At 38.8% G+C, this 144,179-nt stretch overlaps 4 protein-coding genes and 2 long non-coding RNA genes across 7 annotated transcripts; 3 read left to right on the forward strand and 3 right to left on the reverse strand.

The window, feature by feature from the left end:
- The first annotated feature begins 16,396 nt into the window (after window positions 1–16,396).
- On the forward strand, window positions 16,397–18,881 carry LOC131013978 (cyclin-dependent kinase inhibitor 3-like). The gene is made up of 3 exons (XM_057941919.1): window positions 16,397–16,919; window positions 18,061–18,261; window positions 18,399–18,881. The coding sequence occupies exons 1-3, from the start codon at window positions 16,522–16,524 to the stop codon at window positions 18,466–18,468; spliced, it is 669 nt and encodes a 222-aa protein (XP_057797902.1). The 5' UTR covers window positions 16,397–16,521; the 3' UTR covers window positions 18,469–18,881.
- Window positions 18,882–29,956: 11,075 nt separating this feature from the next.
- Window positions 29,957–32,166, forward strand: LOC131013980 (probable plastid-lipid-associated protein 12, chloroplastic). 2 transcript variants are annotated; one of them, XM_057941921.1, is made up of 10 exons: window positions 29,957–30,054; window positions 30,134–30,208; window positions 30,362–30,481; window positions 30,777–30,968; window positions 31,060–31,146; window positions 31,225–31,317; window positions 31,437–31,490; window positions 31,589–31,668; window positions 31,771–31,878; window positions 31,953–32,166. In XM_057941921.1, exons 1-10 carry the CDS (start codon window positions 29,989–29,991, stop codon window positions 32,026–32,028), a joined length of 951 nt encoding a protein of 316 aa, XP_057797904.1. In that variant the 5' UTR covers window positions 29,957–29,988; the 3' UTR covers window positions 32,029–32,166. The 2 variants fall into 2 exon arrangements, with proteins under 2 accessions (XP_057797904.1, XP_057797905.1); XM_057941922.1 differs by having other exon boundaries at window positions 30,044–30,062.
- Window positions 32,167–32,206: 40 nt separating this feature from the next.
- On the reverse strand, window positions 32,207–56,391 carry LOC131013979 (callose synthase 3-like). The gene is made up of 44 exons (XM_057941920.1): window positions 56,057–56,391; window positions 55,482–55,565; window positions 55,147–55,376; window positions 54,253–54,353; window positions 53,526–53,650; window positions 53,335–53,428; window positions 53,097–53,207; window positions 52,872–52,988; window positions 52,598–52,690; window positions 51,648–51,739; window positions 46,807–46,933; window positions 45,940–46,077; window positions 45,763–45,839; window positions 45,596–45,689; window positions 44,408–44,527; window positions 44,205–44,322; window positions 43,518–43,852; window positions 43,367–43,419; window positions 43,228–43,288; window positions 42,853–42,934; window positions 42,688–42,737; window positions 42,488–42,574; window positions 41,807–41,944; window positions 41,610–41,704; window positions 41,380–41,464; window positions 40,359–40,519; window positions 40,158–40,281; window positions 39,972–40,072; window positions 39,768–39,891; window positions 39,533–39,684; window positions 38,723–38,832; window positions 38,525–38,650; window positions 38,002–38,070; window positions 37,737–37,923; window positions 37,512–37,665; window positions 36,834–36,953; window positions 36,642–36,757; window positions 36,467–36,550; window positions 34,783–34,895; window positions 34,460–34,689; window positions 33,581–34,378; window positions 33,438–33,488; window positions 32,675–32,860; window positions 32,207–32,590 (listed from the first exon to the last, which is right to left on the reverse strand). Exons 3-44 carry the CDS (start codon window positions 55,337–55,339, stop codon window positions 32,342–32,344), a joined length of 5,841 nt encoding a protein of 1,946 aa, XP_057797903.1. The 5' UTR covers window positions 55,340–55,376; window positions 55,482–55,565; window positions 56,057–56,391; the 3' UTR covers window positions 32,207–32,341.
- A 7,092-nt stretch (window positions 56,392–63,483) lies between these two features.
- LOC131013981 (putative E3 ubiquitin-protein ligase LIN-1) lies at window positions 63,484–72,043 on the forward strand. The gene is made up of 9 exons (XM_057941924.1): window positions 63,484–63,785; window positions 64,814–66,495; window positions 67,110–67,328; window positions 67,425–67,452; window positions 67,537–68,185; window positions 68,551–68,695; window positions 70,641–70,892; window positions 71,023–71,353; window positions 71,758–72,043. The coding sequence occupies exons 2-9, from the start codon at window positions 64,846–64,848 to the stop codon at window positions 71,874–71,876; spliced, it is 3,393 nt and encodes a 1,130-aa protein (XP_057797907.1). The 5' UTR covers window positions 63,484–63,785; window positions 64,814–64,845; the 3' UTR covers window positions 71,877–72,043.
- A 25,314-nt stretch (window positions 72,044–97,357) lies between these two features.
- Window positions 97,358–100,841, reverse strand: LOC131013982 (uncharacterized). The gene is made up of 3 exons (XR_009097928.1): window positions 100,118–100,841; window positions 98,110–98,171; window positions 97,358–97,599 (listed from the first exon to the last, which is right to left on the reverse strand). It is a non-coding gene; the product is annotated as an uncharacterized LOC131013982 (long non-coding RNA).
- Window positions 100,842–106,680: 5,839 nt separating this feature from the next.
- Window positions 106,681–110,165, reverse strand: LOC131013983 (uncharacterized). Its single transcript, XR_009097929.1, has 3 exons — window positions 109,442–110,165; window positions 107,433–107,494; window positions 106,681–106,922 (listed from the first exon to the last, which is right to left on the reverse strand). It is a non-coding gene; the product is annotated as an uncharacterized LOC131013983 (long non-coding RNA).
- Window positions 110,166–144,179: the final 34,014 nt, after the last annotated feature.

Below are 144,179 nucleotides of genomic sequence, written 5' to 3' on the forward strand. Positions count from 1 at the left end.
TGTATACATTTGCTAGCACAAATGTATACTTATGATAACATAAGTATTTAATTTCTATGAATATAAGTAATACATTTTATAGAAGAAATGTTTACTTTTGCTAAACATAATCATTACATATCAAATATAATTCCATGGCATATAAATATTACATGTTATACAAATAATGCTTACTTTCATGTTTCATTAAACTATACATTTATTGAAAGAAATGAATACTTCCGAAAATTCATTAAAATAACGAAACACAAGAGCATCTAAGCAGATATAATCACGAATCAACAGATATAATCACAAATTAAGTAAACAAAGACATAACTAAAGCCAAAAAAGCAGGAAAAACCCTAAGTTCAAAAAAATCAATTATGCAGATCAATGGAACAAGTTCAGGAAAACCCTAATACCTTGGAAAAGACGAAATAGAGAAATTCTTCGGTGAAGATAGAACAATTGACAGAGTCGAATCGTTCGGTGTGGTGTTTTATGAAACCAACACCTAAAACTACAAAGTGAAATCATAAATTATACCTATTGCGATTGACTGAAGAAGACGAAGTGAATGATCGGAAACTTTGCACTAGAGAAAAATAGCTGTTATATTCAAAAGTATCAGATAGCGTAAAAGTAATACATGAGTTGAGGTCTATTTATAGATTACAATTGAGGGTCAAAAGGTAAAATCAATGCCCACACATGCTCCTTGCGTGGTCGAAGGGTAGAACAGTAATTTTGCCTTTACGCGTCTCTGACGATCCCACTGATGGAGGTGATCTTTCTGGCGAAGATGACTTCTCTGACGAATGTGATTCCTCTGGCGATGATGACTTCTCTGGCAAGGGATGATTTCTCTGGCGATAACCATTCCTCTAGCGAATGAGTTGTCTCTGACGAATGAAATCCCTCTGGTGAGAATGGTTCTTCTGACCAATATGATTCCTCTGATGAGGATGATTCCTCTGATTTGTATTCTTTCTCTACTCTGCACATATCACTCCTCATCAACCACTCCCCCCTCTAGTTTGGTTGAACCGGGTAGTCTTCGCGTTCAACCAGTAGATTTTTGTGAAGATCGGCACTATGCTGGTTTTCCCTGATCCCTGCAAATCATGAAAATATAAACACTCTAATATTATACGAGAATAAAGGTAAGTCCTGTAAGTTGCTCTCTGGTGTTTTTGTCACTCCCACCCCCTGGTCTGGCTAGTTCACTTCTGGAATAGTGCAACTAGTCAGAGGATTCGCCCGCATGGATGACGTCACCTGCATTAAATGCCTGCCCGATCTACAGTGCTTTTTCCCGTACCCCGAGGTTACTTTTTAACCTTTGCGTCTTTTCGCCTTTCCGTAGGGATTTTTGGCCGTTGATTCATTTCCGTATGCCGCGTGTCGAGCATCCTGCATATTGGTAGTTGCCCGCGTACATGTTACTTAGTCGATTCGAACTTCCACTTTTCACTATTCTTCTTCTCCAAGTTCCCGAACTCCTTTATCTGCAATTTCCGGCGATCTTCCCTCCTGTTCCGGCGTGTTTTTCCGCGACCCTTCCGTTCCGGTATTTACAGTCAATCTTTATTTGACCTAGGTAATTCGCGTACCTTCCTCTCCTAATTTTTGTGATTAGTTGTAGTGTAATGGTATAATTATTGGTGCTCTAATTGAGCGTGCTAGAAACCTAGGGTTGACATTTCCGACCATGGTCTCCACTTCCGCTCCTCAGTTCTCGCATTCGCCTTTCCCTTTCCCTCAAGCTTCTTCATCTTCCTCCCCTCAACTCCAGGATCTCGAGAACCTCCCTTCCCCCTATGCCTCTTATGATTCTCCAATTATTCCCAGTTCTTCTCCGCCTAAAAGAAGGGGTAAAAAGACACCCCAACCCCCCAAGTGTATTCCTGAATCCCGCCTCAGTGTCGCGGAGATGGACAAAATGCGACGCAAGTGTCGCTGCCCTCTAGGTTTACAATTTATCGCCTTTTCCAAAGACTCGACCCCTCCGGAAAAACTCTATGATCATAAGACAGTGGCTATCTGGAAAGCCCAGATAGATGCTGGTCTAAGACTTCCACCTCCTCCTTTCTTGGCCGAAGTTTGCAATTACTACCGTATCCCCTTTTACCAGCTCACTCCCTCTGCCATCCGGAGATTGTACGCTTTTCACATTTTTATGCCGCTTCCATGGTGTTGGAGATACTGCCCAATTATTCTGCCAGACCCAGTCGCTTCGTATGCAGAACAGCCCTCTGTACAGTTTTGCTAGCCTTAAGAAGTATCCCACCTCCTTTCTTTCTTCCCTAAACTCTCACGACAAAAACTTCTTGTTCCACTACTGTTATGTGCGTACTCTTTCGGGTTCTTGGCGTGAGTATTTCGTTTCGGAGCTGCAATGGCATAACCTTCGCACCACCTATAAACCGGCTTCTCCCGATGCCCCTTCCACCTTTGATCTGGGTGTTATAGCCCACCTTAATGCTATAAACAAAGCTCAGCCTTTAGACTGTAAATACCTGGCTGAGAACAATTCGGCTCTGGCTTACAATGGCCTGTTTCCCCTATATCCACAGAAATCAATAGGTAAAGAAAATGAATTAGAAAAATACATTAACTTCTGTTACCCTGATGCTAATGGTACAGCATTTTGATTTGCAGACATGTCTTGGAGAAACAAGTGCGGGGACAGATTGCCTGACATTACTGCTCCTGCTCCCAGTGGAGAGCATGGCTCGGGGGGTTCTGTTTCCAGGGCGTCCCTATCAGAACAACCGACTGGGGCTGAGCTGATCGCCCTTCCCTCTGTAGTAGAGATCTCAGAAGGAAATGTGGAAGCCTCACGCCCATTTGATGCAGGGGAGATTGATGCGGGCGCTCTTGTTCGTAGGAGCAAACGTCCCAGTACTGGTGATGCATCTGGCACGTGTGAAGAAGATATCCAGATTGTAGATATTACTGATGAAATTCCTTCACCCGACTCGGCCCCCGGTGTCACCCTTGCTGAGCTTTCGAAGAAAAGAAAAAGGGGTTCTCTGATCTCTGTGGGTGAGAGAGAGAAGCAGGAGGGCCTGAAGAAGGTCGGTAAGTCCCCGAAGCCAGTAAAGAAGTCGGCTGGTGGTTCGAAGGTCCTCCCTTCTGCTGGGGAAAAGGGCAAGGGGCCAGCAAAGAAGTCTGCTGGTGGTTCTAAGGTTCCCGCTTCTGCCGGGGGAAAGGGCAAGGGGAAAGTTGTGATGTCCCCTGCTGATGAACCGGAGGATGTTGTTCCTGGGCCGATTTCGAGTTTGTCGGGTCAAGGGCTAATTGATGCCTTGATAGCTCGTGTCCACTCAAAGGACCAGGAGAAAGTGGAGAAATTGCCCCGAGGGGTTTTAGCTACTCAGCTGTGCCAGTTGGCTCTTCAGGTACCTTGTCTCTTATACCTTTATCATAGAAAGAAAAACGAAGTTACTAACCTTTTTGTTGTTCTGTCGGAACCCATTTTATTTTCTTGCAGGTGGAGGCTCGGATGTGGGGAGCTGTTAAGTGTATCCACGACTATGACATGTCAGAGAAAGAGAGAGAGGGGGAACAAGCGGACATCGCCAAGCGTGATGATGATGTCGCTGGGGTGGTGGAACGTCTGAGTAAGGCTGAAGCAGAGATTGCTGAGTTGAAGGCTCAGCTGGCCCAAGCAGATGTGGAGAAGTCCTCACTGGTTTCTGAATTGACCCGGACGACCAAGGAAGGCCATGAGAGCCTTGCCAGGTTCAAGGCGGGGTATGAAAAAGCCTACAAGGAAACCAGGCGTGGTTGGAAGAAGACGCTTGTAGAAGCTCAAAATCGTGCCTATGTCTTGGGGGCACGAGATCAACGCCTGGAGTATTTCTTGTCTCCGCAGGGTCAACACTTCCTAGGAGTGATGCTAGAGGGCACTCTGGAGGCTTTTAAAAAGACTCCCGAATACCTGGAGGATTTTGGGCCCCTTTTTGCTTACGTGATAGAGCGTACTGCTACAAAGGCACTGGAAATGGCGGGAGCCACCCCGGAGCAACTCGCTTCCTTGGATTTTCGAGCCCTGATGGATAACCTCAAGGATGAGGAAATAAATGAACTGATGGGGATCCCTGCAAATTCCCCAGGGAAACCAGAGTGGTGGTATCCAGTGTTGGAGAAGGTCATTCCCTATTTTACTCTTGGGATTGGATTTGACTCATTGCCTTCTGCTCCCATGTATATGCCTGCTTTCTTTGCTTCCCTGGTACGCTTTGTAAACCGGCTGCGGGATCCCACTGGCAAGGGCACCCGGACGTTTTCTCAGTTCAGCATGGAGCCTCCCCTACCCTCTGATTTAGCGCCTTCAGCTTTCTCCGACTCTGCCTCCTCTTCTGCTGCGATGGACCAACTATTTGATCTGTATGGAGATGAGAATTTATATGTGCAGGAAGCTATAAAGCTGTTGGATTTGGGAGCTCGTCTTCCCAAGGTGAAAGAGACCGGCATGCTGCCTGTGTTTACAGGGGGAACCTCTGCTAGCCAGATCCCTGCCAGTGGTGTTCCTCCTCCAGTATCCTCTGCCTCTGCTCCTGCTTCCTCTACTTCCCCTGAAGATGCCTCCATCCCTCCTGCCTAATTTGATAATAATTTTTGTAACTCTTTATTTTGTACAGACTGAATACTTACCTCCGATTTTTGGTGTACAGCTGTGCCTCCTTGGCACGTTTTTATGAAACTTCTTTTCCGCTTATGTCGCTTTTTTCCCTTTGTTCTTTGTGTTGTTTTTTGTTGCTTGTTCATGCTGAGTTTATATTCTCGCATCTCCTCTGCTGATTTGATTTGATTCTGATGATTCTTCTGACGAGGATTCTGATGACTCCTCTGGCGAGGATTTTGATGATTCCTCTGGCGAGGATTTTGATAGCTCCTCTGGCGAGGATTTTGATGACTCCTCTGGCGAGGATTCTGATGACTCCTCTGACGAGGATTCTGATGACTCCTCTGGCGAGGATTCTGATGATTCCTCTGGCGAGGATTTTGATGACTCCTCTGGCGAGGATTCTGATGACTCCTCTGACGAGGATTCTGATGACTCCTCTGGCGAGGATTCTGATGATTCCTCTGGCGAGGATTTTGATGACTCCTCTGGCGAGGATTATGATGACTCCTCTGGCGAGGATTTTGATGGCTCCTCTGGCGAGGATTTTGATGACTTCTCTGCCAGAGATTTTGCCGCCTCCTCTTACGAAGATTTGGTTAACTTCTCTGCCAGAGATTTCGTGATTGTTTTTCATCTAAGTGCTCCTTTGCTGTTTCCCACCTAAGCTGCTTCCTATCCGAGCTGCTTCCCATCCAAGCTGCTTCCCATCCTAGCTCGAGCACTCTGCGCGGAGCATGGAGGACCCGGGGGGTGCCACCAACTTTTGCAGCTTACGATTAAATAGTAACCCTCTGCGCGGAGCATGGAAGACCCGGGGGGTGCAACCAACTTTCGCGGCTTACGATTAAAAAGTAACCCTCTGCGCGGAGCATGGAGGACCCGGGGGGTGCAACCAACTTTCGCGGCTTACGATTAAATAGTAACCCTCTGCGCGGAGCATGGAAGACCCGGGGGATGCAACCAACTTTCGCGACTTACGATTAAATAGTAACCCCATGCACGGAGCATGGAAAACCCGGAGGGTGCGACCAACTTCCGTGGCTTACGGTTAAATGCAACCTCTGCACGGAGCATGGAGGACCCAGGGGGGGTACAACCAACTTTCGTGGCTTACGATTATGTGCAATCTCTGCGCGGAGCATGGAAGGCCCGGATGGCACGACCAACTTTCGCGGCTTACGATTGAATAGTAACCCCCTGCACGGAGCATGGAAAACCCGGAGGGTGCGACCAACTTCCGTGGCTTACGGTTAAATGCAACCTCTGCACGGAGCATGGAGGACCCAGGGGGGTACAACCAACTTTCGTGGCTTACGATTATGTGCAATCTCTGCGCGGAGCATGGAAGGCCCGGATGGCACGACCAACTTTTGCGGCTTACGATTGAAAGAACACCCTGCACGGAGTATGGAAAACCCGGGGGGTGCGACCAACTTTCATGGCTTACGGTTAAGGACAACCTCTGCGCGGATCATGGAGGACCCGGGGGGTGTAACCAACTTTCGCGGCTTACGATTAAGTGCCACCTCTGCGCGGAGCATGGAAGGCCCGGATGGCACGACCAACTTTCGCGGCTTATGATTAAGTAGTATCCCTCTGCGCGGAGCATGGAAGGCCCGGATGGCATGACCAACTTTCGCGGCTTACGAGCGCTTCCCTCCCTCTGCGCGGAGCATGGAAGGCCCGGATGGCACGACCAACTTTCGCGGCTTACGAGCGCTTCCCTCCCTCTGCGCGGAGCATGGAAGGCCCGGATGGCACGACCAACTTTCGCGGCTTACGAGCGCTTCCCTCCCTCTGCGCGGAGCATGGAAGGCCCGGATGGCACGACCAACTTTCGCGACTTACGAGCGCTTCCCTCTGTTCTGGTGGAGCGTGCTCCCTCTGCTCTGCTGGAGCGTGATCCCTCTGTTTTTCCCTTGACTTGTTGAGAAGCCATTTTTGAATTTGAAAATTGGGGACTACGGGTATACACCCTACTCCCCCCTCTGGTGACATGTGCAATACTCTGTTATGAACATGTTGGCCCAATTACTTCTTACTTCCTTCTCTGGCCCATAAGTTCGTGTGAGCCTATTACCCCTTGGCCCCTTTCTTAGGCCCAATACTATCTCTATATATACCCCTCCCTCCTTCGTGACCTAGCTCAGCATCCCTTATTTTCTTTCCGCCGGCCCAAAATGCTCTCCTCTCAAACCCTAGATCTCCCGTCTTTTTGGCTCAAAATGCCTTCTTATCTTGGTTGTAACGCCCTCAGCCGGGGGAGTGAGTCCTTTTGCGAAAGTACGCCGGCGCCCGTTGGTGACTGAAAAATCAGGACTCCCCCCCGCCTGAGGGTTTTATCTCCGAGATTCTTACAGGAAGCTTCCTCATTGCCCTTTTCCAACTTCCTCTCAGACCCTAGATCTACCGTCCCTTGCCTCTCCTTTCCTGTATCTTTCCCCATCTTGGTTGTAAAGCTCTCAATCGGGGGAGCGAGTCCTGTTAAGAGGTTGTATACTGAAAAGACAGGACTCTCCCCCGCTTGAGAGTTTTATCTCCAGGGTTCCTGAAGAAAGTTTCCCCCCTGAACCGTTCTTAGCTTGGTTGTAAGGCACTCAAGTAAGGGAAGTTCCCCTCTGAGCCCTCACATCCCTGAAGGTTTTGCTTTTTCCTCTGTGCTTCCAGTGCAGGTCTCTGGCTTTGTGATTGTGAGGAGGGGACTTCCCGTACTTGAGAGCATTATTACCGGTTTCCCGAGATCTGGAAGTTGATTGGTCTTTTCCTCCGTATTCTTTCCTTCTGGCACTTTTACTTGTTGCTTTTCTTGATTATTCTGCAGGTGTGGAGTAGATCCGAGGTGGATCTGCGGTAGATCTGGCATGAGTATCCGCCGATGGAAGAGAAAAGCTTGAAGTGTTGACACATGGAGGCGAAGTTGTCAGCTCTTGATGTTTTGTTTTCCCTTTGACCTGCTAAGAAGCAGTTTTTGTATTTATTTCTCCCTTGTCCTGCTAAGAAGCAGTTTGTATTTTGAATTTGAAAATTGGGGATTACGGGTATCCACCCTACTCCCCCCTCTGGTGACATGTGCAATGCTCTGCATGAACATGTTAAACGGCATATGTAATGTAAGAAAGCAATAATTGAAATAAACAAACACCACACCAGGGAATTCCCTAGAACCACATATCTGTTTTATTGATATCATGGCCCCGGACCTCGTTAAAACCCCTGTGGGGAAAAAGAGTATCCGGTCTACAAGTGATTACTCCTGCTAAGAAGCAGTTATACATAAAACTTTTTGAGTGTGTTTATATTCCATGGCCTGGGGAGAGCTCTGCCGTCTGAATCCGACAATGTGTACGCTCCACCACCCAAGACCTCTGTAATGATGAATGGTCCTTCCCAATTTGCTTCAAACTTGCCCACTGCCTTTAATGCGTTTGCTCTTTTCAATACTGGATCACCCTTGACCAGCTTCCTTGCTCTGACCCTTTTGTCGTACCCTGCTTTGATGACACTTTTATATTTTGCTGCTCTGATTTGCGCTTCTTCCCGCTGCGCTTCCGCAAGATCGAGCTCAGTTCTTCGGAGATCGGCGTTACGCTCTGTATCGTAGGTGATTATGCGGTATGATTCCAATCTGGCCTCTGCTGGTATCACCGCATTGGATCCATATACCAGCGTGAAGGGAGCCTCCCCTGTTGCCGTCTTTGGACTGGTGCGATAAGCCCAGAGGACGGTATCCAATTCTTCAACCCACTTCCCTCTGCTCTGGTTCAGCCTCTTCTTAATCCCTTCGCAGATTGTTCTGTTGGCTAATTCCACCTGACCATTTGCTTGTGGGTGGGCCACTGAGACGAAACGCTGAGTGATGTCCATTCGATCACAAAAATCCGCGATTCTCTGCCCTGTAAATTGAGTCCCATTGTCAGACACAATGATTCTCGGTACACCGAATCTGCAACAGATGTTCCTCCAAATGAAACGTTCCACCGTCACTTCATCTATCTTGCCCACGGCCTCAGCCTCAACCCATTTAGAAAAATAATCTACTGCCACGATAAGAAAGCATTTTCCTCCCGGTGCTGTAGGCAACTTTCCGACTATATCAATGCCCCATTTGTCAAACGGGCACGCCGCGTACATGACACCCATAGGCTTCCCTGGTACGTTGATTCGCCCGGCGTGTCTCTGGCAAGCTTCGCACTTGCGGACGAACTCTCTGGCCTCCTTGTTGATGTGAGGCCAATAGAACCCGGCCCGGATAATTTTGCGCACAAGATCCCGAAATCCCGTATGCCCACCACAGCAACCTGCATGAATTTCTTGCAAAGCAAAATTAGCTTCCTCTGGAGATAAACATTTTAGCAAAGGTTGAGTGAAAGATCGTTTGAAGAGTTGATCGTTGATTAAGCAATAATTCTCATAGCGAGCCCTCTGATTGGACTCTCTGCTCAGCCGCTCCCCTGTCCTCAGAAAGTGTATAATCGGAGCCCGCCAATCGTCCCTGATCTCTACCGAGAACACTTGCGAGGTCTCCATCTCTCTGGTATCACAGAGTAAAATAATCTCGTCGCTCCAAGTTTGCTCTACTGCGCTAGCCATGCGCACCAATAAGTCCGCCTTTGTATTTTCTTCTCTGGCGATTTGCTCGATCTTGAATTCCATGAACTTTTCTTTCATTTCACTGATTTTGGAATGGTACGCCCTCATCCGCTGATCCTTGATGCTATAAGTCCCTGAAAATTGTTGGGCGACCAATTGGGAGTCTGTCTTTATGATGACACACTCGGCTTTAAGCTCTGACAAGATGTGAGCCCCTCTGACCACGGCCTCATATTCCGCTTCATTGTTGGACAACCGACAAGTGAATTTGATGGCGAACTGGTATGTCCCATAACCCGGCGAAGTGATATAAACTCCGATTCCACACCCTTCTTTTGTTACTGATCCATCCACGAAAGCAACCCAGAACTCTGGCACGGGACGCCGAGTCGTTTCTTGTAGGAAATCTGCCAGCGCTTGCGCTTTGATCGTCGTTCTCGGCTCATAATCCACATCATACTCCCCCAACTCCACTGCCCACTTAACCATTCTTCCCGACAAATCCGGGCGTCCCAAAACTTGTTTGAAAGGTAGAGCAGTGCGCACCACCACCCGATGTGACAAGAAGTAAGGCCTCAACTTTCTCGCCGTGACCATGACCGCCAGAGCAGCCTTCTCGATCTCTGTATAATTTGATTCAGACCCTTGAATGATTCTACTGACGAAGTAGATGGGCTTCTGATGACTCCCCTCTTCCCTGATAAGCACAGAGCTGATCGCATCGGCCCCTACCGCTATATACAGATACAACGTTTCTCCCGGGACCGGCTTGGTCAGAGTCGGTAGCTTTGCCAGATATACCTTAAGGTCCTCAAATGCTGCTCGACACTCCTCTGTCCATAGAAACTTCGCTCCCTTTCTCAATACTTTGAAAAACGGCATACTACGTTCTGCCGATCGTGATATAAATCTGCTCAGAGCAGTGATGTGTCCGTTCAGAGTCTGCACCTCCTTAATTCCTCTGGGTGGTGTCATTTCCATGATAGCCCTGACCTTTTCGGCATTAACCTCAATCCCTGCAGGTGTGACTTTATATCCCAAAAACTTCCCTGTTGTGACCCCAAAGGTGCATTTTGCTGGATTTAACATAAGTCGATGGTCTCTGACCACCGTGAATATCTCCTCCAGATCAGAAACATGATCCTCTGCCCTTACACTCCGAACAAGCATGTCATCCACGTATACTGAAATGTTCTTAGCAAGTTGGTCTTTGAAATTTTTTTCCATCATTCGCTGATACGTAGCTCCCGCATTCTTCAGACCAAACGGCATACTTTTCCATCCATATACCCCACAACAGACGGCAAAGGCCGTTTTGGCGATGTCTCCCCTGTTCATTTTTACCTGATGATATCCCTGGTATGCATCCATCATGGATAATAAAGCACATCCTGAAGTAGAGTCCACCAATTGATCAATCCTCGGCAGAGGATAGTGGTCCTTTGGGCAAGCGGCGTTTAAATCTCTGAAATCTACACACATCCTCCAAGTGTTTGTTTTCTTGGGTACCATCACCGCGTTTGAGATCCACTCTGGATATTGCACCTCCACAATATGCCCAGCTTTCAACAACTCATAGACCTGCTCTCTGATTGCAGCGTCCTTTTCAGCCCCAAAATTCCTTGTCCGCTGTTTCATCGGCTTAACCTTAGGGTCTACGTTGAGGCAATGCTCTGCTAATTCTCTATCAATTCCTTTTAAGTCTGCGGTGCTGAATGCGAATACATCCGCATTTCGCCGAAGACAACTAATGAGCTCTTCTCTGACTTGATCACTCATGGTAGATCCAACCCTTGTTTGGAAACCCTCTTTCCCTGGAAATAATTCGATCATGTTGCAAACATCGCTGGTGGACACCAACGCGGTTTTCTCTGTGGAGTCTCTGTCTTTTAATAAATCCGCCAACTCTTGGCGCTCTTCTGCTGGGGCATGCACCTCGCCCATTTTCCCCCTCTTCCGAACGTCCGACCCCTCTGTCCGTCTCTCCCTTTTCTGCCCCGCTGACTGTGTGAGCATTTGTACGTGACATGCTTTTGATGTCGTTTGATCACCGCAAACTTCTCCCACTCTTCCACCCTCGATTGGAAACTTCATTTTCAGATGAAACAAAGAAATAACCGCCTTGAACGCCGTCAAGGCAGGCCGGCCGAGTATGACATTGTACGAGGGTTTAGGTATATCCACCACTAAGAACCGTACCATCCTTGTTTTGTTGCCCGCAACCGCACTGCCAAGAATTAACGGCAGCTCTACATACCCTAGAGGCATGACCATCTCTCCTCCGAACCCAAACAGAGGAGCATTTGTCGGCTCAATATGAGCGTTAATTCCCATATTTTGAAGACATTCCTTATACAAGATGTTTACAGCGCTGCCCAAATCTACGAAAATACGGTGAATAATGCAGCCGGCAATGTCTGCTGTGATGACCAGCGCATCATCATGCGAGTACATCAATGTGCGTATATCCTCTGCTCCAAAAGTGATCGCAGGCTCTTCTGCTGCATTCGTAATTTCCATGACCCTTTTAGGATAGTATCCCGTTTTCACTGCTCTGACGACTTGCTTTTTAGCCCGATTTGATGTGGGCATCCCGTTCTCCCCACAAATCATATGCACCTCCCTTCTGTAAGGGGGAGGTGGTACTTGCCTTTCTGCCCCTTCTCTACGATTGTCCCGATTGTCGTCGGGCCTATGATCCCTGTTGTTCCCCTGCTCTTGTCGCTGATCACGGTTATTTCTCTGATCCCTCTGATCTCGTTGATCCCTCTGATCTCTCTGATCATTCCGCCTCTGGCCCTCATTTCCTCTATCGATGAACTGGTCGAGGTATCCCTGACGCACCAGCAGTTCCAATTGATGCTTAAGATGTCCACAATATTTCGTGTAATGTCCGAAAGAATTGTGATACTCACACAACTTGTTATTAGCCCCTTCCTGTGGCGGCCCAGTCCGATAGGTTCCCGGTGCCCGAAAGAACGGCTGATCCTTTATCAAGTGAAAAATTTCTTCCTGTGGTTTATTCAAGGGCGTGTACTCGGTAAACCGCGTAACTTCATTCACTGTGCGCTGCTGATGGGACGGCATTCCTCCCTGGGGTGGGAGTACTCTGGGAGGCAACCCTCTGAACGGGGCCCTTTCCTGATGTCTCTGTCTCTCGGGTGCTTCCTCGGCTTTTTTGACCTTATGTTTGTCATTTTCCACCTTTCTTGCCATCTTGGCATCCTCTAACTGTAGGTATCCTGGCAGCCTTGCCATAATGTCATCAAAATCCTTTGCTGGTCGGATTTGCAATTCATCAAAGAAGATCCCTGGCCTGAGTCCTCTAACGTAAGCACAATTTTTTATTTGTGATTCCGCCTCCGGCACCTCCAGAGCAGCGAGATTAAATCTTGCTATATATTCCCGCAACGTTTCACCCTGATCTTGCTTGATATCCATCAGCGAAAGAGCTGACTTCCCTACCCTCCGCGAACTCGCGAACTGACGTAAAAAACGAGTTTGTAGATCCTCAAAGGAATGAATAGAGTTCGGGGGAAGCATCCCAAACCATAACTGAGCCGGTCCAGTGAGGGTAGTTGAAAAGATATGGCACTTGATGCCCTCCGTGTACATATGCAGCGTGACCAACCCTTCAAACCGATTGAGGTGCACCTCCGGATCGGTAGTGCCATCATAATCCAGCGAGATGGGCTTGTAACTTCTGGGTAGGGTATCTGCCAGAATATCATCAGAGAAAGGACTACGGTTGCTGATGGGGTGAAATCGTGAAGTCTTAGCCCTCTTGTCCCCCTTATGCCTCCCCTGCTCCCTTCTATCCCTGGGTGCGTCACGAGCGTGGCGCTTGTGAATCCTATATTCAGGTCTGCCAGAGGAATACTCCGGTTCCCATTCCTCTGATCTCTCTATGTAGCGCGATTTTTCTGATCGATGGGACTTCTCTACCCGGTGCGATTTTCCTGACCTTTGTTCCCTGTCCTCCCTTCGGGATTTCTCCCTCAGTGATTCCTCCAGATCCTGGAGTTGATGTTTCAGCTGGGACACTTGGTTTTTTAACCGTGCCTTCTCCTTTGGTCTCTCTTCCTCGAACACCAGGGAGACGGATTGACTATCGGACTCGTCAACCCTCTCCTTTCTAACAACACTGTTGAGTCTGACACGGCTCCCCTCTGGTCTTCTTTCCACTTCCCTGTCAGCAGGGTCCCCTTGCATTTCCAGAGGCATCGCAGCCTGTTTGTTGATTGCCAAAGTGTTTACCTCCTGGGCAGCTGGAGGTGGGGCCTCAGTGCCCTGCGAGTTTGCTGCTCCAACCGGGGGAGCTATGGTAGGAATGATAGACAGCATCGGAGTTCCCATTGCCTGGCGCATGTTAGCATAACTGAGCAAGGCCATCATCTGTTCTGCTAGCCCAAAGTTAATCGATCCCCCACCAGATGTGGGGGCCAAGCTCGGCACCTCTGATCCTGGTGTCACCAGAGCAGACCTCTGGAAGTTACCATTCAATCCCATCAGCGGAGTAGCCAAGACAGCGGGGAATCCCGGTGGTGTAGCGAAGGTTGTGTTGCCCTGCAAGTTGTTGAACAAAGAGGTAGGCACCTCAGTGGTGAGCGCAGCGGAGTCGAACTCTTTTTCTAGGTTGCGGTGTGCATCAGAGGATCCCATGGTACCTACACATAAATAAAGTGAGAAACCATTCTAACGACAAAAGAATAAACCCTTTGTTGCCGATTGAAATCCCGATATAAGAAATCCAATAAGAAATCCCGGCTATCGGTACAGAGACCGTTAAAAAATGCCCACGCCGTAACTCTATACACTGGGAAATAAACCCAGGGCATAGATCGAGAAAACAGAGCCCGCATAACGGTGGTTTCCCCCGTGAACCCCCACCAACGTCCGGCGGAGAAAATAGAGCACCCAGAGAGCCAAAATAGGAAATCCAAAGACAAGCATAAACAGGGCCATCACCAACGAACTTATTAGCGTAATACGTTAGAAATGATAGGTAAATAAGAGACATGTAAGGAAATGAACATCATAACCTACAATTAACACGGTCATGCACTATAATGACAGCAAAACCCACAAGCAATTAGAATTATCATGACAATCAGCCAGATTGGCAACATGACGCGTTAATCCTGAGCACAAATCGAAAATTAGTTTAAGAAATCATGAAGAACATCAATGATTATTTCCCTCAAGTGAAGATCATCCGCGGATCGACAGCATGAACCTCACCACAACAAAGACAAAGTGTTAATCATCAAATTATCGAGGTAAAACCCCTAGATTCGCCACAGAAACCCCAATATAACAGGAACAGAGCATAACTCCCCAAGACAGGGGAAGTAACGATAATTATCATCCTCAAGCGAAGAACACCCACAGATCCACAACACAAGCCCAATCATAACAGAAACAAAATGCTAATCGATGTACTATCGGTGCAAAACCATGAATCAACAATAAAAACCCCACGCCTACCAAAAAACAGGATAGTATCCAACAAATCACTAGTGCAATTCTAAGATTATTGGAGAAAATACGAAGATCATCCACAATTATCACGTTGACGCGTAAAACACCCATACGCAAGCAGTATAAACCAAAAATATCGAGGATCCGTAAGAAAACGACTGACATAATCAAAACAGAGCGTCAAACCACAATTTCCTCATGCAAAATATTAGATCGGCGAAGAAAACGTCAGTTCTACAAAGAAGCCCTTTATCCGCTGACAACTAACCCTAACAAACGGTAAACAAACGTAAAATTCCCCGATTCATGACTTATGCCTGTCGCCACCTTTCCCCATGCACAAAAAACACAAATCGACGCAAACCACAGCAGATTAACAGCATATTAACCCGGAAGACGCAATTAACCGATCAAAAACAGCTGGGTGTCCGAATTATCGGCTTGATTGGTGCCAGCGCCCGCAAATCCGATTGGAATTTCAGATCTGCGTACGCCGGCGACCGCGATCTCACATCCTAACTCAGTAGCTTTCCCACAGACGGCGCCAGTTGGTGTTTTATGAAACCAACACCTAAAACTACAAAGTGAAATCATAAATTATACCTATTGCGATTGACTGAAGAAGACGAAGTGAATGATCGGAAACTTTGCACTAGAGAAAAATAGCTGTTATATTCAAAAGTATCAGATAGCGTAAAAGTAATACATGAGTTGAGGTCTATTTATAGATTACAATTGAGGGTCAAAAGGTAAAATCAATGCCCACACATGCTCCTTGCGTGGTCGAAGGGTAGAACAGTAATTTTGCCTTTACGCGTCTCTGACGATCCCACTGATGGAGGTGATCTTTCTGGCGAAGATGACTTCTCTGACGAATGTGATTCCTCTGGCGATGATGACTTCTCTGGCAAGGGATGATTTCTCTGGCGATGATGACTTCTCTGGCAAGGGATGATTTCTCTGGCGATAACCATTCCTCTAGCGAATGAGTTGTCTCTGACGAATGAAATCCCTCTGGTGAGAATGGTTCTTCTGACCAATATGATTCCTCTGATGAGGATGATTCCTCTGATTTGTATTCTTTCTCTACTCTGCACATATCACTCCTCATCACGGTGAAATTTGAAGAAATGAATACTTCCGAAAATTCATTAAAATAACGAAACACAAGAGCATCTAAGCATATATAATCACGAATAAATGGATATAATCACAAATCAAGTAAAGAAAGACATAACTAAAGCCAAAAAACACAGGCAAAACCCTAAGTTAAAAAAATCAAGTATGCGGATCAATGGAACAAGTTTAGGAAAACCTTAATACCTTGGAAAAGACGAAATAGAGAAATTCTTCGGTGAAGATAGAACAATCGACAGAGACGAATCGTTCGGTGAAATTTGAGAGAGAGAGCGAGACGGGATACGAGAGACGCAGACGAGAGAGAACTGTAGGTAGTGGGAGAGAGAGAGAGAGACGCGTTTTGTTACGGTAGCCAAATGAAAAAAAATGAGGAAAATCCTATTTATATTTTTAAATTCGGATCTGGCCGGTATGTTAAATTTTTGCAAATTTAAATAATAACTTTTCCCTAGGAAAAATAGCTTTTTGAAACTCTATGATAAATGTATTAAGTGAAAAAGATGTAAAAGTGAAATGGGTGAAAATGAGTATAAATGTAGAATATACAAAGTGGGCCTTCAACCCTAACTTTACCCCACCCTTCATTTTCTGTAAATCTTTCGTCCCCCCTCCTGGCTCTCTCTCTCTCTCTGTCACGCACAGACACATGAAATCACCCGTCGCTTCGTACCAAAATACTTTGTAACAGTATTATGGGGAAATACATGCGGAAGCCCAAGACGACGAGAGATATCGACGTCTCTCACTCACCCCTTGGCGTCCGTACCCGCGCCAGAACCCTAGCCCTACAGCGCCTTAAATCCTCCGCCACCGTCGCCGCCGATTATCTCGAGCTTCGCTCCCGGCGGCTCCAAAAGCCACCGCTCCTCAAGAAGTACCTCCAGAATTCCCCCAAAATTCCTAAACAGGGCTTCGTTTGTACAGATACAGAAAACCCCCAAATCGGAGGCACAAATCAGGGTTCTCCAATTGAGCCTGCCAAGGAAGTGGGCGGATGCGCCGAGTGGCTAAATGGGGGTTCTCAAATTGGGGATTTGGAGATTGAGGCATCTTTCGGTGAAAATAATTTGGATACGGAACCTAGAGAAAGGTATACCTCTGCATCCTTAGTCTCTGACATCAAATTTTATAACTGATTTTTTCTCATTTAATTTCACATACTTACTTTTTAGTTCAATTCTACTACAGATTTTTTTAAAAAGAAAAAGGAGAATTACTTGAACGATGCTTGCCTCTGTGCTGTACATTTATTTAATTTTCTAAAATGTTTTCCTCTGAGAACGGATTTTTGTCTTTTTATATGCACAATTTCTCTCAGAGGGCTTTGGTCGTCATCATTTTCAGAAATTAGAGTCCTCATCTACGATTCATTTTTTTTATGCAGCCTCCAATTTAACGGCAGTCTGTATTTGGTGTAGGGGATTAACTGGTAGTTGGTGTATTCCATGTTTGCCCTCTTTTGGTTAACTGAATTACTTTTCTATGTTTTTTTTAAGTATAATCGATAGAGAACTTCATGGTGTCTGATGCTGTTTGGCTTTAATAATAATTTGTTTAGGGACATTTACTATAGAGGATTCGTCTAGATAGATAAAAATAGTATAGGTTAATCCATTGTTTACTTACATGGATTAGAATTTTGGAATATCCCAAGGCCTTAATAACCTCCATAATTTGAGCTAACCTCAATTATGTATATTATCCATCATGAAAAGTAAATGTCCGTAGGGCACTGCCATTACCATTCATTTGGTTTCAGTATCTGGACGTAGGATTTCTTATTCTGCAGCACAGGACAGTCCATTTGGAATCTCTGCAAGTTGAACACGCTCAAAACCCCGTTACAAATTAGTTGATTACGCTTTTCATTGATTATTTACTATTACGGTGATAACATGATTCAGTACACCATCATGGCTTCTACAAATTCTGAAACTATAGAGATGGATTTTTATATCTGATTTTGATGAAATTTACTACACTCCACGCACGGACTGCCGTTTGTATATGTCTAATGTTTTTTGATCCAAAAGTTAACTGGATGCATTTTCTGCAAGGGCTTTTCATAACTCCAAACTGTATTTGTTAATTAGTATGTTCTAGGGCGCTTCTGTCTGTGTACTGTGAGGGTTCGGCTTCACTTTCTGTTAAAATTATTTCTCTGTTGAGTCCTTTATATCTTAAGAAAACCACTTGTTAATGAAATGTGCTATATTTATATTTTGCTGCAGGGGCACAAGAGAAAGCACCCCTTGTAGTATGATCAGAGCTGCTGACAGTATCACAGCGCCCGGGTCTTCAACAAAGCGGAGAAGTCCTGATGTTTCCAATCGAAGGGCCCAAAATGCACATAGAAATATCCCGACCGCCCGTGAGATGGAGGAATTTTTTTCCCATGCAGAGCAGCCGCAGGAGCGTCTCTTCATGGAGAAGTAAGTGCTTTCTTTTTCTGTCTACGTAAACTGAGCTGCTCTTTGTTTGAGTTGGAGTTGTTTATGGCTTGATTTAAGAACGTGACTATAAATTATTTGGCAGCAAGTGATATCATCCATTTTTTCCAACTGTGCAGGTATAATTTCGACATTGTTAATGATTTGCCCCTCCCTGGCCGTTATGAGTGGGTAAGAGTGATGCCATGATCAGAGTTGATTGTGAGTTTAGGCGGTGCAGTGACTGTGTAACTTACCATGGTTAGAATCTCCCATTAAGAAAGAAGGTATAATATATAAGTGGCTCCTGCAATCCTTCATTGCTGGTAACATGTAGGAAACTGTAATATCACTGATCTGTAGAAATACTAGGGCAGAGAAATTGCAGGCTAACAACCCTTTCTAGAATTAGAATCCGCACAGAATGTAACATTAGGCTCTGATAAAGTTCCATTCATGTAAGTTGCAGTCAAAGTTACTTAGTTAGGCACTAACTGTTCATTTTCTTATCAACTTTGGTGTTGAGATCCTTGTTAGTTCTCCCCGCCCCGTGTTATTGAGGCGAAACATTGTCACCAGTCAGTGGGGACATAAATGTTGAATATACTTCGTCTTTTATCAAACATGAGGCCATTTAAATGCTGTTAAGCTTTGCACTGAGGGTATATATCATAATTGAAATCACATTGTTTAAATGAAGCACAGGTAAATTTTGGAGTTGCTTCTTTTGCTCGTATGTTGTTTTTCCCCCTCAAAAGTGGATCAATAATGGTTTTCTGATTCTCCTCCGTGGTGACTCTAATGTCAAACCTATTGATGGGATGAGAATTGTCTTATCAACTGAGTTGTACGTGCTGGAAAAGAGATGTGTCTTAAATTGTTTCTTTGTAAAAATTTCACTTTTGGCTTCAGGGGATTTCTCGAACTCAACCAATATTTGAATTTAAATGAGTGTCAGATGTAGCAATATTGATTGGGCTCTGTTGGCAAGGCATTTATTTAATGGAATCGCCCCAAAGTTTTGTTTCTTTCGACGTATATTTTTCTCTTTATCTTGAATGACATATTTTTTGGCGAAATACAATTTTATCTCAATGTTTCAGCTTCATAAAAATAATCCTACAAGGTGCTCATATTGCTAATATCTTCCTAGTCTATTTTCTAAAGGTGGCAACATGGGCGGGTCGGGTCGACCCTGCTCAATCCATCAGGCTTTTGAGAACTATTGGGTCGGGCTGAAAATTAACCTGGTTGGAATTTAACAAGCCTGGTCCAACCTTATTGGGGCCATCGAACGATTGTGCTAAATTTGTCCATTGATCATTTTTTCTCCCTTTTAGTGTTTTTTTTAGGGTAAATATCATATTAAATCTCAAATTATATGTATCAAAAATATCTTGCGTTTATTTTTTATCCCAAGAATTGTGATGTAGCACAACGAATAATTTATATTTTATTGTTTTAAATGACATGGCACAAAACGAAATTTATATTTTATTGTTTTAAATGATGTCGTTTTGTGTCACGTTAGTTGATTCAAATCATGTTGAAAGTCAGTTTGTCGAGCGTGGATTTAAGTTTTTTTTAATAATATGCCAAAAAATGACATCATTTTATGTAGGATATTTTTTATACAAACATAATAGTTGGGGGTTTATAAAAATATTTCCTATAATTCAGGATATAGGCTAGGGAGATGGTTCCAGACCAGGCACTTTACGTTGTATTTTATAAATATAAATTTAAAAAATAATCGAATAATTTATTTTGAAGTGATAAATTTCAACAAATCATTGCAATTAAGTGTTACGTGAAGAATCATCTCGTTGATAATCTCAAAATATCTCTATGCTTAAAAACTTCTGGATTGAATGTTGTACGTAATATATATTGATACGTAATTTAATTTTTCTTTTTCTTTTATAATAAACCTCAATTTAATAATTGACGCATAATTTTAGTTATGAACGCGATATGCGCCTCATATAAGAATAATCGTCTAATAATTTGTTACATTAGCTTCTCATCATCAAGATTGTCACCTCAAATAATTTATCGTCTGATATGTCACATTAACTTCTCAATCACCAAAATTATCACCTCAGATAATTTATTGTCTAATAATATCGTCTGATATGTACATAATACCATGGGGGAGGGGAGGAATGGCACCATGGGGGAGGGGAGGAATGGCTAATCTCATATGCATGGGAATAGGCATTCCGTCTGGAATGACGATTCTCATTACAAAAATCGTACCAGTCACAGGATTGGGAATGGGCGCAGGAATCATCATTCCATTCCCATTCAATTCCTGCATACCAGCTATGCCCTTAGGGCTCGTTTGGTTTTCAGTTACGGATTACTCAAGATTAGTATTCCCCCAGATAATTAGCGTGGATAATTCCTGCATACCAGCTATGCCCTTAGGGCTCGTTTGGTTTTCAATTACGGATTACTCAAGATTAGTATTCCCCCAGATAATTAGCGTGGATAACTACGCATTATTAATACTGGTTGGTTGTTTGCTATTACGGTTAATTAATCCTAATTTATGTTTGGTATTCATAGTAACATGTTGTATAAACTTAAAAATGGACACAATTGTCCCTTTAAATTTTTGAATATTCCAGCCATGTCCTCATGAAATCGACCCACCCCATTATCACACTCAAGCCTATTTTTCGGAAGTTACTTTCGCCCGCCAAGAAAAACCTCAGAAGAAGAGGAACAGTCGCCCTCCATTTGTTGAAGCAGAAAGGTTGTCGAGCAGCTCAGGGAACAGTCGCCCTCCATCGAAGCAGTAAGAAGGTGGTCCGACGTCTGCGACGATGAGTCAAGCAACTCAAGGTTTGGCCCGTTGTTCTTAGCAATCCCTTCTCTTTACTGAAATCTCCTATAGTTATAAAATCATTTGGTAAAAAAGCGACGCTATGTATTGATTCTGTTTTTTTATGTGTGTTATAAATCTTCTAATATTACGATATGCTAAAGCTTTGTTCTTATGTTATATCATGTAAAGATCTGTTTTTGGTAGCGTGTTCTTCGATTGTCTTCGCAATGTATTATAGTGAAAAAAAGCCTTGTTGTTGACCATATTTAATATTCTGCATTAACAATCTGTTCTTCGATCCGTTTTATATTGTACTAAAGCTTTGTTCTTATGTTATATCATGTTATATTTCCCATATATTGCCGTGTTATATATCATGGTAGATTACAGTACTTTGATGTATAGTAGCATGAAAGTGTACGTGCTAAATGTTGGTGGTTTAGGTAGCACAGGAACTACACGTCCTGGCCGTGTTAACAAGACGGACCAAAAGCGTCGTAGTTGGTCGAGTCGTGAAGAAGAAGTTCTAATTGCTTCACTGAAAGAGCTCGTTGCACAAGGCTGGAAATCCGACAACGGATTTCGAGCCGGCTATTTGAGTAAGTTAGAGGAGGCAATGAAGAAGGAGTTTCCCAACACCGATTTGAGAGGAATGCCTCACATAAACTCGAAGGTGACAACGTGGAAAAAAACTTACTATTCATTATGGAATATCCTCAAAACTAGTGGAGTTGGCTTCAATAACAACGAGAAGCACATGATTGACTGTGATGACGAACAGTGGGAGAACTTTGTGAGGGTAAGTTTGAGAATCAATATTTATGTTCGCGTATACCCTTTTTGTGATTGTTGTATGAACCTTTGTCATTACAATTCAGGTTGATAACAACGTACGCAATTTTCGCAAAAAAAGTTGGCCTTACATTGAGGATTGGAAGATTATATTCGGCAAAGATAGAGCTACAGGCGATGAGGCGGCGGATATGATGGAGGCGGCGGATTGGAAGATTAGTGTGTAGTTCGTCGATAATCGATGAAAATTATTTTAAAAAGTAGTACGTAGAATCATTTGGCACAACATATTTAGTAATTGTAGGGTTTTTATTTTTATTTTTGGATGAAAATCTTTAGTTTTTATTTATTTTTTTTTTTTTTACGTTTATATACTTCCCATTTTCCAAATATTGATTGCCTAATAAATGGAGAGCTATTGTCAAAATGTGCTGAGGACACAAACCCGAACGAAAAAAAAAATGTTAATTCATTCTCGTTCCCTAACATAAATTTATAAAATATCAATAATCAAATATAAATTCTTAGTATAATTATGTATTCGTCTCGTCTACAAAGTAAACATTAGTAATAAATATTCACTTCATCCACAAATTCATGTCCTACTTTCTTTTTTGGTTCGTCCACCAATTCATGTCTTACCCATTTTTAGTAATTATTTATATATTTTTTAATTGGTGGATCCCAATAAACAATACACTTTTTCTCCACTCAACTAATAAACAATATACTTTTTCTTAAAATCCGTGTTTCCTCCCCTAGGTCATGAATTAGTGGACGGATGGAATAGTAAACATAACAAAAGATCAAAAATTAAATTTAAAGTTTGAATTAAAAAATTATGCAATCTGAAACCCTTTTAGATTGTACTTCTTCCGTCAACAATAAGTGTGCTCTTTCCATTTTATGACATATACGAAAATCCTCATTCACACACAATATTTCTAAAAACCCTAAGGAGGCCAGTAGGTGTGAAGTCCTCCACACAGATTCCCTCGTTAGTTACGGTAGCAGCTGTAGAAGGAGCATAAGCCCTGCCCTCTCCCGTGAAATCCCCCATCAGATTCTTGATGATGTTCGTGTCCTCCATGACCTGTAGAGGCAAAGTTAAAAATCCCAAAAATAATACAAAGTAAATTCTTCGGATAATAAGTGTTCTTATTCGCTGAGATAGTAGCTCATAATTCTCGTGAAGAACTCCCATAAGAAGACCGATTCCCACTCGATACGGAAGTCATGCAAGAAATTCCCAAGAAATTCAATAGATCGAACGGATCCCCACCGCAAATAAAGCGACAGAAAGCCAAATCCCGAATATTCCATAGATCTGTAAACGAGAAATTCTCGATATCACAGGAAACATGAATTTAAACAAAAATCAGCGCAAGGAAAAGCATGTGAACACGAAGAACACGTGAAATCTAAAATTAACTAAGATGCACGTAAAATTGGAAGAACCCATACAAACACCCAACCACGAAACCAATCAAAACACAAGAAAACACCCACAAACAATTGTATACGCTCCTTAGACCCGAATTCCCGACAAAGATATACAACTTTTGCCAAGAAATTTGGAAGAGCATAGTTCATGCACAGATTTCTTGCATAGTTCATGCACAGATTTCTTCACGTCTTAAACTCGATCCGCGTTCCCACAGACGGCGCCAGTTGATGAGTTCGATAATCACACCCCATTATTCACGGAGAAAGTAATTCACCTGTAGTGTGTGATGAATCGAGAAAATAATAGAGTTGTGAATGCGAGAGAGAAGTAATATTATCAAATAGTGTGTGTTTACAATGACAAACATATCTCCTATTTATAGACGTTTACAATAGGGATAAATTGGTAATTCCACGTCTGATAGCGACCCCGGTAGTTAGGAAGAATCTTCGAAGTTGTCAATGATCGGTATGCCTTCAGTCTTTCTCAGCAACCCGGGTCCGCTAGCTCTGAAGCTTTCTCCGTAGATGCGTCAGCCCTGCTCGGTTCCACAGGTTACTTCTTCGCCGTTTTATTCCAGATCTGACCCTTTGACCCACTTCCCTCCTCTCTGATTATGTCAGCCCTGATACTTTTAGTGGTAGAATCCTCTTGAAATGGCCCTGAAGCTTCTGCCTTTCATGCTTTCCCCTAGAAACAGTATTCAAGTTCTTTTCAACCCTCTCGTTTTCCAGGGCTGATTATTCAGGTGCTGCCAGGTTTACTTTACGCATATTTTACTCCTCATCAAAACTACTTTATTAAAATTCGTGCCATTTAGAAATAGATACCTTTTATAAGGACGGAGAGAGTATAAGTTTAAAAATTTATATTCCAAAATTCTAAAAATTTGGCATATATTTTTCTTCTATTTATTTGATCAAATATTTAGCATATGGATAAATGCAATTATGTATTTCTTCAAGGTACGCCAACTTGATAATTTTGTGAAATTATATACTCTCTCCGTCCCAATATTCAAGTCCCCTATTCATTTTTGAGCTGTCCCATGTAACTAGTCCCTTTTCTTTTTTGGGTAAATTTTAAGGGCAACTAATTTCTAATTAAACATGATTTCCTTTTAATCCCTCCATATACCTCACACTACTCGGCTCTCTCTCTCTCTCTACCACCCCCCCTTCCCCTCTCTCTCTCTTCAGCGAATCTCTTCTCCGGCGCCTCCACCGCGCCTCCCTCCTCCGCCGTCGGCGACACTCATGGCTATCCGCCGGCCTCGTCGCCCTCTCCATCTCAACCAAAAAATTTAATCCCCACCCTCTGCTCTCTCTCTCTCTCTCTAACCGAGAGGAAAAGACGAATGTGGAGCTCCTGCTGCCTCGCCATAAATCGAGCACAGCAGCGGCGGTTCGCGGAGAGAGGCGTTGTTATGTTGGCTTGTTGTGTTGGCTTGTGCTGTTGGTGTTACTGTGTGAGCATCAATCGAGGGAGAGAGGTGAGATCGGGAGTCCGGGCGACAACGACGGTGGCTATTAGCTGCTGCTGTCTGGCCGAACAATGGGAAGAGGGAGGGGGAGCTAGGGAACGGCGGTGCGGAGGCCAGAAATCAAAGCTTGAGGGGCAGATTTAGGGATCTAGGGTTTTAGTGTGATTTAGAGATAGGAAGGTTAGGAGAAAGGGGGAGGCGATTGGCGGCTTTGGGCGTGCGGTGGTGGTTGGCCATGCTAACTGCTGCGGCCGCCGGATTTCAGAGGGTGGCTGGCGGCGGAGTTGCCGGTGGAGGCGGCTGCTCTCTTCTCTGCGATTGAGTGTATGTGTGTGTGGGTGTTAATTAAGAAATAAAATAACATTAATTAAAGCATCAATTATGTGGTTCCTACTACTTTTACATCTACTTTAACTCTCCTAAATACCCGTGCCCAAAAGAAAGGGGACTTCATTATCGGGACGGAGGGAGTATTTTATAAGGGGAGTGATTTTTGGACACCAGGTGTCTTAGACACCTTCATAAAAAATCAGTTTTTGCTTGATGTTTAATTTGACTGATTTTTTATTATTTAGTGATTTGTCTAAAACATCATTTTCAAAAATATATTCAACCGATTTTGTTAGTATCTTCAATTTTTATATATTTTTATATAAAAATTAGTGAACTTGGGAAAAAAATATAAAGATAAAAAATACTCCCTTCGTCCCATGAAGCATGACACAGTTCTTTTCGGCACGGAAATTAAGAAATTGGTATTTTGTGTGTTAAGTGTAGGAGGTGAAAAGTGAAAATGTGAATAAAGGGTAAATTTTTTGCCATTTTTAGAAACATGTCATGCTTCGTGGGACAGACCAAAAAAGAAATTGTGTCATGCTTCGTGGGACGAAAAGGGTAATAACAAAATCGGTTGAATATATTTTTAAAAATAAATAGCAAAAAATCGGTCAAATTAAACATCAAGAAAAAATCGATTTTTTTATGAAGGTGTCTAAGACACCTGGTGTCCAAAAATCTTTTTCCATTTTATAATTAAAATTAAATCATTTAATTAGATAATTAGTATTGACATCTTAATAATTAGTCAAAATAATTTTTTCAATAAAAATAAAACTATTTATTTGGCCAACTAATTAATAGACCAAATTTAATTGGAGGTGCAAAATAATTGAAGAATAGGAACATTATATCTAATACTTTTATATATGTTCTCTAGTAGTTATAGACTATTATAAATTTGATGTGGGATTGGAGAATATATGGATAAAATAATTAAAATGGAAACTGAAGCTAAATAAAAATAGAGAATACAGAAAATCGTATAATCATCCATGATAATCTTTTCTAAGAGAAGTACATTGGTTTTATCTTACACAAATTTAAAAATTTATATTTTAAAATTATAAAAATCTGGAAGATGTTTTCTATTTATTTGCTCATATATTTAACATATGTAGAAATACAATTATACATTTCTTCAGGTTTCGTTGACTTTGACAATTTTGTTAAATTAAATATTTTTCAATTAAAATAAAATCATTTACTTAGCTAATTGGTATTGACATCTTAATAATTAGTTAAAATAAATCTTTCAATGAAAATAAAACTATTTATTTGGCCAATTAATTAATTGACCAAATTTAATTAGAGGTGCATAATAATTGGGGGGGGGGGGGGGGGGGGGGGGAGAATGCACATTATATCTAATTATTTTATACATGTTCTGTAGTAGTCATAGACTACAATAAAATCGATGTGGGATTAGAGAGTATATAAAATTAAAATGATTAAATGAGGATTTAAGATAAATTAGAAAAGAGAATAGAGGATGCGCCACATAGGACCTTGAATGAAGGGAGTCCTTAAATATGTAATCCTATCTATTATATAATAGGATTAAGCCTTAGCCTATGTGGCATATCTAAAATCTCACTATTTCAAAAATTTCCATATATAATCTTCATCATTTATTAATTAATTAACTATTACATTCTATATAAAGATTCATTAATCATAATAAATATAACTAATAATAAATGTATATATATAATAATATTAACATTACATATAATCTAAATTAATAAATTTTATTATTTATTTTTTCTAGATAAAAATTAGATTTATATGTCTGATAAGAAAAAAATTATAATCTATATACGATAAATTATTTTAATTGAATGTTAGTGATTAGATGTATATTTGTTATTAATTTTATATTTCTCAATAGCGTACATATTATATGTATATGTTGCAATATATTATATTGTGTGTGTGTGTATATATATATATATATATATATATATATAATATTTATATTCTTAATAATTTTTAATAAAATTAATTTTAAATTAAGTTTGAATTGAGACATGCACATATATGTAAATTATAAACGGGTACGGTCATTGATTTACATGTTTGCATAATAAGGCACAAATTCTATAAACTGATTAATTTAAAACAAAATCTTATTTTATGTCTATCAAAATAATTAAAATTTTATTTTTATTTTTTATAAAATAAATCCATACATTTTATTTATATAGGGAAGAAAAATATATTTTTCATTTCTGCAAACTTTATTTGTTTCAGTTCGTCCATTAAAATAATAATAATAATAATAATAATAATAATAATAATAATAATAATAATAATAATAATAATAATAATAATAATAATAATAATAATAATAATAATAATAATAATAATAATAATAATAATAATAATAAATTCTATAATACGATTAGACCTTAGCCTACGTGGCAGGCCTCAAATTCTTTCTTTTCAATCTCAATCTCCAACGTGGCATTTGAGAATCCAATCTATATATTCTCATTCTCACTTTTAAAACAAAAGTCACGCCTCCCTCTTCCTCACGCCTGCCTCTTCCTCACCCCATCGCCATCGTCCCTGAATCCGGTCGGCGTCGTCTCCCCCTTCACTGTCTCTCTCTTCTCTCAATCATTTTCTCTCTCTAAAGTCGATAATTCCTTAGTTAAATTCTATAATTGCATACCTAGATTTTTAGTTATAAATTCCTTAGTTAATAATGATTTACACTTCATCGTGTTTTTTCAGCCAACACAACGTACTTTTGTTCTTTTTTTCCTGTGTTTAGGGAGCAAAGCAAACCTTTTGCTGTGTAATTTTAGTGCTTCGTATTTGAATAAAATTTGTTTCTGACTTGTGAAAGATATGTTATAAGCCTTTCGACGGAATATGTAAATTACAGTTGATTGGGTCCATATAATACCATTTTGAGTTGCTAGAGTAATGCTTAAAGAGCAGAGTTGCCATAGCAGAGCTGCCAGAGCCAGAGCAGAGCTTCCAGAGCAGAGGGTCAGAGCCACGTTGCTAGTGCAGAGATACCAGAGCAGAGCTAGCCAGAGCAGAGATGCCAGAGCCAGTGCTAACCAGAGCAGAGATGTCAGAGCAGAGATTCCAGAACTAAGTCATTAAAGTCAGAGCCAGAGCCAAGTCGCCAGATCCAGAGTCAGAGCTAAGTCATAAGAGTCAGAGCCAGAGCCAAATCGCCAGATCCAGAGTCAGAGCTAAGCTATTGGAGCCAGAGCGCGGAGCCACACGCTAGAGATAATTCGCCAGAAGGCGGAGCTACTTAGCAGAGCGGAGCCAAAGAGTAGAGGTCTGCCCCAAGGAAGGAAATCTAGAGCTACTAGACAGAGCGGGATGATGAGGACAGAATCCAGCTCTGTAATTAGGGGACAACGACCTGACAAGTTATAATCTAATAATAACCTTAATTAGTTTAATGACGAGCATGCAGAATAGATGACCAGACGAATTTACTACTTTACCCCGACTGTAATGCCTATAAATACCTACGATGATGAAATAAAGCACACACTCTCTCTTTTACTGCTTTAAGAACTCTTCTCTTTCCTTTCTCTCTAGAGTTTGAACTAATAAAATTACATATATAAATAAAATATCTAAATTGTTAGAGTTATGTTTGTTAGATAGTTGACAATTGGAGTCATGGTTGAATATAATTTCATATTTGATGATGCTCTCTCAAACTCTAGATGAGATGATGCTCAAAACTCCAGACGAGATGACGCTCTTTCAAGTTTTAGACGAGATGATTCTCTTTCAAGTTTCAGACAAGATGATGCTCAGAAGTTAGAGGTGATCTGTCAAGTTTGCGACGAGCTGATGCCCACAACTTGGTTGGTCTTAAAACTCCAAATGATACGATGTTCGATAAATCAGTTATGGTCTTTTAAATATCAGGCGAGATTATTTTCATAATTAGTTATACTTTTAAAAGTTCGGAATTATATGATACTTATGTCAAATTTATATGTATTTCTACTCTTTTTTTTTCTTACGCGTCAACTTTTTATAAAATTTCATATGAAAACTAATGGGTATTTTTATGATCTCAACAAAATTAATAATTTAATTGCTAAAAGTTGTTGACATTAATATAATTTAAAATGTATTACTAATTTAATTAATTATATAAATAATTTACATAAAAAATTATTTTATATAATTATCATAAAAATAACATAAAATATATAAATTACAAGAAAATATGTACCCGTCGAATTTCGACGGGTAATACACTAGTTAATAATAAAATGATAATGAATTCGATTTCGGATTTTGATTTTATAGTTAAGAAACTTTTTTTAATGATATTTTTAATTTTTTGGCGTTTAATATGATATTTACCCTTCTTTTTTTTGTTACCAAATGGCGAAAAAATGATAAATTAAATCAAGTATCATCAATTCAGAAGGATACTTAGAGCATCTCCAATGCGGGTGGCGAAGCCCACGTCGAACCGCGTCGCTGGAATGGGCGGCGCCGCGTTGGAGATTCAGCCAGATGCAAGGCCGGGACGAGTGGAAGACCCGGGGTGAAGGCTGAAAAATTATTCTGCGTGGATGCCACACGCTTGAAATAAAAATAAAATAAATTGAAGAGCAATGGATAAATGGAAATTTGCTGAGGATGGGATGCGGTTGGGTGGGGAAGAAAGAAGGAAATAAAGTTGGTAGGTGGGGAAGAAAGAAGCGAAAAAAGGCTGGGTGGGGTGGGGTGGGGTCGGTAGGGTTTTTTTTTTTTGTCCTTTTTAAAATCCTATATTTTATTTTAGTTAATGTAATGTTGAAAGGAAGAGAAAAATCCATTTGATATGTTAATATATGTATGATGAGGCAGGAAGTTGAAAGGGCAGTAGAGAAATTGGAAGATGTAAAGGGCGTTCCAGAACCAGTGAGTGAGTGAGTGGATATGTTTGGATTTGGTATTGGTGTTGTGTTGGATTTGGTGTAATAACTCTACAACTTAACAGACAGGTTCAACCTTAATTGAAGGCCGTTGGCAGTTAATGTTCACAACACGGCCACCAACAGCTTCTCCCATTCAGGTACTTTTTTTGCTCCCATCATTTTCAATTTTACTTAAGAACATCTCAACACCTCAATTACAATTTTTATTTTAATTGAGTCCTAAAAACCGCAGAGTTTTGTTTTTTAGTAATCCTATTCTATTCTGAACTACTCCTTTTGTGGTTATGCAGAGAAGCTTTGTGGGGGTTGATTCGTTCAGTGTATTTCAGGAGATATATCTTCAAACCGACGATCCACGTGTCTCCAATATTATAAATTTTTCTGATACAATTGGCGACTTGAAAGTAGAGGTAATACTATACACATCTAATTCAATCATAGTATGTTTTATTTATCTATCTATCTATTCTACAACACAAAATAAATGCTCCTAGTTTGCATTATTTTCTATTAGTCCATATCATGTACAATAGTTGAGAGAGTAAACAAAATAATCAATAGTGAAGTAAACAAAATACTATTGAACTCCAGACTCAATGAGGCACTAAGCCCAAGTAAGTAATAGTTCTTGCTTGATGCATAAAGATTTTGAGGAAACACATTTCATAGTTATTTAACATTTATATGGAAAATAAAATGAGTCAGGCATCAGCTTCAGCCAAAGATGGGAAACGGATCCTCTTCCAGTTTGACAGAGCTGCCTTTTCCTTTAAATTTCTTCCCTTCAAAGTCCCCTACCCTGTACCGTTTAGACTTCTTGGAGATGAAGCAAAGGGCTGGTTGGATACCACTTACTTGTCCCAATCAGGAAATATCCGTATATCACGTGGGAACAAGGTAAATCTCTCTCTACCAACATTTTACCTCAAATGGATTCATGTAATTTTGAATTTACTTCACCATTTTATATGTGAATCCTATAGCGCAGGGAACAACGTTTGTGCTGCAAAAACAAACTGAAGAAAGACAGAGGTTGTTATCAGCCATTTCAAGGGGTGGTCCACAAGTGAGACAGGTTTGGGCTATTACTTTCTCTTCTCCACTAAAGAGTTTCTCCTTTTTCAGCTTCAGTAATTGAATTTTTCAAATGCAGGCCATTGATAAGTTTGTCACTGTAAATCAAAGCACTACTAAAGGTGAATTTGAACTTCTTGAAGGCGAGTGGCTGATGATATGGAGTTCACAGGTAGTTTTCATTTTAAAAGTTTAGAATTCAACCACAGCTTCTTAGTTTCATCTCTAGTATATCTAAGCTATTACTATTTTGGATGACAATAAAATGTCATTCATCATTGTGTTGTGCAGGAAGTAACCGAGAGTTGGATAGAGAATGCTTCAAAAGGTTTGATGGGCAAGCAGGTGCCTTCTGGGATCTCAAACGCTCATACTTACATTCTTCGCATCTCCATTTCTGTGCCATCTAACTATTTGCTGAACGATGTGATACATATCTGTAGATCATCAAGCCAAATGGTCAGATGAAATTTCTGGTTGATATTCTGTTTGGTCTCAGATTTTCAATGACCGGAAAATACGTGTAAGCTTCTTTGTGGACTCTTGTATCATTTAAGCTTGTTGAAGACCCTCACCCTATGGTCCAAAGCTATATAACATGACATTGATGCTTAATTTTTCCAAGGAAATCCGGGTTCAACGCGTATGATGTGGTGATGGATGATGCAGCAATAGTGGCTGGTCCGTATGGGATACCGGCAGAAATGGAAACCAAGTACACGCTTCAACTTCTGTAAGTGATTTCATTTTGGTTGTTGGCTTTCGAGATGTAATGTGTTGGTAAGTTGATGTTATTTGAGCGTGCAGATATGGTGATGAAAAGATCAGAATTAGTCGCGGCTACGCTGACATTCTTTTCGTGCACATCCGCCTTCACAAATAGAGCATCAGATTATAAGAATCACAAAAAAGAGTCATGCGTTGTTGTTCTTGAATTGCGAAACAACTGTAATAAGCCCTATAGCTTTTTATCAGCACCTTTAAACGAGCCATAATTGAGTTTATTAATATTTGGCTCTAACACCAATAATTGTCATCTAAGCAGAAATAAAAGAGGCAACTTTAAAAATAATGTCTGCATATTAAAGTTACTTCATGGAGGAAAATATACCATAATACTACATAATTACAAGGACAGGAGACAAGCTCAAGCAGTTCATAAACAAGTAGATAAATAAAAGTAACATCCAAAAAACCTATTCCTTGTTCCTGGAGGATCTGTCTTTCCGATGTCCACCCAGAATACGTGATATCTGAAGACCTCTACTGAAGGCTTGGTTGAACAACATTCGAGTTTGGAACTCTGATACGAACGGAAACCACGCAAGGAAAGCCACTGGTGTGAAGAGAAGTAGACCCATCAGAATTTCATATCCACGAGCTAGCGTTCTGACTGAACCCCAGAATCCAGCTCTCTGAACAATCGGCTTACATGCTTGAGCAATCTGGTGAAATCAAAACAAGCAACCAAATGCTCCTTAAGAATTTGTTTGGTACAAAAATGGTAAATAAGAGAAAGTATAGCTAACCAGAAGCAAGCCCCAACCGGTGGGCATGAAGGCGAGTATGCAAACCACAATATCTCTTGGTGTCATGTGGGGTAGGGCAATCAGAATAACCAGGATAGAGATGAATGTCACAAAGATTAAACCCTTTATAAGCCGGAAGACAAGTTGAAAATTTGCACTAAATTTCCTTCGCCCAACAGAAATTGTCTGGAAAAGAAACCAACAAAAACCCATCAATTTCCAAACCCAACACAACAACTTATCAAGGAACTAAGCATAGTTAAAACACATTCATAATTGAAATAAAAGTAATATATAACACATTCCAAGTTAAAAAGATGCATAAACAGACCCTGGGAAAATATTATAGGAAAAAGAAGTGAGACAAATTTTAAAGCAGGTGATTACATGCATATATTCGAAATCAGTGTTATCTTCTCCAGAGGATGCTTTGTATAAAAGTTGTAGAAAATATGACAATATAATTTCATAGGGATATCTAAGGAATTCTCAAAACTTATTTAGATATTTGGAAGTTCAGGCATTATAATTATACAATTTTTCTTTAGGACAGGGGAGTCTCAGATTTCAAATATTTAAAACAAAGGGTATTAGCAAATTGCCAAGAAAAGGCAATAACCTCTCACATTTTCTACAAAATCAGTAAGGTTGGAAAGAGGAAGGGTGGGTGGGTGGGTGGGGGTGAAATAAAGAATGAACTCTTCTCCAGTTCAATTAAAGTGCCTCAGAAGAAAAAATCTGAAACTGGAATAACTGTTCTCACCTTCATGACAAAAAGGATCAAGAAGATTACCAGCCATGATATGCCATATACCTGCAATACATTTAAGTAGTTGTTATAGATTGAAATAGGATACCTATCAACTCCAAATGGGACAGTTTATCAGGGTAGAGAAGAAAATATACCAGAACACTTTTGGTATTCCTTGTGATGTGCAAGTGATATACAAGGCCATACTGATAAATGAAAAACCGTATTGCCAGTATTATCTCAGCAATAATACCACGTTTTCCAGAATGGCGGAGATGATCTTGCTCCTCTTCCCACCATGATTCCCAACTTTTCTCTGGGGGAACACCAATACCTCCTCTATTACTGATCCACTTATTCCAATCAGTCCAGTCATCGACTATCTTCTGCCACTCAAAGCCAGAAGGATTGAAGAGGAAGGGAGCAAAAAGCCAGGTTCCCACCATAAACCACATAGATACAGTGATTAAGATATATGAAACAGCACCTCTGTAGGTCTGACCAAATATTTGATAAACGAGAAGCAATATCATTAACTCAAGCCCCTTAACAAAGTGGCTACGGGAGTACAGACGATAGTTTTCAGCAAATTTGGCATGGAACACAACAAATCCACGACCTGTTGCCCTGTACTTTGCACCTCCATGAAGTAAAGTCCTCCCATAGTAGTGGGTTTTAGTCCCAAGTGAAAAGGTGAAAAACACTGGAGCCAACTGTAGTTGCATTAATATGAATTCACTCAACGCAGTGCGAAAGCCCTTTTCTAATCCAATTTCCATCATCATAGGGAGTGCCATCAGAAATCCAATTTGCACAAAGGACTGAGAGGCCAAAGCAATTTCAAGAGACTTATTATCTCGAATTCCTGGTTGCATGCTTAATCCTTTTTCAAGGCCACTAAGAACAAGATAAAGGCGTCCATAGAGAAATATATACACAGTGAGCACAGTAATCTGTCAGAAGAAATGCAGTAAGGTTAAAATGTTTATAAAGAAGCTCAAAAATCACTGTTAGACAATTCATTTGACACGCACCAAAGTACTGAAGTAGAAACCAATGGTTGTAAAATAGCACGATAGCATTCGAAAGAAGTCAAAGCGATGCCCCAGTCTATACAAATCCCGACTCAATGTTTGTTCTCCATTTCCATTGGCAATTTTTGCCTCAAATAGAGAAATTTGGTTAAGGCCAACATCTCTCCCTTTACCAACTTGTATATACTCGTGATGGGTTACATTGCCTTCACGGAGTGTAGAATTGAAGCCTACAGAGTTACAAATGCCAAGTAATTATATCCATGCAAAAGAGTTTCAAACAGCTATAAATAGAATAAGAACAACAAACTTTATGATCATACCGGCAAATATATCCTCACTCAGGTTGATAATTTTGGAGGCTTTGCTCACCCCACCTCGTGTAAGGTGAAACAATCTATCAAAAACATCAGGATGGCCATAATGAAACCGAACCCTGCATGAACACAAGAAGGAAGCATGATACAAGACAATCAGTTGACTTGCAAAAAAGGATGAGTCTGTAAAAAAATGAAAGAAGGGTGGCCAATTAGAAGCAACAAAAATTGATGAACTATGTAACCTTGGCAAATTGAATTTATGTACAACCCAGAGGATAATCTCAAAATGAAGCAAAAGTATGAGTGTTCGATGCAGCATTCCCACCATAAAATTATATTATAAAAACTAAACCTGATAAGTATCAAGTAACTAAATACTCAGGCTGGCACCAATGCTACAATTAGATACTACTAGAACTTTATTGTCTTGGAAACAATCCTCTATTAAAATTCACCATAAATAACAAAAACATATTTTTTTCAAAACTCACAAGCTAGAAATCACCACTAAGTCGCCAAGTAAAAGTTTTCAATTCATAAGAGACATACAAAACTTGTTTAAACAATTAATCTTGCAACCATTTTGTGCAGTCAAGAAACCACTTTTGTTTATAAATGACAAGTAAGATTAAGAAAATTTCTCCTCTATATACATACGTTTTACTTTCCAAAGCAATGGCTTTGTATGATTACAGCATGAACCTCAGATACATTTAACTTGTTCCATCAATCAAATGCACAAAGTTTAAATTTAGTAACGGATTCTCATCTTCCTTTGATAGTTCTAGCGAAACCGAAATCTAACATTGGTAAATGAAAAATCTGTCAGTCGGAAAACATGTAACTGAAATAATACTGCATAAATTCATGAGGCAACCAGAGAAAGATATAAGTTTTCGGTGGATATGATATGAAGTAATCCAAGAAAAGACAATGCAGCCTAAACTAATAATAGAACACAGGTATTTTCTGAACCACAGTTTAATGAGATGAAGCAGCTGACAATTACCAACTACACATGAATCATTACATTATTAGTCATACTTCCGATGCATTGGGTCCAATGTTATTGTACATGCAAGGGGTGTTGACTGCGCATAGATTGAACTTGTAACAAACTAACAATGCTGCCAAACATTTAGGAAATGTGTCGGCCTTCTATTAGTTCAAGTGAAAATTCAAAGATATAAAACCCTGGCAAGGTGAATAACTCTATGCACTGAAGATGAACTCATGAATTCCTTTTAAATGCACATTTTAACAATGCAGCTCGATTCTCTAAAATATAGATAACCAAAAACAAAGTTATAAATTCCATTTGGGGTTTCCTTGCGTAATTTAGCATTAGGGGATTCAATTCTTGCTTATGATAGAAACTAAAAATAGCAGAGACCCGATTATAGAACTATAGAAAAGTAAAAGTTACACAAGCAAGGCTACAGTGTGTGCATATTAAACTAGTTTCGGTTAATCCAGCCGTGCTGAATTACATGGACAAAGCCTCATCTATTAGCTTTCAACTATGCAGAACCTCAACTATTGTACATGCGACAAAACTCACAAGAAACAATGGAAATGAAAAATAACTATAATTGTTAATTGCCAGGTCAAGCAAATTGAGATTACTACTTCCGATAATGGTTTACAGGGTAGAAGAATAGAGGGCGATGCAAACAAGAGAACTTACTTAAGAGGGTTGGCCAGCAGTCTCTGTCCAATAGTAACAAAACTTGTCTCTTGATTAGACATAAACCAAGCAAGAGAAGAAACACTGCATCATGTATAAAAGAGAAATGAATTACATAAGGAAAAGAATATATAGGCACATATTAAGACAAGCTAATTATGGCGAAGTGGCCCACCTTCCAGTGAAGATATGTTCCCTGAGGCCGAGAATCGATGGGTGTCTCAAATCATGCCTTTTAAGAAATTCTTGTAGCAAGTTTCTCATTTTAAAAGCTTCTTCCATGTAGTTATCCTAAGTTGGATAATCATGTCAGGCCTCAAAATGAAGAAAATCAGAAACGATTACGAATTGGCAAAAAATAACATACCTGATTCATATCTATCGTTTGTAAGCCTTCTCCACGCGTGAAAATGATGGCATGATTCTGGTTTTCAGGCTTTCCTTCACCCAGGATAGAAGGGCCAGGAAGTTTTATACGGTAGATTATCTACAACCAGAATTTCATTATAAAAAACCAGCCATAAAATATGTAGAGTTGTCAACCTTAATATCTGCAAGAAAATTCTGTAGAAAGTCCTCACTGTGCAAGAGACCAGACTAAAATACCAGACGTTGTAGGAATAGAAAATCAAGTCAAGAAACCAATATGTATCTAGTCATCTATCCATAGATATAATAATGGCTGAATCAGAATGTTGTGGCAAGATGTAAAGTGACAAGATCTCTCATATATTTCTTCAACTAGAAAGCTCAATCAGAGAGACTACGATCCTCTCGCTCCCTCTCAGAATAGAGAGAAGAAGACAAAAAGATATGAAACATTGTACTTATTTATATGGCTAACTTCTAGGTTACATGCTTTCCCCTTGCTCTTATCCCCAGTTGGAATTTATTATATAGTATTAAATATTCTTCTGATCATATTATGAAGAAAATACTTTGAAAGCATAAGTACCTACTTTTCCATCTTATAACTTCCATATAATAAATCTTAAAGTAGCTACCTGCTATTTTCATCTGTTGAATTCTAATTAATCTTGAGTACCTGATCTAGATTCTGGCCTGGCTCTGAAGCATTTGACTTTGGCAGAGCAGCCTTCACTAGAGTGGAGTAGTACACCTTGTCATTAACCTTCTTGGTTCTGTCTTTACTAGGTTCTTCAACTTCATCTATATATGCTACTCGAAGAGATGGATATCTGCCCAGAGAAATAAAAGATTAGATAATGCACTAGGAGGATACAGCCTTTAAAGCTCTTAAAACCCATACGTTGTCATAAGTCTTAGTATATCTTGCGCTCGAGGATCTCCAGATCGTTTTTGAATGCCATATAATTGGCAGGAGACAACATATGTAAACTTCATATCAGCCACGGCTTGACATTGCGTCCACAGCGACCTCTCCCCTTTAATCTGATCTTCACTCGTCTCAATGGCCTTATAGCCTTCCATTAAATCTGCACAAATTAAGAAATATAGCTGCTTAATTTCTCAATAGTTTGCAGTTACAGAATTTACTGTGTAAGATATAATACCATCATCCTTGGCCATATCAAGGAATGCCTGAAGTTCTAGAGCTCTGCGGTAATACATCATTCCTCTAACTGTCAGTGTAGAAAATACATGAGTCTCCAAAAATGTCTTAAAAATATAAATTAAATGAAGATCAATTCTGTAGTATAGCAGCAAGGCTAGCTAGTGCGACCCACTAAATCCAGCCAACAACAGGTATAACATTTAAAAACATGAAGGATATACAGCAAACAAATTCATGTAACCAACTAGTAAATCAACAACCTGGTACTATGACCTACATACAGTATCTGATTTTATTTATGCTTCCTTATGTAAGTTAGTTAATGAGCAATTATAAATCATCAATTGGACATGAATAAGTGTGCACTTAGCTCAAGGTATCCCATCATTGCCAATTGCCTTGAGTTGTCAAATGACAACTCAGAGACTGCTGAGCACAGCTGACATAGGGGAAATATATGAAAAGTAAAGATGAGAAACTACAATGTAAAAAACAACACCGAAATTTTGATTTTTACACACCAGTTCTGGTCAATGTTTGGCCCCTATATGAAGCCCAAAGTCGTAACTGTTCTTCTAATTCATCAGAACCCCTTAGTTCTTCTTCATTGTAACAGTCGAGACGCTCAAGAAAATTGTTCCATTCATCTGCAAGATTTTATTGTAAGGTTAGTGGAGAACGAGAAATATGATAAACCTCGTAGCATCTAAAGCACAAACCTGGGAAAATTTTCTGCAAGTAAAAGAGAATGGAAACACCATCTTCATTTGGCTCTTCCAGCTCAGGCAATGAGAAAAGAACCTCCTCCGTGTAATAAGGAGTCAAAACACTATATGTCGGGAAAGCTCACGTTATATTCACACACAAAGACACAATAATAAGGCCTGTACGGTACTTTTAGACTGACTGACTGACTAATCATGTATCACTACAGAACAAACAGAGGAGTAACTAATACTGATTGAGCTGCTTAAAAATAGATAAATTGATAACTAAAGTATTTGACAAAGTTTATAGTGACAAACCTGGGCAAAAAGATCATACAATTAAAACCTATAGTTCATCATTACCTTTTTTGTTAACTTCAATTTTAAAAAATTGCCAGCAAATAATAACCCTTTAATGACCATCAAACATAATGCAAGGTGTTTATCAAGCAGCGAAGGAATTTGAGCTCTGTGATTTTCTCAATTGTACACTAGCATTAGTAGAGAACTAAACTTTGCTAAAATGTCTTGTCCAATAAAAGCACCAGTTTTTAAGGAGTATTTAATTCGTAGTTATTTCCTTAATTCTGGGCCACTGTTACAGTATTATACCTTTCTCATAAAAACCTACATGCACTTGCACTGCTGGCCTAACATGCAGAATTAGCAAACTGTGGTTAATTTATATCCAAGCTTTCAGAATCAACTACTTACACGAATGGTCACAAGGTAAGAGGACAACTGAAGTGCCATAACTACGTGATTTTCTGCCCACATAGGCACATACAAATGAAACAAAAAGCACAGGGATACTAAACTCACGAGAATGACAACATATTGCGGACTTTAGGAGCTGAAGGCATGTCCATGAACAAGGAATTAGAGAAAAAGGAAATGCGCCTCCTAGCTTCCAAATTTGACGGTACATCCATTGCAGATTCCTTGACTGTCAGCAACAAGTACAACCTCTTGATCTGCGAAGGGAAAATGAAAATATCAATCAAGTACAGAAGATTAAAAAAATGATTACTAAAATATACAATTCAACTCTGTATACTTTCTCTTTCCAAGCTTCAGATTGTGGAGCTGGAAATTTAATGGCACCAGCTGATGCAAATAACTGATGATCAAGTGGGACCACATCTTCATGTCCAGACCCACCAAGAATTGTATCTAGCAAGCTATTCAAAACAACCGTAGTAAATAAGAACATTTCATCAAGGCCTCAAAATTCAACTCATGCATTCTGAAGAATTATTACTTGGACATATGATCTTCCATCATTATATCTCGGGTCACAACTTCAAGCATGTCCTGGAAGAGGATTACAACTTGATCTCTATCCTCTGGCTTATTTTCTAGCTGCAAAACGACAATACAGCATCAAGTTTGCACACCACCAGTCGACTCACAGTAAGTAATTATAGAAGAAAACAGAAATCCCTACCAAGTATTTGACAAGCTTAACGAAAAGGTCATACAGAGTAGGAAGAGCATTAAGCTTGTATTCAGTTAACAGCTTATCATCTGTTATATGCCTGTCAACTTCAGAAAATATAAACTCGATAACCCTGAAAAGAAAGATAAGTCGAGTAAACAGAGGGAAGCAAATGACTAGGAGATCAAACTGAAATCTACAAATACTTACTCTTTCTCGCGATTGCCATGAACTAGAAACATAACAATGTTCCTAAATGAAGCATAGCACTCGCAGACAGCAGAATACATGTAATCATCAGATTTAATCCGCTTTTTCAGTTCGCTATCCTTTCCGTTACTGTCTTTGGCCATATCAACTGCTATAGGGATCTAATATTTTCCAACAAAACCAGTTAGTCACATGAGAAAAATGATTTTCAAATGCCAAGTCATCACATCACTTATCAGTGAAGGATATGAAACCAAAAATAATGTCTAATTCTCATGTCAAACTCCAAACTCCCTTTAAAATGATACACTTTATTAAAAGAAATCATGTCTACTTTCTACACCCAAATACCAGAGTCCTGACAAAAACTTTAAAATGTGCTAGGAAACTTTTACGCATAAGTTAATGAGGTGGCCTACCCATGCAGATTAAGAACCTAATGAAGATGGACTTGAATTATGAAATATACACAATATCTGGGATATCGTATCATTTATTTTACCTTAATTAGTGTGGTAGTTTTTTAATGTCTTCCCAATATACATATTACACCCATGTGTGGATGATGTTATAATTTTCATGATACAGGAGCAAGGAAAGTGTTACAGCCCCTCGGCCACTTCATTCTAGTTAGGGCCAAAGGTCAAGACCATGTTCTGTGTTTTTATCCTTTTCCTGTCTTCATTTATTATAAACTAATATTCAACACTACACAAAAGTGACTCCATAACATCTAATAATTTCCCCAGTAATAACAGTAAAGATGCTCTTTGATATTCTCATCACTTATTGATTTATCTTGAACACCATGGCAAAAAAGTTTGTCCCATTTGCCATAGTATTTTCTGGTTAACCATTTGTCCGATTTGCCAATGTAGCTAAAAAAGTGGAGATGGAAAAGAACTTGATGATTTATCAATTATCAGGGATCCAAAAAGGAAAATAATAGAAAACCACAGTCCCAACATGGATGGGAAAGATCTAAATCTAATATTAAAAGATTCAAAGGGTCAAAAGAAACCTTGCTAGCAAGCAAAAATGGAGGCCATTGCATCAGTTCCAAATCACGGTCAGCCCAGTATGGAACAAGTAACAGATCCATTTCCCTAACAGCAAGTTGAGAAATAATATGTCAATATATACATCTCATCTCCTTTCCTCTTTGTACCTCTTTGTACCATGACAATAAAAAATAATGAATCAATCAATCAACAAGATGACTATTTTAACAGCATTCATACTGAATATCACCTGTTACTTATAAGATCCTCCTCTCTGAAACTTGTTATTATTTTGTTCCACAACTGAGCAAACCTTGCAGCTTCCTTTTCCTTGCTTGAAGGAATCTGAGAGGGTGATAATAAGACAGGTAAAAGTCAATGATGTCAAATGCATTGTCCAATATACTATTATGTATGAAGTGAAAATGGAACTAATAAATATGCTACCACTTCAAACTTGCGGGAAAAGGTGGCCTTCAGTCCTTTCTTTTTGGTTGTCTCAGTTTTCTCTTCTGGTATTAAACAGGCATTAAAAGCACCAGGTAACGACTGAAATCGGGATCTAAGCATTCCTAGTGTTCGAATCTGAAACCACAAAAAGTAGAAAATTTAATAAAAAGAAGAGAAAACAAAAAGAAATAAGACAGAAGTTGCAACCCAAACTATAACTATATATAAATAATTCTCCACTTAAGACTACAAGTCATGTTAGTTAAACATTCATCGATTCGAAGTAACAGTTTTGGAAATATCATATTATCAATTTCTTTTAGTGACTCCAATAGCAATGGTGAAACCATTAATTTTCTAGGAAATGAAAAACCACGGAAAGTTCAAAATCCTAGTGGCTACCACAGCACAGTTAACCATATATTTGCTCTAGAGGGGAAAAAGGTCCTTTTCTGCCTGAAGCATTTGGATCATTTTATTCAACAAGTGAAAGCTTCCTATAGTTGACAAAGCTTTCATTCTTATCATTATTCATATTCTATTGAAAGAGAAAAACTAAAATATTCAAGTTGAGAATTCTGGCAATGCCATAAGAATTACATACACAGATCCAATACAGCTCAAGACTGATCATAATTTATATAAATGTTAATATCACCAAATGGATGTTCCCCTAACCTCTCCAAGGCGGCGGAATGCACCATATATACCTCCAAAAAGTGTAGAAAATATAGCATACCATATCTGGCTATCCATGAAATAAACCTGGAAAGAAAGTGTACACAAATTATCTCCAAATATATACAGTATCCAGATTGGAGGTATAGCACCAAAAGGAAAAACAAAACTTGCTACTGAAAGTATTGAATGACCCATACAAGAATAACTGGGGACCAGAGTGCAACTACGACGCCAATGTTGTTCTTTGCTGCAAAAACATTCAGTACAAATGTCAGAACAATTATTTCAGTCCAACTGTATCTTGCACATATTTTTGCATGTGCACAAGATTACTGTAGCTCCAGATTAATCCTCTAAACTACCTTGCGGAAAGAATTCATGCCACTGATAAGTTGATATATGAACTTCCATGATAGCTTTGGTTGGCTTCACCAGAGGTTTTATCTGGAATCAGAAGATTTTGTCCACAAAATAAACATAGATGAATCATGTAAATTGACTAAGAGAAAACAATTGTGAGAGCTCACTTAGTTTAACCAACAACTAGAGATATTCCAACTCCACATGTCTTAAAAAATAAACATCCAATAGGGAATGCCTTAATAATGAGATATGCTTAAAGGTACAAATGAAGAAAAGCCTATAAGTAAATATCTCAGCATTAACAATATGAATATATGATCCAGTTAGCACCAGAAAAAAACAAAAACAAAAAAGGTAACAGGTAGGGTAGGTACCTCAACATAGAAACTGAAGGCTAATTTTGTAATGATAAGAAGCACCCAGAATAAGGAATACCTGACAAATATAAAAGATAACAATTGAATATCACATGAAATGATTCTGTACAACAAAATAGATTCTTTACCGCCTTACTTGAAGAGAGAGAAGGTGCTTTCATGCATTCCCCTTCCGACATAAAGTCGAGGCTGTGATATATAATAATGGGAACCGGAAATTACCATTTAATTTTAATTGATCCCATAAGAGGGACGTACAGAGAAAAAAAATTGAATGCATTGCATACCTGTGACCACCACATCATTAGCATCACAATCTTGTAATTGGAACTTTCCAGGAATCGGCGAATGAAGGGAAAAAGAAAGAGAGTGACAGCGAGCATATTTGGTGACAAGTAGATAACAACAGCCAAGATAAATAACGAAGGAGAACTTGAGCTATTGCCGAACCAACTTTTGATAGTTTGAGCAAAGCCAGGTGGATTCTCCCATGTATAAGCATAAGTTACTGGGAGAATAACCACCCATGCAGCAGCAGATACAACCTTTAGAATGTAGCGGAGCTTGACATGGAAAGACATGCTCCTTCTAGCTTTCCAACTCAGAATTACATCAAGAACGGCTGCAACAAACATTCTTAAAAATATTAAAAGGACACTACAAAGTCCATAGCAGAACACGAGCATGGGCAGAACTTTAGTAAATCCTGGTAAAAAAATCTTGACCCTATTAGTATAACTATATGGCATATATGTTACCAGAGTCATGCCAGAATATGCCAAAGTCATTCCATATCAACCTATTTTGGCGACTACATACATTGATGCCATTAATTATTTAGATCAGTTCCATACACACCTTCATTTTAATAACAAACATAATGTGTTAGAGCCACAGTTTCATTCCTGCCAGAACCTTTTAGTTATCAACAGTAGAGAAAAAATTATATGCATCAACATTGAAGATGTACGTACCTTGCCCAAGTTTCAAAATTGCTGCGGTTATAAAAATGCTCAGTACTTTCTTGAAACCATTGGCCTCAAAAACTGAACTTGGCTGACCAGAACCATTCCAAGCAATGATTATCATAGCCTTGACAAATGGCAGTGGTTAACAATGTCAGCATCCAAGAGCAATTGAAACTTAAGAAGGGTAATGACTACACAAAGATGCACACCTGCAAGCATAATATGAAGAAACTCCACATTCTGTTGAAGCTTCTAAAGATATGAAAATAAGACCGGATCTCAACAAAGTCAACTTTTCCCACCCATCGATCTCTTGTAGGCCTGCTTTCCTAGTTAAGAGAAACTTTCATTCAGTTGTATTAATGATACGTTACAAGGAGAATATGCTTCGGGAATCTATTGAAAGTGTGCTACAAAAGTATGTGTGACACACACCACAATAAGGAACAACACATACTATTTATATATGCATATAGTGTATATAGGGAGTGGTTCAAACAAAAATTGTCTTTGAATTTGTTTCTCCATGGACAGAGAGAGAGAGAGAGAGAGAGAGTTACGAGAAGGGAGGGAGAGACTTTGTGTTACACCATAAACTCTAACTAAGATGAAAGGGTTAACAAACGTTAACTGTTTCAACAGCTCAACAGTTATGTTAAGGGTGCTTACAGCCCAAGTTGACTTTATATTTACTATAAAAATTGGTTTAGTTCCAGTTCCAGCTACTCCTGCTACTCTTTGGCAAAGTCTTTTGACTGATTGTGGATCACTTCCTCCCTCTCCCTGTGTTTGCATTTTCCCTCCCCCCTCTACAAACTTCAATATTTCCATTCCTCTATCACAAGAATCCCTTCTCCTCACATTTGCCCATGAAAATTAACACAATTAGATATGGTTGATTTCCCTATCTCTTCCTAGGGGATTTAAAGGTCACGGAAAGGTGATCCAGGACTCAATTCAAGAGAGAGAAAATACAACTCTGGAGGGCCAGACTTGCATGGAGAAGAGTGTCATTACTATTTAAATCGACAGGTACATGCTACAAAAAGATACATATCAACAGCAGCTTTGCAGCAACACAGGGGAACCAAAAGAATCTCAATCAGGTGTAAGTGGACTTGTCTATTTGAGAAAACAATGCGTGTCCGCGCAGAATTATCAAGGCTTTAGATATCATACTAACCCACACAATCCATCTTGGCATCTTCAGTCTTCCAATTTTACAGGTAAAATCGAACACATAAGCAGAAATAAACTTCAGCAAATATGGAACCATACAACCATTTTCTGGAAAGAGCCAAAGCCAATTTAAAGTGTATGATATTCTCTATGACCTATATATAAAGTTAAATACTCTAGAGCTTAGGATAAGATAAAAATGGCAATGCATGATTTACCCCATTCTTTTCATCCCGAAGTTGATCCACTGGCTTACAGAAAAAATCAGCATCAGCACGCATGGGCCATCCTAATCGGAAACAATCCACAGACCTAAAATTTTAACAAAATAAGTGAAATAGTTGAAAAACAAACACATTCATCAAATAAACAAGTAACATATTACCAAAAGTATTCATTAAGATCATCATAGTTTCTCCACTGTGAATGTTTTGATTTTGCTATTTTGCTTCTCGCAGCTTCCTGAAAAACAAAAATATTAATTTAGGATGAAAAAAGAAGAAAATTATCATTATACATGATGAAATAAAATGGTAAATGAAATTTTCAATTTGGGATTTACCCTAGCAATGACTTCATAAATTGGAGTGACTACTTTACGAAGGAAAGCCTCTTCCTCTCCTCCATAAGCTGGTTTCACATTTTCACCAGTCATTGGACTAACATTTCCAGCAAGCATCCCATAGAGTTCAAAAGCCATCTGCGAGAATATATATATATGAGTTATAATATCCAGATTAGAAAAGAATTTAATTCACATATCATGATTTACGTATGTAGAATGAAAGATCACATATAGTACCAATTATAATTAAGTGAGGACAGATGTAAAAGTAGTGAGAAAGATTATTATTAACCAAAAAACCAAAGAAACCTACAAATAGCTTTTCAATCAAGAAGAAGAAAAGAAAATCATCAAAAAGAGAATACAGTGTAATTACTAGAATAAAGATAACAAGAGTGATATCCAAGTATTAATGTATTATGCATGTTAGAACTGCCAAAATTATTATTTCATGGAATTGTAGAAAATATTATGATAAAATGCAGATTTTACTCTGCCAAACTGACAAGATAATAGAAAGCCATGTTTAATCTTCTATAGCAAACAAAGGTATCAGTTTATATGTGCGTCAATTTAATATGTTGTTTCTCTGTTTGTTGATCTAAAACTAGAGAAGAAACAATAACTACAACTAACAGAACCAAAGCAGAAACATTAACTAAAACTAACAGAATCAAAACAGAAACAATAAGATATTTCACGTATGCAATTGTTTTAGCAGTTTGTTTCACCCCCAAGTTAGCATCAAAAAGTACCCCCAGAGTTGTCATGATACAGTATCATGTTATAGTTTATAGAAACTATTCATCCCAGCTTTAATCTATACCATTAGATGTAAAGGAAATAAGCTTCTCAAAAGCATACATGATGATATATGTAGCAGAGGCACTCTGGCATGAATCTTAAATTGGCAGCTTCACCCCATATTAGAAGATAGAGGCCCATATATAACAATTTACGCTGTTGCACTTCCTGTTGTATTGTGGGTAACCTGCAATTAAAACAAGTGGAAATAATCAGTAAACAACCTGTGCAGAGCTCACAATATGTGACTGAATCAATATTTGCTTTCACAGATTTTCAAGTAACAGATCAATAGAACAAACAATTAGTTCTTGAATTGATTTTTTCTTCTATGGATGTCTAAGCTACACATCAAATAATATAATTCTCCTTAAAGCTGCAGATTAAAAATTGAAACTCGTCGAATTTTGTTTAATAATTTAATTCTTAACGACTGCAGATGTATAAGGCTAGTTACTCTGTTCAATGTTTAGAAATACATGCACTAGGGTAAAAACTTTACTCTGCTGCTTCTAATGCTTAACACCCAGTTGAGTATGCTGAATCACAACCACAAAATTATGTCTTTAATTATGGGTGTTTTATTCTGTCTCCACTTATGACACAAGTCACACATTCTACGTAGTGCTGGTCAAGATATATTTACGCCATTCGCAAGAATGGATATTGAATACATATTGATTTCTTCGCCAGTTACAGTTGGATGAATTATTCTGCAATTTGATGCTAAGAATGTCACTGTACAAGGTGACTTAGATGAGGGTACATAAAGCCGCCAGCAACCAGCGACTCCTATGAATAAAGTTTTGTTGATTGCATGAGGAAATCTATGTTAAGGCTGTTTACTAGAAAGCATGCTTTAAGCTGCTTATGTATTAGGACCTTTCATTTTCTTAATTGTGAGAATAAAAGTTGTTACATTGTTTTGCATATTTATTCGTATTATGGTTTATGCAAACAGTCCATTATCATATGTCAATTGCTTATAGAGTTTATGTATGAAGTTCACAACTTAGATCCATTGTTTAAAGTCGTAATACAGTAGAACGAACCTGTCAGGACTGTGAAATTTTATTACTATTTTAGAGAGGTATTAGTTAATTGATAAATTAATAATTTATTAATTGAAAGAGGTATTTTATATTCAACAAATTAAAGTTTAATAACATAGGACTTCAACAAACTTGAATTTGATTACACAGAAAAATGCATGAGTATTAACTATTAAATACTAGGAACTTGAACAGCTATTCAATGTATTAGAACAACATACGTTTAATGATGCATATTGATGAAAGAACTACTATATAAACAAAACAAAAGGTTTTTAAAATCATACACCCTTCATAATTTTTTGCGGCAGTTTGAGAACACTACACCGGAGCTTTTGAGTGTCATGCGAAATGTTAGAGATGAAATTCATTTTGATTTAAATTTCTATATAAAGCAAACAACAATAAATTTTGTATTTTAGTAAGTTTCCTAGTTATCTTTGTAATTTTAATAGATTATTAACTTAAGATGTTGATGGCATCATAGAATTATATAAGGGCCTTCTGAGAAATTATTATTATCTTATTAATCTATCGAAACTATTAATTTTACATATTGGGGCCCAAATCGAGACAGAAGAAAATTATTATCTTAGAGAGGTTATTAATTTATCAAGTCTTAATTAAATGGGGTTCTACTGTATTGAGCTGCTAATTAGCTTGTTTTGGCTAATAGATAATGTTAGTGCATATGTTGCATTCAACTAGATCCCAGTGAGATAATTCCTACTTTGTGAGGAATTACTATCTAGAAAAAAAATAGGGTTAAATGCATGTAATATCATGAACTTAAGCCGAAATCCAAATTTAGCACGACTTTTAAAAGTTCCAATTAATATGGCTACCTTTGCTCCGTGTTCAATTTTAGCACCGATTTATTTTCCGGCATAACCACGTGGCAATGACGTGTATTCCAAGTGACACGTCATAATCTGTCACTTACGAACCTCCAATTTTAATGTGTAACTTACTTCGTATTCAATTTAAATGTTTAACTTTACTCCTTGTTCAATTTTAGCATTGAATAAAGAGAGAGAGAGAGAGACGAGCATGGTCGGAGAAGAAGAAGAAAAAGAGACGCGGCGGTTTAGCTTCATCAGCCGGCGCTTGGGACGACGCACGGCGAGGCCGACGCTCTTCCACCCGGCGTCGCCTTCCTTTTTCTTTCTCTCTCCCTCTTCGCTTCCCTTTCTCAGACACACAATCAGGGCTAAAAGGGCGCGAGCCCCATTTTTTCGATCCAGACCAGGTGAGGTCGCCGTCGCTGCCGCTGAAGGCCCGACGAACGGCCGCCACTCCGTCCTCCACCTTCTCTCATCTCGACTCTCAATGGAAGCACACAATTAAGGGGGAGAGGGAAAAAGGGATCGAGCCCTAGCTTCTCCGCCTGAAAGCGCGGGTGACCGCACGCCGCCGCGCCTTCATTGGCCAGAGATCGCCGCGCCGCTGATCTCCATCCTCTGCTTTCGTTCGGCGAGCGACAGACACGCTGGCCACCGCCGCCGCCTGGTGGATATTGGGGTTTTTGTCTTTTTGGGGTTGCCGAAAATTGCCAGGCACTCCCACCGGAAACTGGAAAATTGAAAGTGATGGTGGATTGATTTCTAGAAATTTTTGATCGGAGGTGGGGACTTTTTGTGGAAGATAAACAAGGTTTTTGGGGGCTGTGGAGATTAGGAACTGAAACGGGTGAACGCCGATTTTGCGAAGGAAGCTAACCGGAGAAGATGAGGGGCGGCGGGAGAGAGAGAAAGCTTGGCGAGCAAAACGCAGCGTTTTGCTCGCCGGCCGGAAGCTTATGCCGGCAAGCCACGTAGAATCGAAGCGTGTGCTGGCAAGCCACGTCAAAAAGGGGTGCTAAAATTGAACACGGAGCAAAGGTAGCCATATTAATTGGAACTTTTAAAAGTCGTGCTAAATTTGGATTTCGGCTTAAGTTCATGATATTACATGCATTTAACCCAAAAAAATATTACTCCCTCCGTCTCTCAAACATCTTCCTAAGGAAGGGTGACATGGGTTTTAATAAAAGTTAGTTGTGTATTTGATGAGTGGAAAATGGGTCCCACAAAAAGTAAAGATTGTAAGGGTAATTGTTAGTGGAATTGTTTCCAAAAATAGGTTAGGAAGATGTTTTGGGGACCGACCAAAATGCAAAGAAAGGAAGATATTTGAGGGATGGAGGGAGTATTTCTTAATTTTTTAAGGATATTATTAAGTGTGTATAATTAATTATTATTAATTTTATTTATCATGGGTGTGAATCAATTGATTCAATATTTTCGATCTCTTGGGTAATAGTATTGATTGTACAGTGATTGAATATTATTGCATAAAATTGTGTTTAGGGAGAATCTGAGTTGATGATGTCCGCTTGAGGAATTCAAAAAGGATTATTATATCAAACCTGGCCGGTGGATTGATTTTCGATATTAATAATAATATTCGAGTGGTATTAATCTTGGATAAGAATTTAATTTAAAGTTGTCAATAGCTTAAATTCATCAATGGACATTCGATATCTTAATCATGGGAAATAATATTAAAATTGAGTTATATTCGTAATATGGATCAGGATGGGTAGTGCAATATTAATACATCAACGGAATTAATTAAAATTAACGGACTTAATTAAGTTGAGCTCTCAACTTAAATGAATTAAAGTCCATTAGGAGGCTGGGAGGCTCAAGCCTAATCCTCCTAAGATTCCTTAACTTAGCTCATAAATCCTATAAATAGAACCTATAGGGCACCCTCCCCTTACTTGAGATGAAATTCTGTTCCCCTTAAAGAGAGACAAAGTTGTGCATCCCTTGGTGTTCTCGTAAAAAGCTTCTTAGTTGTTGTCCATCCAACGTTGAAGCAAGAGAAAGGGAATAAGCTAAAAGGTTTCAAGGTTGAATCAATTCCATGATTATTGATGGAGTTTGAACATGAAAGAAAGATTCAAACGACAACATCAAACAAATTCGTGATTGGAAATTTCCTCTGATCAAGTGTACACATGAATAGTGATCAGTTCAAGGAACTCTTCATAGAAATCATATTATATGAAGACAATCAAAAGGTCAAAAATCGAAACCCCTAGAAATCACATGATTAGGGGTCGACTTTTGTGCATGATTCTTTATTGTCTACATGCGCTCTAGCTAGTAGTTGATTGCATGATCTTAGGAATTTGATCATATTAACTTAGCATGAGCTCTTGGCAGTGAGAACCAGCACTCTGCCTTAGAACAAGGACAAGCCTGGTCGGCCACTTATCATAAGACAACGTGAAGTTTCAAGGTCGGTACCAGCACTCTTTGATAACTATATGATCAGATTGTGACACATAATAATCTCTGGAGAAAAAATATCTAAAGAAGAAACTAGCTAAATTTTGAGATAGAGAGTGGTAAGCCATAGCACCTTTTCACCACGAAGCTACCTAAACAAGCTCAAATGACTGGTCTTAACCAACCTGCTAGAAAGCGAATGTTGCATAACCTGAATGCTATGACCAAATCTGACTCTTGTTTATTTAAAGATAATAAGTTGATTATATGTTTAAAACAGAATCTGCATGTGTTCAGAATTGATTTTTCATAAAGACAGGCTGCTCTAATCACACTTTCTCATAACAGATGCCTGAACATGTATGAATTATCACTTACACAGCTACTCATTTCTGCTTAAGACTCTATAGCAAATACTCATGGGCAAACTATACTATATGCCCTAATAATTCTCATGATGTTGAAAATTCAAGGACAAGAAGCCTAAATGAATCTTTAATTGGACCAAGTTGATAGAAAGAGTAGCATTGCATGGAGCCATGTAAGACAATCTTTTGCATTTGATTCTTACCAGAGGCTACTTTTGCGATCCAAATACTTGCACCACTTTTTATAGTTCTTGAAAAGCTTCTTCATAACTTCATCAAGAGCACGGTCATCCAACTGAATACAGACAGAAATCATTAAAACAATTTTCTTTGCCGCAAGAATATAAAATCAATCTGATTCTAATAAAAAAAAATCAGAAGAAGCAAAATCAAGCAAGTTTAGACTTTAGTGTAGATTCAATTGAGATAGTTTAACTTCTTAAGTACTAGAACCTCCATTTACATTCATCAACGAAAGGCACAACAGGTCTCCCCACACAGTCAAACTTATAAGCAAGTGATTAGGCAGGAAACCTGAACCAAATCCTTTTATGTCAGTCTGTCCATAATAGCTCTGTTTAGATTGTCAACTTTTCATGTTACCTCTGAATTGTTTGTTTTAGCATTCGGGCCAGTTGGGTAGTGGTCACTTATGAGTTATGATGACTAGGCATAATAATAGTATCAGTCAAGCCCTACAAGAATCATGACTTCAGTTGTACGGCTACATATTGAATGAGATCAGGGAACTAGCTCACTTATTTGAACATCAAGGTCGGCATGAGATATTATTTTGCCAAAAAATGAATGAACTATAGATTTGCAGCAATTCTACCAGGTACTCTGGGCAAAACCTTTCTGCCTAGTTGCGAGGTATCTAAAACATGACAACGGCAACAAGCTATTTTAATATATCTGAAAACATATGTTTGCCAATCAGATTACACCAAGAAACTACAAGATGTTGTGAAACACATAAGCAGGACGAATATAAGCTTCTCTTAAGAGAACTAAATCATGCACTCCGCAACTTCCATAAGAGGAGGTAGGAGAAGTTTTTGCACCTGTAAAACTATTGAATCCATGCTAGACCAAACGAAAGAAATCCAGAAAGCTTATCAAGGTAAAATAATTAGAGTTGCAGAAGGTAAACCTTGGGTTGTTGATCCGGCTTAGGAAACTGCCGTATATGAACATTTGCAAGTAGCAAAATCAAATGCTCCCTTTGATTAGCCACGCTATCTTTCTGCAAATCAACAAACAGTCAATAGCGATGGGATTCAATGTTGTCATTCTGAAAATTTAATCAACAATCAACAGCAATTGGATGTAAAAAACAATCTTTATGCCATTTGATGCATAGACGCAGCATCTTTATTTTAAAGAGGGGCAGATCATAGATGTTAGCAGAAGATATGCTGCTTCACCTGGAAACCAAACATAGCTTGAAGCCAGTCAAGGATATCTTCGTCCTTTTTCTTCTTATAATCCTTTGGCCAAGGCAGACCTCTAGTATTCCGTAGCGCTAGTACAGCGGCTTGAATCTGTAGAGTATTGTGTCAGACATTAATATAAAAGTGATACAATGAAAAGAAGAAAACAAGCAATTGGAAATCAGTAAATAACAGAGATAAGTAAAATTAAATATAGACCTCTGGATATTTCATAATTGCCTGATTTGCGCTGTCAGGATCTAGAGGTAGAATGTTATAAGGGACATAAATTTCTGTCTTCTCTGCAACTTTATCATGAGTTTCCAATATCTGTATAAAAACAGTCAACAGAATCAGATTCCACAAGATAAGCAAAATCCAAAGTGCACAGGAAAGCATGTTTATAAGAAAAAGGTCAGGTACATAGATGCAAACAATCGAAACAATTTCAATTTACCTCACGATCGACTTCCACAGACTGTGTCTGATTAACTGCTTTCAAAACTTCAAACAGAACATTAGCTGTTTGGTATGCTTTCGTCAGCTGAGCACTGAACATATTCAGAAGTTAATTGGTAGAAACAGAAATCTATTAGGAGTATTTGCACCAGCAAAGAAGGAACATGATGAATTAAAAAAATAACTTACCGATCAGCTTTATCGGCAGCATTTTGTAGAGCTTGAATATACTTCTTGTAATAATGCTGATAAAAGCTCTGCATTTCACGTGCGTCACTTTTTTTCACTCTTCCCATCAAGGTTGGATCATTTTCCTAAAGAAGAAGCATATAGAAATAAGGTGGTATGAAATTCTTTCTGCAATTCAAGAATGTAATGCATGACCAGTGACAAGTATGAAAATACATTATTACAAAAAATGAAGATAATTTGAACAACAAGAAAGAAAGGGAGATTCTTTTAGTTGACATTTCTGTTTTTGGGTTGCAAATAGCGAGAGAAAGAAAAGTCTCCATCAGGCACCAGGAAACACCATACTCAGTGTAACTATCCCATAGTGATACTGATTCCTTTTATTATTTTAGAAATAAGTGAGCAAAGAAACTAAACTGTGTATCTTCCTATTGAGTACATTCTCTACTGCAGTAAGTGGCAGATCATGGGAGATGCCTAACATGAGTTCAAGTTCTTACAAAAATATAACTACATATAAGAAAAATAGAGGAAGCCTTAAAAAGGTAAGATGCTTAATGATTACAACCAGACACTTCTAGAACTTGCAGCTAGAGAAAGTTTTCATAGCATAAGACAATGGTATTATTACTCTATTTAAAAGCACATATGACAAGCTTGATAAAGCTTATAGTGCATCAAACAGTTCACTCAATCATGAAATAGAAGTTATTCTCATACTTACCCTTTCTAGGCGTTGCAAAAGAGCCGTTTTGAATTGACGGACACCACGTCCACTTGATGTGGGATCCAACCTATGAGCTTTCTCAAAAGCATAAAACCTACCTGCATTATTAAAGCATTGATGCTTTATGCAAATAATAACTGATTTGATAAAAAAATTATAATACTTCAACTAGGATTGGTGCAACAGGAAAAGGAAGTAAAATAGGAAAAGGACAACTGATATTCCAGCACACATGGTTGAATGCATTTCACGAATATAAGGCAAATCTTTTATTAGATCCTTTGAACAAATTATAATTAAAATGCAAGCAGATAGTATACACAGAGGATTTATAGTAGCTTCCAACGATTTTATTTGAGTAAAGAAAATTAAAATTGTAAAATGTGTGTCTATTTGTAAGTTCCTATTAAATAAGAAGAAAGCGGATATAGAGAAGGGATGTCCCTGTGGAAGCCAGAATGGGTTTAATCTTCAATACAAGCAGCTGCTGAAATTGGCTCATGTTTTTGCCGCAGACTCCAAACAATGTATTTGTTGAGACACTATTGAACCTTTTATAAAAGACAAAATGATCCAAAGTTTTCCTAATATCCAATAGATGTAAAAACTAAATGCAAAACCTGTTTTAAGTTAATGTTGATCTACTAGCACAAACTCCAAGAATATAAACAATCATAGGACATTTGTTTTTCTTTTATTTGGTGAACAATAGGAAAAATGCTCAATAGAATGCCAAATAGAAACCAGCTTTGTCTCTGGCCCTTATTGGCATCAATAATGTTATTAAGCAGTCCAAGTAACATATCATAAATCACACTGAATACATGGATATGTACCACATACACCATCCACCCACAAATATATGTATGAAATGCATAATTCCAAGCTTACATAGATATGCAACACGAGGATTGCTGGGCTCGACTTCATTGGCAACACGTAGAATGGGGGCAATTTCCACTAAAGACGAAGGAACTACTTCACTGTCAAAAATAGACTCTCCAAGATTCCCAACCGTCTGCGTGCGTGTAATCCGCCGCTGCAGCTGTGGGTTCTGCTGTGAGGGCCCACCTCTTGATGCCATTTTAGTTTGCACACCCCTTCCCCAGCCAAATATCTCACTACATAAGAAAGTACATAAAAGCCATATGGTAAGACATTGTAAATAAATATCCTTATTGTAACAATCAAAACCAAGGAAATAACATGGAAATGCAGAGATGTACCAGAAAATAAATAAATGAACTTATTACATCCTTCACTTAACTCCCCGAACAATCAAACTTTCACGAGAAAAGCACACAGAAAACCTATATAGAAAGACATTGCGATTAATAACCTCATCCAAACAAACTCGAAATTAACATGGAACAAAATATGCATTTTAACAAAATGCGCTAGGTTGTTAGCAATAACAAGAGATAGCAGATATGCATATTACCAACAACGAGATGGTTTACTTAGTAAGGCATGCGATATCAATGCACATCCGCATCTTCAGCGACCAAAAGTGAACAGTTTCGAATAATTCGTGTCTTATCAGAAGCAAACTGACAAAGGACGAGAAATCGAAGGAATTATATCTTTTTTCTAAGATAATGCATAAATATTTTATTGTTACTTGGAATAGATTCAGCTGATTTTCTAGAAGTCATTACACCGACTAGAACTTCACTCAGCATTCTCAAATCTTACAGTACAAAAAGATGAAGAAAGAAAGCCAGAAGGCACAATGAAGTGTTTGTAGAGAAAAACTAACAGTACTACTGAAGTCGAGCCTACAAGAAATGAACTATTATACCCCTCTCTGTTCGGCAAATGTAGATCAGAGCTGCATCAGCAATGTCGGTGTTCTAAGCTCGTAAATTATCAGAATTAAGCGCAGGAACAGAGCAAAAACTAAAATATGGTAGCTGGATATTCCTGTCTGCGTGCATTACTTGCAGCTGTGGATATTGAGTTGGAGAGCGGTACTGTGCTGCTGGAGAAGGAAATGCAGCAACCCTAAAGAGAGAGAGAGAGAGAGAGAGAATGGGATGAGGGTGATAAAGGCAGTGTGGGTGAGACAGTGGCTTTCAGCAGCAACAAAGTAAGAGAGAGAGAGAGGGATGAGAGGTAAATTGAAAATTTTGGATTATTGTGAGGGAAGTGCGTGGGTTGGTTGGTCTATTACTATGGAAATCTGTACTTTTAAGAATCTTGCCAAAGCTATTTTAATGTTAATTCAAAAAAGTGCTAACTTTCAACTTTAATAAATAGAAGTATTCATTCTTGTTAAAATAGATAAAAATTAGGGTTAATTGCATGTAATATCATGAACTTAACGCGAAATCCAAATTTAGCACGAATTTAAAAAGTTCCAATTAATATCACTACATATGCCCCGTGTCCAATTTTAGCACCGTTTTGTTTTCCGACAGAACCACGTGGCAATGACGTGTCTTCCGGTAGACACGTCATTGCCACGTACTCCGAAGAGAGAGAGAGAGAGGGGGCTAAAATCGGCGGGTTTGCAGAGGGCGGCGCGACGACCCCGACCCCCCCCCCCACCTCAGCCTACCAGAATGATGGGGGTGGCGGCGTCGCGAGGAGGGGAGTCGCCGAGAAGGGGAATCGCGCGAAGGGGAATCGCGCAGAGGGCGGCGGCGGCGCGACTGAAAATTCTGGAATTGGGGGTAGGGTTTGAAAATTCTGGAATTGGCGGCACACGTCGCCGGAATCGCGAGGAGGAGGTGAGAGGTGGAGGCGGCGGCACTCGTCGCCGAAATCGCGAGGAGGAGGTGAGAGGCATGGGCGGTGGAAGAGGAGGAGGTGAGGGTGGAGGCGGCGTCGCGAGGAGGGGAGTCGCCGAGAAGGGGAATCGCGCAGAGGGCGGCGGCGGCGCGACTGAAAATTCTGGAAAATTCTGGAATTGGCGGCACACGTCGCCGGAATCGCGAGGAGGAGGTGAGAGGTGGAGACGGCGGCACTCATCGCCGGAATCGCGAGGAGGAGGTGAGAGGCATGGGCGGTGGAAGAGGAGGAGGTGAGGGTGGAGGCGGCGGCACTCGTTGCCGGAATCGCGAGGAGGAGGTGAGAGGTGTGGGCGGTGGAAGAGGAGGAGGTGAGGGTGGAGGCGGCGGCACTCGTCGCCGGAATCGCGAGGAGGAGGTGAGAGGCGTGGGCTGTGGAAGAGGAGGAGGTGAGGGTGAAGGCGGCGGAAGAGAGAAAGAGAGAGAGAGAGAGAGAGAGAGAGAGAGAGAGAGAGAGAGCTTGGCTCGCCGGTCGAAAGCTTGTACCGGCAAGCCACGTAGGATCGAAGCATGTGCCGACAAGCCACGTCAAAAAACGGTGCTAAAATTGGACACGGGGCATAGGTAGTGATATTAATTGGAACTTTTTAAATTCGTGCTAAATTTGGATTTCGCGTTAAGTTCATGATATTACATGCAATTAACCCTAAAAATTAAGATGAGATGACAAATTTTCACTTGATTCAAATGCTTAAAATAGTAATTAAATTGAAAGTAAAAGATAAATATTCAGAAAAATAAAGTATTGTAATTTTGTTTGAATCAAATAACGAAAAAAAGTTGTTATGCTCTCGAGCTGCGAATTTAATGATTTACCACTTGGAGACTTCATTTATTGCAGGTAAAATTTAATTGAAATTTTTTATTTCCCACTACATTCAAAGGTAATGTTTTTTTTTTTTTTTGGGATTATAGCCAAAAAATACACGAACTTTGATAAAAATTGTAATTTTCACCTGAACTTTCAAATTAGCCAAAATATACATGAATTTATATTTTTTGGTGTAAATTTCACCTGAACTTGCAATGATTGAACTCCGTCGAGGTGAAATTTACAACAAAAAAATATAAGTTCAGGTATATTTTGGCCAATTTGAAAATTCAGGTGAAAATTGCAACTTTTATCAAAGTTCGTGTATTTTTTGGCTATAATCCCTTTTTTTTTAACGTTAATATGTTGTCCGTGTAGATTATGGTTGTTGTCTTATTCTCCCTTCCAATATTAATAAATATTTCATTTAACTTTTTTCTTTGTTTTCCAGTAAGTGTTTAATTTCAAAATGTAAGAGTATACTATTCATATTTTTTCCATTGTCTCTATTCAATATTTTTGTTTAATATTTGGATAAAATAATTAATAATATTATAAATGTAAGTTTTCTTGCCTTCTTAATATGTGTTTTGGCAACTTTCAATTGAAAATCAATTTTAAAATAGAATGGCAATTTTGTAGTTATGATAAAATTGAAGGTTTATTTGTAAACTATATTTTTTCTTTTTATTTCCTTTATATTTAACAAAAATAATATTTTTCTTTATAAGCTCAAGTTGACATAAAAGTAAATGAACATGAATACCACTTTATTTTAACCAATTGAAAACCTAATTTGCAAAAATAGGTTCAATTTCAGAAAAATTCAACATTTCAGAAAATCATTTACCAAACCTTAAATGACCAAATACTTCTACGTCAAGTTCAACATTCACAAATAAATTTAAATCAACTACTAAAAGACTTCACGGGATAAAAACAAGTTTATGCTCAAAACGATTCAAAGGAATTTAATAATTATAAAGTCTAACGTTCAAGGCGGAAATAAGCACAAAATAAACTTCGCCACACCCATTCCGCCACGCCACTCCAAACTCACTGGTGAGCACAAAAAGAGTACTCAGTGGTGGGAAACAATAAGGAAAATGATTTATCCAAATGTGTATTAGATTGTGGAAAGTGATACTCATTCACAACCTGCCTCACCAGCACAGCATAAACAACACCGTTGCCTCATCGGCAAGCAATCCAACCTCACATGCATGGAATCATTCTCAACATTGCCTTGCAGGCAAACAATCCAGCCTCACTGGCATGAATCACAATCAATATTGCCTCACAGGCAAACAATCCAACCTCACTGGCATGGAACACAATCAATATTGCCTCACTGGCAAAAAACATCCCAAAGATGTGGTAATCGCTATCCAAACAAAAACACAAAAACGATCAAGCGCACCTGTGAGAGGAAAAGTAACCAAAACAAAAAGAAAAAGAAACATGAAAAAGAGAGTAACACAAACAATCGCCTAAAGCCTCCCCGGCAACGGCGCCAAAATTTGTTTCGACCAAACGAACACCTCAGGTCGCCCCGCGATAGTACGAGGTCATCCTAGGGTGGCAAGTCAACCTAAGTCGTATTCTCGAGGAAGGCTAAGAAGGGTTTGGTTCATGCTACGCACATAAAACGATAAAATAAACCTAAACACTCTAAACATAGATAGTGTCTGTAACTCCACATCCGATTGACTAACGCGTAATTGAAAGAAAACATATAAAATTAACTAGGCAATAGGTAAAATAAAGCAGTAAAAGAAAGCATATAAAATTAGAGTGGTTCTAAAGCTAGCGTTCGGAAAAGAAATAAATCAATAGAGAAAAACCAATAAACAAGAACTAGATTATCTAGACAATGAACGAGAATCAAAGGCAAACAATATCTAACAAGTACACACTGAAAGACAAGAGAATAAATCTGTAAAAAAGCTATAAATCATACTATATTAAACTAGAGCAAGAACAAAATAGATTAATATGATAAATCTCAAATTGAGAGCATGAATCATCTATCTATCTAATCTAGATGTTTTGGTCTAGAGAAGAAGGATGAAGAGTGTCGAGAATTCTCTAAAAAACTAGAATGAAAGATGCCAAAAGCAAGCCCTGGCCGCCTCTTTAAATTTGCACACAAAACTGTCAAAATCAAGACACGGCGGCCGCAGCCTCACGGCGCCACTTCCCTACGCAGTTTAGAGTCGGCGGGCACCACCTCCCGGCGGGTGCAGGCCACTGCACTGCGCATTGTTTTTGTTTTGGTCCGTTCTCCCTCGTTTCAAGTCACTCCCTTAATGTATATGTAGATATATGTTGATATATATGGATTCTCTGTATAAAAAATTTCTTTATGCAAAACTATGTTTTTGTGCTATATTAATTTTGGTAGTAAGAATTTGAACACGTTCATATTGTTACAAATTAAAATATTAAGTTATTTGTTTAAATATTTTAATAATTATGTTGAAATTAAAAATTTATTTAAAACATAGAAATTTCTCTTAAAATTAAATCTTAAATTTAAAACATAATAGTCCGAGGACTGGGAGTCTGGGATTAGCCTAGGACAATTGTTGACCAAGTAAATTAATACCCTCTCTATCTTAAAAAAGTGTGCAAATTTTATAGTTTTCGTTCGTCATATACATATGTGACATGTATACATTTTGTCATTCTTCAATCTCAATATTAACTAATATTCTTAAAATTTGTATGCACATTATTTCATAATAAATTAAAAGGATGTTTGACTAAGCTTAGAGCATGTAGAATGGGGAGTTAAGGTGGGCTCTTAAATATGGTTCCCACCATTTAAGAGCCCACCCTCTATTATGGAAGATCCCACCCTTGACTCTTAAAATTTTAATTTTCTAAAAATAAAAATGCATTACAATATTAATAATAATTAAAAATTATAATGAAAAATTAGAATTAAATGTAGGATTATTTTGAAGCAACATTAAGTTGATTATTGAATCCCACATTGAGAAATGTAGGATTCTTTACAATATGTAGTACATTATAAATAGTGAAGTTGCATTAAATTGAGTATTGAATCCTATATTTTTGTGTAGTACACTATAATTAGTGAAGCTACATTAAGTTGAGTATTGAATCCCACATTGAAAAATGTAAGATTCTCTACCATGTGTAACGAGCCCCCAATTGTTGATGCTCTTATAATCTCTTAAACAACTTAAGCTCATTCCAAGTGTTTAAAAGTGTTTGAAAAATAAGTTCTTAAAAATTTATAAATTATAAAAATAAACTCTAAGCGCTTATAAACTTTCCAAAAAATAAGTTTAAGGAACACCTATTTTACAAAAATAACTCAACTATGATTTTTTATTTTCATCGTATATCATTCTCATTTCATTTCTTTTCGATTTTCTTTCTCTAATTAAAAATTCTCTATCCAACTTATAAGTTCAATTATCCAAATAGTTTAACAATTTATAAATTTTAAATATATATATAGGGTTAACTGCATATAATATCACGAACTTTGCTCGAAATTCATTTTCCCCACGATCTTTAAAAATTTCATTTTTTATCAAATACTTTGACATTTGTTCAATTTCCCCACGATTTTTTTTTCCGATGACTGGAAAAATGACATAGCAGTGACTTGGATTTAATTTTACACGTGACATTGACGTGGAATATATATGAATTTTCAATTACACATATAATATTAAATGATAATAAAAAAGACCTAATTTCTTTTAATTTCTCATTTTTATCCAGCAAAAGGAAATCAAAGATTGTTTTTGGCGTTAGAAAAAAATGATTGCTTTCCTTTCCACCACATCTGTCGAAGGGTTCCTCTCCAAACCAGTGTGGAAGTTTTCGTGTCGAGGTCTTCCAAACCAGTGACGCTGATTGCTTCGTGCTTCCAGTCTTCCAAACGAATACGCCGAGTGTTGGCGTCGATTGTTGGCGCCGGTGCTTCGCCCATGGGTGGCGCTGATTGCTGAAACGAGGGTTTTAATTTTTAAACTGAAACGCATCGTTTAATTTATCGGAATGGTGTGTGCCGGCGAGCCACATCAGTGCCACGTCAATTCCGATTTGAGGGTAAAAAAAATTCGTGGGGAAATTGAATAAATGTTAAAGTATTTGATAAAAACATGAAATTTTTAAAGATCGTGGGAAAAATGAATTTCGAGCAAAGTTCATAATATTATATGCAATTATCTTAAAAAGCTTTTAAAATATCTTATAAGGTCCAAAAATTTATATACTCTTTAAAATAAGCTTAGCCAAACAGTTTAAGCTATCCTCTTACGAGTATTACTTTGAAGGATTAGTTTGATAGATAAAAATAGTAAATTAATTTCTTGTTTACTTTCTTGGATTGAAACTTTAGGATATCACAAGATTATTGATTATTTTTATCACTAGCATTTGCACCCCGTGCAATGCACGGGAAATATTTTTATATTTCTAAATTTATATAAAATTGATAACAACTCAATATCACATTTATACATATAATAAAAAAAAATAACTTTAACTAATTAAATATATTTTATTGAATATTGAAAAAAAAAGAATCCACAATAATAAAAAAAATTGATATTATGTGAATAAAAAAAATAAGTTAAAAAATTAAAAATTTAAACAATTAAAAAAATTATTCAAAAAAAAATGAGAGGAGAGATAATTTTTCAAAATTTTAATTTTTAAATAAATATAAATTTTATATTATAAATAAAATATATCAAATTAAAGTTCTTATCACAATCTTTAATTTAATATGCATATTAAATATTTTATAATTAAACGAATTTCAAAAATTTTGAAAGGAACAAACAAAGAAATAAAAAGATAAAGAAAAAGAAAATAAAACCCTTTTTATAGATTCTAGAACTGTAAATAAACGTTTGTTAGAAATGTGAGTTAGTTGACTTAAATATTTTAATATTTTATTTTAAATTATGAATCGTAAAAAAAAGTTTACAAAATTAAAAAATAATGAAAAATGAATTAAATAATAGATTTAGTAAAAAAAAGATGAGAGAGGAGAGAGAAATTTTTAAAATTTTAATATTTAAACTAATATAATTTTTACATTTTAAATCTTATATTTACATAAACTATATCAAATTAAAGCTCTTATCGTGATCTTTAATTTGATAGGCATATTGAATATTTTATAATTAATCGAATTTCATAATTTTAGAAATAAATAAAACAAAAAAAATAAGAAGTTAAAGAAAAGAAAATGAAAAGAATAAATAGAGTTTATAAATAATTCTTCAATTTTGTCTTAACTACAAAATCGCCATTCAATTTTCAAATTGATTTGAAATCAATTTCTAATTGAAAACTGCTGTTTTAATATAGTATAGATTTAAATCAATTTTGCTTGATTTTAATTTCATTAAAAGGATCAGATTGGAGAAACTCTACTTAAAATAGTCAATCGTATATTTTATCAATCATGCAAAGCAAACGTCTGTCGAGTGAAAGAGACTAAATTAAAAAAGAACGTTTTTGTCAAGATGGAAAGAGGGCGGCAGATTATTTATGGCCTGCAGTATGGAAGAGTCTTTTGAGTGCACAACGTTATTATGTTTGTAATCTTCTCAGCTTCTCACATTTGTCACTTCTCTGCTTAGCATCTTCTTCATCTATCATTGTCCTTTCCCCATTACTTTGTTTTTAATTTAATATTTAATTTCCTTCCCTTTGTTTAATGTCAAGTATTAATCAATGGCTTCCATTAATTTGTTCCACCTTTATTTCGACCACTCTTGTCTTCTTGTTTTATCCCCTTCTGCTGTATTTCTTAAGGTTTCAATGTTATATCCAAATTTCAACGTTGATCACTTCTTCTAGTAGTCTCAAAACAGACCTTGGCTTTTACGGACTTGCATGTATCTTGACGAACAAGAAACTGATTGAAGGTACTTGCAGTTTGTAAATATGTGTGTGCTTGTTTGTTTGTGACGAAATACGAATTTCTGAATCCATATTTTTCGGAATTCATCTATCTGAACTTGAACACAAATTTCAGTTCTGCAATTTCAATTAGCATTTGTTATTAGCTTTATTTGGTTGGTGCATGTGATGTTTCAAATTCTGTAATTTTGTGAATAACAAATACTACCATTTGAATAACCCCTTTTGACTAACTGTAAAAAGTTGTATGCAACTTTGCAAGCAGGTAGCTTCTACTAGACATATTTGATCTGAATGATAGGATCGACTGATAATATTTGAACGATGAGATGGTCAAACAAGTTTGAAATTAATCAATCCATCAAAATAAATGGTAGAATATCTTGGATTATTTTTATCTGTATATCCATCTTGCGTTTACTTTGGTCATAAAATTTTCATTGGAAAATGACGGATAAGAAAAGATGAGAAAATATTATATTTTCCTCCCTTTTTATTATACTAGCCGAAAGAACATACGTTGTACGTGTAATTAATATTATTTTATTTGATAATTTTAGAAAATCTATTAACTCATTACTTTTATTAGATAGTTTGTTGAATGAATATATTTATCTATAAGCCTTATCAATAGCTATACTTATATATCACATAGATTTAGTGGAATATCTAATGAATTAATATATTCTTATAAATATATAATATGTAAAATAACCTTAAAATAAAATATGTAATAGGGGTAAAATAGACAATCCACAAGTTGTGCCTTAGGATGTCTTAGGCTCTTTTTCTATTAGTATAGATGTTTACTAGAGATGAAAATATTGAAAAATGTTGGTAAATATTTTCGCACCACTAGCTAAAGATAATATATTATCCAACGTTTGGAGAGAAAATAAGTGAAAGGAGCGCCCGAAGAAATTTTTATATCATAGTAAACATGTGAAAATGGTGAAAATGTATGTTTTCTCTCATTTTTCATCAAAGTAAACGGACCCTAATCAGATTGCATTTGTCGCATTTGTTGAAACAGGTAAATGTGAGGTGAAAAGATAAAAGAGTAAAATGGCAATGTCATTGGAAGACCTTTTGGCTGAGGAAGGTTTCAAGAGGAGGAAAGACAAAATGAAGGCCAGAGCTTCCTTTGCTTTGGAACGGAGAAGTGGCCCTCTTTACATGGAACAGGAAAGGCATGTGTCTGGTTCTCTGCTGGCTGTAAGGAGAACTGAGAGGACGAGATCTGATATACCTCGTTCCGATTTTAAAGCAGAATTCTCAACAAGTGGCAGCTTTTCAGTGAGGAAGCCAAGGGACAATCTTAGCAGGGATAGAGGAATTGTTATGAATGATGGAAGAAGAAGCCATGGAGATTTACTGGATGCAAAGAGATTCAGCACCAGTACAGAGATAACCGAGGTGATTCGGAGTGATGGGATAGTTGAGGAGGGAACTGACAGGTCTTATAAAGACATATACTCGAATAAAGTTTATGGTCACATCAAACATGAAGGGAATGATTCAGCTCCTTTGAATGGTATAGTGATGGAAAACAAGAAAGATAAGAACAACTCCTTTAAGCATACTTATCCTCATGCTGATCACCGGAGTTACAGGGATACTAATCCAAGAAGCGTCAGACGACCTCAGAGCTCCGAAAGAAGATCATCAAACAAAGTTGTTGAAATTAGTGGCAACAAATTTGATGAAAGTAGAAGCATAAGACAAAACAAGCTTGACGAGGTTCAAGCTGCCCCTGCTCTTGATGAAGCCGCCGTTAAAGCAATCATTTCCATCTTCAGTGGGCATGCCAAGCGGTTTCTTGACGATGAGGATTTCAGGACATCTCTTCATCATAGTACTTTTGCTTCCCTCAATTTGATCGGAGTTGATGAGAGCCTGAGCACTGAGAGCAAAGTCGTGGAAAATCTCCAAGAAGCTATAGAGACCATTGAAAAAGCTGCAGAGGAGGAGAGTGCAAACTTGAAGGAATTGAAAAGGGCATCACTACAGCTTAGTGTGATCGCGGGATTAAACTCGAGTGATATCAAGGATGGATTCACATCTGGAGTTCCTAATCTAAGGCTGTCAGCTTGTGCTCATCTCTATCTCAGTGTAATATATATGCTGCAAAGAAAAGATAAGGTTGCAGCAAAGCATCTTGTTCAAGTATTCTGCGACTCCCCATTCCAGGCGCGGACACTCTTGCTGCCTGATTTGTGGGACCATGTATTTCTTCCTCATCTCTTGCATTTGAAGGAATGGTATGATAAGGAAACTTACGCGGTGCCAGATTCCCCCGTTTTGATGAATCCGAAGCTTCGGGACAAAGCTTATAGCGAAAGTCTGGATTCAGGAACCTATCAATTTGCAATGTACTATAAAGATTGGATGATAGATGGGGCCGGAGAACCTGCAGTCCCTGTTATCAGAGTTCCTTCTTTCTCTGTTCAGTTGATGCTAAGGGGAGGCTTGCTCGGCCATACGAGTAGTCCTGCTAGTCACGTCTCGCCTCAGCCAATGGTCAGTAAAGAACTGTACAATGAAGTGTTTAAGCATTCAGATAAGCCTCGAGTCGAATCTGATTTTAACGAGGAAGAAAACTTTGACAGCACTGCTGCCAGAAACTCCAATAGTCCAGCTCCAGAAGACAAACAGCTAATTTTGTGCACTAATGACTCGGTCATACAAGCAAATAAAGAAGCCGAATCTCCTACTGTAAGTGATCAAATCTCAAAATTTGTATGAATCAAGGATTCAATACACTAAACATTGGGGCCTTGTTCTTGGTAACGCAGAGAGAGAGAGTGAGAGAGAGAGAGAGAGAGAGAGAGAGAAAGAATTGCAGAATCTTGAAATCTGATTCTTTTTACGAATATAAACTTGAATGAGTGATATAATTTTCTGGATACAAATTTTCTTTAATAGAATTAGAGATTGTCTTCCAACTTATGTCTGGTTTTTCAAAAGTCGATGCTTTTGATTCTACATTTAACTTAACGTATATTTTAATTTTTTTCTTTGAATTATTTTTGACTTCAAAATCCATTTCAGTATTTCACAATTTTAAGAATGCTGTTGATCGTGCCTCTAATTTAGTTCTAGTATTACTTTGTGCAAAAATCCCTAACTAGTAACTAGTAAACCTATTAAAAAAAAATCTCATGTTTTCAAGTGCATGGTTTGGAAATAATGTAGCCTTGCACTTAGTAGTTTGCATCTTTTCCTTATGTCAAGCCAGAATATGTTCAGGCTATGACTTATTACTATGTTTGCCTATGTATTTTGAGAGGATATAGCAAGTTCTAAAAGAATCTCCCATATTAATGTAGAATAATATACCTGAAGTAGCATGGATAATGCATTCAGAGGATTCATCAGGAGAAGAAAATCGTCAAGGAAATTTACACGTATCATATAAGATTCAAGCACTACCTCCTGCAAAAGATAACAATCTTGTAATCGAGATGGAACAAACTGAAGATTCAGATCATCATTCTACACCAAGGTTCTTACCACATCCTGAAGATGCTTCAGACCATGTAGTATCGGTATGCTATATCTGCTGCTGAACTTCCACACGATAAACACACACCTGTTATCAGTCAGATATGATATCATGATTTTTTATATTGTTCTTCATGCAGGAAAACAAACTGGAACCTTCTATTCGAGGTTGCTAATAAAAAATCTCAATTATCGACTCCTTTTGGCGTTCTTCTCCCTGAAACTTTTATTTAGCTAATTATTGTCATGCAGAATTGCAGGAGAACTATGAATACTTCACTGGAAAACCTGTTCGGTGTAGCATCCCAAAAGATTTTGTTTGCCCCTTGACGGGACTTCTTTTTAAAAATCCGGTGACTCTCGAGACTGGTGAAACTTTCGAGCATGAAGCTATAGCAGACTGGTTTAGTACTAAAGGATGCTTCACGTGTCCCGTCACTGGAAAAACATTACAATATGAGGCTGTCCCACCTACAAATCTCATTCTGAAGCGTATTATTGATAAATGGAAGACAGATCATATTGAACCTCTCTTGGCTTTACTCTCGCAAGTAACATCGGGTTCCGATGGAGTTATAGAAGTAGACTATAACACGGTCATTTGCATCTTAGGGGAACTGCTCCAAGTTATGAGTAAGGAGGAGAGAATAATACATACTAGACGAGTTATATCTCTGGGCGGCCTGCAGCTTCTGTCAATAAGATTTGACACTTCCAATGCTGAGGAGAAAATGTTTATCTTAGCACTGCTGTGCTCTTGCATTGACGCTGATGCAGACTGCAGGAATTGGATTGCTAGAAACATAAACAAGTCGAACTTGCTGGAAGTGCTTCAGAGTGAAGAGCTAGAATCTAGAAAAAATGCTGTGTTACTTCTGGCCAAACTAGTTTGTTTTAACAGGTACTCAGCTCTCTACTTCGACAACTATGCTTATTAACATTGATTTATTTTGTAGATACGAGTATAACTAGATAATAGTGCGCTAATAATTTCCATGTTTGGATGAAGGGGGGGAAACATATCTGCCATATTCTCCGATGCTGGCATGCTTTAAGTCATGCAGTTGTAATTGATAACCTTCTAGCTATAGCTATTTCTTTTACCATTTTAGTGATTAAATTTTTAGTGTATCACTAATTCAGATGTATTAGTTGATAGCTGGAAGCAGAGGCCTTTGTTCATTCCATTTCTTGCATTTAATCTGAGAACTTGCCTTAACTCATTTTGTTTGTGCATCTTTGCTATCTTTGATTATTGAATATCAGGAGGAGCAGAGCAAAATTCTTTTTGGAAGGCCTAGGTGATGAAGAGTTACTAAATGCAATGGACCATTTGAACATGTATCTTCAGACATGCCCTCTGGAACAGACACCGTTAGTCGCTATTCTGATTCTGCATCTCGATCTGCTGGTAGGTATTGTAATTGATAGGTATTCTAAGAATAAATTGATGCATGTTGAGATCTTTTATTCAATTTAACTGTTCTATTTGGTTGCAAATTTATCAAAACAAAAGGAGGGAGAAGAAAATATGGATTTTTTTATTTTTTTATTTTTTTTATTTATCACATTTTAGTGGTCATCACGTTTTTTTATCTCATGTTCTCTTGGGAGTCAAAAAGTTTATCCTATCTTAAACATGTGAACTATTATCAATTTATCACATCAATATCCCATGATATTATAATCATGAATTGTAGCAAAAAGGAAGGAAAAGGGGCTGCTGGAAAAGCTTTCCATCCTGCCCAAGAAAAATTATCCACCCTATAAAACGTGTGAAAATAGTGAAAAAAATTGTGAAAGTACATGTTTTCCGACATTTTCCATCAAACAGAACGCACCCTTAGAAGAACCTTGTGTGTCCAGTAGTATTGTATCCTCACTTTCTGTTTCTGTATGATCTGTGTCTGTAATTTCATCGTGTAGTAATGGACGTTTTAACTTTTACCTAGGGATTAGTAGACTTGTGCGGCAGCTAATATATTGCTTATTTTTTTCAAACCCAATGAATACTAACTTTTCTACCTGCACATTATGTATAAATTATGATTTATGGGTAGATCTGGAATCTGGGCTAAAAAGACAGCATAGCTCAAGTTACTAGACAAAGATTAAATGCTTATTCATGTATATGTAAGTGGAGCAAAATACTAGAACTATGCATATTTGGGATCTGTACAAAACATTAGGGAGGATGACAAAAATCTGCGGAATTTGACATTACAAGATCAATTTGACTCACATATTTGAAATGATGATAGAGTGAAGGGATTGAAATAAGTAGAGAACAGAGAACTGAAAGAAATAAATTGAAATAAATATTGAACAAGGAAAAACAGAGAGTAACCCTCCTCTTGCGAGGCCTACAGGAGAACGCTGTCCCGAACACCTCTTGCGAGGCCTACAGCAGAAGCTGTCCAAAATAATACTGCAACGATAATCCTAAGCCTAACTCACTAATAACTATTTAAAGACCTACAGAAACTTGAGGCCCAAGAAATATCTTGGAGCCTACACAAAAGCGTGACTCATTACTTTACTCTAGCCTTTACTCTAGCCCTAAATAACTTAAGCCTAAATAATTAAATAAAGTAAAGAAACAATATATAACTATAACTAAATAATGATCTGTATCAAATGATGTGGAAGTAAAAGAATTGATTGGCTGACAAATGTTCTGGAGTAAGAGATAATAAAAGATATGTAGGAAAATGTTTGTGTTCCATTTGATTTCTGATTTGTGTAGAGTTTTAGAGGTTTGAATCTCTTCATCTTCTGTTATGTATATATTCAGAGGCTAAATAGAAAGATTATTAAATGCTGTGTGATGTGGAGGGCTCTGTTGATTGAGCATGAACATGATCAGAGCTTTGATCTGGATCTGTAGTAATTTGTATCATATCTTGGATAAAACATGGGTATTGTGATGGTTTTGTCAAGATTTGTTCATATAAGATGTAATGCTCTAAGGGTTAGTAGATCGGCATCTTTTAGATCTACATGGATTATTAGAACTGTACCATTTATATGCAGATTCTTGTTACGAACACTTAAAACCTTCTTCATGATTTCCCAAACGCGACGAAGATTCTTGAGTTAAAAGTGTAGAACTTGTTTTTGTGTACGACTTATAGCTCATAATTACGCAAAACTAAAAGCAAATAATGCAGTGCGGTATCATAATGAAATCAGAGGCTTAGAGCATTGAAACCTGAAAAAAGCTGATGTTTGTTTAAAACTGGTAAATTCTACTTTGGGTTACCTTCATTTACAAGTTTGCCTCTGTTTGCTAGCATTAGAAATTTTTTATTTTTGAAGAACAATTGTAACTAGACGGCCTTGCATTGGGCTTGCAGTCAGGAATACATACCAGCAACATATATCGACAGAAGGCTGTTGATGCCCTCTCCACGGCTCTTATAAGAAGCTTAACAGACGATGAAAAAATTCAGAAGAAGTGTTGTAGAGCTCTCCTTATCCTTGGAGGCTTCTTCTCCTCATCCGGGAAACTTATGACGGAGGATTGGATCCTAAAACTAGCTGGTTTTCTCAATGGTCCGGATTGGGATGTTGCTGACGATCGTACAACAGTTGATGGGGTAACAATGGTATGCCAGCTTCTACTATAAATTTTATGTCCAATCAAATAATATATTGTCTGAATTTTTCAGCATAATTTGTTAATGATATTGATGTAGGAATGTAGACAATCCACTAACAAAATCAATGTTTCTGAAGGTTGATTCTGTGAGCGAAGATGATGAAGAAGAAGCTGCGAGGGAGAAATGGTTAAAAAGTTTGTCAGCTTCACTGCTCGGGGATGGGAAGAAGTCGTTCTTGGAGGCTGTTTCCAAGTGCCTGAGCTTAGGGAAGTCGGGTTTGGTGAGGGTGTGTCTGACAACAGTGGCATGGTTGAGCTTCTCGCTCGCTTCATTACACGACACGAAATATCAGCTTTCCGCCTTCTCTGCTCTAATATCTCCACTCAAGCAGTACCTGGAATATGGGGTGCTAGTGGAGCAGAGGATTCTCGCTTCTCTTTCTCTACTTAATTTCAGTACAATTCCAGGTCAGTCTTTTTCTTGTTAATATCGATGTTTGGTAGATGTATGTGTATATATTGAGTTATTCTTAAATTATACCCTCAACTTTAACCATATGGTGACTTTTTACTTCGAATTTATAAATATAGCATCTACTTATTTATGTTGTTTATTTAATAGTTCGAGTCAAAATTTTCAGCCAACTGAATCTTGTATGTATAGGCGAAAGCTGATTTGGCATTGAAGGACTGAATGTGAATGAAGCTGGTGTATTCGTTGAAAAGAATAGCACTGTAGTGTTGCCAAATTAGCTTTTGTAAATTCTTGCTATATTTATAAATTCGGCCTACAATGAAATAAAAATTCGGACTATAATTTAAGAATAAGACATAATTTTGGGTATCTACTTGAGAAAGTTTTGTATTTGCAGAATGCCGGATGTTGCTGATGAAGATCGCGGATGAGATCGGGCCTTGTTTAGATGACCTCGCAGAGGTAACATGGACAGCTACAGAGCTATATGCCATCATTTACGGGCAAAGGAGGTAGAAGCTATAACTGAAAATAAATAAGCTTCTTTGCTTTCATGTATATGTGCGTTACTTGTGCAATTTTTCAGTAGTCATAACTGTCTTTTAGCATCTTCTCGTGGAAATATATATACTGCTTTTGAATGTAGTTATGCATATCGCTCTCCATTATTCAAAACATCTTAATCAATGGAAACTTTCGAACTTCCTCTCGTGTTGCAGTCTTGCAGAAATGTATTTGCACTGCTTTTGCTAAGATATTCAAACCATGGATGCACTGGCGAACCTAGATTCTTTTAGGGGACAACTAATTATGAATTTATAAATTCATAGTATAATATAATCACAATACGGTTTAAATTAGAGATATATAAACCTTTTTCTCTTCCATTCTTCATGTTTTGTTTTCGCTGGACAATAGTTTCATTAATAACATTTACAAATACATAATTTTTCGTTGCAAGGTATTGAGCAATTACTCAATAGCGTGTCACTCGTACGATTAGCCAGATGAAAAAGCTTTCTCACTGAATTAGTGACAACTGACAAAATCAATGACAACTTAACTAGTATTAATATTAAATGCAGAAAATAAATCTATGAGATCAAGGGTCATGCATAAAAGTAATTTTGTGTTGACTTTATCAAAATATTATTTAACTCTAGAACTTGCATGTCAATCACAATATAAAATTGCTCAACTCAATAATAATAGAGATTTGTCAGTTTTTCATTTTTATTACTCTCTATTCCTCAAGCTACATATTCATCTTTTATAACTATGTCATTTGTGCTACAAAATTTAGATACTTTTGTCACCAAAATCTCTCAACCAACATCTCTCGTAACTTAAAAACGTTGTTTTACACTACTGTCCGTGAAATCAATCATCTTCGGCCAGTACAAACAGCGGTGATTCTTCGTTCCATGAATGATGATCTGGGAAACCCTGTTCCCTTGTCGAACAATTGTAGCAGGTCTTGTGTTGTGGGCTTCGTTGAAGAGAAGCTTCAGATATGCTTCTTCCCAGTTGAAGGGTTCATCCTTCAGAAGAGCTGCCATGGCATTCTTCTGGGGTTGAGAAGCCTTGTCAGGGGTTCCGGTTGCCCCTATCCAGCATTTCTGGATGATCTTGCCCAGTAAGGTGTATTCAGGATGAAGGTGGGAAAGTGTGATAGTGTTTTCCGTTGATTCAGACTCATCCTTCAGAGCAGATTTCAGAGTCTTGTTGGCTTCTTCATCAGTTAGGCTGGAAAAAGGAGTTCCACTGTTCGATTCGAACAGTTCCCTGACAATCTCAGAGACGTTGAGAGTCTCTTTCTTGTCTGCGTCGTAGTCTGGTGTCGTGAAAACGCTGACTTTGGAGATAAGCTCTCCGGAGCTGTTGAATTCGAGATTCTTATAGAATTCTCTGACTGCATCGTCGAGTAGATATTTCGTTTCATTGGTGACGAACTTTGTCCATCCATGTCGGTTGAGAATTTTTGAAACTTTCGCGTATTCAGGCTTCTTTTTGAAAGAATCCTTGTCCACGGATAGTTCATATCGGATCTCCTTCTTGATTGAAGCCTCCTCCTTGTTGTCATTCTTCTTAATGTTGGTTCTCGCCATTTCTGATGCTTGATCTGAAAAGTAAAAAGGTTTGCAAGGAGTAATCTCACAGTAGAGTGCTGTGGATTTTGGGGTTAGAAGAGTGCAACAAAGATGATGAATGCGATGAAGGGAAAAACTGTTGGATTTGTATACTGAAAGCAAGAACCTTTTATGCTTGTATACAATGATTTCTATGTTCACTGTTTTAATCTCCTATCTGATTGTGTTCATGATTGCATATGTATGTTCTTTATCTCTATATAAGTAGATTATATGGTGTGTTGTAGATCACAGAAGACCATATAATTGGAATAACCTTGAGAGATATAAAATGATCACAGCCGAAATAACTCTAGGACAAGTTATTGGTTTAGGCTGCGGTATAGATGGAAGTAGTTTGTCTTGGCTACTTGTCTATACTGGTACGTCATAACGTATTGATAGGACCACAGTGAGACATATTCTTCTATCTGACTTAAGTGAAGAATCAAAGATCTCGGTGACTTATAAGATCTTAATACTAATAAGATTTCATATATATATGTTAATTCGTATATCACTTTGACTTACTATGAGTGAGAGTTATATAGTAACTTGAGAACTCTGTATCTTGGGTGATAACGGTTAATATATGATATTTGATTATCTGTATTAGTACCCGTATCCGATATAGGATAATGACATCCCATTAAGGAGCTCAATAATGTTTATTGCGCTAAACCCTGCAGGTTGATTAAGTTCAGGCGCAATAATAAGGTTTGAGTGGTACTGCTTAAGGACTACAAAGAGATTAATTAATTTAAGCTGTCAAAGCTCTAATTAATTAATGGATGTCGGATATTTTAAATACGAGGATTTAATAAGTCTAAATACATGCCCCGACTCATCACCGGCAATAAAGGGGTAAGTCAATATTGGTTCTCTAGTGGAATGAACTAATATTTATAAATTAATTATGGTCATGGGCTGACCATAGAGAATTAATTTATTTGAGGCCCATCTTTATTCCTTGTATCTGGTCCCTGGACTGACCCAAAGTCTCCTAGCCCTAGTACAGGCAGAAAATCGTCCCTCACCAGAAAGTAGCGCCCCCTCACGTATTTAATTATTTAAATACAGCTGTCTGCTCTCAGGAAAAACACACACTAATTAATTAGGGTTTGTGAGAGCAGAAAGAGGCGCCACACACGTGAGGAGCTTTCTGCCTTGGGACTTTCACAGTTCGTTGTCCATCCAACGGTGAAAGTTGAGCGGGATACAGTCCAGAAGGTCAGAGCTGGAGTCGTTCGATTATGCTATCAATAGCCTCTGCGTACAATTTACAAGTACGTAATTCTGACTCCAACGTGCAGCATTAAATTCATAGATGCATGTTAGGGATTAATCGTTGTATGATAAATTAAAAATAATCTAAGAAACGATCATCGGGCAATTAGAGTATTAATTCAGTTTAATATTCCTTAAAAAACGTGAGTAGTGGAGGCAATGTGCAGAACGTGATGAATTGAGATCGTGGATGATGGACAAATACTAAGGCAACTGAAAAGACATGGGCGGTTTGAATTCTGCGCGCCAAGTCAGGTTTAATGAATTTTCACGTCCGTAATAAATGCCCGTCAGAGTAATACCTTAAAATAAGAGATTCAAACTGTGTTGGGAACCTTGTGGAATATCCTAACCCTTGTTTTGATGATACCAAAATTCATAGGACTTAAATGTAATATACTAGAATCGTTTTGAACTCAAGTGTTAGAGTTCGTTTCTAGTTTAGTTGCGGTGTCGAAGACTGAAGACTGAAGACTGAAGAATGGAGTTACCAACTGAAGTGTCAGTTGAAGAATCAGTTGAAGACTGATTATTTAATGCGCGCCATAGACTGATACTAAAGTCAAGTATCAGTTGAACATTCCTCCTAGGACTGATCTTCCAACGTTCAGAGGAAGCCACGTACGCTCAAAGTACAGCCGCATTAAATGCAGAGATATCTCAATATCTTATCTCTGCAGAGGTCATTCCTATCTGGTGGCTACTTTTCAGAGATGTCACATCTCCTGTCCTTCAAAGAGAGCCGTTTCCACACAGACAAGGAACCTCGAAGATTGAAGCCTCAGCCCAAATTCGAATTGCTCTCCAACGGAAGAAATCTTGAGGACGATTTACGCCAACGGATCTATTCAAGAGTTCTCCTACAAATAGCGCTCGAGGATCACTTCAATCTTCACCGATTCAACAACACAAGCTGAAGCTCTGCCGAAATAGCTACTCAGCCTAAAGCTTAACCGCTCAAAGCTTGAATCGAAGAAGAGAATTCCAAAGCCAAAATCAGTCACTGCTGATTACATACATTCTCTTAGACCCTAGGCATATATTCTGTGTACCCAGAAGTCAAAGGTCAAACTTGCTTCAAAGAACTCGTTCTTTGTAAGTATAGTTGGCACTCGTTTAAACCTCTCCCCCATAAGAGTGTTTGAGTGACTCGGAGTTCAGGAAGGTACTTTGAACTCTGAAAGGGAAGTCTGAGCACGAGGTGTGCTTAGCAGGGAAATCCTACGCGAGTTGTGTAGGTGCTGAAATCCTACGCGAGGTGTGTAGGTGGGGAAACCCTACGCGAGGTGTGTAGGTGCTGAAGAGAGTTTATCTTCAGTTTACGGTTTGCAGTGCACCAGGCAAGCACTTGCGGAGTGGATTGTTGGTCTGATCAACCAGCCGTGGATGTAGGAAAGAGTTTTTCCGAACCACGTAAAAGTCTCTGTGTTATTTACAGCTTTCAGTTTTACATTCATAACTGTGCTATTTCAATTGATAAAACTGAAAACTGACTAACAGCAAAGAGAAACCTTAATCCTACTATCTGCTCCACCGAGGCTATTCGAAACTAAGTTTAATTTTCGCTGCGTGTGATATCAATCTGACTGAACTATCTTCTGATAGTAAGGAAGAGAGATATCATCTCTATCGTTGCAAACACGACTGAAGCCCTTACGTGGATCAGTTAAGTTCTAGTGACTTAACTGATAACTCTTTACTGAAGAGCTTTCAGTATCAGTCGTCAACCCTGTTGGTCAAAACTAATTTCGGTTAAACAGGTGTCTGGTTTGCATGTAAAGTTTCTTTTCTATCTCTGACTAAGATCCCTCTGATTGAGGTTGGTAGATAGCTAAAAATAGTCTATAGGTGTATTCCCCCCCCATACACCTATTCGAGACCCCTCCGGACCTAACAATTGGTATCAGAGCAGGTTGTTCGCAAGAACTATCTGTATCTGACTAGTTTCTACTTGAACTAGATCCTCTTGGGGGTGACGTTGTTTTTGATCAAAAATCTCTTCTCGAGATTACTCTTGTATCTGCTTGGTTGTGTCCTTTTCCTGTTTCCTGTGTGCTTCGCCTACTTTCTCTAACCATGTACAGGAACAAGAAGGATTCCTCCAGCGATTATGTTCATACATATTTTCGAGGAATCAGCGGATTTGAGTTAGGATCATTGGACTCCGATGAAGAAGAAAGATTCATCTTTCCAGAAGAGAACATAAGTCCAACTCACTCACAACCAGAAGATTCAAGCAGATATGATCAAATGCGACTAGAGTATCAACACCTAAGATCGAGATTTGAAGATCTCCTTAGGGAGCACAGACAGATCCTCAAAGAGAGTGATCGTGTGCAAGATGCTCGAAGGATCGTCAGGCTCCACTTCGTTTTAGATGAAGACGAAGCAGACAAAAGAGATGTACAGGAGCACAGACTGATCAACAGACTGAAACTTCTTCAGTCTCAGAAACAAGAACTTCTTCAACGTCTCAAGGAAACAGAGACAGAATTCAAAGCTACGTCAGAAGTTTTTGAAAGAGTGATTCGTGAGGAATCACTACTGCACAGAAGAAAGATGGAATGAGAAAGAAGCGTGCAGCAACAGCCAACAGACTCAAAATCCAAGGAGAATCAGTCATAAAACTCAGGGGGGAACTTACACTTCAATCAATGACAAAACTAGTGTCAATCAATGTGTAAGCCTCCCTCAACATTTTATTTGTATCTATGACTACTTCTCTTTAATACTCTTGGCTGTATTGTGCTTAAATTTGACTTGTCTAAATGCCTTTCTCCTCATTTTCTTTTAGACACGTGCACATTTGCGTTAAGAACGGTTGTCACACGATCACACGAACCCGCCCTTTTTACTAACAAGCGGAGTGATCCACGTGGCACGATTTCATTTGCACGGATTTCAAACGTTTTTTGAAACCGCCTCTTGCACGTCCTCTCACACCTTCTTCAAAAACGTTTCATCTTCGACCAAAGATTTACTCAATCTCAGAGAAATCTTTGTGTGCAAAATTTTTGAGTGTGCCTTTTTCTGCAAGACTAACAGCAAGAATCCACAGTTCCTTCTCTGTGAGAATCAATCTTCAAGACTTTTGCAGAAAACCTCTCAGAAAATACATATGGGAAAATCAGCATCACAACAAGTTGTGTGTTACGAATCTGTAGCAACACTGGAATCACTCCAACAGTTTGCTGATTTCAAAAAGATCGATGAGATCTTAGGACGACATGGATGGATGAAGTTCGTCCAATGCTCACCAAGTTTCCTTCTCGACAAACCGATCATCCGAGAGTTCTACGACAACATCAAAACCGATGAATCGACTGGTGAACTCAAAACAGAGATTTCTATGTTTACAAGTGAAGATTTCTCAGAATCAACCAAGATGTCCATCAACATATCTGAAGCAGTGAGAGATATGTTCAATCTCCCAACTGATGGACCAGCCCCATTCTTCAACGACGAAGAAGCCACTGAGCACATGAGGGAAGCACTGACAAGCAATGCACCTGCCGATCGCGTCATCACAAATGTACTGAGCATTTCAAGAATTCATACTCATCTCAGACCCATTGCGAAGATGATCAAGAGATGCTGGTTTGGCACTCTTAGATCCCATGGTCACCTCTCAAGACCACACAAATTTGTGTTGATCGCCTTGATGCAGAAAGGCCCATTCAACTGGTCCTCACTGAAGAGAAGAAAGAGTCTCACTCCACCAGACATCTACGTCAAGGAACAAGAGTCTCAGCACTCATCCTCCAAAGTGCTAAGGGGACTCCTTGCTACTGGAAGAACACTACTCAAGTGTCTTCCACCATCCACCTGTTTGAAAAACAGAAAAGTTCACTCAGAGGAAATTTCAGCATCTCGACTGAAATTCCTCTCCTTTCTTCCGAGCCACGATACAAGACTCGAGGCTCAACCAAAAGAAAGTTCGAAAGCGTGTCGTCTCCAGTCAAGATCTCATTGGACACCCCTCAGAAATCCCACAATGAGGAACATGAAGAAGATGCTCCAAAATCTTCTAAAGAAGTTCCAATGCCGAGCACAGAAACTCCTCAACAACAGACTCCATCTGTCACTCCAGCAGATGAAGAAATCAACCGTCAGAGGAGACTCGAGCAACCTTTGACAGAAAAACAGAATCTGAAAAACTTCCTCTCAGAGGTTTCTTCCATTACTGTCTTGAAGGGTTCAACAAGAAGGCAAAGTTTGATGAAGTCTCTAACGACAATGCTGCATCCTCATCCTCAATCTTTGTCAATCAAAAAGCCCTTCTCAAAAGCTTCGTGACACAACTGTCCGAACACTGTGTCACAACCCTTTTTCCCACAGTTTTAGCCTCCCTGAATCCGGAAGAGTTTCATGCACTCGTCAGCTATTTCTTCTATATCTTCATCAAAACCCTACCCAAATCACAATACAAAAAGATTGATGAAGTTCTCACTGATGGTGAGATAGAAGCTTTGGAGAACAGCATCTTTGAGAAGTTCAGAGTCACAAATGTTTGGGATGGCATCCACGACTGGGCACCCAACTTCAGACTGTACCTCACTTCCAGAGGTCTTCTCAAAGAAGACAATGATGAGAACTTTGAAGTCCATCATGAAATTCCACCTTATCAGTCGGCTTCAGCCAAAGCAACAGAAGAAGAAAAGCAAGTTGAAGAACAAGAGCCTACTGAAACTACCACTGATGAAAGAGTCCAGATGCTGGAAGAAAGGATGCTCATTCAAGAAGAAGTTTCATATGAGCTAAGAGTCAAGATCGCGATTCTGGAATCAACTGTCACTCATCTTCAACAACAACTGGACATCCAGGACAAAGTCAGCAATGTCCCCGAGTCTGATGACAAGGACACACTAGAAGTGGACAGGAAAGGAAAAGGGAAGCTGACTGAAGAACCAAAAGGAAGTCCTCCAAGGAAGCCAAGCAAACAACTCCGCATCAACTAAGGACTAAGAAAGAACAAGGAATGTCATCTAAACAGAAACTCATTATTTTGTATATGATGTTCTTAGTTTGTCTTAGCTAGCCCTTCCTTGTTATGATCTTCTGCATTCTTGGTTCATATTGATTTGTACTTTGTTCATAAAGATTCATGCTTATCCAGATTTTGTTCTTTGCCTATTTACACTCGATGAATATAAGTTATCTTATTTAGGGGGAACACTGTTTAAGCTTTTTCAGTACTTGACTGATGTCCTTACTATTTGTTGGGAACTTGTTCGTATCATTTTCTTGGACTAAATGAAAATAGGGCCTAGGTGTGATTTTGGTTAACTGGTGATATTGCGTTCTTCTTTAATCTTTTAATTTCCAAAATCTCCTTTTATGCATATCTTTTCAAATCTTTGCAGGCACTATTCGCCGCCTATTTACGGCAAGTGATTATGACAAATATTCTATATCAGTGCATATCTCATCTTTCTAGGCATTTTAATGTCAGGCACTTACTACGGACGTCAAAATTTATTATAATTGATTTAGCGCGCATATTTCAAACCGCGCCCACGTCTTTTCGATTACCCTAGGAAACTGTTCATCTCCCACGATCACACTTTCTCCATTACTACTGCTATTCCACTTTCTCCATCATTTTTGCACTTTCTCTCTAACTTTCTAAATCCACAGCAATCTACTGTGAGATCGCTTTCTGCAAAATTTTTCTTCACAGATATTCTATTCAAGATGGCCAATACTAACATGAAGAAGACTGACAACGAGAAGGAAGCTTCAATGAAGAAAGAAGTCAGATATGAACAGACAGTGCATGAGGAATCATTTGAAAAGAAGCCGGAATTTACGAAGGTCTCTGAAATACTTCGCCAGAATGGTTGGAAGAAGTTTGTCACAAGTGAACCAAATTACTTACTCGATGAAGCTGTCAGAGAATTCTACAAAAATCTCAAATTCATCAAGTCCGGAGTACTAATCTCAAAGGTCAGCATCATCGATGGAGCAAAATGCTTTGAAGAGACTCTCAACGTCTCTGAAATTGTCAGGGAATTGTTCAATCTCCCAAACAACGGATTTCTACTCTCTTCACTGACTGATGATGAAGCAAATGAAACCCTCAAGACTACACTGAAGGATAAATCTGAATCAACAAAAAGTCAGATCACTCTATCTCATCTTCATCCAGAATTTGCCACGTTGGGCAAAATTATCCAGAAGTGCTGGATAGGAGCTACAGGAACTCCAGACAAATCCTCTCAACCGCAGAAGAATGTCATGGCTGCTCTTATGAAGAAGGAATGCTTCAACTGGGAAGAAGCTTACCTGAAGCTTCTTTACAATGAAGCCCACAACACTAGACCGGCAACGATGGTCCGACGGGGGAACAGGGTATCCCAGATCATCATCGAGGGGATAAAGACGCACAAGTATGTGCAATGTCCTAAGATGATCAAATTCACAGACAGCCTGCGTCTCTTCAAAATTGCCAGAAGAGATACCAAACCTTCCTCGAAGGCAAAGGTAATCGACATCTCTTCTCCTCCAACATCTGATTCTGAAGCCCCTGATTCACCTCCTTCAAATCCTCGCACAAAAGTGCCACGACGTGTTCGTACAATCCTCCCCAAGAAACCATTTATACCAACTGAGATGCCTTGTAAATTCTCTCCAAGATCCAAAGGCAAAGCAGTTATGGAAAATGCACCAGATCCAGCCTCCACCTTCATCTTCAAAGGTACTCAAGAAGCTGTTGAACTTCAGTCTGAAGTTCAACAAATTGCCACCAATCACCTACGACGCATAATTGGTGATGTTGATACGTCTCTAGAAGTCTACCGGGATCTTCATAGACTTCTCACGTATACTCTTCTGAAGACAGCGCCATGTCCAAAAATCAAAAGTCTCTGTTGCCCTGAAGCTGAAGACTCGTTTGAGATGGAAGAGGCTACTCTGATTAACCTCTTTCAAATTGAACATGTCTGGGACGTAATTCATGACTTTGACAGTTTTGCCATGAATTACTTGAACTCGTCCAAACAATTCAAACGCCTTCTGCCACTAAACAACGATGCCGAGACATCAAAGGTATTGGAAGAGCCTCTCGTCACAGAGGAAGTGATTGCAGCTCACAACTCTCCTACTAATGAAAATTCAAAACCGGAGGAAGCTGCTGTTGATCCTGCCTTTAATGATCAACCATTGACTGACTCAATCAGTCAACCGGAGCTACCATCCACTCATCCGACACCTTCTACTGAAACGGACCTGACGAGCATCACTGCAGTTGATACTCATCCTCCAGTAGAAGAGGAGAGATCAGCAGACAATGCTGATCCAGAACGAGTTGACGACATCTTGAAGTCTCCGCCGACTTCATCAACACTCTTAAACACTGATGAGGCAATTCCACCTGAAGGCCAAAACATCAGTCAAGAACAAGAGATTCCGCAATCTATTGAAGAAAGAATAGATTGCCCTGCCGCATCCAGTCAAGCTGAGGCCTCCACATCCAAGACTGATGAAGAGCGTCAGCAAGAGCAGAACTTTCCTGACGAATCAGATATTCCAATAGAACATGTCGAGCTTCCTCGCCCAGAATGACCTGTTCTATTTGATTCAGATGAAGAAACTGATGAGCGCCTTACCCTCTGGAAACATAATCGGCCACGCAGACATCTATTAAGGATCGCTGATGATGAAGAAAGACCAATGGATGTACTGCTGAACTAGCTTGCTGATCAACGGCTTGAAATCGACTCTCTTAAGCACGAGCTCGAACGACAGCAAATCTATGGTGAAAAGTTTGTGAAAAAGCTCAAAGAAGTCGGAGAACAGGCAATCGCTGATATGATCCATCATGCCGTGTTAATCAATGAGATCAAGCTGAAGATAAAGGCACAGAAAAATTCTCTGATCAATTACAAGCTTGAAATGATTGATACAAAGATTGGCTTTCCCAAAGTTCAGAAGGGGCACGAGGAACTCTACACTCTCTTTCTCGAAGCAGAGATTGAAAGGAAGACACACTATGTTCGTCTAACTACACAGCTCGAGAAAATGGAACTTGAGTTCCTAAAGACGTTCATGCCAAGAACCGAGGTCCAGGAACTCGTTGCAACGACGGTACAGCCTATAATGGAACGACTAGCAAAGGTGGAAAGGGAACTCCAACAAACCAAAGAATCTCCTGACACCGCTCTCGTTCAGAAAATGCTCACTGACGTTCAAGAGCTACAGAGCCGACTTCCTCCAGCTGATGCCAAAAAGGGGGAAGAGGATATATTGAGGCGTATGCAAAAAGAAGCGGACATGCTCCCCGCTGTTTTCAACAGGGTGGAAAACAGGGCCGAGGAAATCACGGCAAGAGTCGCCCCCACTTTCGCCTCAGTTGAAGCTAGCAGAAAAAGAGGCAGAGAAAGCTCTTCAAGTGAATCAGAACCGAAGAAGAAGAAAACGGTCGAATTCATCTCAACTCTGAAGGAAAGTCAAAAGCTTGAGCATTATCTCAAGAGTGGACTGATTGTATCTCATCTGGAAAAGTTTGAGCGACCAGATAAATGGATACCATCAAAGCTGAATGATTGATGGGAACAACTCAAGGAACGCTACACCAAATGGATGGTGTTTGCGAATATTCAAGGCGAAAAGGAGCGCAGGTATGAAGCCTGGAAGTACTTCCTGATGCATTTACAAGAACAAGAACCTGTTCATCAAATGTTGGAAGCTCAGAAGGCTTATGGACAAAGCATACCTGACCCTCAGAAGAAAGAAGCAGCTCCACCAAGGTTTAGGAATGGTGTTGACAGAGAGAAGATCAAGAAAGAATTCAAAGCCGTCTGCAGAATCTGGAACTTCCATCCAGACTCTAAAGAAGCCAGTAAGGTATGGGAAGCAGTATTCAAACTCTACAATCAAGTACCTTAAGTAAGATGGCAATACTCTGTAATGTTCTTTTTATGTCCCCAAGATGTAATCTTAGACTGATGCTTTATCAGTCTCTCCTTTATAAAAAGAACAACTTCTTATTGATCTCACCCTGAAGACAATGACTCTTTGTCCAGGCTCTGATTTATGGTTTTTCTGTCTTCTTTAAGTTCTGTGTTTAGAACTGTTTTCGTTCTTGCTCTAAGTACAAGTTGTTTAGGTTCTATTGTGAAGGGGGAACTGCTTTCACCCCTTGTTTAGAACTTGTACTATGAGTTCAGTCTTTTTATTATCTAGAACTGCTGTGTGGTTTTGGCATCATCAAAAAGGGGGAAATTGTTGGGAACCTTGTGGAATATCCTAACCCTTGTTTTGATGATACCAAAATTCATAGGACTTAAATGTAATAGACTAGAATCGTTTTGAACTCAAGTGTTAGAGTTCGTTTCTAGTTTAGTTGCGGTGTCGAAGACTGAAGACTGAAGACTGAAGAATGAAGACTGAAGATTGAAGACTGGAGTTACCAACTGAAGTGTCAGTTGAAGAATCAGTTGAAGACTGATTATTTAATGCGCGCCATAGACTGATACTAAAGTCAAGTATCAGTTGAACATTCCTCCTAGGACTGATCTTCCAACGTTCAGAGGAAGCCACGTACGCTCAAAGTACAGCCGCATTAAATGCAGAGATATCTCAATATCTTATCTCTGCAGAGGTCATTCCTATCTGGTGGCTACTTTTCAGAGATGTCACATCTCCTGTCCTTCAAAGAGAGCCGTTTCCACACAGACAAGGAACCTCGAAGATTGAAGCCTCAGCCCAAATTCGAATTGCTCTCCAACGGAAGAAATCTTGAGGACGATTTACGCCAACGGATCTATTCAAGAGTTCTCCTACAAATAGCGCTCGAGGATCACTTCAATCTTCACCGATTCAACAACACAAGCTGAAGCTCTGCCGAAATAGCTACTCAGCCTAAAGCTTAACCGCTCAAAGCTTGAATCGAAGAAGAGAATTCCAAAGCCAAAATCAGTCACTGCTGATTACATACATTCTCTTAGACCCTAGGCATATATTCTGTGTACCCAGAAGTCAAAGGTCAAACTTGATTCAAAGAACTTGTTCTTTGTAAGTATAGTTGGCACTCGTTTAAACCTCTCCCCCATAAGAGTGTTTGAGTGACTCGGAGTTCAGGAAGGTACTTTGAACTCTGAAAGGGAAGTCTGAGCACGAGGTGTGCTTAGCAGGGAAATCCTACGCGAGTTGTGTAGGTGCTGAAATCCTACGCGAGGTGTGTAGGTGGGGAAACCCTACGCGAGGTGTGTAGGTGCTGAAGAGAGTTTATCTTCAGTTTACGGTTTGCAGTGCACCAGGCAAGCACTTGCGGAGTGGATTGTTGGTCTGATCAACCAGCCGTGGATGTAGGAAAGAGTTTTTCCGAACCACGTAAAAGTCTCTGTGTTATTTACAGCTTTCAGTTTTACATTCATAACTGTGCTATTTCAATTGATAAAACTGAAAACTGACTAACAGCAAAGAGAAACCTTAATCCTACTATCTGCTCCACCGAGGCTATTCGAAACTAAGTTTAATTTTCGCTGCGTGTGATATCAATCTGACTGAACTATCTTCTGATAGTAAGGAAGAGAGATATCATCTCTATCGTTGCAAACACGACTGAAGCCCTTACGTGGATCAGTTAAGTTCTAGTGACTTAACTGATAACTCTTTACTGAAGAGCTTTCAGTATCAGTCGTCAACCCTGTTGGTCAAAACTAATTTCGGTTAAACAGGTGTCTGGTTTGCATGTAAAGTTTCTTTTCTATCTCTGACTAAGATCCCTCTGATTGAGGTTGGTAGATAGCTAAAAATAGCCTATAGGTGTATTCCCCCCCATACACCTATTCGAGACCCCCCCGGACCTAACAAACTGATATGGAATATTAGACACAATCTCTTGCCGAAAATAGGCGGCGTACAGTGCATGCAATGATTTGAAAAGATAAGTCCTAAAAGAGGTATTCAGATATTAAAAGTCCAAAAGCTAAACCAAAGTCGCCAGTAAAACATTATGTCACACAAGCCCTATTCTCTTTGTCAGTTGAGGTTAAAGCTGAAAAAAAAAACAAATTCCCAACAATCAGTTAGGAAAACAGTCAATAACTGATAATACTCAAGCAGAGTTCCCGCTAAATTGGATAATCCATTATCAACTTAATCAGTAAAGCTCATGGAACAAATTGAGTAACATCACTTAAAATGCAGGTTGGAATTCATTGACAAAATTGCACGATGCACAAAACAAGGAAGTTTTAAACAAAAACGATTTAAGAACACCATTTACAAAATGATAAGTTTTTGATCAATTGACATTCCTTGACCTTCCTTTGTCCTCAGTTGATGCGGAGCTTCTTGCTTGGTTTCTTTGGAGGACTTTCTTTAGATTCTTCAACCTTTTTCCCTTTTCCCTTCCTGTCTTCTTCTTGTTTGTCTGTATCGTGGGACTCAGGAGCACCGCTATACGTGTTCTGCATTTCCAGTTGTTGTTGAAGATGATCGACTGTAGATTCAAGCATTTGGATTTCTTCATCGGTGAGAGGTCTAGCTGATCTTTGATCTTCACAAGCTGAGTCTTCGTTTCTTATGTCGGAGGGATCAGTCTGACGCGGTGGAGACTCACGATGGACTTCAGTATCCTCAGCATCATCTTCTTTGAGAAGACTTTTGGAAATCAGGTACAGCTTGAAATTGGGTGCCTAGTCATGGATAGCATCCCAGAGATTAGTGACTTTGAATTTTCTAAAGACACTGCTTTCTAAAGCTTCCAACTCTTCATCAGTGAGCACTTCATCAATCTCCTTGTATTGAGATTTGGGCAAGGTTTTGACAAAGATGATGAAGAAGTAGTTGACAAGATCCTGAAACTCTTCAGGATTTTGGGTTGCCATGATTGTGGGAAAGGTGGTTGTGACACAATGTTGAGCCAGAAGTGTCACGAAGTTTCTGAGACGAGCGGTTTGATTGACAGAGGATGTGGACGAGGATGCAGCATTGATATCAGCAGACTCATCAAACTTCACTTTCTTGTTGAACCTTTCCAAGCAGTAGTGGAAGAATCCTTTGAGAGGAGGTGAGGCATGCCCTTCTGTATCAGTTATTCTGTTGTCAGCTGCTTGCGTCTCCTTCGGCTGTTGTTCTTCTTCATCTTGTGGAGGAGCAGTGGGAGGTCGTTGTTGAGACGTTTCAGTGCTTGGAATCAGCACTTCTTCTGAAGCTTTCTGTGTAGCTTCTTCAGGATCCTCATTGGGAGACTTTTGAGGAGTGTCAAGCAAGATCTTGATTGGGGATGAAGAACTGTCATGGCTCATTTTGATTGAGCCTCGAGTTTGTAGCGTGGCTCTGAAGTGGAGAAAGGGGTTTCAGTTATCAGACTGATGTTCCCTTTATTTGAACTTTTCTGTCCTTCCAACAGGCGGATGGTGGAAGACACTTGAGTGGTGTTCTTCCAGAAGCATTGAATTCCTTTCACATTGTGAAGGATCAGTGATGAAACTCTGGTTCCTTGACGAAGATGCCTGGAGGAATGAGATTTCTTCCTTTCTTCAGCAAGGATTTGATGATAAGCCTTCTCCCAGTCGAATGGGCCTTTCTGAAGCAGAGCAATCAACACCAGTTTGTGTGGTCTCGAGAGATGACCAGGAGATCCAAGAATGCCAAACCAGCATTTCTTGATCACTTTGGCGATTGGTCTGAGATGAGGATGTGATCTTGATAAACTCAAGACATCAATGATGTTGAAGTCGGCAGGGGCATCACTCATCAGTGTATCTCTCATGAGATTTGTGGCTTCGTCATTAGCAAAGAATGGTGCTGGTCCTTCAGTTGGGAGTCTGAACAGTTCTCTTGCTGTTCGTGAGATCTTGATGAAGACCTTCGTGGATTCTGAGAAGTTTTCATCGGTGAAGACAATGACTTCTGTTGTGAGATCACCTGTTATTTCATCAGTCTTGATGTTGTCGTAGAATTCTCTGACGATCGATTTGTCGAGAAGGAACTCCGGTGAGCATTGAAGGAACTTCGTCCATCCATGGCGTTCCAAGATTTCATTAATCTTGTCAAACTCAGCAAGATTCTGTAGCGCCTCAGATGTTACAATGGATTCGTAACATACAATTTGTTGAGATGCAGATTTTGCCATGTGGAATTTGAAAGAAGAAGATTTCTGCAAAAATCTGTAAATTGGTTCTCACAGAGATTGAACTGTGGATTTTTCACTGTTAGCCTTGAAGAGAAAGCACACTCAAAGGTTTTTGCACAAAAGATTTCTCTGAGATTGAGTAGATCTTTTTCAGAAGATGAAACGTTTTTGATGAGAATGTGAAAGATCGTGCACAAGGCGGTTTCAATAAACTTTTGAAATCCGTGGAAATGGAGACGTGGCACGTGGATCAATCCGCTTGTTAGTAAAAAGGGCGGGATCGCGTGATCGTGTGTCATCCATTTTAGAATGAAATTAATACGTGTCATTTAAAAGGGAATGAGAAGGTAATTTTAATGACGCGTCAGCCCAAAAACAAATTTCATTCGAAGTAGATAAAGGAATTCAGTCATAGGAACAAGTGAGTTTTTTGAGAGAAGCTTACACAGTTACTACCACAAGATTAGTCGTAGACTGAAATGAAAGTTCCCCCTGGGATGTATGACTGGCTCTTCTTTCGTTACGAATCTGTCGACTGTTGCTGCACGTTCTTTTCTCGTTTCATCATTCTTCTGAGCTGAAGTGTTTCTTCATGAATCACTTCTTCAAATACTTCTGACGTCCTTCTGAATTCTATCTTTGTTTCCTCGAGACGTGGCAGAAGTTCTTGTTTCTGAGACTGAAGCAGTTTCAGTCTGTTGATCAGTCTGCGCTCTTGAACATCCCTTCTGTCAGCTTCGTCTTCATCTGAAATGAAGTAGCCCGTGATGATCCTTCGAGCATCTTGCACGTGATCAATCTCTCTGATGATCTGTCTGTGCTCCCTAAGGAGATTTTCAAATCTTGTTCTTAGGTCTTGGTACTCTTGTTGGACTTGATCATATCTGCTTGTTCCTTCTAACTGTGAGTGGGTTGGACTCTGATTTTTTTCTAGAAAGATGAGTATATCGTCTTGGTCAAAATCCAATGTCTCAATCTCAAGTCCGTTGACTCCTCGAAAGTATGTGTGGACATAGTCGCTGGAGGAGTCTTTCTTGTTCCTGTTCATTAGAGAGAAAACAAGGAGAAACACACAGGAAGCAAGAAGAGAACACGGATCAAGCAAACTCAAGATGAGTCTTGAGGAAAGATTTTGATCAAAGACAAACTACCCTCAGTAGGATCTAGTTCAATTAGAACCTAGTCAGAAACAGAGTGTTCTTGCGAACAACCTGCTCTGATACCAATTGTTAGGTCCGGAGGGTCTCGAATAGGTGTATGGGGGGGGGGAATACACCTATGTGATATTTTTCTTGATTTTCTCTAAAAACAGATGGATCTCTAGAATGAGATCAAAACGAAACTTTACACGCAAACTTTGACACCTGTTGACTGAAAAGAGTTTTGACCAAACAGGGTTGACGACTGATACTGAAAACTCTTTAGTAATGAGTTATCAGTTATGTCACTGGAACTTAACTGATGCACGTAAGGGCTTTAGTCGAGTTTGCTAAAACAGAGATGATATAAATCTTCCTGACTATCAGAAGATAGATCAGTCAGACTGATATCATACGCAGCGGAAATGAACTTGTTTCAGAATAGCCTCGGTTGAGCACGTTGTTAGTCTTAGGTTTCTCTTTGCGGTTATTCAGTATTCAGTTTATCAACAGTAAGAACACATATAAGAATGGAAAGACTGAAAGCTATAAATAACACAGAGAGTTTTACGTGGTTCGGAAAACCTTTTCCTATGTCCACGGTCGGTTGATCAGACCAACAATTCACTCCGCAAGTGCTTAACTTGTGCACTGCAAACCGAACCGTGTGCTTACCGGGTGCACACAACCGTTTCACTGAAGAGACCTTACTTCAGTACCCACGCTTCACTCGCGTCGGATTTCTCACTCCTAGCACGACCTTACACTAGGATCTCACGGAGTCAGAGTACCTTCCTGAACTCATATTCACTCAAACACTCGGCTTCTTTCTTGCGAAAGGAGGTTTGAAAAACTTGCCAACTATACTTCAAAGAACAAGTTCATTGGAGCAAGTTTTGACCTGGGCTTCTGGGTAAACAGATATATGCCTATGGTCTAAGAGAATGTGTGTAATCAGTAGTGACTAATTTTGGCTTTGAAATTCTCTTCTTCGATTCAAGCTTTGGGGAGATTAAGCTTTGGGCTGAGTAGCAATTTCGGCAGAGCTTCAACTTAGGTCGTTGAATCGGTGAAGATTGAAGTTGATCCTCGAGCGCTATTTATTGGAGAGGTCTTGAATAGATCCGTTGGCGGAGACCGTCTTCAAGATTTCTTCCATTGGAGAGCAATTCGAATTTGGGCTGAGGCTTCAATCTTCGAGGTTCCTTGTTTGGTGGAAATGGCTCTCTTGAGGGACAGGAGATGTGACGTCTCTGATAAAGTAGCCACCAACTAGGAATGACCTCTGTAGAGATAAGGAGATCCTGAGATCTCTGCATTTAATGCGGCTGTACGTGTACGCACGTGGCTTCCTTTGAACGTTGGAAGTTCAGTCCGAGGAAGAATGTTTAACTGATACTTGACTTTAGTATCAGTCTGCTGAGTCCTCGAAGCACGCATTAAGTAATCAGTTCTGAACTGATTCTTCAACTGATACTTCAGTTGGTATCTTCAGTCTTCAGTCTTCAGTCCTTCAGTCATTCGGTCTTCAGTCTTCAGTCTTCAGAACTGCTAACTAAACTAGAAGCGAACTCTAACACTTGAGTTCAAAAACAGTTATAGTCTGTTACAAATCAAACCTAAGGATTTTGGTATCATCAAAATAAAACCTGATATTCCATGGGATTCCCAACAACTACCTTAACAATATTCATTGCATTAACAAATCTTGATCATTTCTTTGTAGTACTTCAAAATAGTTCATGTGTGATCCCTACGAATTGCCTCATAAGATTTAACAAAAGATGAATTCAAAGTGATTTATTACTTCTAACAAATCAATGACTTCATCCCTATGTGCATCTTCATTACCATTTTCACGGACACACACAAAATCATCATCGATAGAAGAAAATAGATGCATCAAGTTGATGAGAGTACCATAATGAGAACACAAATGAGTATCCTTGACTCGCTTCAATTCCATCTCTTGATTCAATCATCTCCTAGTCTTAATTAATATTTCATTATTTGCATTCCCTTTAATGATCTTCTTTCTTTGGATCTCTCGATAAATATCTCTTCGCTTATAAGAACCTCCAACAACATTACATAAACGTGTAATAATATTGAAAAACGAACCAACGCTTGTATGCTTTTAGCACTACAAAATTGTTAGTTGAAGTTGATGATCAAACAATGAGCATAATAATTAAGCATTGAGATTTATTTAAGTATCAAACTTTTGAACATTTTAAAGTCATCTCTCACGTTGCTTGCATCATCATATTATTTTAAATTCATCTCTCACGTTGTCTACGTTATGATATGCGGATTGTGGTGGTTGGTAAACTCGCTTTTAGAAAATATTTATGTTACTTTTTCAGTTTATCAATGTTCAGTTTCATTATCAGTGACTTGAGTCAGTCGACTATGTGTGCTGAATTGTAATATTCTTGACATTTGGTATAAAACGTCAACTATATTTAAAACAAGCGTCATATATGTGTGTTAATTGAAATGATATACATGACATTTATGCATACCGTCATGTATGTTACTAAACAAATCGTCATTAGTTATATTATTATTGACACAAGTTTTAAAACGTCAAGAATTCGCAAAAACAATCATATATATTTTAAAAAGAAAAAAACAAAATATTTGAAGCAAAAATTATATAGGCACAAGTTTTAGAATGTTCAGAATTTGGAAACATTGTCATATATTTTCGTAAAAAAAATGTAAATTATTTGAAAAAAAAATTAAAAATTCAAGTATGAATTAATAAACTGTCATATTTTTTTTTTAAAAAAACCACAAGTCCCAAAGATTGAATATTTCAACTCTTATTTTATTTTTTATTTAAAAAAAACTCTTGTATCAACATCAATATTAAAATTAATTAATATTTTATTTTTTACTATTTGTACAAAATAAACTTAAAAACAAATACAAAACCCTTAAATCTCCAAAGATAACTATTTAATTTTTTTAGAGGGAACTATTTAATTTATTTATCATAAAATATATTGTATTGAAAAATTTATATATAGATATATAGATTTAAGTTTTTATTGACGTCTCTTTTTTTCCGATTACTATCTCTCTCTCTCTCTCTCTCTCTCTCTCTCTCTCTCTCTCTTTCCCATAGTCCAAAGATTCTTCTTCACTCTTCTTTCACTCAGCATCGGACTCCTCATCTCTTTCTCTTGTAGATCATCAATCTAACTCTCGTCTTCATTCTTCAATCTTCAGCAAGCTCTTGCCTTCTTTCTTCAGCTTGCCTTCCTTCGAGCGTCAACTGACCAAAAAGATCATATATCCTTGTCCTTAGGGCATCTAAGCAGCAGGGTGAGAAAGAGAATAGACTCCAGCATTGTAGCTTCACGAGCAATGGAATCAACTTTACTTAGGATAGTTGTCTCCTGTGCTGCTAGGATTGAGGTAAGCTTCTGAAGTTGTTCATCACTGAAAAAATTGATGGCTTCTTGGAGTTTGCGTTGTTGTTTTATTCGCTAATTTCTTAATACAACGTAAGTGTACGGGTGCAATTACATAAAGTAGCAAGTAAGGTCGTATTACATAGAGATTGATAAAAATTTATTATTATCCAAAATTATCTTTCTCTATCTGGATGAAGAAAATAAGGTTTTTGGTTTTTGACAAATAAAATAAAGGAAGCAGAAATAAAATAAATCAAACTCGAAGAAATGAAACTGATGGAAATAAATTATCCCAAGGTAAAGGTTTCAACAGATTCAGATAATCAAACGGTGTCAATGCAATAACCCAAAATATGTTTTCTGAAGAGAATCAAAATTCTAGTATATACCTACTCCCGTGTCATACAAACCATGGATTACATGTAAGGCTACAGTCCCTGGATCACTTTTAAACTTACAACTCCCAAAAGTCCTTAGGATTAATGTGCTCACACAAGTCTCAAGTTCTCTCGACTAACATTGACAAGTATGTTTTGTGTTCTTAGTTAAGGCAATAATTATTATCTCCCAATATTAAATTAAAGCCAACAAATATGAAAAAATTGGTGATCAATCAACTAAGCAAACAACGATCACAAGAACACAAAAAGGATAAACAATTATTGAATTAATGAATCAAAATAGTGCCAGAAAATCTAAATTCTGATTACTTCCCAAAACCCTAGGATAAAAGTGTTCTAGCCACACATATATAGACATATGAACTAGAAGAGAATTAAAATAAAATAACATTCAACAAATAAACCGTAGATTGGGACACAAAAAGAGAGATGTATGCCCTTTTACACAAAGATTCGATGATTTTGGACAACAATCCGACAGCTTTCAAGGCAATTTGGCTGAAGTACATCCCGTGCAAAGTGTCCTCCTTTATCTGGAAAACTCTTCATGATCGTATTCCCACGAGGGAAAACTTGGTGAAAAGAAGAATCCATCTCGAGAACATTATCCATTTCTGTCCATTCTGTTCTGTTCAAGTGGAGTCTACTACTCATATTCTGCTACTTTGCTCTTTCTCCGGTATGGTTTGGAACTCTATTTGCAGTTGGCTGAAAATTCCCTTCGTTTCCTCATCTTCGATATTGGATCATTTCTGTGAGTTTTTTGAGATGGGTGGAAACAAAGTTGGAAAGACGATCTTAAGCATTATATGGAAATGTACTTGTTGGAAGATCTGGAAAACTATAAACAAGAGAGTATTCTCCGAAGCAGTCCCTGATATTGCTAGGACGGTGGAAGATATTACTTTTTGCACTTGGAGATGGATTAAGGCGATGAAGCCCGATATATTTTGCTACACTTCCAATGAGTGGTTTGGCGATCCCATTAGATGTTTTCCGGCAAAACTCTCCTAATTATGTACTCCCTCCGTCCACGAAAAAGAGTCCCATTTCCCCTCTTTTTTTTGTCCACAAAAAAAAGTCCTGTTTCACTTTTTATACAATTATACCCTTTATAACTTTATGTATTTACTTCATTTGCCATTGAGGACCCACCTCAATAATTAAAAACTCTCCTCACTTTAAACTTAATTAAAAACTCTCCTCACTTTAAACTTTCCTTCTCTCTCATCGCCCTTCTTCCCCTTCCCCTTCCCCTCTTCCCCGGCGTGGTTCCTCCTCCGGCGAGGCTCGGACCCGACCTACGCCTCTCTTCCCCTTCACCTCTCCGGCAGCAGCTAGGTCGTCGCCTCTACCGCCGTGCCTCGGCTCACCACCCCCATCAACTCTTCAAACCCTATCTTCTAGATTTGCGCCGCCTATCTCCGACAAAGGTGACGCCTCTCTCCGGCGAGGCTACCCCTCCTGAGTCGGTGACCATTGATGGCGCGAGTAGGCGGCAAAAAAGAACGTGGCGGTGGCAGGGGGATTTTAGAGAGAGGCGCGACATCGGTGGCGATTCAAGGTGAGGAGCCACGTGCACAGCGTCGTGCCGCCTCTCTTCACCGGCGAGGAACACCATCGTCGACCACCCCTCTCATCGACGCAGCAATTAGCAGCCGCTAGAGGACCTGTTGCCGCTGTCGTCGCCCTTCATCCTTCGCTCTCTCTATTTCTCACTCCAGATCCAGAAATCCCCCCTATCTTCTCAGGTAACAACGGCAATCCCTCGTTGTTTGTGAAATTTCGGCAACCATGGCTGCCTCCAGCCTTAACTCCCTCTCACCGTCCGGACGCACGGCAACTACAAGCTCAGATTTTTTCCAAAATGTTCATTTACTGATTTGGTTCTAAATTTGAGTGGGAAAATTGATTTTTCATTTGAAATGTAGCTATAGCAAATCTGAGTGTATGCTTATTTCTTGTTCATTTATTGATTTTGTTCATTTAGTTCAAGCTTGGTGAAGTCAGTTTCTAATTAAGGATTCGATTTGTTCTCAGTCTTGGCTTTGTTGTGTTTATTTATTTGGATTTCTTGTGCTCATTTCTTTGGATTGTTTTGTGTGTATAAGTATGGTGCTTTCAGTATGAATGTTAAGGGAGTTAGACTGAGTTCAGTCTAATGCCAGAGTGTTAAAGGGTGACTGAATTCAGGTTTAGGCGAGATTTTCCATAGCTTTCAGTCTGAATAACTTCAAAAATTAAATTAGGATTAAGCATTTAAAATTGTTATTAACACTACCCCTATAAATTTACTTCTCTCTCCACTTACACCTACTTTAACAACTTTCTTAAAACCCGTGCCGAGTCCCAAATGGGACTCTTTTTCATGGACGGAGGGAGTACTATTTTTTGGCATTTTTCTTTTTTCCTTCTTTCCTGTACTTTTTCTGGGATTGAGTACCCCTTGTACTTTTTTGAAATAAAAGTTCTTTTACCTTTAAAAAAAAAATATATCCAACCTCCTGGTTTTGATGATACCAAAACTATTAGAAAGCTTCTCTAGATTGATATTCTCTTTATGGACTTAAGTATTTTAGTCCTTTCTAGTTTAGACTGAATGGGCAAAGACTAAAGACCAGTGTCTAAAGACACCAAGACTGAAGAATAAAGGCTGTTAACAAAAGTAGAAGACTGAAGATACATGTTTAGCAGAGTTGACTGAAGGAAAAGGACTGAAGTCTAACTGACAATACTTGGACTGATACTTTAGAATACATCAGTCCGTTCTTCAAAAAGCTAAAGAAGTTAACCGATGTACAAGGTGAAATTAATGCTAAAGACAAAAGCATTAAATGCCAATGATAGGAAATCGTCCTTCCTGACACAAAGCCTCTCTTGCTGTGTCACATCGGCCTGCAATACCATCTCCAAGAAAGAAGACTTTACTTCTTTTAGACTTAAGGAGATCAGAAGATTGAAGACTTGAGCCCTAATTCAAAGTTGTCTCACAACGACGAAATTCTGAAGACAATCTCCACCAACGGATCTATTCAAGACTTGTAGGAACCATATTTTGACATATGATCCACGTGCCCGTGACCCATTTCGGAGGCCAAACGAGTACATACAAAAACCACAAGTGCCTATTGCAAGAGATCGAAACTTACTTGCAAATCCGACGATGAGAGACTCCAGTGTTGATCTTCCAACTTGTTCCCACGATAGACCTTGACGTTGGGTGGCAACGAGCTTCAAGTTCTCTCCCTCAAAGTTGGCGTCTACTCACTCTCAATTCTGATCTCACGTGTGTGATTAATTAATTAGGTTTAGGGTTGTCTTATTACTTATACTAGGTATTAGACATACCTAAATAATAAGTCCAAAACATAATTAAATCAGACCATGCTCAAAGGCTCAAAAGAGGAGATGGGACGCCTACTTAAGGAGTTAAACCTTTATTGGGCCAAGCGGGAATCTACTAGCTTGAATAAAGTTTGGCCTCCCAGTGCTCTATTTTCTTATCCAGCCCAGAATAAAATCGAGACACAAGTATTAATTTATTTCACTAGAAAATTAATACTGATTTACCTCTTTACTCTTTAGGTGAGTCAGGGCTAGTATTAGACTTAATTAATCCCCATGTTTAAGATATCCAATATCCATTAATTAATTAATTCCTCTGACGATCAATTAATTAATTAATTAGTCGTTTAATTATAAACGACATCTTGAGTGCTACCACTTAAACTTATTATTGTATCGAAACTAATTCCACCTGCAGGGTTTAATACGATGAACTTATTAAGTTCTTCAAGAGGATATTATCATCCTGTTATTAGCAGGACACAGATCCTTATTGTGATATAATCGCATGTCAAATAATAATTGCTATCACCCAAAGTATCGAGTATATTGAGTTTCAAGAGAACTCTCACCTATGATAAATCAAAGCAATAGTCAATATATTATTTACACCGATTAATTCAACTAAGGTTAATACTATTTAATTCGCCGAGATCTTGATTCTTAATTAGTCAGAATATAAGAATTCATCTCACTGTGATCCTGTTCAATACACGAAGGTACTAGCATAAATAAATAGCCAAGACAAACTATTTATCCATTTATGCTACAATCTAAACCAGCAACTCGTCCATAGTTGTCTCGATTGTGAACTCAATTTATATCTCAACTTTTTCCAATTATATGATCTTCTATGATTTACAACACACCATATAATCTATAGTATGAGATAAATTGGACTGTAATAGGATTATGCAATAACAATATTTCAGATAGAAGAAACACAGTGAACAAAGGAACCAGTGTATACAAGCATAAAGTGTCGCAGCCCGATTCCCGACACTAGTGATAGTGGGGTACGAGTATCGATACGACTATTTTTAAAAGAATAAAAGATAAGAAGAATAGGTCGAACATCAAGCGGAAGCTTGTATCAAAGCATGCTAAGGAAAATCATCATAAATGAACCCAAGGGTAAAATCGTCAACGTCGTTATAACTTTTTAATTATCAGGAATTTCACGAACAAAAACAAAACGGGTATAGCTCATTTTTCATAAGGAATCATAAAATGCAGAGTATCGCAGCAAAAGGCGAATCGATTACATGTATGAAGACACATAACCGTGAGTAAATTGCTTGATTTCAAAAGAAAACAAAGTATCTCAATCCTCAAGACTCTATTAACATGAAGGCAATACGAAAACATAATTACATCGATTGAAACGTTTCCCCCACTAGCACCAGACCAATCTCGCTCCTCGCTTAGCCTGCACATTTAGAAATACATGCAGGGCATGAGTACATAATACTCAGTGAGCAAACGCCGAAAAACAAGAAATGTGCTCTTAGAGCTATAGGTTTGAAACTTGCCCCATCTCAGCAATACACAGGAATAAATTTAGCGTAAATTAACCTGTGTAAGCAGTTTTAATAATCATGATATCATAAAGAAACGACTGCAGTCAAAGATCTCAACATGTATGCACCACATCTACAACTCGTTATTATCAAAGGTACTGAGAAGTAGGCCTCCCTCTCAAGTACCGTGACCGGCCGACCCGAAGACGGCTCACAGTCACCTCTGTGCACAAAATCCCGCTTGTGGCAGGACCGAATTCGTCTCAGTAGAGGGTAACACACAAGTCATTATCAACAAAAATCGGCAAGTCAAACAGTTCTCAAATATCATTTATCTCAAAGCATTTGATAAATTCATAACATCATCAAAACAGTTTCGAAAGCTCGTATGATATATGTATACTCAAAATATTGCCCACCTGAAGTCCTTCGCTTATTCTGGAAAGAAATCAGGCAACTTACTTCTTCGTCTCGCTCGGGCCTTCATATGTCATCATCACATCGTCATCGTCATCGAAGGTTCATGTGATAAAACAAACCTTAGTCAGAAACTCAATTTCTAAATCCAATCTCATCTTAAACTATAACTTCTCACTCCACATCTATTTACCCAATAAAACTCAATCCCTAGGTATACTCGGCTTCTAAGGATTCACACGTCCAATTTTCGACTTAACTCTCAACTCGACTCAAACTCATAGCAAACAAGCACATAAACAAGTATAAACACTTAAGCATATTAAAAACACACATAGACAAGTCGAAAACAAGCTTTACTCTGCACTGACTCAACTTTAAAACCTCACCAGACTCTGTACAGAACTCTCCTGGGGTCTTAACTTATACCAAAAGAAACCTCTTTGAGTCTAGTTTCATTTAAAAAAAAAGTAGGATCAAAAACTCCAAGTATTTTAGGAGATATGACTGTTTTACTACAGTCTACCATATTCGGCAGTTTTTAGCAACCGAAAAGTTTGATTTTTGAAAAATAGTAAACGTTGTCAAAAAGGTCTGAAATTTTGTGGTAACTTAGCTAAGACACTCAGGTCTCAACCATAAAAATTTTGGTTCCAGAATGCTAAGGAAAGCTACTGGAAACGATGACTCTATTGGCTACTCACCGAACAATTCGGCAGAACGTAGCAGTTTTGGGTTTTCATTTTATAAAACTAGTAAACGAAGTCCAAATGACTTGAAATTTTACCGGTATTCTCAAGACTCTCAAATATACTTACCATAAAATTTTCAGGGTGTTTGGGTATCAAGAACCCCTCGAAAACAGTGAGTCAGCGCGTCGTGAAAAACGACTCCGAAACATACACACAAACAAACATGCTCAACTCAACATTTAAACCATGCAAACTTATCAAAACTCATTTTAAGCACTTAAAGCACTTAAAAACATTCAAATACATCAAAATACTCGTAATATACAATCTCGACTCTTGTCTTTCATCATCAACTCAAATCTCATAGAAAACATTTCAACGAACGTATCTAACAAATTCCTTTTCAATATCATGCTCGAAATTTCTCAAATACTCAAATATGATCATTTACATCATATAACTCATTATTCACATATTTACTCTCTTTTTATCATATAAACTAGATTTTATAGAAAATCCATGTATCAACATAAAACTCTCAACAAACAAGGATAAAGTTCTCATAATGATCATAGAGCAATTAAACCTTATTTTATAAAGCATCAAGCTCACATCATATAAAAACTCAAAATTTCATACAAACTAAAATAAGCCAAAATTTTATTTAGCCTACAATAGACTTAATCAAATATACAAAAACACTACTATCATGCTTAAAAACATACATCTCAAGCAAAACCACTTAAATAACACATAGACTAGAAAGTCCTAATTTTTACTAAACTAACTCTTTGAAATTTTTTACAAACACACACAAATCTTTAATCAACTTATAGATCTTTCATTTTTAACCAATTAATCCCACATCAAAACCATCAATTCACCAATAAGGGCATGCATACACATATCCCTAATTTTAGTAAACTAACTCACATCAAAAACTCCAATTGACATCATATACTCAAATTACTCCATCAATAATCATCATATACATCTCATAGACTCATTTACCTCATCAATTCATCATTTAACTCATTGACTCTATAGTTCCCCTTTTTGGGTAAACTAACTTCCATCAAAGTTTCACATCTCAAGACACATATTTCACAACATATATCAAACATCAATACACATCACATAACTCTCATTTGTCACCCCAAATCAAGAAAAGAAAAAGAAAAATTTTTGAAGGGATGGAGACCCTTTTTTTTCGAAAATTATGGAAAATAGGGAGGGGTGATTTTCTTGCTTCATCTTTCAAGAATACACTCACACAACATCCTTCAAGCAAGAATTTAAAAAAAACATGGCCACTTACCCAAGTTCTCACCAAAATTCTCACTTTCTCACTCTACTTTGGAGCTTCTTCTTCAAGGATTTTCTTGATTATAAGTGGATAGAATAGGTTTATGGAGGATATTAGAGTGATTTGAAGTGTTTGGTAATATTTTAGGAAGCTTCGAAGGTTTCCATCAATGGAGGAAAATGGTGGAATTGATAAATGGAGAAGATGAGTGTGTGTTGGGAGAAAATGTGTGTGAGGGAGAGAGATGATGGCCGAAAATTGTAGTGAGGGAGAGAGAGGTTTGGCTTTGCAAGATTGAATTTGATCTTGTGATCTTTAAAGGAGATTTCCAAATCTTGGAGAATATTTGCAATTAATGGATGATCTCTCTCTCTCTAATCTCTCTCTAATCTCTACACTCTCCATAATATACTCTCAATCTCTACTCTCTCAAACTCTATACTTAGTCATTTAAGGCATATAACATATGGTAGTGAAATTAAAATAAAGTGTGAGAAGGGTGATTAAATAAAAATCACAATAACTATGGAAATGTCACTCATTAATAAAATACCATAGTATAATTATTCATGTGACCAAAATAATAATTATAGCACTATTATTAGTGCACTCACTCAATTATAATATTCCTCTTCGTAGGAAAAATAATTTAAAAAAAATATTATGCTTGGAAAAATTTCCATAAACCGACATCATTCGATTTCTCGGTAAAAATAAACCGCACTTGCTTTGAAAACTTAATCAAAATTCCAAGCGCTAAAGTCCTCAAATAAAAAAAAATATAATAATTTGCTCATAAAGACATACGTAACAAAAATCACATAATCAATTAGTCACGTAAGTTCACATAATATCACGTCAAAGCAGTCGGCAAACACAAACAAACTAGACGTCTCTCTGACCGACTCTTTTCATCAAGGTTCTCACTCTTTCTTCCTCGACTCTATGTCAAACTCATTATTCCTATTTTCTTAATAGGACAGTAAATCTCTGATAACTCGGTATCCGGTAATTCTATTCCCGGTAGTCGGAAATAAAATAAAATCTCAACTCAATTCAATCAGTATCTCTAACTCAACTCATTTCTTAAATCTCTTCACTCTAACTCTATCATTGGTTTGTCCACTCATATCTCTATTAAAAAGACAATCTGTCTTATCTGGTCATAAAAAAAAAGTAGTCTCGTAATTTGACATCTCAGTATTCTCATTAGTGTTAAGACACTACCTCACAACATAAGGAAAAGTATGGGGTGTTACATCCTACCCCCCTTAAAAAAAATTTCGTCCCGAAATTTGAGTTATTCACCTTCGGGAAAAAGTTCTAGGTACTTCTCTTTCATCTTCTTTTCAGGTCCTCATGTTGATTCTTCTTGACCATGATGTCTCCATTGGATTTTCGCCAAATGAATCGACTTGTTCCTCAATTGTTGGATCTTCCGGTCCAGAATAGCATCAGGTCTCTCTTTATAGCTCAAATCTGGTTCCAGGGACACTTCTTCTTGATGGATGACGTGTTTTGGATCAAACACGTACTTTCTCAGTTGAGAAACATGGAAAACGTCATGGACGTTCGCGAAGCTCGGAGGCAACGCTAGTTTATAGGCTACATGGCCTATTTACTCTAATATATCATAAGGTCCTATATATCTTGATTTGAGTTTTGCTTTAACTCGAAAATGACATACCCCCCGTGATAGGGAAAACTCACATAAACATCGTTTCTAACCTCAAAAGAATCTATCAGTGATTACTCAACTGCTGGATTTCCTTCTCTCGATTTTGCTAAACGATGCCATAACTCATGGCTATGTGGTTCCACTTCTATTGTGGAAATCTCTAATAGGTGTAATTGTATAAGGTTGCCAAAGTGGCGCCTTCACGTGTTAACACGTCAAACATCTTTCTACGAAAGATGCCATCTCTCGCTTCATATTCTCCTATCAAAGCGTCGTTTCGGTTTCGGTACATTTTCGTACTTTCCGCATGTGCGGTGTAAGGGGTGTCATGAACTTCGCTCGGGATTTCATTCTTCGATCCTTCTCTATCAAGCTCTCACAGTCTTCTTCCTTCGGGATGGCAATATCTGCCGCTTTCTTGATAACCTTCCACTATTTCGGTTCAAATCTTCATTCGCAACCTTTCCATCTTTTCATCCTCTTTCTGAGCTATGAGTATCCTCGATTGTAAACAGGTGTGATGCTTAGTGCTGCAATCACTATTTCCGTCGTTTGCGGTGGTATTACTACTTCCAATTTCATTCTCTCGAATTCTTTGATCAGGTTCACTTCTCGAGTAAGGAGAAATCCTAACTCTCCTTGATTCTTCCTACTCCACGCATCTGTTACAACATTAGCCTTTCTGGGGTGTTAAATATCCCACAATCGTAATCTATCACCAATTCTAACCATATTCTTTGTCGCATGTTCAGATCTTTTTGCTCAAAAGAAAATTTGACACATTTGTGTTCGGTATATATCTTACACCGTGCTCCTTGGAGATGGTGCCTCCAGATCTTCAAAGCATGCACTACGGCTGCTAATTCTAAGTCATGCGTTGGATAATTTATCTCATACGATCTTGGTTGTCGCGAACTATATGTTATAACTCTTTCATCTTGCATCAGTAAACAACCTAGACCATTCTTCGTTGTGTCTGTAAAAACTGCATACTCTTCTTCTTAACGAGGAGAACTGGTGCTCTTCGTGGGGAATCACTACATCGAATAAAATACGGGAACATAAGTTCCAAGTCTCGAGCCCGATTATTACTCAAGTTGACGACCCGATGGTAATTTCGATAAACGTAATCTATATCTTCATATTTTTCGCACGACTGGCACGTTGTTTATATTCGTCTTAGGCTCCTCACTCTGGTTCAGATATACAACGTATGCGGTTGTATCGTTTCTTTGTAAGAGCTTCCTGGCTTGCAGTGCCGAGATGATTGGCGTCTCCTTCCATTTTCCCTCAATACCAATGAAGGAAGTAGGTTCTTGGCCAGGTGGCTGGAAAGATATCCGTCTCTCCTTGCATTGTATCTTCGCATGGTTTTCCTCTAACCAATCCATTCCCAAAATTATATCCAAGTGCCACATAGGCATCAATCTCAGGTTTCTAGCCTCGAGCTTAATCGATTCTAACTTAAATTCTAAGTTAGGGCATACGGATAAAACCGTAATAATTCTGTCTATGGGTATGGCTACTCTGTAGAGGTTGTGGAGCAGGCTCTACGTTCAGTGTCGAACAAAAATATTATGGGCACATCTTTCCACTCGCCTATATCTGACACATTTCCTCTATTCTTGTCCGGTGCTTTCTACTCAAGCGCGAACAGTCTCTGGTGATGCGGTTGATTTTCCTGCGGGGCTGGTAGTTGCCTTCTTGACTGATGTGCTCGGTAGGCGGGTTGTTGTCACTGTGGTAGAAGTGGCGGTAGAGTTCCCTCCATTGCTTTGAGTTGTGGCCGAAACTGACTCGGTCGTCATCCGCTTCCACTTTGCTGACGATTCGAACACTGTTTCGAGTAGTGCCCGACCCTTCCGCAGGTGTAACAGCTATTCTGTCTCATCTTGCATTCTCTCAGATGTAATTTATTGCTCTTCGACAAGGCGATAACCCTCGCGGTCCTTGAAAGTTTACTGCTTCTGGGGTAGTTGGGCCAACATAAGGCTGTTCGTCTCAGTTCTGATATTGTGGTGGCGCATTCTGACTCTGCCACGGCTTTTTGGGATCTTGACTTCGGTCGTCCCATTTTCTCTTTTCTTCTTGCCCGCGTCCAGGAAAGGATGGATTGCACGTTTGTGTGCTCAAATTCGTTCGGGGTGCTGAAGCTTAAATCACGTTCTTTGGCTGTATTGCCAGTTCTATATCAAACGCTCTATTTAATGCTTCAGTACACATAACCGCACTCTGACTCGTTAAATCGTCTCGTACCTCTTGTCTCAAACCTGATCGAAACAAATCTGACATTTTCTCGTTCATCTCTTCTCGATATGTGGCACACCGGACTAAGTCGCGAAACTAATGTTCGTATTCAGCTACGGTTTTATTGCCTTACCTGATATCATCAACTCTATTTCTTTCTTTGATCGGTTTCTCTTGTTGGCAAAAGTCTAAGGGAACATATATCAACCTTAGAACTAATTTCTCATAACTCACAAATCATAAGACTCTTACTCAACATCATACTATTTTCTAAATTCTCATAACTCAACGTCAAAGACATATTTCATGTCTATCATCGCAACATCAGATCAAAACTCTACTCAAGCATAGAGACTTTGGTTATCGTCATATAAACACTTAAGAAAATTTTCTCTTTCGAGAACTCTTACTAATTGCGGGGCATAACGAAAATAAAACATCCCCTAATATTACGACGATGCTACTTCTATACTAGTCGTCATCTCAGTCTGCTATCGTGGAAAACATTATCTGCTCTAATCTGTCATCTCGATCTCCTTGAATCTGCTATTGCCTATCCTGGCTTAGCATCACTTCTTCTCATCCTCGAAATGGTTAGCTTTCTACATACTTGGCTAATATAAGAAAATCCATAATCGAAAAGTTGTGCTCGTCTCGTAATAATATAGTTTACGACTGCTCCCATAATTCGTGTTTCTTCCAAACACTCTTCTCGTTATACTATCCTAGTCACCTAGACATTCCTAACTCTTGTCGGATGTGGTAGGGTAATAGGATGTGATGAATAAAAATGCCTGATCTTGAACAAGACGAGCTCAAGTAATGGAATGATTCCATAATAGCCAGTGCTATTTCAAGGATAACGAAGAAGTTACAATCAAGGTAAGATCAAAAGCTAGAACAGAAGCTAGAATAAAACTGAGATATGATATGATGGAAGTAAATCATCACTGGAAACAGAAGCAATCCACTAAGTGGAGGATGAATAAATTGTCCACTGTTAAAGCAAGGGGTAAGGATTTCCAACACAAACGGCTCAGGCTCAAACACAGTGGATCTGGAAAAATTTCTCAATAGCAAATAGTTCATCTCATGTAGGAGTTCAAATGGATGCAGAAAAATTTAAATGCGACCAAGCGGGATAGGGACTCAATAAGTCTACTCTCATGACTACTCTAGCGATGATAAACGCGGTCCCGGTGAAAGTACCTCTATTTCAAAGTACAATTGGTCAATAGTATCTATGCATCCCAAAAGGTGTCCATAATACGTTCATCCTATTAGGGTCGTGTCTATAAATTGCGATGAAATCTCTAACTCTCGTCGTATTGTCTCAACTGTTGGTCTCTCTGCTCCTCTTCTTCATCTTCTTCTCGATTTATGTTCCTTCCGTTCCCTCTTCTTCTCGGAGGTATACTATAAGGAAAAAGAATCATATAACTATAGGCCTCGAAACTAATCGTTCGTCATTACTAAATGCAATTTCTCTTTTTCTCACTTCACTTCTATATCTCGTTTGTGATCTCAAAATTCTCATCCAGTCTATTTCTCGTCTATCATCGTTCGAAATTCTCATCAACCTCTATTTCTCATTTATCATCTAGCATTAACATCATCATTCTCAAAGATCTGATAATGATAGTGGAACTCACTAATCATCTACATCTCTGTATATACATATATATATATATATATATATGGAAAGTTGCCTCTCTCTCGAGGTCTTTTACAAAAGTAAGGTCTTATGTACAAAGGCCCTAACACTAAAATGATGCTCTAGCTATACAAGCATCATAGGTACTAAGCGTCTATAGATATACACTATCTACTACTACGCACTATACTATGCCTCTCTACCTATATATATACATATACGTATATATCAACTATGCATCTATACGTATGTACGTGTCTACTAGATACACGTGCTAACTAGCCATCGTCTCCTGAAATCCTGCTCGTCGCCTCGTCAACCTCCATATCTTCACTCGGCTCCGTCTCCTTGCTCGGCTCTGACTCCTGACTCTCGTACTTGTCGATCAGTCGGTAGAAGCTATCGTCGCTCGGCTCATCCTCGACATCGGTGTCCACCATCAGACCATAAACAGGCACCTCGGGAACAGGTACCCATGTCTCGACTCCATCGGCAGTAGTATACGCTGCAATGGCCGGGTCCGTCTATTTTCGATCATCATACAGTACATAACTCATTAGTAAACCAAACTCAACTCTCAACAAGAAAGAAACAAGAAACAACATCAACCTCTTACCTCGTTAAGCCGGAGGAGATGGGGTGCTGGGGTTTCGTTTCGAACTGACTCTCTCAAACTAGCCTAAGAATTCAAATTAGACTAGTGCTCAATCTTAAAAGAGTAGAAGCAATCAAAGGTTCAACTCAGTCAAGCAATAGACTCAGAGCAGATGACCTGCTCTGATACCACCCTGTCGCAGCCCGATTCCCGACACTAGTGATAGTGGGGTACGAGTATCGATACGACTATTTTTAAAAGAATAAAAGATAAGAAGAATAGGTCGAACATCAAGCGGAAGCTTGTATCAAAGCATGCTAAGGAAAATCATCATAAATGAACCCAAGGGTAAAATCGTCAACGTCGTTATAACTTTTTAATTATCAGGAATTTCACGAACAAAAACAAAACGGGTATAGCTCATTTTTCATAAGGAATCATAAAATGCAGAGTATCGCAGCAAAAGGCGAATCGATTACATGTATGAAGACACATAACCGTGAGTAAATTGCTTGATTTCAAAAGAAAACAAAGTATCTCAATCCTCAAGACTCTATTAACATGAAGGCAATACGAAAACATAATTACATCGATTGAAACGTTTCCCCCACTAGCACCAGACCAATCTCGCTCCTCGCTTAGCCTGCACATTTAGAAATACATGCAGGGCATGAGTACATAATACTCAGTGAGCAAACGCCGAAAAACAAGAAATGTGCTCTTAGAGCTATAGGTTTGAAACTTGCCCCATCTCAGCAATACACAGGAATAAATTTAGCGTAAATTAACCTGTGTAAGCAGTTTTAATAATCATGATATCATAAAGAAACGACTGCAGTCAAAGATCTCAACATGTATGCACCACATCTACAACTCGTTATTATCAAAGGTACTGAGAAGTAGGCCTCCCTCTCAAGTACCGTGACCGGCCGACCCGAAGACGGCTCACAGTCACCTCTGTGCACAAAATCCCGCTTGTGGCAGGACCGAATTCGTCTCAGTAGAGGGTAACACACAAGTCATTATCAACAAAAATCGGCAAGTCAAACAGTTCTCAAATATCATTTATCTCAAAGCATTTGATAAATTCATAACATCATCAAAACAGTTTCGAAAGCTCGTATGATATATGTATACTCAAAATATTGCCCACCTGAAGTCCTTCGCTTATTCTGGAAAGAAATCAGGCAACTTACTTCTTCGTCTCGCTCGGGCCTTCATATGTCATCATCACATCGTCATCGTCATCGAAGGTTCATGTGATAAAACAAACCTTAGTCAGAAACTCAATTTCTAAATCCAATCTCATCTTAAACTATAACTTCTCACTCCACATCTATTTACCCAATAAAACTCAATCCCTAGGTATACTCGGCTTCTAAGGATTCACACGTCCAATTTTCGACTTAACTCTCAACTCGACTCAAACTCATAGCAAACAAGCACATAAACAAGTATAAACACTTAAGCATATTAAAAACACACATAGACAAGTCGAAAACAAGCTTTACTCTGCACTGACTCAACTTTAAAACCTCACCAGACTCTGTACAGAACTCTCCTGGGGTCTTAACTTATACCAAAAGAAACCTCTTTGAGTCTAGTTTCATTTAAAAAAAAAGTAGGATCAAAAACTCCAAGTATTTTAGGAGATATGACTGTTTTACTACAGTCTACCATATTCGGCAGTTTTTAGCAACCGAAAAGTTTGATTTTTGAAAAATAGTAAACGTTGTCAAAAAGGTCTGAAATTTTGTGGTAACTTAGCTAAGACACTCAGGTCTCAACCATAAAAATTTTGGTTCCAGAATGCTAAGGAAAGCTACTGGAAACGATGACTCTATTGGCTACTCACCGAACAATTCGGCAGAACGTAGCAGTTTTGGGTTTTCATTTTATAAAACTAGTAAACGAAGTCCAAATGACTTGAAATTTTACCGGTATTCTCAAGACTCTCAAATATACTTACCATAAAATTTTCAGGGTGTTTGGGTATCAAGAACCCCTCGAAAACAGTGAGTCAGCGCGTCGTGAAAAACGACTCCGAAACATACACACAAACAAACATGCTCAACTCAACATTTAAACCATGCAAACTTATCAAAACTCATTTTAAGCACTTAAAGCACTTAAAAACATTCAAATACATCAAAATACTCGTAATATACAATCTCGACTCTTGTCTTTCATCATCAACTCAAATCTCATAGAAAACATTTCAACGAACGTATCTAACAAATTCCTTTTCAATATCATGCTCGAAATTTCTCAAATACTCAAATATGATCATTTACATCATATAACTCATTATTCACATATTTACTCTCTTTTTATCATATAAACTAGATTTTATAGAAAATCCATGTATCAACATAAAACTCTCAACAAACAAGGATAAAGTTCTCATAATGATCATAGAGCAATTAAACCTTATTTTATAAAGCATCAAGCTCACATCATATAAAAACTCAAAATTTCATACAAACTAAAATAAGCCAAAATTTTATTTAGCCTACAATAGACTTAATCAAATATACAAAAACACTACTATCATGCTTAAAAACATACATCTCAAGCAAAACCACTTAAATAACACATAGACTAGAAAGTCCTAATTTTTACTAAACTAACTCTTTGAAATTTTTTACAAACACACACAAATCTTTAATCAACTTATAGATCTTTCATTTTTAACCAATTAATCCCACATCAAAACCATCAATTCACCAATAAGGGCATGCATACACATATCCCTAATTTTAGTAAACTAACTCACATCAAAAACTCCAATTGACATCATATACTCAAATTACTCCATCAATAATCATCATATACATCTCATAGACTCATTTACCTCATCAATTCATCATTTAACTCATTGACTCTATAGTTCCCCTTTTTGGGTAAACTAACTTCCATCAAAGTTTCACATCTCAAGACACATATTTCACAACATATATCAAACATCAATACACATCACATAACTCTCATTTGTCACCCCAAATCAAGAAAAGAAAAAGAAAAATTTTTGAAGGGATGGAGACCCTTTTTTTTCGAAAATTATGGAAAATAGGGAGGGGTGATTTTCTTGCTTCATCTTTCAAGAATACACTCACACAACATCCTTCAAGCAAGAATTTAAAAAAAAACATGGCCACTTACCCAAGTTCTCACCAAAATTCTCACTTTCTCACTCTACTTTGGAGCTTCTTCTTCAAGGATTTTCTTGATTATAAGTGGATAGAATAGGTTTATGGAGGATATTAGAGTGATTTGAAGTGTTTGGTAATATTTTAGGAAGCTTCGAAGGTTTCCATCAATGGAGGAAAATGGTGGAATTGATAAATGGAGAAGATGAGTGTGTGTTGGGAGAAAATGTGTGTGAGGGAGAGAGATGATGGCCGAAAATTGTAGTGAGGGAGAGAGAGGTTTGGCTTTGCAAGATTGAATTTGATCTTGTGATCTTTAAAGGAGATTTCCAAATCTTGGAGAATATTTGCAATTAATGGATGATCTCTCTCTCTCTAATCTCTCTCTAATCTCTACACTCTCCATAATATACTCTCAATCTCTACTCTCTCAAACTCTATACTTAGTCATTTAAGGCATATAACATATGGTAGTGAAATTAAAATAAAGTGTGAGAAGGGTGATTAAATAAAAATCACAATAACTATGGAAATGTCACTCATTAATAAAATACCATAGTATAATTATTCATGTGACCAAAATAATAATTATAGCACTATTATTAGTGCACTCACTCAATTATAATATTCCTCTTCGTAGGAAAAATAATTTAAAAAAAATATTATGCTTGGAAAAATTTCCATAAACCGACATCATTCGATTTCTCGGTAAAAATAAACCGCACTTGCTTTGAAAACTTAATCAAAATTCCAAGCGCTAAAGTCCTCAAATAAAAAAAAATATAATAATTTGCTCATAAAGACATACGTAACAAAAATCACATAATCAATTAGTCACGTAAGTTCACATAATATCACGTCAAAGCAGTCGGCAAACACAAACAAACTAGACGTCTCTCTGACCGACTCTTTTCATCAAGGTTCTCACTCTTTCTTCCTCGACTCTATGTCAAACTCATTATTCCTATTTTCTTAATAGGACAGTAAATCTCTGATAACTCGGTATCCGGTAATTCTATTCCCGGTAGTCGGAAATAAAATAAAATCTCAACTCAATTCAATCAGTATCTCTAACTCAACTCATTTCTTAAATCTCTTCACTCTAACTCTATCATTGGTTTGTCCACTCATATCTCTATTAAAAAGACAATCTGTCTTATCTGGTCATAAAAAAAAAGTAGTCTCGTAATTTGACATCTCAGTATTCTCATTAGTGTTAAGACACTACCTCACAACATAAGGAAAAGTATGGGGTGTTACATAAAGTCTTGCTTTCATTATACAACCCTTCAAGACTTTGTCTATAAATAGGTTCAACTTCCAAGTTCAATCTTCACCGATTCAAGCACACCCTGCTGAACCTCTCCCAAATCCGTAAGTCAGCCTACTCATACTTATCCATAGGTTGAATCGAAGAAGAGAATACACCAAGCCAAAAATCAGTTATCTGATTACATAAATTCTCTTAGAATCTCTAGGCATTCCTTTCTAAATCTTAGATGTCAATTATAGAGAGCATGCTCTCTGTGATTTAGTTGGTAGTTCAAACCCCTTTTCAACCGAGCAAAAATAGTGTTTGAGAGATAGAGTTGTAAACAGTTGTCTAAACTCGAAGAGTTCTCAGCCCCCGCAAGCAAGACAAGTGAAGTCTTAGCCTAACTGCGAGATTGAGAAAAGAGACGAGAAGTCCAACCCAGTGTGTTGGCACTGAAACGGTTGTTTCAGTTGTAAGGCTTGATGTGCATTCGTAAGCACAAGCCTATGGTTGTCAGTCTAACCAACTGACCGTGGATGTAGGATATTGATTCGAACCACGTAAATTCTCTGTGTTCTTTATTACTTTTAGTTGTTACTTTTTCTTTTATGGACTCAATCTTTATTTCAACTGAAACTAGTATAAGCAAAGAGAGAATTCTGTAAACTGATAACCCAACTATCAAAAAGGCTAGTTTGTAAAAGATCATTTTTCCGCTGCGTGTCTTATTGATTGAGCTGACAAATCTTTGATTTGTTCGTGAGATTCATAACACCTATCTGCTTTCACTAACGCTAGACTGAAGCTTAATTTGGATAAATTGTTTATTGATCTACTTCTTGAACTGAATCTTTTTCAAACTCAGTCTAGTGCTCACTTTTTAACTTGAAACCTTTTGACTGAAATTTTGTGTTATCTTATCCTTAGTATCAGTCAAGATAACTTCAGTTTAAGAAAGTGAGCTTTTCAAAAGAAGCTTTAAATATTTTAAAAGTCAAAATTAGCCTTCTCGTGTATCCCTCCCTCTCTCCCCCCTCATACACCAGTTTCGTGACCCTCATGGACCAACAAGAATCTTCAGATCTTGCTCTTGAATTCCAGTCATTTCATCTTCTCTAGCTCTCAGTAAGTAGAAAAAAATAAAGAAAAGGTGTGTTCACAATGTTTCTTGGGGATATTTATGTGCCTTAGGTCTCCAAGACTCATTTTCTCTCTCCAAAAATCAGGTTTTTTAAGTAAAAAATAGAACTGGACAGAAAATCTCGCGAACACGCGGCCAAACCACGCAGACGCGCGGCCGCCTGCCTTGCTCGCGTGGTCTCGTTTAACTCTTTAGATTGATGATGCGGGATTCATTTGTTCACCTTCGTCCTATATCCAATTTTAGCTCCGTTTGCACCCACAGACCTGTATCTTCATGAAATCCTCACATAATAACCAATCGAAAGCTTTCCAAAATAATTTTATATACGTGTAAAAATAGCACAAACAGTGACGAGTAGTGTATTCTACAAGTTAATCAAAAATATAGTTCAACAATCCAACATTCACTAAAAAACCGCACAATAAAACGTTAGAATGATATAACCTAGGGGCAAAAATGCATGTTTATCAACCCCATTGTCCATTCTCAGACAAGACAAAGATGAACTATGAATGAATCATTAAGAGCGTAAGAATAATGATGATGTGATGGCCTCAGATTTTTCAAATAAAATACAAACATGCATTTGTGCCAACCATAATGAAAACATCGCAATCATAAGAAACTCAAACTATGGTCTCCATGACTTGCAATCCTCATTAAAAAGATATTGAATGTGAAGTCACTCAACTCTCAAGTATGTCAAATGAAATTTGGACATGTATACACTCAATTCAAGAAATAAATGCACTCAATCATAAACTTCTAAATTGTCTCACCTCTCCATCACTTAATGTGTGCTCCTATAACCAAGATTAAGAAGATCTTTATATTTGGTTGTAGTGTATGCTCTTTGGTAGGGTAAGATATATTTGGCTAAGTGACCCATTTAATATTATACCCAATGTAACATAATCACAAGTCTTATAACTTCTTAACATATCACAATCATCCACCTTTTCCAAAACCAAAATTTTCAACATATATCTCAACCAATCAACACTTTTCATAAAACAAATTATTAACCTTTTAAAAATTGCATCACTTGTGCCCCTTTTTCTTTTCTTTTCAGCTTTTCTATTTTTTTTCTTCTTTATTCCTCTCTTTTTTCTTCAACACCTCTAGGGTACTAATAATTCTCTTAAATAAAAAAAATACGGCCAGCCAACACATCTTCACAACGCCATTCGCCCTCTTCAACATTCCCCAAGTTAAACCTTTCCCACAACATGGCTATATCAAGAAAATAGGAATTTAGACTCAAAAGGGCAAATTAGGATCATATCAAGTATTAGAACAACCAAGGGATAAATAGGCTAGCAAAGATGGCCTTAAATCATGTCAAGGTTGTTAAGCACACTAACGTAAGCTCGAGGAAGAAACCAAAATAAGTTCTACTGAAAAACATGCAAGCTCAAACACATCACTCAAAAATCAGAAATAAGACTGTAAAATAATGACAGTCAAGGTTCAAATCCTCACAACTTATTTCATTGATCTCAAGCATCACAATTTCAACAATTATTGCTCATCAATTATGCTCATTTTCAAAAATAGAAACACAAGTGCAAGTTGTTCCAATTTTTAACAGAAATCAACATAAGCCAATTATCAATTCATCATCACAGTCTCGCCAAACAAAACAACAACTCTAAGCAAGACACAAAAAACACAAAAGACACCAAAACCAAAAAAAAAAAACTAAGAAAAATAAGAAAACAAATGTAGGATATAGAGTGCCCACACAGCCACATCGTCCCAAACTTATTCACCAAAAGAGAGAATAGGTCCGGTGATGAACACTACAAGAAACTGGGCGATTAGCGACGAAATTTTCCGATGCTAATCGCTAAAATTCCGTCACTAATTTTGATCACCGACGGATCAACGACGGTCGCCGTGCGTCGCTGTAAAAGTAGTAGGTAAAAAAATTACCGACGGAATCTCGCATCCATTGCTAATTACCGACGGAAATACCGACGGACCGTCCGTAGGTAAGCACACGACGATGCCGGCGTCGCCTGAAATCAGCGACGGAAATGACCGTCGGTATTAGTGACGAAATTAATTTTCGTCGCTATTTTTTTGACGAAAAATAATAATAATTTTTTTTAATATCAATCTAGCTTTATTCTCCACAAGAATTTTGGTATTTCTAATGAATTTTGAACTTAATTGCATACGTTAAGACGAACTTTCCAGTGGATCACCCATCTTAGTTGTGCTCTAATTCAAGCACGCTTAACCTTGAAGTTTCTTTCGAGTGGTCACCAGTACAGAACACGCGTATTATTGATATAACTATCACCTATTAATTCATTTAAACTCTATTTCAATATACAATATCATTTATTCATAACCTTAGAATATGCTGAAGTCATATCTAAGACTTGTGGTGCCGACGAACGAATGATGGTAAATATACGATCGAATTTAAAATAATAAAAAATATTAATATTATAGTTACTTAAAAAAATATATACTCCCTCCGTCCCCAAAATAAGTTCCTCTTTGGGGACGGCACGGGTTTTAAGGAAAATGGTAAAGTGTATTGATAGTGGAAAAAAATATGTTATAATTAGTATTGGGAGTGGTGAAAAGGTGAAAATGTGTTATAATTAATATTGAGAGTGGTGAAAAAGTGAAAAGTAAGAATAAATAAAGTATTATTAGTGGTGTGGTAGTTGTCCAAAAATAGAAAGAAAGAAAGAGGAACTTATTTGGAGGACGTCCCAAAATGGAAAAAGAGGAACTTATTTCAGGGACGGAGGGAGTATATTATTGTTGAAAATAACAATAAATTTAAAATATTATCAATAATTTATAAATAAAAATAAATTAGAATATTAATTAAAAATAATAAAAATATTTTTTTAAAAAAATAAAAATAACAAAAAAAATAATAAAATTTATCGACGGAATTACCGACGGATTATTAATTAAAAAATAAAAAAATTAAATTAAAAAAAAATATTTAACGAAGAAAAATATTCCGTCGCTATTTTCGTCAATAAATTTAAAAAAATAATTAAAAAAATAATTAAAAATAATAAATAATATTAAACGACGGATTATTTTTCGTCGCTAATAATTCCGTCGCTATTCCGTCGGTAAAATTTTGAAAACGTCGTCGTCGGAATTCCGCCGTTGTCCGATATGTTTTTTTGTAGTGGGATCGGGCGGTGGAAAGGCTCGCTGCCAATCATTCATGAGCCTCATTCATAATGGCGCACATACTCCTCATCCTGCTTTATGTGGGCGGCACACTCAGCTTCAAACTAGGCATCAAAGTGGCCTTGTTGCTACCTCTAAAATGCTCCAAAGCATTCATCAATATGCCCGTAGATGTTGGTTTGCAGGTTTTGAAACCCTACATCCGTATGCCCGTACATATTTTGTTGCATAGCTTGGAAGCCAACGTCCATGTGTCAGTATAAACGCTGCTTCATGGCCTGAAAGTCAAAGCCGTGTGGGGGCACAGGAGCAGCGTGATGGAGAGAAGCATAGAAAAAAAACGCCACCATCAGAACCTTGGGGCGGATCACGCCTTTCATCATAAGTCGCCTCATTTGCGGCGAGATCCTCATGCTGACGTGCAGCAGCGCGTAGATCCTGAATAATAAGAGCTCGGTGTGGAGGAGTGTGCATAAGCTAGTTGGACTTATCCTCCAAATCTATATTCGTAGTGAGTGGCGTGTTAGGGAGCGAAAAATAATCTTTGGGCTTCAAGACCCAATACCAACTCCTACCATTCCCCACCAAATGTCGTACAACTTTTAGCATTTTGGCATCTATCAATATCTCAATAGAGATCGCCTCCTCGTTGATCTCAACCTCTAGGTACTCGACGATAGTAGTAATAAAACCTCCAACGCAGATGGAGGCGAGCGGGGTGCTTCTCTGGCCATTGAATTGATCAATCAAGTAGAAGGCCAATTCAAACTGATCACACGTAATCATGCACTTCAAGTGCAGCAGCTCATCGGATCTCATATTTTCCACATTATCTCGAGCAAGGTAGTTGTAAGCCATGACATGCAGAAGGTACCAAAAAATTGGGTTCCACAGTGCTTTGGCTTTGGAACGGCCATTGGTGACGTGGTTCACCTCCCCGAGCTCCATCTTGGCCATCGCGGCCTACCTAGAAAAACTACAAGTTCGACACCCCAATAGAGTGTTGAGTGCATCCGTGGTCAGCTGCGCAACCGGATGCACAGCTGCGCAACCAGGAATGCAATTTCTGTAGGAAAATCATTGGAGTATGAATTTTCCAGTGTTGAAAGAAACTCCATAGTGAGAATCCTATAAGTGGGCTAGTTGACCGTTAAATGCTTGAATTTTCAAAAGCCTCAACTCGAAATTCATCCAAAGCATTCAAATGGAGGATCTTATCTTTCCCTGCTAATTGGAAATCCAAATTTTGCTTCTTAACAACCCAATAAGCTTTATGGACAACTTACATAGGCAAATGACATGATTTTCCAAACACCAATTGATATAGAGACATACCTAGATGAGTTTTATATGCCGTGCGATACGCCCGAAGGGCATCATCTAAAAGAATTGCCTAATCTTTACGCTTGCCATTAATAGTCACGGTTGGGCAGCTTGATTTTTTCATTAGCTTGAGGATTGTAAGCTGTGGTGACACGATACTTCACACTATTCCTTTTCAAGAGGGTCTCCAATCACTTGTTGCAAAAGTGAGATCCCTCATCGCTAACTAAAGCTCAAGGTGCTCCATATCTAGATAAAATGTGCTTTTGTAGGAACTTCAACACCACCTTGGAATCATTGGTTTAAGTAGGAACAACCTCTACACACCTCGAAACATACTCAACTGTCAAAATTATGTATTGGTTTCCATAAGATGTAGGGAACGAACCCATGAAGTCGATCTCCCATACATCAAATAATTCAACCTCCACAATGCTGGTCAAAGGCATTTCATGCCTTTTGGTAATTCCACCCAACGCTAGTCAAAGGCATCTCATGCCTTTTGAAGGTTTTTTTATTGGATCCAAAATGGCCTCCACTAGATGATGAATGACATTAAGTGAGAATTGATCCCCACTTCTCCTCGGGCACACAACGATGAATCACCAAACCAGCGCATCGTCTATAGAGCCACTCATTCCACATATAAAATTTTACGCCACGATAAAACTTCTTCTCTTGATAGCGGCCCACATCTTCGGGTGGGTGAACTTTTGCGGCAATCAAATTGACATAATCTGCATACCATGGAATAGTGGATCTCACTTGTAAAATCTTCTCATCCACGAAAGTCTCATTAATTGGAACTCTATGTTCTTCGATTTCCACTGGATTATCCAATCGAGAAAGATGATCGGCTGCCACATTCTCACATCCACGACGGTCATGAATCTCAATATCAAATTCTTGGAGCAATAGGATCCACCGAATTAGTCTTAGTTCAGCATCCTTCTTGTCAAAGATATAACGGATGAGTGCATGATCCATGTACACAATTGACTTCGTTCCGATCAAATAGGCACGAAACTTGTCAATAGCATACACGACCGCTAACATCTCATTTTCTATCACTGTGTAGTTTGCTTGAGCCTTATCTAATGTGCGACTGGCATAATAGATGACTCGAAAAATCTTGTCTCTTTTATGCCCCAATGTAGCTCCAACAGAAATATCGCCGACATTATACATCAACTCAAAGGGTTGCATCCAGTCTGGCATAATCAGAATATGAGCGCTCACCAACGCTTTCTTCAAAATTTGAAAAGCTGCTAAATAGGCATCATTGAAGCAGAACTTTGTGTCTTTCTCAAACGGCTGACTCAATGGCTTGACCACCTTGAAAAAATCCTTGATGAAATGGCGGTAGAATCTGACATGACCCAAAAAACTATGAACAACTTTCTCATTGGTAGGTGATGGGAGCTTTTCTATGGCCAAAATCTTAGCCCGATCAAACTATAAACTTGCAGCCGACACTTTATGACCAAGAACAATACCTTCTCGAACCATAAAATGACACCTTTTCCAGTTAAGCACAAGGTTAGTATCTTTACATCTCTTAAGCACAACAGACAAATTCTCAAAGCAATGATGAAATGAATTTACAAACACAGAGAAATCATCCATAAAAACTTCCATCACATTCTCAATCAGATCATGGAAAATAGCCATCATACATCTTTGGAAAGTAGCAGGTGCAGGTGAAGGAACATTAAATTTAATTAATATACTCGATTTGCCCGAGGATCGTCTGTTGGATTATCTTAATTTACCATACATCGATTAAACCTAGCATGCTCCTATTAATTTAAGTGCTGCACCTTGGAGTTAGAATCACTTACTTGTGAATTGAACGCAGAGACTGTTGACGATTAAATCAAAAGACTCCAGTTCTGACCCAATTCGTCACTGAACAGGTCAGCCAACTTCAACGCTTCGTTTGACCCCTGAAACGACCTCTAATCGTATTTTTTTACAGAAATACGACTTCTTCGTATTCGAAAGAGCTTTCCGTGTCCTCCTGTTTGACCTCAATCGGAGTTTTGTAGAGGAAGTTATGACTGTTTTTCCGAGACTGCCAGAACTTGGTTTCCTGCGAAAATCTGACTCCAGCTCAGATCTTCTAAACTGTATCCCGCTCAGTTTCCAACGTTGGATGGACAACAAACTATGAGAACTCCCAGAGAATTCGACCCCTGCAGTTGGCGCCTCCTTATTGCTCTGTTCTCTAAAATCCTAATTTTTGTGTGTCTTATTCTGAGAGCAGATATATGTATTTAAATACAAAACACAGACCTAGGGCCTTAATAACTGTAGTAGGCGACTCCTACTGGGCTCAGGAGACTTTGGGCCAGTCCAGGGATCAGATACAAGGAATAAAGATGGGACTCAAATGAATTAATTCCTATGATCAGCCTATGACTCAACTAGAACGCCTCTAGATTGACTTGGCAAGGACACTCTAGCAGTGGTAAGTTAACCCAATGTCGTCTCTCAAGGAAGATCTTTAAGGGCTTTTAATTATGTCACGAGAAAACGGTAAACTAAGGATTGAAAGCAGTAAACTTAACTAAAGCTTGGAAATTAAACTTAACTAGGTACTTAAACTAAAGAATTATCTAGGCAGAAAAAGAATTAAACTACTGCGTGTAAATTAAACTTAACTAAAACTTAATCTTAAAATTAACTAGGCGGAAAAGAACAAACGTAACTACTTAAGTAGAATTAAACTATTAAACCTAGGCATGATTAAAAGCATAAACTAAAGGAATTAACTAGGCGATTTGAATTTAAATAGCTTTAGTTAAAAACTTCTAATCTAACTAGGCAGAAACGAAATTGCATAATTGAAAGTAAAGCAAAATTAAAAGTGCAGAATTGAAATTGCATAATTTAAAGAAAAGCATAATTTAAACAAAGCAAGTAAAAGAAAATAAATAAACTTGATTAAAGAATACCGTAAACGTCGCAAAGATGAAATTGCTGTCACTCAATCCCAATCTTCGAAACAAAACTAAAACTAAACTAAACTTGAAAGTAATCTAGAACAAGAAGTAACTAAAACTAAGAAAGCATGTAAAATCTAAACTTTGGCTACCTAGGCGGAAACTAAAGATTAGGGCAAAGGAATTAATCTAATCTAACTAAGTCTAACTAAGTGCCGGAGGCAGAAGGATTTCTAGCTAAATGCCGGCGGTAGAAGGATGTATCTTCATTACAGTTCAAGCCTCCTTTTATAGACTTCAATCCAATCCTAATCATCATCAAACTCCAACTCGCCTTGCAAAACTGGATTCTTAAGGAAATAGAATCGTGCATCCAAAGGTAATCCAGCTGGCAGCGTGCTCTGCAAGAAATCTTAGCTCTGGCGAGAATTTGCTAACTCTGGACGTCATGGCAGAGCTGAAAGTACGGTCTGGAAAGTTCCGCTCTGCGAATAAAGTCCGCTCTGGAAAGGTAAGGCAGAGCTGGGAGTCAGCTCTGGATATGTTGACTCTGGCAAAATATGTTGACTCTGTCGATCTTTAGCTCTGCACTGTCCAGTTTACTCTGGCGCGTAAGTCAGCTCTGTCGAGTTTAGCTCTGCTCTGTCATGCGCCTTTTTAGCTCTGCTCTGACGCGGGCTTTTTTGCTCTGAACACCAAATTGCGCCTACAAACGCCATTCTAACCCAAAATCTCCAAAATTATACTCTTCCATCTATAAAACCTAAATCTCCTGCAAAGCATAAAACAAACCCATAACTGCACCAATTTCCAGAATATTTAACTTAAAAAACGCACATGCAAACCCTCGAATTTAGAACAATTAGGCATAAATCACCCCCCCCCACACTTAGCCTTTTGCTTGTCCTCAAGCAAAATTCGTATGAATCCTAGGAAGAGATTGGTTTCAACGATGCTTATTTCCATCCAAACATTCAACAAGTCAATTCAAAATTTTCCAATCAACACATATCTCTCGATCATGCAAGTAACTTAAAGTTTACGAAGCAACAAAATAGTAATGCAAGTAATTCGATCAAACCCAATTCTTCGCTAGAAGTGAATTCTCTAATGTGATCGCCTTTATAATCAATATCACCATTTTTCACACTTTGTGTAAAGCTTAAGTTTTCGACAGTTGAGCCATAATTCATGAAATAAAAACCATTTGGATGTAATCCAAAGTCTTTTCACGTGGTTTCCCATGCTCATAGTTAAACTAGAGGAGCAGAGACTCAGAGCTGTTACGTTTCAGAGCTGGCCAGATGTTTCAGAGCTGGCATTTTTAGAACTGGCAATTCGTCCAGCATTTCATAGATAAGGATACGATCGTAGGCAATTACAATGACAACACTCCTTCTAGCATCTACCGGACAAATCACGTTTTACTTACTTACAATCGTGTTGCAACAAAACTCATAATTCTTTGCACAAACAAGAAACATATATCAAAAGTAAAACAAGAATAACCACCATTCAAACACAAACCCAAAATTCACATTGAAAACCATCTTCTCTTCCACAAATTCATAAAAATTAGCAAGTATCAAAGAGCAAACTAAGCATAGAAAGATCAATCGCCCAATTGAAAGCATAAGCACAACAAGGCACCCCCCCACACTTAAAGCATGCCATGTCCTCAGGGCACAAAAGAAATAAGTAGAGTTAGAAGAACGTCCCTGATTATTGGCATTGAAAAGCATAAGCTCTGTGAGAGGCGGTGAAAAGTAGGGTTTGCGGTCTGTGGCAGAGTAGAAATGTCAGTGCTGGCATTTTCAGAGTAGAAATTCAGCTCTGAATCTGGACGGCAGAGTCAGAGTAAAAGTGCAGCGCTGGCATTTAGAGTCAGAGTAAAAGTGCAGCGCTGGCGGCAAGGTCAGAGTAGAATTTGTAGCGCTGGAAATAAAAACATTAACACCCAAAATCAAAGCATCCGCACAAGCAACCAAAGACAAGGTAAACACAAAAAAAAAACAAAAAGCACAAAACAAGAAAAACAAAAACAAAACCAAACCAACAGTGGGTTGTCTCCCACTAAACGCTAGTTTTAAAGTCGCCAGCCCGACGTAGAGAAACCCTTAACCAAAGTCACTATGAAACGTCAGCTGAATTAGTTCTCGTGAAAACACATCCTACTCCATTTCAGCTGCAGGTCCTCTTAATGAGCAAGCAGTGCTCATCACATTCATAACTCTCTCGAACCAGAAGCTAGGTCGAGAGCTCTCCTTTTTCTTCTCCTCCAAAGACAGTACACTTTGCACTCTTTGCACGATTTCCTCATCACTTTTCAGCACATCAGCCCGTTCTTCCTTAACAGTTTCATCCTCTTTCACGTTAGTCGGTACTTCTTGCTCTGCATTAACGTCGAGTGGCAGCTTGGCCAAAAATTTATCTTCAATGGCCTCCTCATCTTGCAGTTATCCAGAAACTCCTGCATTATCTCGTCCTCTTCCGGGCTGGTGCTCATCAATTTCTCCTCAGCAACATTTTGGCAAGTACTGGCCAGAGCTGTTGAACTGCTCAGAGCTGGGCTCTTCAAAGCTGGCGAAAGAATGTCTACTCTGGCATCCAACGTTAGAGCTGGAGTAGTGGATAGAGCTGGCAGAGGCGTCAGAGCTGGCGAAATAGTCAGAGCTGGAGTGCTAGGCAAAGCTGGCAAAAGACTGTTAGCGCTGAAAATTTCCACTTCTTCCACATGGTCAGAGATCTCAACAAGAGAGCAAATATGCATTGAAGAATTAGAAATAACAGGCTTCTTATCAAAAACTGAGAACGTTACCGATCTACCAGACCCGACCATACTCAAAGTTCCAGAATCCACATCAATGCGTGTCTGGGTAGTAGCCATAAAAGGCCGACCAAGTAGAACATGCTGCCCGTTCTGTCCTATAATACCTTGCCCTGCCTCGAGCACCACAAAATCTGCTAGCACCTTGATTCCTCTCACCGTGACCTCAACATCCTCTAAAAGACCACGCGTGCTGCTAATTGCTCCGTCAGCTAGCTAAAGTCTCGTATTGGTGCAGTTAAGCTCCTCTTCTTTCCTGCCCAATTTCTGAAATATAGCAAACGACATCAAGTTGACTGCCGCGCCCAAGTCTAACATGCCCGAGAACTCTCCAGCTCGACCCAAACCAATACCAATAATAAAACTGCCTGGATCTTCTTGCTTCGGTAATGGTTGGGTTGGATCAAAACTTGATGGTGGCAGAGGTGGGCTGGGATTCGGTGGTTGATATGGCGTAGTGGATTTGTGAAGTTTCTGCTCTGGCCTTATCAACTCTGGCGCTTTTCTTCTCTGCTTTGGCGCTCTTCTCCTCTGCTCTGGCGCCCTTCTTCTCTGCTCTGGCGGCCTTCTCTGCTCTGGATGCCAAGTCAGAGCTGACATCCTATTCTGCTCTGGCATCCTCGCCAGAGCTGGCCTCCTATTCTGCTCTGACATCCTTGTAATAGCGAGTGCCTGATTTGTTTTCCCGGACTGCTGCTGCTGCAATTGGTTTAAGGTTCCCGACAGCTGCCCCACAATTTGAAGGAATATTAAATTGAATTAACGTTCCGCTTTGCCCGATGATCGTTTCTTGGATTATTATCAATTTATCATACAACGATTAATCCTAACATGCTCCTATGAATTTAACAGCTGCACGTTGGAGTTCAGAAATACCTGAAGAATTCAGAAGAATTCGTCAATCTGTCGCTGAACAGGTCAGCCAACTTCAACGCTCCGTTTGACCCCTCAAACGACCTCCAATCGTATTTTGTGCAGAAATACGTCTTCTTCGTCTTCGAAAGAGCTTTCCGTGAACGCCTGATTCGTCTGAATCGGAGTTCTGTGGAGGAAGTTATGGCCGTTTTACGGAGACTGCCAGAACTTGGTTTCCTGCGAAAATCTGACTCCAGCTCAGATCTTCTGAACTGTATCCCGCTCAGCTTTCACCGTTGGATGGACAACGATCTATGAAAGTCTCAAGAGATAATTCTCCACACGTTTTCCTGCGCCTCCCACAGCTCTCAAAACCCTAATTTTTATCAGTCTGTTTTCCTGAGAGCTGACAGCTGTATTTAATAGAATTAAATACGTGTGGGACGCTTGGAATCTGTAATAGGCGTTCCTTCTCTCCTTCTAGGGCTAGGAGACTTTGGGCCAGTCCAGGGACCAGATACAAGGAATAAAGATGGGCCTCAAATAAATTAATTTATCTATGGTCAGCCCAGACCATAATTAATTTATAAATATCAGTTCATTCCACTAGAGAACCGATACTGACTTACCCCTTTATTGCCAGTGATGAGTCGGGGGGACTTGTATTTAGACTTATTAAATCTCCGTATTTAAAATATCCGACATCCATTAATTAATTAGAGCTCTGACAGCTTAAATTAATTAATCTCTTTATAAATCCTTAAGCAGTACCACTCAAACTTTATTATTGTGCCTGAACTTAATCAACCTGCAGGGTTTAGCGCAATAAACCTTATTGAGCTCCTTAAGGGGATGTCATTATCCTATACCGGATACGGGTACTAATACAGATAATCAACTATCATATATTAATCTCTATCACCCAAGATACAGAGTACTCGAGTTAGTATATAACTTTCACCCATAGTAAGTCAAAGTGATATACGAATTAACATATATATCTGAATACTTATTAGTATTAAGATCTTATAAGTCATCGAGATCTTGATTCTTCACTTAAGTCAGATAGAAGAATACATCTCAACTGTGGTCCTATCAATACGTAATGACGTACCAGTATAGACAAGTAGCCAAGACAAACTACTTCCATCTATACTGCAGCCTAAACCAATAACTTGTCCTAGAGTTATTTCGGCTGTGATCATATTATATCTCTTAAGGTTATTCCAATTATATGGTCTTCTGTGATCTACAACACACCATATAATCTACTTATATAGAGATAAAGAACATACATATGCAATCATGAACACAATCAGATAGGAGATTAGATAGTGAACTTAGGAAACATTGTATACAAGCATAAAACGTTCTTGCTTTCAGTATACAAATCCAACAATCTCCCACTTATACTAAAGCAAACTTTTAGTATACAATGCGTCTATTTACCAATCACCTAATACTTCTCCCACTTATACTTAAAGTTTCCTAAGTGGGTGGCATCAATCTGGCATCAATCGCATTCCCATCTTTCAATGACCATTTGCGATAAGCCTTTTGTGAAAAGATCAGTAGGTTTCTCCAATATGTGAGAATTTATTCTTTGAGCACATAACCTCGATTTACGAATAATCGTATAACTTGGTACTTACTCTCCATGTGTTTGACCCCTTGTGGTTCTTGGATTCCTTAGAGTTCGCAACTGCACTTGAGGTATCACGAAAGTGATGCTCTCACGCAAACTAGGAGTTACCCTTAGATCCTGGAGGTAGTGGTCAAACCAAAAGGTTTTACCTCCCAAGAAAAACACATAGCTCGAGGTAATTATTCTTTGTTCCGGTCAGCCTGGAAATCCGAAATCATATAATCCAAAAAGGAACTAAACTGTCTAACTAGTAAACTATCCTTATTCTCTAGTCAGGGACTTGAAAATATAATTTACCACAGTTCAGTGTCCTTAGCTAGGACTATACTGATATTTTACAACTATGCTAACTGCATAGCAAATATAAGATCTCGTACATAGTAATCCATACATGAAGCTATCTACTGCGGAAACGTAGAATACTGCCTTCATTTCCTCAACCTTAATAGGCATCTTAAGACATAGTCTTTAGATAAAGGAACGCCATATCTAAAAGGTAGCAATCCTTTCTTGGCGGTATTCATACTACAACGAGTATTCTCAGTATCAATGTAAGATACTCGAGATAAGCCCAACATCCTTTTCTAGTGATCCCTTATTACTTTGATCACAAAGATGTATACTGTACCTCCTTAGTCTTTCATATGAGACTGTTCGGATAACCATTACTTTATGTCTTGACAATAGCTCCATATTGTCGCCAATTAGGAGGATATTTGATCACTAAATTATTAGCAACAAATTACCGCAACTAACACGGTGCAATTGTAGCACAAAATCAGTAACCGAGTATCGTATCCACAGGGACTATTATAACGAATTACTCTAAGTAATCCTAATTAAACTATAGTAATATTCAGGCAACGAAAGGTGGAGATTGGTTGACGTAAATTAAAACGCAAATAGAAACTAATAAAAATACGTAGATAAATTCAAATATGGAAAACTCTGACCCTAGGGATGTATTTTCACCAATCAACTACATGCATTCAACCTATTGATTCAATTACCAATTTTAATCCAACCCTGATGAAAGATCACTATATTATCCACAAGCGTCTCTAACGACCACCTATGAACGTAGATTAATTAATCCCTTTTCACATTCAAGACTCCAAGGAATAAATTAACTCCCAATAGCACATAAAGAATAGCTTCCTATAGCTTCACCTATCGCATTCAAGACTCAAGGCTAACACTATATCATGCATTCCTGAATCGGCTGAACAATTATCGCATTCAAGACTCAAACTGAACAGCTAGACATGTAAATCATTGATCAGATAATTCACAAGAGATTAAGCACCAGGAATCATGAATCATAAGTTGGAGGGCAAATTGATATCAATAAATCAAAAACACATAATCAATCAGCTATATACAAACCCTAGGTTCAGAATAAAAGAACTAGCCAGACATCGTAAAATAAAACATAAACATAATTAAAAAGAACACAATTGAAAGAACTGAAATAAATAAAACTGAATAAGAAAGATTGTAGCAGCTTGAATCTTCAATCTTGCGGAAATCCAAGCCTTGAAAACTGGAAAGCTAAAAAAATTCTAAAGCTATAAAACTGAAATATGAAAGTTGGGAACTGAAAAACTAAAGCTGGGAACCCTAGATAGGTCAAAAGAAGACCTATTTATAGTACCAGGGTAAAATACAGAGTTTGAAACCCAGAAGAACTCCAAAAACGCGCAAAACTGAAAAATCCGGATAGCCGGCGACCTGCCCGGCGACCCATCCGGCGGTCGCCAGCCCAAGCACAAAAATCCTTCATCTGGCGGCGATCGCCGCGTCTTTTCCAACGTTCCAGAAGATCCGGCGACCCAGGCGGCGGTCGCCGGTCAGGTCGCCGGAAATCCTTCTTCGGGCGGTGGTCAACGGCGTTTGACCGTCGGGTTCTGACTGCTGCGCGCGATGTTTTCGTTTCGGCCATAACTTTCTCATCCGAACTCGGATTTGCGATCCGTGTGCGCTCACGAACTCGTATCGAGACGATCTACAACTTATATTTCAGAACATTGTTCCAAATTCGAACTCAATAAATCTGCAAATTCCTTCAAAGTTCGAGTAAGAATCATGTTTCACAAGATAAAGCAAATTAAGCACAAAACAATCATCCAACACTCAATTTCCTATAAAATTAACATCATATGAACATTAAAAACCATGGAAATATGAGTGTTATCAATATTGTCTACATAAAATGCAAGATAAACCACATCACCGATGACACGAGAGCGATTGACACGAGATGTTTATCTCCCTCCCTCACGTAACCTTCAGGTTGTTGCACATGGTTGTCCTTACCTTTTTCAAGGTAATATATATGACATCCATTTGCCAGACCTCGATGGTTTAAGTGAGCTGCTATGGGTAAAATGATCCGAATGTTCTGAGCATGGCACTGGCGAAAATATCATCATAACCTATACCTTCACACTGGGCATAACCTTTCGCCACCAGTCTAGCTTTAAAAGCTACGACCTTGCTCATTCGGACTTATCATTCTCTTGTATACTCACTTGCAACCTATGGCTTTACGGCATTCTGGTAGCAAGATTTTCTTAGTATACAACCATATTCTTAATGGATTGCTCCATTGAGGCGTGCCAGGAATCTACATTATCGTCTTCCACTAATTCCAAGTAGATATCTGGGTCGATTCTCTTATATTCACTACCAGGGACTGAATCCAAAGATCTTCCCAAGAACATAAATCGATCGGGTTGTCCCACAACCCTCCCACTACAATGGATCTGTGGTGGCACATGTGTGTCAACAGTGCGTGCAGTGTCTTGTGGTACAAAACTCTTGCACACTTGGCTTGGGTGATGGAATCGCCTGTCTAATGTCTTCAATTTCTTGAAGCACACTATCTGACTTGGATTAGTGATTACTCCCATAGTCCACTTCTAAGAATCGTGTGTCATTGCTAATAACCACCTTCTGATTCTTTAGGACTAATTGCAAAGATACATAACTCATCATCGAACATATTTTTCCAAGAGTGACCTATTTCTTCTCTCCACCACACCATTTTATATAGGGATTACACGGTGTAGTAAACTGCGTTGGAATCCCAAACACTAACAATGAATCAGAAAAGATCAATCCTAACACATTATTGGCCCTTTATCCCTTTTGCCATGAATGACTTGGTCTCCATCTTTTCCTCTATACAGGATTCGCAGGTTCGAAATAGTACAACCTGGATTGAATCCAATGTACTTATTTAGACACGAGCGTTTGGATCCTGTTAAGATAGATGTGACCTATTTCTAGGGTATCAATTTATGTGTAAGATCCTCATGAGAGATTAGCCTTAACTTTTCTCTTTCTTTTGTTCGATGATGTAAATGCAATATAAAGGTATTTTTTTAGACAAGTTATAGTATGAAGAGAGATGTTCAAAAATACCAGAATAGACAACTTTGTCATTTCTTATGATAGAAATACTACTATCAAAAATGACATGTGATCCATCTATTCAAAAATTTGAAACATGATAAGGAACTCTCAAAAACTAAACTATGTCTTTAGAACTTAAAGACAAGTCTCCAATTGCAACAACTGCGACTCTAGTCACGTTGCCTATGAAGACAATCATCTCATCACTTCTCAGCTTCCTTGTCAGCCTAAAAGCCATGCAAGGTGCAACAATCATTATCAGTTTCTCTCGTTATCCACTACTCACAACTGAGTAGAAAACGAGCTGACATGTCTCAGTTACTATATATATAGCAAGTGAAGTACCTTAACCCTTTGCCTTGAGTATTGAAAGAAGAAATCTCCAATACTCAATCTTATCACACCACTACTCCCACTATTTCCCTTGTCCTTCTTGCCCCTTGGACCCTTCTTCTTCCCGTCATTCGACGAAGAAGATGGCTCTCCTTTGGCAATAACAAGTGCTTGCACATCTCTTTCCCACAACTTCCTTAGCCGTAACTAGAGCATTCAACAACTCAAAAAGAGTATTATCTTTCTTGCTCATAACAGCGTTGAGGCGGAAGTTCTTAATTAAAAGACTTGAGAAGAGAGTTCAGGATAATATCGACTTTTGCCTCACCGTCGATACTCCTGTAACACCCCGTACCTTTCCCTATGATAAGAGATAGTGTTTTAACACTACTGAGAATACTGAGATGTCGAGATGTGAAGATTATGAGTTATGAGTGGACAAACTCATGATGGAGTTAGAGTGAAGAGATTAGAGAAACGAGTCGAGTTATAGATGCCGATTAATTTGAGTCGGGATTTTATTTATTTCCGACTACCGGGAATAGAATTTTCGGATACCGAGTTATCAGAGGTTGACAGTCCTATTAAGAAAATAGGAATAATGAGTTTGACATAGAGTCAAGGAAGTTGCCGATGAATGGCGAGATGAGTAAAATGGAGATGTTGATATGATTGAGAGTGATGTGCGAGTTGAGATGGAGATGGTAATTTGATTTTGATGATGAGATGAAAGACGAGAGATAGAGTCGAGGTAGTGATTGTGAATCACTATAAAGAGGATTAAGATAGAGTGATGATGAATGATGATCCGTTTTTAATGTGATAACGGTGTGAGTTATTTAATTGACGTTATGTGATTTATCTGATATGTGCGCACTAATATTATTTTGAGTCAGTCTGATTCTCGAAAATTAGCGTACATGATTTATTTTCCACCACACGTTCCTACACTCACACCCATTATTTTAATCCCTTCTCACATGTGGGTAATTAGCCGATTTAGGCTTGCTGCTAAGGGAGGAGACAAGCTACTATTGAGCATTAAATGCTACTTATCTTATGGGATAAGAATCTTGATAAAACCGAAGCATCTCTCTCTCTCCGTCATTTCTCTCATTTCGGTCTTTCAACTTCTTCTCTCTCCCTTACGCCATTTCTTCTCTCCTCCATGGGAGACCAAGCTCGAGTTTACACAGACGTAACCATAGTGAAATCCTCCACTAAATCTAGTCCATAAACACTTACTACTTATAAATCAAGAAGTTTAGTGGAGTTTGATGCTTGAAGAATAGAGACCGGAGCTTTCCTTTTCTTGAAACTATCTGAGTAAGTGTTTGAATCCTTTGGGATCTAGACTTTTTATGTGATATATGTGTTTAGAAGGATGACTGAAGCATGAGAAACTCCCCCTTCACTTTATTCGCCATTTTCGAAAATTTGGGCTCATGCCCTTCAAAAATCTTTCTGATTATTTTCTAAAAATGGGGTGAGAAATGAGTTATATGTGATGAGATGTATGTTATACGTGATGATTTGAAGTGATTTAGAGGTGTTTTTCAAAACTGAGTCTTGAGCATGAGTTTTTACAAAATTTGGTTTGATACAAGAAATAGGGAAAAATCTGTAAGTTATGTCTTGAATGATGTTTTGTCGATGAGCATGAATAGATGAAAGGATTAATGTGATGTTTGATGATTTCTGGGTATGAAAAGTCGATGGAGTTAGAGTTACTCTTGTTCGCTTTGATCTGCCTTGAGTTTTGCTCTGCCAAGTTGTGATCCCGCTGGCATGCCAGAGAAGTCGTTATCCCGCTGGCATGCCAGAGAAGTCGTTTTCCCGCTGGCATGCCAGAGAAGTCGTTTTCCCGCTGGCATGCCAGAGAGTTCATTTCCCCTCTGCTCTGACCAGCGAATTCACGTCTCCGATGTTATGCCAGAGAGTTCGTCATTCCTCTGCTCTGACACTTTGATTCCTCTGGCATTGTGACTTCGCTGCTCTGACGATCGATTCCTCTGAAATCGATTCCTCTGAAATCGATTCCTCTGAGTATGATTCCTCTGACGATCGATTCCTCTGACGATCGATTCCTCTGATTTTGATTCCTCTGACGATCAATTTCTCTGATGTCTGATTCCTCTGACGACAAATCCTCTGACGATCGAGTCCTCTGATGTTTGTTTCCTCTGACGTTCACCATTCCTCTGGCGACAGAGAGTTCATGGTTTCGCCGCCTCGGCAAGTTGATTCCTCTGCCCTGGCGAGTATTTTCCGCAGTACCGCCGAGCTACTCCGCTCCGTTCTGCTGAGCTTTTCCACCTTGACCACCGAGCATTTCTCTGCTCTGGTCTCTGAGTCAGACTTATGATTGTTTGTTTGCGATATGTTTATATGTGAAGTTGCATGCTTATATGATTATGCATGCCGATGTGCTTTTTTTTTGCTTTGAGTATGGTCCGAGTTGAGAGTTAAGTCGAGAGTAAGACGTGAGAATCCTTAGAAGTCAAGTATGCCTAGGGAATTAGTTTTACTGAGTAAATAGACGTTGAGTGAGAAGTTATCGATGAAACGAGATTTGATTTCAGTATTGAGATCTAACTGAGGTTTGTTTTATCACATGAACCTTCGTGATGATGTTGATGATTTATGAAGACCTGAGCAAGACGAAGAAGTAAGTCCCCTGTTCCTATCCGAGCTTAAGCGAAGGACTCCAGGTGGGCATTATTTTGAGTATACAGTTTAAGAGCTTTTCTAAACTGTTTAAATGATGATGAGATTATAAGATGTTTTGATGTTTTGAGATAAATGATGTTTATGAACTGTTTGACTTGCCAAAATTTTGATGATAAGTTTGTATGTTACCCTCTACTGATGAGACGAATTCGGTCCTGCCACAAGCGGGATTTTGTGCACAGATGTGACTGTGAGCCGTCTTCGGGTCGGCCAGTCACGGTACTTGAGAGGGAGGCCTACTTCTCAGTATCGATAACAATGATAATGTTGTAGACGTGGTACATACATGACGAATATTTTGACTGCAGTCATTTCTTTATGATGTTATGATGTTTAAAACTGCATGCACAGATTTCATTGATGATAAACTTATTTCTGTGTATTGCTGATGATATGGCAAGCTTCAAACATATAGCTCTAAGAGCGCCTTTGATGTTTTTCCGGCGATTGCCCACTGAGTATTATTACTCACGCCCTGCATATATTTCTAAATGTGCAGGTTAAGCTTTGGAGCGAGATTGGATTGGTGCTGGTAGGGATGGTTTCACCGATGAAGTTTTCCTTGATTGTTTCCCTTTGATGTTAGAGTCTAAGGGACGATGTACTTTGTTTTCCTTCTGATGTTGATAAAACCTTAGTGAGATGATATACAAATCCTTTAAAATCAAGCAATATACTCGCGATTATATGTCTTCATACATATAATTGATACGTCTTTTGTTGTGTTACTCTTGAGATTATGATTCCTTATGGAAAATAAGCAGTACCTACTTTGCTTTTCTTCTTGAAATTCCTAATATTCAAGAAGTCATAACGATATTGATGAATACACCCTTGAGTCAAACTATGAGTCTTTGCCTTGGCATGTTTTGATGTAAGCTTCCGCGCCGATGTTCAGTTTAAGTCTTATGGTTCTTTATCCATTTATTTTAGTCGTATCGATACTCGTACCCCGCTATTACTAGCGTTTGGGAATCGGGCTGCGACAGAGTGGTATCAGAGCAGGTTATCTGCTCTGAGTTAATTGCTTGATTGAGTACTAGTCTAATTTGAGTTCTCAGACTAGTTTGAGAGGGAGTCTTTGTGAAACGAATCCCCAGCACCCCATCTCCTCCGGCTTAACGAGGTAAGAAGTTGATGGTGTTTCTTAACGCTTTTTCTGATGAGAATTGAGTTTGATGTACTAATGAGTGATGTATTGTTTTGATGACGAAGTTGTTTGATGATGATGAATTCTGATGTGAGGAAGTTGATGAAGAAGATGAGGAGAGATGTTGAGGTTAGTGTGGCCAATGCCCCACCATACCAAACGAGGATGAGATGCCGAGTTATATTGAGATAGCGATGCAGCGATGGTTCAGGGAGTATATCCCGGACGAGGATGACACCTTGGGTGAACTTATGACATGAATGTCGAGGATGAGCCGAGCGATGATAATGTGTATCGGATCATAGACGAGTATGAAGAGAAAGAGACGAAGTCGAGTGAGGATGCACCGACTGACGATGCTGAGAGTAGGATGTCAGATGATGGCGATGACGAAGACGAGATGGGAGAGTGATAGATGACGACTGAGACTATCTAGAGATGTATAGATATATCTATAGTGATGCTTAGCTAATGTACATAGCTAGAAGCATAGTATAGAACATATATGACGTCTAGTCCCTATGATGCTTGCATAGTTAGAGCATCATTTTGGAGTTAGAGCTTTGGTACATAAGATCTTACTTTCGTAAAAGACCTCGAGAGAGAGGTTGATGATGTAGATGCTTGATGATAGATGAGAAATAGAGACTGACGATAATTTCAAATGTTGATAAACGAGAACTAGAGTGGACAAGAATGCTGAGAATTTTGAGATCACTTATGAGCTTTAGAAGCGATGTGAGAAAAAAGAGAATTTGTATTTTGTTTTAACGAACTGGTAGTTTTGAAGTCGATAGTTTTGTAATTGTTTTCCCTCTATGGGTTACCTCCGAGAAGCAGAAAGAGAGATAGTTGAGATAATGCGATAAGAGTTAGAGTTTTCATCACGATTTATAGACACGACCCTACTAGGGCAAACGTAGTATGGAGACCTCATGGGATGCATAGATACTGTTGACCAATTGTACTTCGAGATAGAGGTACTTTCACCGGGACCGCGTTTACCATCGCTAGAGCAATCATGAGAATGGACTTATTGAGTCCCTATCCCGCTTGGTCGTTTCGAGATATTTCCTGCATCCAATTGAACTCCTACATGAGATGAACTAATTGCTATTGAGCAGATCCACTGTGTCCAAGCCTAAACCGTTTGTGTTGGAAATCTTTACCCCTTGTTTTAACAGTGGACAATTTATTCATTTTTCCACTTAGTGGATTGCTTCTACTTCCAGTATTGGTTTACCCCCATTATATTACATCTCAGTTTTTATCTGAGTTTCTGTCCTAACTTTTGATCTTCCTTTGATTATAACTTCTTCATTATCCTTGAAATAGCACTGGCTATTATGGAATCATTCCATTACTTGAGCTCGTCTTGTGCAAGATCAGACATTTTTATTCATCACATCCTAGTCCCTACCACATCCGACAAGAGATAAGAATGTCTAGGTAACTAGGATGGCATATTAAGAAGAGTGTTTGGAAGGAAACACGATTTATGGGAGCAGTCGTAGAATGTTATTACAGGACGAGCACAACAGTTAGATTATGGATTTTCTTATATTAGCCAAGTACGTAGAAAGCTAATCATTTCGAGGATGAGAAGAAGTGATGCTAAGCCAGAATAGGCAATAGCAGATTCAAGGAGATCGAGATGACAGATTAGAACAGATGACGGTTTTCACGATAGCGGACTGAGATGACGACTAGTATGGGAGTAGCAACAACGAAGTATTACGGGATATTTTGTTTCCGTTATGCCCCGCTTAGGGTACAAGTTCTCGAAAGAGAAAATTTTTCTTACATACCTATACGATGATGACCAGAGAGTCTCTATGCTTGAGTAGAGTTTTGAGCTGATGTTACGATGATAGACATGAAATATGTCTTTGACGTTGAGTTATGAGAATAGTATGATGTTGAGTAAAAGTCTTATGACTTGCGAATTATGAGAATTTGTTCTAAGGTTGATACATGTCCCCTTAGATCTTGACGAAGATGAGAAACCGATTGAAGAAAGGAACAGAGTTGATATGAGATAAGGCAATAAAACCGTAAGCTAAATACGAACGTCAGTTTCGTGACTTGGTTCGGTGTGCCACATATCGAGAAGAGATAAACGAGAAGATGTCAAAATTTCTTCGATTAGATTTGAGATAAGAGGTATGAGACGATGTAACGAGTCAAAGGAAGGTTATGAGTACTGATGCATTAAAAAGAGCTTTTGATATAGAACTGGCAATGTAGCCAGAGAACGCGATCTAAGAAGGAAAGAGAAGACGGGATGACTGAAGTCAAGATCCTAAAAAGCCGTGGCAGAGTGAGAATGCGCCACCGCGATACTAAATTGAGACAAACGGCCTCATGATGGCCCAACTGCTCCAGAAGCAGTAGATCTTCAAGAATCGCGAGGGATGTCGCCTTGACGAAGAGCAATAAGCTACATTTGAAATGATGTAAGATGGAACAGAACAGCGGTTATACCTGCGGAAGGGTCGAGCACTACACAACTAGTGTCCGAATCGGCAGCAAAGTGGAAGCGGAGGACAGCCGAGTCAGTTCGGCCGCAACTCAAAAGCAATGGAGGGAATCCTAGCGCTACTTCCACCACCGCGACAACAGCCAGCCTTTCGACCACATCAATCAAGAGGGCGACCGCCAGCCCCGCAGGCGAATCGACTGCATCGACAGAGACTGTTCGCGCTTGAGCAGAAAGCACCAGACAAAAATCGAGGAAAATTTCCAGAGATAGACGAGTTGAAAGATGTGCCCATGGTATTTTGTTCGATGCTGAACAAAGAGCCTGTTCCACAACCTCTAAAGAGTAATCACACTCATAGGCTAAACCACTACGGTTTCATCCGTGTGCCCTGACTCAGAATACGAGTGAGATCGATTAAGCTCGAGGCAAGAAACCTGAGATTGATGCCTATATGGCACCTGGATATAACTTCTAGAATGTACTGGTTAGAGGAAAACCATGTGACGATACAAGACAAGGAGAGACGAATAACGTTTCAATTTCCAGGCCAAGAGCCTACCTAGGTTATGGGTATTGATAAAAGATGGAAGAAGACGCTGATCATCTCGGCACTGCGAGCAAGAAAGTCCTTGCGGAGAAATGATACAACCGCGTATGTTGTATATCTGAGCAAGAGAGAGAGGCGAATCCAAAGAAAAACGCTGATGATGGCCGTCGTGCGAGAGTATAAAGATGTTTTCCCTAAGACTTTATCGGGATTACCCCAGACCGACAGTTTGGGTTACGATTGATGTAGAGCCTGGCGCGTCACCGACGTCAAAAGCGTCATATAAAATGGCCCCATAGAGTTGCAAGAGTTAAAACGGCAACTACAAGAACTTCTAGAGATGGGTTTCCTGTGACCTAGTGTTTCCCCGTAGGGAGCACCAAGTCTGTTGTTAAAGAGGATGATGGAAGCTTGAGACTGGGTACCGATTTTCGAGAGTTGAATGAAGTGATGATAAAGAATAAGTATCCGTTACCCCGGATCGATGATCTGTTTGAGCAACTACGAAGAGCGAGTACTCTTTCAAATTTTGGATTGAGAATGAGGTACCATCAGCTGAAGATACGATCGGAAGATATTCCGAAGATGACATTCCGTACGAAATATAGACGCTATGAGTTTATAGTAATGCCTTTTAGATTGATGGATGACCCGACCGTATTCATGGATCTCATGAATCGCGTTTTCATGAATACCTAGACAAGTTCGTGTTAGTCTCCATAGACGATATCTTGATTTACTTGAAGAGTAAACGAGAACACGAAGAGCGGTTGAGGATCGCGTTAGAGAGATTGTGAATTGAGAAGTTAAATGCGAGCCTTGGACTTGAAGAGGTCAAGCTTGGTTGGCCGGACGTTTGTGAACAAAGTTTTCAAGAGCTAAAGAAGAGACTTAGTATGCAATTTACATTGATGCATCGAAGGATGGTCTAAGATGTGTGCTGATGCAAGGGAGAAAAGATATCTTATCTTTCGATAGTTATAGCCGAGCTCTGCTCTGGAAGCAGAACTGAAGTTGAGCTCTGCTCTGCTCTGACGACAGAGCTGAAAGCATTTCTCTGCACTAGCGCCGATTTCTCTGCCCTCGTGCGGAACTAATGTTAGAAAGAAAGGAGTTAAAGCAAGTGGAGACCACGCGAGATGAAGTATCTAACGCAAGATTTAGATTTAGCAGCCGTAGTGCATGCTTTGAAGACATGGAGACACCATCTTTGTGGAGTACAATGTGAGATGTACACCGATCGTAAAAGTCTCAAATTTTTCTTTGAGCAACGAAGGAGACGATCAGAGTCAGAGAAGGACTACGAGCATGATTCATGAGCTTATAGAAGGTTGATGATGATTTAAGTGAGATAAGTTACCCAAGATTTTGGGAAAAATCTTGGAGTTCATAAGTCGATTTGAGGATTTAAATGTATATGAGTTCTCGAGCATGCTATGATGTTAAATGCTAGTTGGATTGATGATTAGAAGTGTTGAAATGAGTTCTGTTTGTTTTGCCGAGTGCTGCTGAGTTTTAGCTATGCTCTGGCAGAGAATTAGGGATTCCGCTGACAAAGTGATTCCGCGGACGAAGTAATCCCTGTGATGTTGTAACTGACGCGTTAAGGAGAGAGAATCGGGAAGAGTTAAGATTTTTCCTTACTCGAGAAGTGAATTAAGGAATTCGAGAAGATGAATTTGAAGGTAATAATACCCCCGCAAGTATTGAGCATTACACCAGACTCACGACCGAAGAGCTCTGCTCTACCAATAGAGCCTATGTGTTGAGCGGTCTCTGTTTTAGACAGAGCTGACGCCGATTCCTCTGCTCTGACAGAGAAATCTCGATCCCTCTGCTCTGGCAGAGAAGGATGAGAAGATGAAAAGGTGGAAAGTCTTCGAATAAAGTTTCGAACCGAAAGAGAGAAGAGAATTATTAAGAGGCGGCATATAATGCCATTTTGTTTAAGAAAAGAGGCTGAGCGTGCCTGATAAGGAAGAGCTGAAGAATGGAATCACGAGTGAATCCATACCTTTATGAGTTATAGTAGTGTCAAAACACTGCAGAGAGTACTACGGTACTGAGATATGAGATTTTTATTAAGATGAGATGGAGTTATGATGATAAATAGAGATATTGAGCATTTGAGTTACACTTTTGATGAGACTAGAAGCACTGAGATATAAACATAAGGATAGGACGAGATGAGATTTCTGTGCCAGAACGGAAGCCATTTCTCTGACGTTTCACTTCGCTGCTCGGGCATACGATTCCTCTGGATTCTTGAATTCGCTGCTCTGACTAGTGATTCCTCTGCTCTGGCAGGGAGATCACCACTTCTCCGCTGACAACTGCGGACAGAACTCGAGAGAAGATGGCTGAAGTATTATGAATGAAGATGATGTAAGTACAAAGGGTTATGACATCGATTAGTAAAATCGAGAGAAGGAAATTCGATAGTTGAGGAATCACTGATAGATTCTTTTGACGTTAGAAACGATGTTTACCTAAGTTTTCCTTATCTCGGGGAGCGTGTTAGTTCGAGTTATAGAAAGACTCAAACCGAGAATATATATATATATATATATATATATATATATATATAGGACCTTACGATGTATTAGAAGGAGTAGGCCAAGTAGCCTATAATTAGCGTTGCCTCCGAGCTTCGCGAACGTTCAAGACGTTTTTCCCATGTTTCTCAACTGAGAAAGTAGATGTTTGTTTCAAAACACGTCGCCCAGGAAGAAGAGTCCCTGGAACCAGTTTTGACCAGTTTTGAGCTACGAAGAGAGAGACCTGATGCTATACTGGACCAGAAGATCCAACAATTGAGGAGCAAGTCGATTCCTTTGGTGAAAATCCAATGGAGACATCACGGTCAAAGAGAGTCAACATGGGAACGTGAAGAAAAGATGATTGTAAACAGATGTTTAAAGCAATAGTTACAAAATAGCCAATCTCCAACAACCTCGAATGGCTACGGAGCACAAAATTCTAGATGACTAAAAAGCGAAGAAATTGATAGTCACATTTGATGGACTACTTGGAATTAACGGGAATGTATTTCCCCAGAGTTGAAGAGAAGATGAAAGAGAAGTACCCAGAGCTTTATCCCGGAGATGAATAACTCAAATTTCGGGACAAAATTTCTTTTAAGGGGGGTAGGATGTAACACCCCGTACCTTTCCCTATGATAAGAGATAGTGTTTTAACACTACTGAGAATACTGAGATGTCGAGATGTGAAGATTATGAGTTATGAGTGGACAAACTCATGATGGAGTTAGAGTGAAGAGATTAGAGAAACGAGTCGAGTTATAGATGCCGATTAATTTGAGTCGGGATTTTATTTATTTCCGACTACCGGGAATAGAATTTTCGGATACCGAGTTATCAGAGGTTGACAGTCCTATTAAGAAAATAGGAATAATGAGTTTGACATAGAGTCAAGGAAGTTGCCGATGAATGGCGAGACGAGTAAAATGGAGATGTTGATATGATTGAGAGTGATGTGCGAGTTGAGATGGAGATGGTAATTTGATTTTGATGATGAGATGAAAGACGAGAGATAGAGTCGAGGTAGTGATTGTGAATCACTATAAAGAGGATTAAGATAGAGTGATGATGAATGATGATCCGTTTTTAATGTGATAACGGTGTGAGTTATTTAATTGACGTTATGTGATTTATCTGATATGTGCGCACTAATATTATTTTGAGTCAGTCTGATTCTCGAAAATTAGCGTACATGATTTATTTTCCACCACACGTTTCTACACTCACACCCATTATTTTAATCCCTTCTCACATGTGGGTAATTAGCCGATTTAGGCTTGCTGCTAAGGGAGGAGACAAGCTACTATTGAGCATTAAATGCTACTTATCTTATGGGATAAGAATCTTGATAAAACCGAAGCATCTCTCTCTCTCCGTCATTTCTCTCATTTCGGTCTTTCAACTTCTTCTCTCTCCCTTACGCCATTTCTTCTCTCCTCCATGGGAGACCAAGCTCGAGTTTACACAGACGTAACCATAGTGAAATCCTCCACTAAATCTAGTCCATAAACACTTACTACTTATAAATCAAGAAGTTTAGTGGAGTTTGATGCTTGAAGAATAGAGACCGGAGCTTTCCTTTTCTTGAAACTATCTGAGTAAGTGTTTGAATCCTTTGGGATCTAGACTTTTTATGTGATATATGTGTTTAGAAGGATGACTGAAGCATGAGAAACTCCCCCTTCACTTTATTCGCCATTTTCGAAAATTTGGGCTCATGCCCTTCAAAAATCTTTCTGATTATTTTCTAAAAATGGGGTGAGAAATGAGTTATATGTGATGAGATGTATGTTATACGTGATGATTTGAAGTGATTTAGAGGTGTTTTTCAAAACTGAGTCTTGAGCATGAGTTTTTACAAAATTTGGTTTGATACAAGAAATAGGGAAAAATCTGTAAGTTATGTCTTGAATGATGTTTTGACGATGAACATGAATAGATGAAAGGATTAATGTGATGTTTGATGATTTCTGGGTATGAAAAGTCGATGGAGTTAGAGTTACTCTTGTTCGCTTTGATCTGCCTTGAGTTTTGCTCTGCCAAGTTGTGATCCCGCTGGCATGCCAGAGAAGTCGTTATCCCGCTGGCATGCCAGAGAAGTCGTTTTCCCGCTGGCATGCCAGAGAAGTCGTTTTCCCGCTGGCATGCCAGAGAGTTCATTTCCCCTCTGCCCTGACCAGCGAATTCACGTCTCCGATGTTATGCCAGAGAGTTCGTCATTCCTCTGCTCTGACACTTTGATTCCTCTGGCATTGTGACTTCGCTGCTCTGACGATCGATTCCTCTGAAATCGATTCCTCTGAGTATGATTCCTCTGACGATCGATTCCTCTGACGATCGATTCCTCTGATTTCGATTCCTCTGACGATCGATTTCTCTGATGTCTGATTCCTCTGACGACGAATCCTCTGACGATCGAGTCCTCTGATGTTTGTTTCCTCTGACGTTCACCATTCCTCTGGCGACAGAGAGTTCATGGTTTCGCCGCCTCGACAAGTTGATTCCTCTGCCCTGGCGAGTATTTTCCGCAGTACCGCCGAGCTACTCCGCTCCGTTCTGCTGAGCTTTTCCACCTTGACCACCGAGCATTTCTCTGCTCTGGTCTCCGAGTCAGACTTATGATTGTTTGTTTGCGATATATTTATATGTGAAGTTGCATGCTTATATGATTGTGCATGCCGATGTGCTTTTTTTTGCTTTGAGTATGGTCCGAGTTGAGAGTTAAGTCGAGAGTAAGACGTGAGAATCCTTAGAAGTCGAGTATGCCTAGGGAATTAGTTTTACTGAGTAAATAGACGTTGAGTGAGAAGTTATCGATGAAACGAGATTTGATTTCAGTATTGAGATCTAACTGAGGTTTATTTTATCACATGAACCTTCGTGATGATGTTGATGATTTATGAAGACCTGAGCAAGACGAAGAAGTAAGTCCCCTGTTCCTATCCGAGCTTAAGCGAAGGACTCCAGGTGGGCATTATTTTGAGTATACAGTTTAAGAGCTTTTCTAAACTGTTTAAATGATGATGAGATTATAAGATGTTTTGATGTTTTGAGATAAATGATGTTTATGAACTGTTTGACTTGCCAAAATTTTGATGATAAGTTTGTATGTTACCCTCTACTGATGAGACGAATTCGGTCCTGCCACAAGCGGGATTTTGTGCACAGATGTGACTGTGAGCCGTCTTCGGGTCGGCCAGTCACGGTACTTGAGAGGGAGGCCTACTTCTCAGTATCGATAACAATGATAATGTTGTAGACGTGGTACATACATGATGAATATTTTGACTGCAGTCATTTCTTTATGATGTTATGATGTTTAAAACTGCATGCACAGATTTCATTGATGATAAACTTATTTCTGTGTATTGCTGATGATATGGCAAGCTTCAAACATATAGCTCTAAGAGCGCCTTTGATGTTTTTCCGGCGATTGCCCACTGAGTATTATTACTCACGCCCTGCATATATTTCTAAATGTGCAGGTTAAGCTTTGGAGCGAGATTGGACTGGTGCTGGTAGGGATGGTTTCACCGATGAAGTTTTCCTTGATTGTTTCCCTTTGATGTTAGAGTCTAAGGGACGATGTACTTTGTTTTCCTTCTGATGTTGATAAAACCTTAGTGAGATGATATACAAATCCTTTAAAATCAAGCAATATACTCGCGATTATATGTCTTCATACATATAATTGATACGTCTTTTGCTGTGTTACTCTTGTGATTATGATTCCTTATGGAAAATAAGCAGTACCTACTTTGCTTTTCTTCTTGAAATTCCTAATATTCAAGAAGTCATAACGATATTGATGAATACACCCTTGAGTCAAACTATGAGTCTTTGCCTTGGCATGTTTTGATGTAAGCTTCCGCGCCGATGTTCAGTTTAAGTCTTATGGTTCTTTATCCATTTATTTTAGTCGTATCGATACTCGTACCACGCTATTACTAGCGTTTGGGAATCGGGCTGCGACAACTCCTACTGAGCAAGTCAAGTCCGTCAAAATTTGCATGACATACTCGTGCACTGAGCTGTGCTCACTCATAAAAATAACAAGATTACTCTCATCAAATTTAAATGAGCAGCTCAGTCCGACTCTCCGAACACTTTCTTGAGATTCAGCATGATGCTAATAGCATCGTCCATGCCCTGATGTTGGAGCTACAAGGTTTGTGACATTATACTCATAATATAGCATATAGCCACATTATTCGTCTCATGCCACCTTTTATGTAATTCCTTTTTCTCATCAGTTAACTCATTGTTCGGACCATAAGAACGTGGAGTAGTAAGCAACACAAAAATTGTGTTAGTTTGTGATAAAGATAGAAATCGAAAAACTGCGTTTCCATTTTATATATGTGGACCGGTTAAAAGACTTTGTGCAAGAATAAATAAACAATAAGAGACATAGACATATCTGAAAGTAAACAAATAAACATGTAAGGGCATGAAGCACATAATTCGTAACAATAATATTGTAACCTTTTGATAAAACAATATTAGTGAAACCTCCAACGGCTCAAAGAATTCCACATATAAGCCACGTTCGTGTGGACGTTTACACATGAATTCCTCAACCAGACTATTTACCTAGTCATTTAATTTCTATCTATGTCAACTTAACCTTTTGACAAAAGAAATCAATAGTTGGACTCATAACTAGACCATATCATATTCAAGAAGGGACTCCGTTGGGGAGTTGTACATTGTACTTGAAATGATATCTAAACAATAACCACAATTTAACCTTGATGATTAAATTCTTGAAATTAGCATACTCACTAGGACCATACCGCTTTCAATTTAATCTCTTGGTTATCTTATTTAAAATCCATCCTCTAAAGTACTCATGAGAATTACACGAGTAAGCCACGTTCGTGTGGACGTTTACCGCATAGCTCCCACTACTTAAATGGATTTAAATATTTTTAATAGAAACCTCAACTTGACAAACTTGTGAAATTAAATACAAAGTAAGCCACGTTCGTGTGGACGTTTACTCATATTCTCAATCACTTTGTCTTGAGGCCGCATGTGGAGGTCTACATAATTTTAAGAATAAAAATTATTTAGTAATAACCACAATCTAACTTTGAAATTAAATTCTCGAATTTGACATACTCACTAGGACCATGCCGCATTCAATTTAATTTCTTAGTTATCTTATTTAAAATCCATCCTCTAAAGTACTTATGAAAATCATACGAGTAAGCCACGTTAGGGTGGTCGTTTACCGCATAACTCCCACTACTTAAATGGATTTAAATATTTTTAATAGAAATCTCAACTTAACAAACTTGTGAAATTAAATATGAAGTAAGCCATGTTAGGGTGGTCGTTTACTCATATTCTCAGGCACTTTGTCTTGAGACCGTTTGTGAAAATTTAAATAATTTTTAATCATCTATAAAATTATTAATACAGCTTAGTCTTTTTACTTTCAAAAGGTTTGATCATGCTCAAACACATAATCCTAAACATGCTCTTCTAGAACGCAACATGTAAAACATGCTCGCAGAATTCTAAAACATGCTTAAGAAAACGATAAACGTAGCATGCTCGTCTAAGCGCAGTTAATAAACACATATTAACAAGCAAAGATAAAAACAGCATACAAAGAGCATAAATGATTAACACCACGACATGCAAAGAACAGAATTAAAACAATAAAGTTCTTCGTGACCCATTCGTGGAACCCCAAATTTCTAATCTATTACAAAGAACAGAAAAGAAAAAGAAATAAAACTCAAAAACGTAAACTCGGCCCGAAACGCTTCAAACAGGCCCGTCTTTGAAAAATAGGGTTTGGGCCCCCTAGGGTTAACTTGAGGAGCAAGCAAAAAACACCTAGGGTTCAAAAACCCTAGGTTCCGCCTCCACCCAAAAACGGCAGCAGCAGCAGTTCACGGCGGCGGCTACCCCTCCGCCCGTCTCCTCCTCGTGCTCGGCTCCGGCAGCAGCAACAACATGGCAGCGGTTGCCCCGCCGCCCCTTTTCCGTCAAGCGCAGAACCACGCTGAGCAGCAGCGGCAGCAGCACAGCGCGCAGCTCCAGCGCCCGGCAGCATCGGTGGCACCTCCAGCAGCCTCGGCGGCAGCCTCCTGTGCGAGCAGCAGCTGCCCGGCGCGGCAGCCCTCGCCTGGCTCGGCCTCCGGTGCATCCAGCAGCAGCAACGGACGGCGACAGCAGCCCCAGCATGCGGCAACAGCAGCGGCAGCAGCGGCAGCGTGCCGCCCGCCGGGCGTGCACCGCCCCTGCCGGCTGCTTCCCGTCGCACGCCTCGCCACAGCCCGCCTCGCCTCGCTTCGCCTCCCCTGGTAATCTCGGTGACAGCAGCACGCGGCACCCCGGCAGCCTGACCAGGCGCACGCGGCGCACGGC

Source organism: Salvia miltiorrhiza, chromosome 3, assembly GCF_028751815.1.
Source record: "Salvia miltiorrhiza cultivar Shanhuang (shh) chromosome 3, IMPLAD_Smil_shh, whole genome shotgun sequence".
NCBI lineage: Eukaryota > Viridiplantae > Streptophyta > Magnoliopsida > Lamiales > Lamiaceae > Salvia > Salvia miltiorrhiza.

Excerpts from the sequence above, each read along its gene's own strand:
- LOC131013978 (XM_057941919.1), top strand. The coding sequence starts at position 16,522 with ATGGGGAAATACATGCGGAAGCCCAAGACGACGAGAGATATCGACGTC. Across the intron at positions 16,920-18,060 it reads GATACGGAACCTAGAGAAAG|GGGCACAAGAGAAAGCACCC; the intron begins GTATACCTCTGC and ends ATTTTGCTGCAG. Across the intron at positions 18,262-18,398 it reads GAGCGTCTCTTCATGGAGAA|GTATAATTTCGACATTGTTA; the intron begins GTAAGTGCTTTC and ends CCAACTGTGCAG.
- LOC131013980 (XM_057941921.1), top strand. The coding sequence starts at position 29,989 with ATGATGAGGCAGGAAGTTGAAAGGGCAGTAGAGAAATTGGAAGATGTA. Across the intron at positions 30,969-31,059 it reads GTATATCACGTGGGAACAAG|GGAACAACGTTTGTGCTGCA; the intron begins GTAAATCTCTCT and ends CCTATAGCGCAG. Across the intron at positions 31,318-31,436 it reads TGATGATATGGAGTTCACAG|GAAGTAACCGAGAGTTGGAT; the intron begins GTAGTTTTCATT and ends TGTGTTGTGCAG.
- LOC131013979 (XM_057941920.1), bottom strand. The coding sequence starts at position 55,339 with ATGGCATCAAGAGGTGGGCCCTCACAGCAGAACCCACAGCTGCAGCGG. Across the intron at positions 39,892-39,971 it reads ATGGAAGATCATATGTCCAA|CTTGCTAGATACAATTCTTG; the intron begins GTAATAATTCTT and ends TGTTTTGAATAG. Across the intron at positions 38,833-39,532 it reads CGCAATATGTTGTCATTCTC|TGTTTTGACTCCTTATTACA; the intron begins GTGAGTTTAGTA and ends CCCGACATATAG.
- LOC131013981 (XM_057941924.1), top strand. The coding sequence starts at position 64,846 with ATGGCAATGTCATTGGAAGACCTTTTGGCTGAGGAAGGTTTCAAGAGG. Across the intron at positions 68,696-70,640 it reads TTCTGCATCTCGATCTGCTG|TCAGGAATACATACCAGCAA; the intron begins GTAGGTATTGTA and ends TTGGGCTTGCAG. Across the intron at positions 71,354-71,757 it reads TAATTTCAGTACAATTCCAG|AATGCCGGATGTTGCTGATG; the intron begins GTCAGTCTTTTT and ends TTGTATTTGCAG.